Source organism: Papilio machaon, chromosome 11, assembly GCF_912999745.1.
Source record: "Papilio machaon chromosome 11, ilPapMach1.1, whole genome shotgun sequence".
Lineage (NCBI taxonomy): Eukaryota > Metazoa > Arthropoda > Insecta > Lepidoptera > Papilionidae > Papilio > Papilio machaon.
In genome coordinates, this window is record NC_059996.1 from 4,080,094 (window position 1) to 4,206,612 (window position 126,519).

Sequence of the window (126,519 nt, forward strand, 5' to 3'; positions counted from 1 at the left end):
AACTTGACGCCTGACTTCTATGTGGTAGTGGTATTGCACCGGTCGACCCGGCCCATTCGTGCACCCAACAGATATTACGAGTATTGTCGCGGGCTCTAAACACTGAGCTCAGATGCCACCAAAAAGGCACCGATAAGTAACCACCGCAATCTCAAGGAATACAGAACACAGCTATAGCATAACGAGACTACTTCAGATGCCTTTTATTTTATATTGAAAGTGTTTAAAAAGTAAAGCAATGTATTGTTTATAATTTAGATCTCTTTGCATTAAGTGGATATAGACGCGATTACGGTCAGTCATTGGTAGCGTGTTCAAAAATACTATGTAACTTAATTATATCAGGAGCGCCTACTGATATATTTACAGCAAACTTCTTAAGTCTAAATTGTGGTGACCACATTTTAAGTGTTTTATCTACATGTTCAAAATCTATTTTAATTCAATCAAATTACACTCCAATCGCCATTTTAAATAAAAGTATTTCATAAAGTTAATCTACGTAAAACTGTTTATTTAACATTAGAAACAGTTGATCTCTTTAACATCAGTAAGTAGTTTACGATTATTTTGTGACGTAAAATAAACATTCTAATTCTGAGAAATCGATTAACAATATGTAAGTAACTAGCTGTCGCCCGCGACTCCGTCCACGCGGGATTTAAAAAAAACTTAATAAGTAGCCTATGTGTTCTTCCAGACTATGTTCTACATCTGTGCCAAATTTCATCAAGATCCGTTCAGCCGTTCCGGAGATAACTTCAAACAAACATCCATCCATCCATCCATCTAAACATTCGCATTTATAATATTAGTAAGATTACTTCTCAATTGCATAGTGTTTGAAGTTGTTAGTGTGGGAGGTATATTTAATAAAACTGTGTTACGTTTGAACTCAAAATATATTTTATAGCTGATTTTAATCTATCAAAAATAGTATCAATTTAAATGTATCAAACTTTTTATTTTATATACTTATACAGTTTTTATAAATATATGACATGGAAATTCTTTTTTTAAGTTAGATAATGCAGTTATGACTATCTTTCACATCAGTTTAATATTTTTTAAATATGTTTTTGCTAATTACATTTGATTTGCCAAAATATTCAAGTCAAATATATCACATGTTGTAATTAAATGCTACATGTCTTAATTCCTATGGAACTGGGCATTTGATTTCGGGAGAAAGAGAAGTCTTATAACATATACGTAAAAGTCCGTTCTCAGAGACCGGGATGGAGAGCAAAACAGATTTTTATCACAAAAAAGTTTAACTTTACTTTTCACGATTTTTTATGCTTGCTTTTGATAAGAAAAGACGTGAAAAGTACAAGATGTTTTCTACGAAGCTTTAGATTTATACGAAGGTCCGTTATATTGTGATCTCCAGCACCCTAAAAGGTTCGATCAATCTTAAAGAGTGTCATTTGTACTGGCTTATTGATTTTTAAATTATTTCGTTAAGTTGTTCGTCATCCTTAAAGTCAGCTGAATCATGCAACAATTTACATTCATGATTGTTAATCATTAATTAGTAGCCTATATGCTAAATTTCAGTGAGATCTATGCAGCCGTTATGGAGATACATTCAAACAAACATCTATCCATCCAAACTTTCGCAAGAAGTAAGATGTATAGTTATTTTCTTTATTAATGTAATATATTGTGGAGTAATGTAATTACATCGCGAACAAAATTTCCAGAAGCAGAAAACATAACATTCCATGTTGGAATTAAATCTGTAGTAAACAATTATTTTTTATTAATATTTAACAAGCTGTTTATTGTCCACATAAAACGATAATTGGCCCTTGTTAGATCATAAAACAATAAATTAGCCTTTGAAACTAGTTTTTTATCCAATTACTGAAGTCAATTATTTATAGCATACTAGCTGTCGCCGATCACTCCGTCTGCGCGGAATTAAAAAAAAACTTGTTAAGTAATTTATGCAGAGAGCAATTCATCCCTGTGCCAAATTTCATCGAGTTTTGTTTGTCTGTTTGAAATGCGAAATATTAAGATGGATGTGTGGGTATACGTATGGATAAGCATCAGTGGTAGAGAAATTAAGAAGCAAAAGGTTAGTATGATATGGGCATGTTATGAGGTGGAAAGAATTGCATTTGACAAGTAGAACTTTATGAATGTGGAGGGATACACTGGTAGAGGCAGGCTTAGGAAGAAATGAACGGATTGCGTGAAAGGTGACATGGTCAAGAAGGAAGTGACGACTGATGACAGAAGATAGAAAATTATCCGTTTGACCGATTTGAAATTACTTTTTTTTTTTTTTTTTTTTTTTTTTTTTTTTTTTTTTTTAACGTCAGGAAATGCATTTACGCACCCCTACGCCGGGCTGTGCAATGGCGTAGGGAGTGTGGGACTCGCCGGCCGCAGAAGGCGACCGGAATACCCACTAAAACCTGACTGCCCTCCGACGCATTATGGCGGGGCCACGGGAACGCGTGAGCTTACTTCCGTGACCCCGCCTGCGTTGTCGCCCACGGGGGGGGGGGCTCCTCTCACATATTTGTGGGGTGAATTCACAACGAAGTTATTGACCGTGCCTAGGCGGGTGCTCGTCGCGCTCCCAGATAACTTTCATTTACCCGCAGTCAGAACTTTAATAATATCATGGTATCTTTGTTAATCTTTTCCTTTTACAACTTCTGAACTATGAACAACTTCAGAAATGTATTTCATGCACCCTTTTACATCAAATTAATTAAGAATTTAAAGAAGTAAACATAAGAATGTTCATGTACTTTGTGTTTAAATTTTACTTCGGAAATGTAAAAACATTTTATTCTTGACTTACTGTTGCCCGCGACTTTGTCCGCGTGGAAAAAAACTGTGTATTTGCTTTCTTGCTGATTTTATATGTAAAACAAAAATAAATCTATAGCAAATCTAACCACATTTTGGGATAAAATGCAGCCTACATTTATTTCAGATTATACATAACATCTTTAAATCCATCCATCATTTATTTTGTATAGCTACATACAAATATATATACATACTTATCAGCATACATTTTCAAGAAAAACATTACCCTCTCAGTTGGATAATACGTGCTGATGTTATAACATAACATTTTAGTAAGTTTTTGTTTTCGCTTAATTTGCATTTTTTTTTTATAAATTTTACCAACTCATTTCGTATTTTTTTATTTCTGTACTTAATATTTTAAACAGGAAAGATTTGTTTGTTTGCATTGAATAGGGTTCGAAACTACTGAACCGATTCAAAAAATTATTTCACTGTTGGAAAGCTACAGTATCGCCGGGTGCTATAGCTATATATATTTTTTAATTTCGTTAAGTTTTTCTTAATCCGGTCGGACAAAGTCGCGTGCAACTGTTAGTCATATTTAAATAGCAAAATGTTTTACTTAGCCACAGATGTAATTTAACGCGACATAGTTACAAATGTCGAATAACTGATTACTTAAGAATAATATTAGCAGAGCAATTAGATTATGTATTCATAAACGAAGTGGGATAAAGTATAGTTACCGTTATTTACAACGAGTACATTTCTCATGTGCAGTGATAATTATTGACCTATGTATCCCAATTCTTACTTTTTTAGGTATATTTTTGTTTGCACTGATACTGCGCTTCCGTCATAAGCTCGTCAGATAAATAGTACACGGAAATATCTTAGTTGTCATCAGACTACGAGACAATTCCGACGAGTGCAAGATGAAGAGGTGTGAAATGTTTTTGTTACTTGTATTTTCCGCAAGTGCACTTTCAGATGGAGGTAAAAACTTTATTATTGATCATTATTATACTGTTAGATATTTTATCATTAATAGCAGTTATCTTTGGTTTCTGAGATAAAAACCCCTGTATAAAACATATTATTATCTCTGTTTTGTCAAAGATAATAAGAGGGATGACGATATTTTTATACTGGTTTTTGGTCTCAGAAACCAAAGATTAATAATGTAAATTAATTTTTAATATTTGAGATGAATAATTGTTTCGTTTATATTAAATTACATTTAGATAATAATTCGTACAATTTTAATTGTAGCAACTACGTACTAGTTGAATTAATATAATTTTTTCATGTTTAATTTAAACAAATTTGATTTTGTGTTGTGCTTATACGAAGATATAATCCTATCTTATCATGAACTTTCGAGTTTTTTTTTTAGTTATTTAAATAATTGTACTTAGTGTTGAAATATTAAAAAGATTTTTTTTGTATCCTTAGAGATTTTTTGTCATATTAAGTTAAGAATGAAAAAAGAGCAAGCAACGTTACAATAATAATTATTTCATTGTTATGTATTTCATAGACAATACAATCCAAAAGTTCTAAGCATCAACCAAAACAAAAGAACTAATAGATATGTAAACTTACCTTACCTTGGTAGTATACTCTCACAAAATTATTCATTCTTTTTAGACTTAGATCTCATAGTTGGCAGTATAACGTCATTTTAGCAAAGCTTGTTGAGTTTGTGCACATGAATAAAAGTAGTGACGATGGTCAACTTAGATGTGATCATAGTGATTTTGGAAATTATGGTGTACCAAATTTTTCTATTTAATAGCGGTAGACGCCAGCAACAACAAAATCTATTGCACTAGTGGGCTGGCTCTACCGGTGAAATATCACGACCACATAGAAGACGTGAAGTTTAAGAAATTCCGCGTTTCGTCTGATGAGTGTGCGTGCCGTAAGCCCAATTTTAGTCCCTTTTCCCATCCCCTCCTTTTCTTTTAAAGAAAGGATGGCAAGGGAAAGTGTTGTATGTTGCAAGAGCGAGAGTGATTTTTTTTTTTTTGTAATAAGTACAAGTACTATGGATTTGCAATTTTTCGATACCGGCTCTCCTTAAATAAATGCTACTTACTACTAGACTGATATTTAGTTGTTCATCAGCTAAATTGATAGAAATAAAACTACAATGAGTGAGGAACGAGAAAACAATACGTCGCCTCGTTGTTCCCGATCGAAGCTACATTGACATTTGACCTTTATATTAACACTTGATACCGTTAAATAATGTTTGATTAAAATGAAATTGATATGACACGGGCAAAGATTTAAATATGATGACGTTATGTAATACATACAAAATATAAATTTAATTTAATATTACTATATACATGGATTTAATTTAAATATAATACATAAAAACTAAAATATGTCATTAAAAGGTGTCCCTTTAGGCAAGGTTCCGAATATACTGGCAGTGTTCCCCCTTTGAATGGCTAGACTAATTCTTTATCCGAGGTAGCTGCCAGCTCTCGAACCTGGATAAGGGAGTAACCTCTATAAGTGAGAGTCATTGTCCGAAACTCGGGTTAGAGAAAAATTAATATTTATGTTATACATACAATACATACGTAATATTAAAACACGAAAATGTACATGAAGACGTCGAAAATGTATAATTCAAAAATCTACCCGTCAGTACTGGTTGAGACCGTCATTTACATCATCACTTCATCTCGTAGGATCGTGGTCAAGCGCTAGATTTTTGAATATAAAAAAAGAAAAGACCGATGTGAAATCGATTTTCGAATATAACATAGAACATTTTTTTTGTATTGAATAAATTTGATAATAAATTTCTAACTTACAGGCGGACTATTGCGATCGTGCAAAATAAAGGATATAGAGTGCCTGAGCAAATCAACGGAACAGTTCTTAGAAAAAACCTGTAAAGGTATTCCGGAGGCTGACATAAGAGCCATCGATCCTTTAGTAATACCGGCTTTGGAGTACACGGCACCAGACATTGGCGGTGTTTCGTTACATTTTAAAAACATTAACATATCCGGATTAAAGAATCAGATGATATCCGACTTCCAGTAAGACTAACGACTGTGTATTTTTAGATATAAGATACGCTTTTTTTTTCATTTCATTTTTACGCTTTTCTGAGGTCGCGTCCTAAAAATATTAGGAAATGTTTAATTGAATATTGGTTGAACATCTTATATATATAAAAGAAAGTCGTGTTAGTTACACCATTTATAACTCAAGAACGGCTGAATCGATTTGACTGAAAATTGGTGGGAAGGTAGCTTAGAACCAGGAAAAGGACATAGGATAATTTTTACCCCGTTTTCTTTTTTTTTTTATTCCGCGCGGACGGAGTCGCGGGTAAAAGCTAGTTTAATATGAAGCTACTGAAATTTATTATAACCGATAAATGTGGATGAGCACTCAAGGCCGCTTGTTTGCTTTTTGAAATGACAACTGAGCGCGGCCGGATTCGCGCAGCTAAACGCTAAGTGGAAATATGCACTAATAATACAATCATGAGCTGAATTTATTTTGTTTTAGGATGGACAAAGACAAAAAATCAGTAGTACTGAAATTAAACGTCGCCTTAAACATAGTTAGTGATTTAGATGTAAAGTTATCAGGAATTTCGAAAACTTTGTCTGGAACATACAAAGCTAAAGCAAGTAAGCATAAGTAAAAATTTAAATGTTCAATTCCTCATTAATATTTTATGTTTCATTAATAGCTTACACTCTATCTACTGTTTTCATCAGTTTCTAATTTAAAGAGACGTTTCATATCTCATATTGAAAATTATAACAAATTAGCTGTAATAACCAATGTTCTTGGCTGTTTTATGTTGCTTACCTCAAACAAAATAAACCTAGATGTTTCACTAGCAGACAGCTCTCGCAAGCAATGTTGAAAGCAAATAAGGGGATGGTCAATAATTATTTTTACCTTATTACTGGTCAAAACTGAGATTTATTTTGTAAAAGCATATTATGTTGTACTTCGATCATCAAGAATACTCTGTAATATTTAACAATAATCTACTTTCAGCTACCTTGGCAACTGCTAATTACAATTACGATTTAAAAAATAACGATAAAGGAGTTCGTTATTTTGAAGTTCTTCCGGAAACAATAACTTGTAGTATTGTTGGAGAACCTGAAGCATCTTTGAATGATGAACTAGTTCAAGCACTACGTAAAGGTAACCTCGCCGTATTTTGCATCTATCATCTATTTTATATTTTGTATTTAACAAACTCTACAACAATAATTTCATATTCATGAGAATCTGATTATTTATTTTTATGCATACTTTTATCTATCGTCTTTCCAAAGTATATTCGCGGACTACTTAGTTTTCTTAACATTCTTGAACAAAGGACGAGAACTATCGTTAAATTATCAAGTGTACTCCGTCCCACCGCTTATTAAACTTTCCATAGGTTAGTAGCCAAAAGACAAGTTTAAAACCTTTCGTTATACTTCTTATTCTTTTTGAAAAGAAAGCGAAAGCAAATATTTTTTTAAGTAGATCTACAATGAAAACTCACGGTCAAGCGGAGATACACGCTGAACATGTCGCTGTTCGGAAATTAGAACGTTTGCTTCATACCGACTTCAAAGCGCTAGTTGAAGCTTCGTCGGCTAATTCTATTTCTATTATTCCTTCGAGTTCCCAACACTGCTACCGTCAGCGCCAAAACGGCGTAAATGAAATAGGCACAATATACCTCTTTTCCAGTGAAATATAAGATGTCAGTGCGTACAGAACATTATAAGAGTCGAGATTAAAGTACAAGGTCGATAAGTTGTTAACTAAAGCATCTAATTACAAATTATCATCTATGTCATTCTTGTTACAGATGAACATATTCAAGAAGGTATTGTAAAATATGAAAAGAAACGTGACGAATGCAAAGAAAAAACTATTTGTAAAATAGTTCAAAAAGCATATGAGACGGTAATACACAATATTCGAGCTGCTGCAAAATTCTTACCAGCAGAAGACTTTTTCCAAGACATATAACATACTGGATCTTAGCTTCAAAAAAAAAAACAATGTACACAGCAGCTTTGGTAAATAAAGTTATTTACTCAAGACTACTCAACATTTTATGATTGAAATGTATTTGTTAATGTAAACAGTGTGAGTTGTATGTATGTTTAATGTAAACAGTTGACATTATTTTGTTCAAGTTGGATTAATCGACTAATAAAAATAAACTCATAAATATTAATTACATACACGAGGTAACTGTTCACAATAAATAATAATAATGTCTTTATCTTAAATTTCTACAATAGTTATAAATCTTGTTCAAATCGGAATTAGGAGCAATTTCTTATTATAACATAATCTTTTTTAGGGTTTTATCTATTTTATCATTTTACCTCGAAAGGAAAAAACCGAATCCTTATAGGATCTCTTTGTTGTCCGTAAGTCTTTCTGTCTGTCAAGACCCTTTTTTCTTTAATAATTTTGTATCAATCATCAAGTTGTTAAATGGTAATAAGATTCCATCGGTCCATAAACTTGTTTATAGAGCGGTCCTTTATATAGGTATATACCTCAAATGTGAAGCCTCTTATTTTATGATGATACACAGTGAACGAAGAAGACTAGTCGTTAATCAAACAGACGAGAAAACAAAACCCACGTTGCAGAACATACAATAGACAAATTAATTAAGAACGGCTTAACTCACGTATGATCGTCCTGTGACGGAACCGACTAGTTTCGGACACGCCGGGGGTCCATTTTCAGGGCAAGTGTTTATTTTGAGATCTTCGCGGTCGCGTCTCGTCAGTACGACCGTCATCGGACGATCATACGTGAGTTAAGCCGTTCTTAATTAATTTATTATTATGTCTCGCGAAAGTTTAAGCAATTTAATAGAATAGACGAACAAAATTTACAGTTTTTCTTCTTTCTAACGTTACTTTTAAATTTACACAGAAATTATTATTTAAAAATATATAAATAGGGTATAAATCGGGATATTGAAGCTATAAATTTAAGTCATTATTTGCGTTTCCATTTCTCAGTGAAGTTGATTTTAGTTCAGGTTTAACCATGACTTAACAATATAGGAACGAGAATTGTTTCCGAAATACAACACAGGTTTATGCTCGTAAGTGCATTTGCATAAAGCCAACACAGTCTACACATTAATCTCCAAGTATGATAAGCATTTTTGGAAAAGTCAACGAACCGAAAACTGCCTTCTTAAAAATGGAACCATTTATTTAAGCGTTTGAAATAAACGTTGTTGAATGAGATTATATTTTATTCAAATGTATTTCGCCTCTCTTATTATAAAGAATGCATTACATTACGTATAATGATATAATTAATGAATTCCAGGATCACATAACGTAATAAATAATCGCCAGGTTTATTATTCAAAGCAGATGAAACGATTTGTTTCATAAATCGCTACATTTTAAATAAGATAAATATTGCCAACTTGTATTCAAATGGATAATTTTACGTAACTGCATTTTCATTTTACTTTGAGTCGAACAGATCAATAGCTTAAAAAATAAAATAGTTTTGATGTTAGATAAAATTCAAAATAATATTTACCTAAATATGCTATTACAATAATCAATTTCATTTCTGTGTCCGATTTGACTTATTATCAACAAAAAATTGATTATCGCTTAATCTTGACGGTTTAGTACGTAAACAGTAATGTCCTGTGCCACCAAATATTGTTTTTTCTTTTTAAAAACAAATTAATATTGTGAATTACGCAACGAAATTAGCGCTTAGTTGGTTACCAACACTTTTTTATAATGTAAAAAAAGTCCCCACTCAAAAGCTTGTTGGTTTGACACAAGGTGGGCGGATCAAAAAGCAGGCTGGCAATACTCAAGTGTCTTTTAAAAAGGTGTGCTCGAACTTTTGCTTGAACAAGTCGGAATTTTTTTATCGTACCAAAATTATATAAAGCTTATAAAAAATTGTACAAAATTAATCGTAAGGATTTATATTTTTTTTCATTTTACACCGCTTTTCGTGGTCGATGACCACAATGGTATCAGAGAATCTTTATTCAAACAATTTATCACATTAATTTTTTTACACTTAGCACCCACCTATACAATAACAAAAACTTTGAAGTTTAAGGTTCCTATCTAAACTGTGAAAAACATCGGCCCTCTCGGGCACTCGGAATGCTAAACGCGTAATGAGTGACAGCCCAAGCCGAGGTCCCCTCTCGTGGGCCCTTGAGCCCAGTCACTCCATGGAGCGCCCACCGAAGCGATCTTAGGACTCGGTGGCCTTCCAATCCGGTAATAATAACGAAGTAACAGCCCGAGCCTAGGCTCCTGAGGGAGCCCTCGAGCTGAGTTACTTTAAACGAGGTTTAGGCTAAGCGCAGTCTGCGCCCGGCCACCTCAAGTCCGTTGAAGCTGTAAAAGCCTCTTCAAGGCAAACAGTGACAACTCAGTCACAAAAAAAAACATTGTGACAGTTCTTTTCCTGGAAGGTAGCTGATGTGTATTTTTATATTTTTATATGCTGATGAATTGTAGGCGACCGTTTTTAAAAATAAACTGGCCTGCAACTTTTTTCTTTTTTAAAACTTTTGTCTGTCCGCATTAGTTCCGGCTAATCTCAGAAATGGCTGCATCGATTTTAACAGGATTTTGACGGGAAGGTAGCTAAACGCGTTTTTTTATTCTGCGCTGACGAAGTCAACGCGTTCGACTGCAGTAAGAAAATAAAATAATACTTATAGCATAAATACGTCGTAAGTATTTAAACTTAGTTTACTTATCGCTGGATTATGAGATAAAAATCCCTTCATAAAACTTACCGTCATCCCTTTCATTAAGTTTAACAAAACAGAGATAGCAATATATTTTTACAAGGATTTTGGTCTAGTTGTAGACCGTTAATGCTCATTATTTGTAGCAATGTCATATTTGTTTATAATATGTCAGGCTAAATAGTGTACAAACCTTATACTGATCAAAAAATATGTTATACCTAACTACTTAAATAAGTAAGCTTGAATAGATACTTAAAAATATAAATAGTGCAGTATCTTTTCAGTACGGTTAATCGTTAGAAAGATCTTATCTCTTTGATTAATAGCATCCTCCAAAGAAGCGGATTTTAAAAAGACTTTTAAATATCGTATGTTATAAGCCTTATACGTTATACAATCCGAAATGACCCTTATTAATCAATTAACGCTAATATTGTTTTCTGATGTTTAATAATAAAATGCATAATTAAAAAAAAATAAAGTTTATTTCGCGTGTTTAAAAATCGTCCCAATGGGATTTTTTTTTATTGGTAGGCCGATCGCCCCAACAGAAAACAGGCTTTATTTCCCGTCTTTTACTTATAGTGTAACATTTCCTGGTACAAAATATTCCAAAACCCATTCCGTTCTTAACGTTAATCTTCAAACATAACTTCTTGAAAATTTTCTATTATGTAAATATCATTTTTTTAAACTGATCTGCCCTGATCAAATATTTACAAAAAAATGAGTAACATCACTTTTTCTAATTATCCATACTTATATCCATGCAGAAATCCAAATTATATACTGAGTAATAGATACATGTCACCTTGGTGTTCTCGCTGCTCGTTGTCCTGTTATAAAAAAAGATAGAGAATACACGAGCTATATTTATTAAAATATTCGTCTCATATGTCAACATACAATTGTACTGATTGATCTGTATCTGAACTGTATTGATCCTACTTCTTACATTAAATATTCATTGCTTGTTGATATCCAATGAAACTTTATAGGTCAACTAGTGTGACCGGCCGAAAGTTATCCTAACACAAACTATCTTCAGTATACCTATCGTAATAAATGCATAGCATTGCTTAATTTCATAACTAAATTTCAACTTCAATTTAGATATAACCGCGAAAAAAATTTACCAAAAATTGCCCTATCAGTGGGGTAAAAAGATAGTAAAAATACACTTTGTAAACGTCAGCTCCGAGATAACTCCGTAGAACCTTTCTGATCGTAAAGCAATCTATTTTCACGTAATTCAAGTTTGAACGTTGCGAGACGCGTGTAGCCACTTTGTCCGACGAGTTACAAAATGTTATTTGTCAAGTAACGATTTGTGCAATTATGGAATATGCTTACTTTATGCTTATTTTTTCAATTTCAGTTTTTACATACAGCAAATATAATCGACACAACAAGCTAGCTATATCTGTGTTATTAAAAAAGTGAACGGAAAAAATTACGACAGATATTTACAAATATTTTTAACTAATTCCCGTGATACCTATCCATTTTTTTCTTATTGGAACGAAATTCCTTATCGCGCGTTGTGAAAGGGGGCTAGATTCTTTAAAAAACTTTAGTTAGGGGCTAGATTCTTAAAAAAGTGTCGTGACAACTTTTCGTAAGAATTTTACGACACTTTTTGCTATTGTAAGTATGTTAACGACGAATGAGCGCTACTTCACCATGGCAACGACGTGACAATATATAACGAAAATTCATAGAAATAAAATGTACTTCTTGTGAAGACTTAAGTTTTTTATTCATAGAATAAACATTGGTTTCTTCACTAATTAATTGAAAGGAACTTCGTTCCATCCGGGTGTCCCTTGACACCTCTCAAGTTTTTTTTCTAATATATTATATTGTTTGAATCTTTTCATACTGATTGAATTAAATTATTTCCATATTTATGTTACCTTTGATACCTTTGAAAACAAATAAATTCAAAGATACCGCCGCCGTTAAAGATTTATTTAAAGTTATTTATTTTATTAAGGAGTGTAAACTTTATATTGATCTTTGTTAAGAGACAAATGATGTACCGAATTTGTTTGACCTCGCTCGACCTTTAGTGGTATTTATTTAATAAAAACGACGCGCGACTTTATATTGTCTCGTAATTTTAATTTTGATTTACACTAAAAAATCAGTTAGACACTGTTTAGTTAAGCACGTGTATTAACACTTTGCCCACCGTTGATTTATTGGACGTTGGACGTCAATACAGTATGTTTTACTCTTAAATATGTATCACCTAAGTTGCTTCCGGTATAAGTACTTTAATATTTATTTATCAAGATAGTCAATCATATTTCAATAATATTTATTACATATCAGGAACGTGAGATAAAAGGGTCGACATATATATGTTTAAGCTCAAATGTAATTCAAACGATGTCAAAGTTTTTTCTGGTTACACCCAATGTGTTCAACCAGCAACCTTACAATCTGTTTTATTTAGAAAGAATGTAGAAGGTTCCATTACCTTAGGTTCCGATCAGATCAACAGGATGGAGAGCAAATCAGATTTTTTATCTAAAATAAACCTTGTGTCAAACGCTCAATTTTATTTGCAATGAAAATCTGCTCTGCTCTTCGCCTCGGTATATGTGAACGGAACCTTTTTGTATGTTAGTGGTACGTCTTTTTTGTTATTTACCATTGTTTGTTTATAACCACAATGATATCAAATGGTTTTAAAAATGCGGAAATCAAAGATTAACTGCAACTAATTTCGATACAAGACTTTGTGATCGTGATGATTTCAGTGTCTCATTATTTTTTGGGATTGACGATTAATCGTAAAAACCATATTAATGACAACGGTTAGATGAGATTTCTCTCTAGAAGTATTTATTAATGTGAGTATAAGGCTGGTTATAATGCCACACTGACCGTCAGCGCTTAGTGTTGACTCGTTATTTTAAAATGCTTTCTAGAAATAATATATTTTGTGCTGTCATCGCTAACGGTCACCTTGCGGTCAGAGTGGCATTGAAATTGGCATAAATAACTGTTTGGAAAGGAGATTTTATATAGTTTTGATTGAATTTCAAGCTCCATAAAATGCTCCATTAAAATAAATCAATTGAATTCGAATATGTTATATTATGTTTGTTAATGTATGCAATATTCCTATTAAGACATCTTAGGATCACCATACTCGGACAGCTTCGAGCAGTAGGCACCAGTTGACGGCCGTACACAGCACGCAGCTTGTTGTTGCCTTAAAAAATATAGCCGGTAGCACGCCGACGGCTCGAAGCTGCCGTTGTCAACTACTACATTCCGTGTACTGCGGTAACGCAAGCCCCAACAACTTCCGTTGTACAAATTGGCCGCCTAGTCCGGTAAAATATTACGACCACACAGAAAAGAGGCGTAAAGTGGTTGTAATTTCGCGTTTCGTCTGATGAGTGTTCGTTCCAGAGCCCTAATTATAATCGACTTTCTCTTCCCGTCCCTTTTCTTACAAGGAAAGGATGGGAAGGGGAAGTGGATTTGACGGAAGAGGGGATGTATAAGAAGGGGAAATATTATCTTTATTAAAGGTAGGTAATGTATAATTGCGAAAAATCGTTTCGGCGAATTCAGGTGGCCGCTTACGCTTACGTTTGCAACTATATAAAAAACCTTTTAAATTGACGAACATACAGTATTGTTTTACTATATTTCTTATAAATATCTGATCGTCACACTCGGATAAAAAGAAACGATTTAGTTGAAAAGCTTAATAAATACAATCCTTTATCATAGAGCCATATTTGCAGTAGTGGTTAAAGATCGCATCGTCCTTCAAACTAAGATACAATAATGCTGATTGATTTGCTTAAATCTTCAGAAGCAAAAAATAAAATCACAAACATATATACAGATATATCTCGTAGATATTTTCTATTTTTTTACAATAAAACCGATTACCATATCAAAATTTTACGAAATTGGAGAATTTTGCTGAATAAAAATCTTGTAAACAGTAAACCACGTAAAAATCTCGCAGCGGTTGATTTCAATAAAACATTTGTATTTTTCATGAAGAAACAATGCAATTAATACTTGAAGATCTTATTTTCATGACTTCGAATAGACCCCGACTGGAGATAATATTTATGCATTCCACAAACGTTTTCTTATCGGTTCGCATAAATTGTCTACGTCACTGAATTGAATCTCCCTTCGATTTTATCACAAATTAGCTTTTACCCGCGACTCCGTCCGCGCGGAATAAAAAATAGAAAACGGGGTAAAAATAATCCTATGACCGTTTCCTGGTTCTAAGCTACCTGCCCACCAATTTTCAGTTAAATCTATTCAGCCGTTCTTGAGTTATAAATAGTGTAACTAACACGACTTTGTTTTATATATATAGATTATTCCGTTGTCACTATCGTCAACTCCGTTAAGTTTTTTCAATAGTATTGATCCTGTGCCCCTACTGTACAATTTCATCCAGCACAATAAAAATTGGAATACACGTCCTAAAATCGTCTGTATTACTTACCTGGCGTATTCGCCTTTCTGCTTTGTGTTAAACTAATTAATCGTCCCAAAAGGCTAGATGTAATTTTGCTACCAAATTTTTTATATCGTTGACCTTGTTAAATAAGTTTTGCACAAGTGATTAATTAAATAAAAAACCGTTTGCTTTTAAGATTTATGTACCGGTAACCTGTTGCTTTATTGGTTGTTAGTACGGTATTTGGTGGGAAATTTATTTTATCTCATTATAAGTTGACTGACTCTGACCTCTAGTAAAGTTTGGTGACCGCGATCATTTCTATTTATACCACGTTGATTGCTGATACGAATATTAAATATAATAATTAATGTCACCATAAGAACACTAACATGCAAGCAAACTAAACATAAAAAGTATATAGAATCTAATATATAAAATTCTCGTGTCACAGTTTTCGTCACCATACTCCTCCGAAACGGCTTGACCGATTCTCATGAAATTTTGTGAGCATATTCAGTAGGTCTGAGAATCGGCCAACATCTATTTTTCATTTTTTTTTTAACTGCGCGCGGACGGAGTCGCGGGCGACAGCTAGTATATATATAAACGTCTTTTTATTCTTACTGCATTGCAAAATATTAAGCTTCCTTCACTTCAAACAATACCACTTTTAGTGTAAAGTTGTTACTACAGGTAATATTTGAGATTAAAGTATGGATATATCAGTAACTGTAATAACCACAAGCATCACTGTGTGAAACAAAAGAGCATCGGCGAGCTCACTCTATCACAGAAAAGCAGCTGCTAATATTTGCTGAGTCTGCTATGATTCAGATTGTGAATGATGAGGGACTATGACCCAATTAATGGCCGTGCGGCGAAGCGTCGCGATATACATCGAATTTTTTATCAGACTCGACAACGGACCTAAATAATGATATATACAACGAGCAATTATGACGATATTGATATAACTGAAGTCTACTTTTTCTAATAAATCGAGGAAGAAAATCACTTTATTGTAAGCGAAATTTCAATTCGTACATTCGAATTATTTTGAAGTAGTCGTATACACAACGTCGACATACACAACGTTTTTGGTATAACGTGATAATACAAATTAAATCACCTATTATTATTATTGCAGATGCATATTGGTACCGGTCACTTTACTATTTTAGCGAAATGATTTTGCCGATTGCTCGTTTACCACCAAAAAAATGGATGATCCAGCAGATACATATATAATTACTAACTGTCACCCGCGACTCCGTCCGGAATAAAAAAAAAACTTAAGAGCGTTACGTGTTCTTCCAGACGATGTTCTACATCTGTGCCACATTTCATCAAAATCCGTTGAGCCGTTCCGGAGATACCTACAAACAAACATCCATCCATCCATCTAAACATTCGCATTTATGATATTAGTAAAAGTAAGATTGTGTATTCGTAACTGACATTTCTAATGCCGGCTATACACGTTGACCGAGACTTGGCGAGTGAAGGCGAATACCAACGCATAGAGTATAGACCGTACATTTGCATTTCTTGCTACCGCTCGGCGTCGTTCGCACCAATATTGCAAGCACGTGCTTGAGCACGCAATACACGCCAGCCCTATACACGTTGGCGCTTGTGCACGTGCACTAGCGCCAACGTGTATAGGGATTCCCCACTTGCATAGACTTGCCCAACAAATAGACTTTACTTGTATTAATTTGCCTACAATCGCGTAGGCCTCCACTCGGCAAGCCTTGGCCAACGTGTACAGCCGACAAAAACTTGCTTTCCCTCCACTTTTGAACGCCAGATTAAAATTAAACTTTATTTATCAAGCAGCGATAATAATACATTTATGTAACTTAATTCTGACCAGGATAAGAATAATCTTCACTTATTACATATAGGACAAGACACGTAATTACAAAATAATACGGAACAAAAGTTTAAAAATCATTACAAAATAATTACAACAAAGCGAGTAACAAATGCGAAAATTTTATCTGCATTTAAAAAATAACGTGCAATAAATCACTAATTAAAACTTAACCCAATCAATACTTTGAAGCTTTTGGAATACAGGGCAGATTTATGTAAATGTCTTCTCAAATATTCTTTTTTGGAAAAAAAATATCTAAGCTTGGCTTGTGTATATAAAAGTTGTCGGGTATGCCGGTTCTTTTTCGTACATTTTAGTTTCGTCGAGATGTCTCTAACACACGTACGTTATTTGATCCTTGTGATTTTTGCGATGTACGAAATTCAATTAAGTCGTGGACAGTTTTTTAATCAATTACCTTATCCATCGATTGTAGGTGAGTTGTGTGTTACGTTATATTTCTTAATTAATACAAATTTTAAATTCAAAATAACTTTGTAATTAATTGCAAACATGTTTAGATTTATTATAAGAAATGAAAATAGAAATTATATCGTTAAACGCTAGTAACAAAACTAATCATATAACCTTATATATTTCCATAAAAACTTTACAAACTTTGAATGACATATTTATTTATATCAAACTAGCTTTTACCCGCGACTCCGTCCGCGCGGAATAAAAAATAGAAAACTGGGTAAAAATTATCCTATGTCCGTTTCCTGGTTCTAAGCTACCTGCCCACCAATTTTCAGTTAAATCGATTCAGCCGTTCTTGAGTTATAAATAGTGTAACTAACACCACTTTCTTTTATATATATAGATAGATAGATTAACAGACTAAAAATGTAAATTTCAAGCTTTTAACTGTAAAAGCGACCATACATCCATACAAATTTCCACCCCTACTTTCAACCGCTTACAAACCTTGTTCGAGTTAAAAAGCAGCCTTTCTCAGGCCCTAGAGTATCTGTGTACCAAATTTCGTTTAAATCAGTTGAGTAGTTTTGGTGTGAAAGCGAAACAGACAGACTAACTTTAATATTTATAATAGAAAATAAATATATTAATGTATAGTAAGGATTTAATTGTTATATGTTTACATTATAAAATACGTTATAAAATTGAAAAATATCTAACACTATTTTCATTTTTTAATTATCATGTATTTTTTTCTAATCATTTACTACACGTAGCATAACAGTGCTCAACTGCTTCATTTATTACATATATATGTATAAATTGGAGTTCATATCGGGTTATCACGGGTTGTTGTAACTTGATTAATTGCTGGGAGCGAGCAAACGACAGACCAATACAAAGCGAGAAATATGTACAATACGCACAAAATGAGAATGCAAAACAATTGCTAAAATTATAACGACGAAATTGGAGAACTTAAATGGTACTTTATATTTATCTTACTAATATTATAAATGAAAAAATCCTATGTAATCCATTTTCTAATTAAAAAAAACTCCAATACGGCCAAACGGATCTGAATGAAATTTTGTGCAGAGATAGATTAATGTCTGGATTATCATATACGCTAATAAGCTTATAAATTCAGTGAGGGCAAAGTCGCGGACGACAGCTAGTCTATATATATCAATATAATAAAGTGTAAAAACTTCTTTATAAAGCAGCATCGTAGCAATCACGGCATATTTTTGAATAATTATTTTTGTAATAAAAAGTCCTATAGGTTATATATAGGTATATATTGTAAACACATTAACAATAATTATACAATATAAACAAGTTACAAGAAATAAGAAGAAAACTTTCTTACTTACGAGGGTTTTCATGACATTGTTTTCTTACTTTTTAGTGTATTTTGTTTGAGATTGTTTTTTTCCTTCAAAACTACATTAAAAGAAAACACTAAACCGAAAATATAAGATATTGACAAACAAAAAAATGCATTTCATGTTTTTTTTAGTTAATTGAGCGATAAATAGCCATAGTCATAAATAACTGTAAGCGACACTACGATATTATCCCTTTTAAAATATCATAGCAATTTATTTTATTTTCGACCGTGAGTTAAGATTGAAAAATACGTTGAACAGGTGAATTTGAACATGAAATTCGGAGATCTTAATATTTTTTCATATTAACTCTATCGCGATATCATCGCGCTCGCTCGCAGCTTTGTAAATCTATATATATAAAAGAAAGTCGTGTTAGTTACACTATTTATAACTCAAGAACGGCTGAACCGATTTGGCTGAAAATTCATGGGTATGTAGTTGAGAACCAGGATACGGACATAGGATACTTTTTATCTCGTTTCCTTTTTTTTTTAATTCCGCGCGAACGGATTCGCGGGCAAAAGCTAGTCTATATATATAAAAGAAAGTTGTGTTAGTTACACTATTTATAACTCAAGACCGGCTGAATCGATTTGACTGAAAATTGGTGGGCTGGTAGCTTAGAACCAGGAAACGGACATAGGATAATTTTTACCCCGTTTTCTATTTTTCATTCCGCGCGGACGGAGTCGCGGGTAAAAGCTAGTTGTTAATAATACTGAGGTTTACTTATGTATCTACTTTGACATTGCTGTAATATAATTTCTGGCGTTTTGAAACAGCTGACATTCTTTTAACACGTTTCTTGAGTTTGATATGGTTCGTTAATTTTTTATTAGTAAATTCTTGCAAAGGAAATGTTGAATTTCATGAATTTTAAAAAAAGTGTATCAAAAAGAACTATTGCATAATTTTATACTTTTCCACATATAATCCACGTTTGTACAGCCAAAGAATCTAATTTGAATCACAATACTGACTTTTTAACTTTTATACAGTATATTATAAAAGTATAAATAGACTGCTATGTTATAGTGTGTCTATTTAAGGATGATTAGTTTGACAATTCACTAGACATGGGTGGTTCAAATCGGTTATGAATCTTTTCGATTTTCAATGGTTGTTCTTACAAGACCTTGCAATCGAAAATTTCGTGATTATTATTTTTGAATTTCAATATAAATAAAATAGTTACATTTAATTCCTACTTTATTAGCCGACTTCAAAAAGAAGGAGGTTATCAATTCTACTGTATATTTTTTTTTAATGTGTGTTACCGCGGAGCTCCGCCACTGGTGCTCCGATTATGATAAAAATAAAAAAAAACTTCAGAGGTGTCAAGGGACACCCGGATGGAACGAAGTTCCTTTCAATTAATTAGTGAAGGAACCAATGTTTATTCTATGCATAAAAAACTTAAGTCTTCACAAGAAGTACATTTTATTTCTATGAATTTTCGTTATATATTGTCACGTCGTTGCCATGGTGATATAGCAAAAAGTGTCGTGACAACTTTTCGTAAGAATTTTTTCCGTCTAGCCCCCTTTCACAACGCGCGATAAGGAACTTCGTTCCAATTATTTTAATAGAAAGGAAGTGCTTGCAGATAGGTCCCATTTTTTTTTAAATAACTAGAAGACTAGTAGATTTTTATTTAGCTTCAAAATGCGTTGCGAAAATTAGGGACATTTTTGCTTTCAGCGCTTACGTAGGCTAAACTATAAGACCTACATCAAAATGATGTATGGCGAATTGTAGCTCTTTAAATGTGCTAAATAAAAGTCCGCGATAGCATATATCTATCTTTTATAGTTTTCTCACAATAACCATTTTTTTCTATAAAAATATCAATTAAATTCATGCCCTATTTCCGACGTTATTATTCGAGTTCAGTATTAACCCTTATGTAAATAAATGTGTTCATTATCAAGACAACTTAATGTAGATTACATTTGCGCTTGAAACTATATAATTCTGTCTAATAGTTTAGGAGATATCGAAAGAATAAAATTACACGCATACGAAAAATACTACAACGCGTTACAATGAAAAGCACAATTTTGCTTTCTTGGCTTACGTAGGTCAAACTCTATGACCTACATATACAAATGATGTATGGATGATCAATATGTTGTCCGTCCGTCTGTCAAGACCCTTTTTTTCATAATAAATCTATACAGTATTTTAATTCATTGTTTACAGTGTGCAAGGTCTAAGAACTTGAAATTGAAAAAAAAAATTGAAAACAAAATGAATTAAAATTTAAAATCTATAATTAAATATGTTGCAATTTATGATTAACGAAATGCCGTTTGCGATTGCTACGGCTACCTAAATATTGTATGATCAATAATAAATGTTTATTTATACACGATCGTATTGAAACTATTTATAAAACAACAAGCATAAATTAAATGATCAGCATGGAAAGACAATACGGGTATTACCCTTAATAATATGAACTTCCTGATTTTGAACAAGGACATTTTTCATGGTAGGTTTTTCCAATGTTTGATCATTTAAATAGTCCGTTATATTAGATATAGACCGACAAACTTTTATAACGCAGTGGGGATAAGTCAAATTAAATTTCAAATGGCGTCATAACAATCTCATATGCCTGTTTGTCAAGCTATGTATGTCTTGTTTTTTAAGTGTCATTTTTATGCCTAAATCACTTTTATTCATTTTCAGACAGAACTAATCTTTATAGAAGTATTTCTCTCACCGGGCCATATAAGTTCATCGTACTATAATAGAGATGCACTCGGCCGCTTGTAAATGACAAAGGTAACCGAATCAAGGTTATCATAATTTACCAAATAACGGTTTATAAAAGTTGTGCGAATGTCCGGTTGTTTTTCTCACCATCCACTATAGTTCTGTTAAGATGTTAGTGCAAAGCATACGTTTGTTGCTCCTTTCGCTCGTTGTATTTTACGATGTAAAGTGTTGCTGTGCTCAATTCCAATTTAATTTTACGAAACTTTACGTAACCAGTAAGTGCAGCATTTATAACAAGTGTTTTTATTTTTATTTTTGAGCTCATTTGAATAAGAAATGTTTGTATTTGAGTTTTATTTTTTAAATAACTTTTAATCTAGTAATGGAAAAAGAAAATAGAGGAAAATATTATATAAAATACATTTATTTACTATACATACATTTTTATCAAATATTCTTAATACTTCTATTAAAGTTATATTATATTCTTTTGCTAACAAAAGCTTCCTCTCACCAGCCTCTAGAATAAAATTCACGGAAAGGCTAAATATGTACGATATAAACGCCTCCGCAAGTGGCTTTACATCTTATTATATACTACTCAAAACAAAATAAGGGCCACTAAGATTTTATGCTGTACTATGAAAACAGGAAAGACATTATTGTTTAACTTATGTAACTACAAAATAATGTTAATGGTTATAATATAGGCTAACAATTGTTTAAAATAATAATCATGAATTGTTTTTTTTTTTAATTCATAATGAAATTGGCCATTTTGAATGAAAAACACGAACAAAAGAAATCACCGGAAAAAGACAAAATACTATTCTTGTCACTTTTGTTTCTTCTTTTTAGTAACGAGTATGACCTCCTCTCTTAGCATTACACTTCTGAAGCGTGGTATGCATACTCTGGATCAAATTCCTCACGTTTTCATCTGGAATCTCCTCCCAGGCACGTTTTAAAGCGTCAATCAGCTGCTGTTGGTTGTAGACCCCTCGCTCATTCTCTCTAACTATTCGTTTTAATTGGTCCCACAATTGCTCGATTGGATTAAAATCCGGACTGTTAGCTGGCCATGGTAATACCTCAATATGAGACCCTTCTAGGACAGTTTAGGACGATCGAGCTGTGTGTGCACAGGCATTGTCTTGCATCAGGATGAATCCAGGCCCCACTCGCTGTGCAAATGGGATCACTTGAGACCTGATGACGTCCTCGATGTAACGTTCTGCAATTACGGTAAAGGCATTTAAAATGGTAAGCTCGGTTTTACCGTGTAAACTAATCCCACCCCAAACCATTACGTTGGGACCACCAAAACGGTCAACTTCGTGGATGCAGGACTCCGAAAACCGCTAGCCGCGTCATCTCCACATCTTAACACGCCGATCATCATTAAAAAAATTACTTTACACTCGTCTGTAAAACGTACCTTGCCCCACTGATTTATCCCCCAGTTCAAATACTGATGGGAGAATCTTAAACTGTTTGCACGTTGAACCCTGGTCAGAACAAGAAGAGAAACAAGTTAAGAAGACAATCGAAGAAAAACATGAGAATAACGTCCAATTTTTTTTTTATTAAAGTGATGGCCAATACTTTTCAAATTAGGAACACGAACACCAGCATAAAAGAGATCAAACACCAAAAAGTTCGTAATATCAATATTACGCTACTAATCAGTTACTTTCAGTTTACTAAAGTGCACTATTTAAGTAAATAAACTTGTGGCCCTTGTTTTGTTTTGAAATATTAAAAAATATTTTAATCGAAAGGAAGTGCTTGCAGATGGGTCCCATTTTTTTTAATAACTATAAGACTAGTAGATTTTGAATTTAGCTTCAAAATTCGCTGCGAAAAATAGGGACATTTTTGCTTTTAGCGCTTACGTAGGCTAAATTATAGGACCTACATAAGAATGATGTATCGAAGAATTGTAGCTCTTTAAATGTGCTAAATAAAAGTCCGGGATAGCATATATCTATCTTTTATAGTTTTCTCACAATAACCATTTTCTTACTCTCAATATAAGTGTAAAAAAAGCATAGCAAGCCGCGATAAAAATTGTTTTTGTGTTTGCGATGTTTATGGACTTAGTACAGTGTCTGTGAGAGTAGCACAAATTTGAATTAAGTGTTTTCAATCCGGACATTTTGATGTCAAAGATGCACGTCGCTCTGGTTGCCCTGTTACGGATAAAGGGATGTCACTTTCAAAAAAGTAAAACAAGAAGTACATCGGTAGTTACGATGTAGTTGTAGAATTGGAAATTGACCATAAAACAGTTATGGCGCATTTGAAAAAAAACTGTGTACACAAAAATGCTCGATATTTGCTGTGTGTGTGCTGGGATTGGAAAGGCATTATTCATTATGAGCTGTTACCATCTGATAGGATCATCGATTCTGAATTATACTGCTAACAACAAATGAGATTACAGCAAGAAGTTGAGAGAAAGCGGTCGGAATTAATCATCATGATAACTTTAGCTACTCGGCAAAATTACGAGAGTTTAGCTGGGAGATGTTAATCTGTCGTATAATCCTGACCTTGCACCTTCAGATTTCCACTTGTTTCAGTCTCCTCAGAATTATTTAGGCAGTGTTAGGTTAACATCACGAGAGGACTACCAAAACCACTTATCGCGGATTTTTGGTCAGAAGTCCCATGTTTATGCAACGTATTTAATAAGCACTTCGAGTATATTCTAGTCGATATTTTCCATTTAGTTCCCTATGCGCTTCGAGTTGTAAATGCCAACAATACACGATATTTCCGATGAAGATTTTGATTTATAACATGAAATACTTGTGGGTCAGAGTAAACGTTATGGAAGGAAGGCAACATTTCAAAATGAGAGAGCGTCGTTGACAGCGAAATGCTGGTAAACATAATATGCATTCTCGAGGTAATTTATTCAATTAAAATACAAAGCAAATACATCAATACTTCAAAATGTTGGAACATATACAGAGAAGAGAATGGGGTACTTTACCGTTGATATAAGCGAGCATAATCCGAAGCTCGCGGGAATGCCGGGAAACGCCCAAAATCTTATTAATTTTATACCCTAAAGAACGCTTACACTCGAGTTCTCCCTTATCTAGCACAAATAAAACCTTCATTCAGAACGTGATTTTGACGTTTGTTGTTAGATTTATTTGTACACGGACAAAATTTCACGGAATTTGGCAATTCTGAGATCCATCTCGTATTTACCAAGTTTAAATTGTGTGAAATTTAATTTGAGTTTGCAAATGCTTTTTATCTTTATCAAAGACATAGACTGTTGTCTATTCGCTTCGCTATTGTTTAACGTTTCATGGGATTACCTTGCTATTTACATCAGTATGTTTAATACGATCAACGATCAATCCCCAGAAATAATTAAGTCAAAACGAAAGTTGATTTTAAAGATTAAGGGTCAATTTCCTTTGTTGCTTAAAGAGGAGTTGAATAAGGCCAAATAAAATATTTTTACGATCACGCTAATTAGCATATGGCATATTTCATTATGCGGGGCAACGGTTCATAGCGTATGAGCGAGCAAAAGAAAGAACATGTCCAACGCGCGCCGCTGGCCCTAGAGGTAACGACACAGCGTGGCGGTTTAGGTGATGGCAGGACGTTCTACTTGTAAAAACCCTTTTCCTTGGGACTAAAAGGATGAATACAGGACTCTTCGAGAATTTGTTTTTTTTATCAAAAGACAGTGAGGAAAAATGATGCTGACAGAATCTATTCTAACCAATGGCACCGTAACCTTTGAAAACATACATTCGTTTTTTGTGGCCACTTCCAAGGATCTATTATATCGTTTTATACTAAACGTATAAGTCCGCAAATATTGCACAAATATGTTCCTTTGAAATATCAAAGGTTAAAGAACGTTGAGTACTTCCCGGTAATAGTAGAGAACGAGCTTTTGCAACGAATAGCTTTTGCAACGAAGTTACAGAACTATTGTTCATTTTGTAAAGAGATATTTGCATCGATTTTTGTAGTAAATATCAAGTTATACATTGTAGTATCGAGTATAAGACACTATAGTTTTTTTCGATTCAAGGTCACACACTAAAGTTAATTTGAGATAGTGTTTCATTAGAGATTGCTAAAAAATTATTTTAACAAGCTTTTTTAAAATATATTCTCTAATAATTCTCTTCGTCCTTATCGTCTCATCTTAAAAATATTATTATACTAGCGGCCCGCCCCTGCTTCGCCCGGGTGGAAGAGGATATGTGTCTGATCTCTTTTCTGTTATATCAATACTCTTCCCGTTTATATCCCGTTTATTAAGTCCTCGTGCTGATATCTTCTGAACTATTTTTCAAAATTATATAATGTAAAAGGCAATTTAAATCTACATTAAGTTCTCCTTATTACGAACACATTTATTTTCATAAGGATTAAAATCAAATCTGAAAAAAATTCGACGCAAATAACATGCGATTTTTAAATGCTTTTTCTGAAGAAAAAAGTGTATATTGTGAGAAAACCGTAAACCATAGAGATATGCCATCGCTGACTTTTTAAAGCACTTTTTTGAGGTTTACAATTCTCTGATACATTATTATTATAGCTGTAACGGTTTAGCCTACGTAAGCCAAAAAATGAAAATTTTAAGGGGTTCAGAAATACTCTATTTTTTCATACTAAACTTTAACTATAATAAAATAAATACATACAAACCATCGGGAATAATTGACTTACATGACGGTGAAAAAAGGTTTTGAATCTGTTAAGAACATTCAAATCAAAGATTTATTGCCAAAATAATTTACATAGTTAATAAACAAATAAGTTACGTTCCATAGAAATGTTACCTTTTAATATGGATTGTTACTTTTTTATCTTTCATATATATTTAGAAATCAGTTTTTCTCCATTTCTAAAAAAAAACTGGTTTATTGAGTTACCGGAGTTATCTAGGGTTGCGATAAGTGCAAATATGGTTGAAAACTAGTTCATTTTCATAATTGAATGAGAAGAATTGAGTTTAAAGTAAAAGCACGTTCGAAAAAAATAATTTAACACGAAGAGACTATTTACAATATAAAGTTAATAATAACAATGTTAAGTTGATAATTAAAATTTCAAACTAACTAGAAATTTGATACATTTCCGCTTATCACCACAGTACTGTAATCTTTGACTAACTCCAGTATAATTTTCTGAAACTGTCTACCGTAAATTTCAAATTAAAACCAGCTTTTGAGTTGATGTGAGTTTGTCTATGTGTTAAACTAATCCAACAACGTTGAATGTTGTACGTTGTATAATTGACTTGTGCTCTCTAATATTGGTTGATCTTCACAGAAATAAGACTTCCTTTGTCCTTTAGGCAAGTCGATGACACTGAAATTTTAAACGAGATTTGAGATTTATTTATTCAGAAAACAAACAGTGAATAAATGTACATATAATAAAAACATCTATAAACATGTTACTGTTAAATTATTCAAACTTACGTGAGACATTATCGTTAACTAATATATAAAACGGCTAAAACACAGGTTCCGACACGGTCCGGACAAATGTACGTGAGTGTTACATTTGACATGTTACTGTATAAGCCTGAAATCTGGTAAATCACAAAAAAAAAAATCACAAATCTTTTTGGATTATATCAATAATAATTATTTGATGATTTACCATAGGTCGGGCTTTTGTAGAAAAATATCTTGATATAATGTTATAAAGCAGAAATGATTCATTGTTTGTCCTAAAACCTCGTCGGTTATTGTTAACATTAACCTTCAATAAAATCCTTGTTAGGATTAACAACATAATATTATTTGTGATGTATTTTCATAAATAACATGAGGGATTTAGTTCACATTTCGTAATTTATTGCTAAATTTAATTCAAGCGGACATCGTTAACATCGTGAAATATGTTTGAGGATGTCTGCTAAATTAAGTCAGCGTTATAGTTCTTCATTCATTACATCTAAAATATAACCTTTTGATTTACTACTTTGAAATGAAAAATTATAAGTTCACATATATAAACTATCTGTCGAGTCTCATCATGGAATATTTACGTTTAAACGAATAAAATTTATTAAAAAGCTATAGGTACCTATCGTTATTTACCTCTAGATGGAGTGTTTAATACAAGTTTGACATTTAATCGTAAAACTATTTTCGAAATATTATTAGTATCCGTGACGCAAACATTTAACAGTATAATGAAAATTTTTCCCAAATTCAGGAAAATGTAGTGTATAAAAATTTAAAGTGAAATAAACTAAAACATTTGAATTAAATTGTTAACTATTGTTATATGATTGGTATATTTGTCTAAAACAAATTAAAAACCAAAGTAATAACAAATTACAACATTATGATTTATGGCTATATCCAAACATATATGTAGTGTAATATGTATACTATCGTTCTAGTAGGTAATTATAATTTTATAATCAATTATATAATAAACAATCAATTGCGATAATCATATCCTTAAGCCCCTCTAACCAGACTGTCGCAAGATCGGCTCTGGCCATATATTGTTTACACTTCAGAACATCATCATCACATCAACAGCCAAGAGATATTTCTTATTAAAGTAAGTTTCTGAGAACGCTCACATAAATCTTCTCCACCTATTAGTATATACATTAATAGTATATTTCGCAAATCTAATGACCCGTCTTAGTCTGGCCACTTCCAAAACCAGTTACAAGAAGTTTCGTTGGTGTACGGTATTTATTTTTTTCTATTGAAGAACAACTTCTTATCTAACGCTTGTAATTCAGCTATCTTCTACATTTAATACTAGTTTTCCCCGTGACTTCGTCCGCGAAATTAAAAAATCTGGATGAATAGTAGTACTGTATGTTATTGAGACTGTGTCTGTCATAAGTGTGCCAAATTTCAATGAGATATGTCGAACCGTTGCAGAATTAACGAGTAAATATTGTTACGAGCTTGAGGTACGGGATAGAGTTAAACACACTTTTACAGTCTACTTTGATTTCATGCGACTTACAATAATAAGGGTTCACTGCGCAACGTGTCAGAACACTGTCATGATTGTCTTTCAGCACTACACACTGAACCACTGTTACTGAACACTGTAGACTACACCACCGTCCACCACTTCACCACTAGCACTTTTTCTTATGCACGTCCACTTGAATTTCTCTCGTTACTTCTTCACACTGTAAAACTGTCGCGGGTCGTGTCTGACTCCCCTTATATAGGTCAAATTTCGATTTTCTTTTCGAATGGTCCTATTTTCGACGTTCTTTTTTCTTTGTTTCAGTAGAGTCCCATGCATTTTTCGACAAAGTTTCTTTTCAATGATGGAACATTCTAGAAGCCCTTATTGTCTTAGCGATGACGACGAGACAATATGTTAATCAAACGGATCCCACAGGAATCGTATACATTTCAGGTATCATAAGTGTTTTTCCAGACTGTGTTCTATATCTATAGCTAATTACATTGAGTTCCGTTGAGCCGTTTTAAAGATATCTAGTAACAAACAGCCATCCAAACATTGGCGTTTATAATATTAGTAAGATTGCACATTAAGTTCTTTCCTCCGCTCAGTATGATAAATCATATTCTAAGACATGTTCACGTTCTAACAAATTTCAGATTATGCTACAGCCACTTACTTTAACAAATTAATAACACATCTTAAGTCGTCTAACGAAGTTAACGTACCTCGGGATATTATTATTATAGAAACTCTTAGACAAGGTGACGCTTTAATGAACAAACTGTTCTTAAATATAAAAATTACGCTTACATTTTGTAGATAATTTAATAATTATTTTCAGAATATTTACTACAGTTCAAAATATGTATGTATATGCCTGTAGCACACTAAGCGCTCATTCGCACGGGTCCTTTTTTACGCCGCTTTAAAACTGTGCGTTGGTGGCTTTCGAGCGACGAACGCTTTAAAATCACTCTTGTTCCGTTCGCCCATTGCTAAAATTGCAGCATTTTGCGATAAATAAAAGCAATAAAAGCGATACTTTTAAAAGCGCCGCCGTAGGAACAGATTCATAGAAATGTATTTGATTTATTTGAACGCTTTTTTTAACGCGCGTCGGAAAAGCGGCCGTATGAATAGGGGCTTAATCGGCTTACGAAGATAACATTCCTCAGGGTATTATTATAGAAATCGTTAGACAAGGGATGCTTTAATGAACAAACTCATTTTAACAAGAAACATTACGCTGTTTTCGAAGACAAATTGAGTATTTTCATTTCATTTAATATATTTCAGTATATTTTTTACAGTTTAAATATTTTCCGTTATACCTTTATGCCAGTATAGCACACTAACACATGACAACAAAACGAAAATGGAATGCAGCGTTTGGTCCATATTAGATTAGTATCGCATAATGATTCTGCTGACTTGGTCAGTGTTCAAAATACATGCCAGTTTCCTATCAAATATGGCTTCAACTCGGTTCCGCTTCGCTTTTGCGGCTGTGTGCAAGAGGCGTTAACGGTTTAATCTTACGATGAGTGGAAAAGACTTTCAAAATTTCTAGTAAAATTATTCTTATTTTTTAATTGGCACTTCTAGATGTTTTTAATTAAAAAACAAAATGAGCGGATTTTAGCTGTTATAGTGTGTCTATTTAAGCATGATTAGTTTGACAACTGACGCCTATGCAGTATCGAATTAATTTTGTATGAAGATTAATGTTGTTCTCAATGGACGGTTGTCATAGTGTCGGACCATACGTAGGTACATAACGAAGAACTATGAACTATCAAGCATCGGTCTTGTGATATATAATTAAACGAACAAATAAGTACTATAATTTAGGTATTTTACTACTTTTTGAATTTATCACAGTTTCTTGGCTATGTATCGCACAACTAATTTTTTTTTATAAGAGAAGGGGGCAAACGAGCAGCGGGAACACCAAGGTGTTCTTCGACGCCCATGGACATCTACAATACCAGAGGAATCGCAGATGCGTTGCCGGCCTTTGAGATGGTGATACGCTTGCTTCAAGGACCCTGAGTCGTAGCGGTTTGGAAATATCGCCGAGGACAGACAATTCCACAACGCGGCGGTACGCGGTAGAAAGCTACGCGAAAACCGCACGGTTGTGGATTGCCAGCCATCGAGATGGTGTGGATGGAACTCGGCGGTCTGTCGTGTCATCCGATGACGGAACTCGGCGGCAGGAATTAAAAAAAAATACATTTCTTTTTTGATTGTCAACATCTCAGTTTTTGATTTAATGTTTTATTTATTTATGTACTCTTGAATAATAAATTCAAAAACAATAATCACGTAAAAGATTCATAACCGATTTTACTCAAATCATCTCTAGTGAATTTTCAAAATATCATAATCATCCTTAAATAGGCACACTATAATGTCGATAGAGCCATTTCTTGGAATTAGCCACTTAATACAACGTCAAAGTTTACCAATTAAGTGCTACTAAAGGAAGATCAACGGATATTTCCTAGTTTCATATACCCACATATGTCATCATCATTGTATTAATACGTGAAGCGAAAACATTGTCTTGTCTTGATCTTTGTTTTGTCAAAAATAAAGACGGAAATGACGATAGGTTTTATTCAGAGATTTTGGTCTCAGAAACCAAGGGTATGTAGTATAAACAAGTGTTTGAAAACACAATTTCATTCGTCTTCGTATTTGACTTCAATAAATTTAACGGCATACACGTTTGTCAACTAACAATAAAAATGTAATGTAACATGAGAAGTCGATTAAATATGTGATTTAGTGTTAAGAATACGTATAAACATTAGCATTATAACTAACACTATTTTTAGCAGTGATTCATCAAAGTCAATTTAGTAGCAACGGTACTTTAATATATGCAAAACCGATACTCGTTATTAAATACCTGTTGACAGACTATTGCAGTCAATAACGTCAAACGAAGATCTAAAATGAAATTGTTTAAAAATAAGTTTTTGATAGTCAACGTTTTAAAAACTTTTATTTACAATGATTAATAATAAACGCTTGACGCTAACATCTGATGGGATCCTTCTGTTTTCATAAGTGTCTTTTTATACAAACCATTGAAGGCATATCTGCAAAGATGACGCCACAAATCGAGATGATTTGTGTACGCACAATGAATGATCAAATCTCTTGAATCAAAATGTTGTTTTTCAGCTCCTGCGCCATTGCCATTCCCGAAATGCGTCGCGGTTGACATACCGTGCCTCCGGCGGGGACTACGGACCTTCTTCTTTCTGATGGAGGCTGGCCACATGGGCATGAAGCCAGTTGACCCCGCGCTAATCAATAGTGTGGTAGTAGCCATGCCCGAGAAGGGGGTCTCAATGTTACTCAGAAATATAAACGTCACCGGAGCAAAATGGACTAAGTTGGCTGATAGAATGTAAGAATGCATGTTAACGTTTCATTTCGTTTACCCTTGGCCGTGAATACGAAATAATCGAATAATGCAAAGGGGCGACAAAAATACACTTCGCCTAAAAGGCATTTTATTTTAATCACTTTCTACTATTTACAAATTACGCTTCAAAGGAGACATTGACGCCGACGGCCGGAATATTTCGGGCCCACGAAAATGTTGTATAAAAAATGTACTTCTGTGTCTCAGATGCTTTGAAAATTTAATTCAATTATCTATCCCCGGAGAAAAAACTCTATCTTTGCTGCACAAACTCTTTCGTCTTGTTATTTTTTGTCATTTATCGCTACTAATTTCATTAATTGTTATAAATAGATTCAGTTTAAGAAAGACATTTCATTAATTTTTCTTTCTACTACTTACTATCAATATATATTAATACTATGTAACATACTATACGAAAGCATAGGAAGAAGTCTGAGAAGATGGATGGATTGCGTGGAAGACAATAATCTGTTGTGTCGGTTCTAAATAAATAACAAAACGGTGTGAAGATAATGATGGTTTACATGCAATTAGCTAAATTTTTTATTCCAATTAGACAAACTATTCGCTCGACGAATATATTTTCAAGTAACTGCAGTATTTTATAATAGTAATTTTGTTTCAGATTGAACCCGTTCGGCACCAAGAGTAGTGTCAAATTCCTAAGCGATCTACACGTTACAGGAGAACTGACGATGAGCATGGCGCAGCTTACGACTCCCTTAATCGCCTCCATCACTATGGATATGCGTAAGTGTATATCACTTGTCAAAATATAATTTTATACAATGTTCCACCGCCGAAACACCGAACAAAAACATACACCAAGTCATGATATGACACTGATGTGTTCTTTGTTTTACTTTAAACAAAACATGAAACAGCAAAACATACAGTAGCTATAGTATGAATAATATTTTGTTTCAGTTAAAAAACATACAATGATCAGAATGTTTTCCATTACTGTAATATTTTTGATATTCATAAAAAATGGAGAAAAGACGTCTGTAATTTTGTTCATTTGTTGATTTTATAAACTAACTAAGCGACCTGTGAGTACACTTGAACCCTGTGGGTTTTTGTACTGCTGAATAATCGAAATTGTATGTGTTTTCTAAATATTTTTTGTACAATAAATTAAGAAAAAATGTAGTATGTCATTAAAATATTTCGAGAGACATTCATTCAACTACTTACAATCTACTTTGACATTGAAAAACAAAGATAACAGTCTGTTTTTGTGCAAATGTTACCAGATGTTATGATGGCGACTTCTATCTATAAATTTCACAAGAGTTAAGTTATGTTATGGTTTTTTTCTACATTTTTTTGTTTTTGCAGGGTTTAAACAAAATAACAAAAATTGTTATTTTTTCAGACAGGCGATAAAAAAAAATATATTAAAATGTAATGTAATATAAAAAAAATATAATAAATGTAATGTAATGTCCGCTCACATCTCACCCGATGAGCTTCACAGACTATCGATAAAAAGATAAGAATGATGAATATTTTTAAAAACAGTTAATATAATTTTAGAGTAGGTTACCTTATGTTTATAGTTCTCACATTAACGTTTGTCGTGATTTCTCAAAATCACCTAAAATCAAACATAAATAAATAGACTACAAACATAAAGAAATCTGTGGAAGAAATGTATACGTATACTAGCTGTCTCCCGCGACTCCGTCCGCGCGCAGTTAAAAAAAAAACTAAATGGGGTTGGGGGGGGGGGTAATGAAAAATAGATGTTGGCCGATTCTCAGACCTACTGAATATGCTCACAAAATTTCATGAGAATCGGTCAAGACGTTTCGGAGGAGTACGGGAACGAAAACTGTGACACGAGAGTTTTATATATTAGACTAGCTGTCGCCCGCGACTCCGTCCGCGCGCAGTTTAAAAATGGGGGGGGGGTAATGAAAAATAGATGTTGGCCGATTCTCAGACCTACTGAATATGCTCACAAAATTTCATGAGAATCGGTCAAGACGTTTCGGAGGAGTATGGCAACGAAAACTGTGCCACGAGAATTTTATATATTAGACTAGCTCTCGCCCGCGACTCCGTCCGCGCGCAGTTAAAAAATGGGGGGGGGTAATGAAAAATAGATGTTGGCCGATTCTCAGACCTACTGAATATGCTCACAAAATTTCATGAGAATCGGTCAAGACGTTTCGGAGGAGTATGGCAACGAAAACTGTGACACGAGAATTTTATATGTTAGATATTATCTATCTTAATCTATGTTATGAAGAGGAAATATTTGATTGTTTGTATTCAATAGGCTTAGAAACTACTGAACGGATTTGAAAAATTCTTTAACTGAAGCTACACTATCTCGGAATGACGTAGGCTATATTTATTACTAGATATTTTATAATTTCGCGCGGACTACGTCTCGGGCAACTGCTAGTATTTAATAAGGGATTTTGGTCTAAAAAATCCACGGTCAATGATACCTACTCTTTACTTAACAAAATAACTTAGCGAAGTTGCTTCTTATCTCTTTGTTTTAGATATATTATGTCTCAAATTTAGGTTACTCAAACAATTCCCGAGAGGAAATCTGAGATGTTTACATCCCGTGTGTTTTATTGACTGGTAGATTGTTAATTACCTTAAATATACAATATAAACAGATTAAGTGTAAATATGTTCAATATGATCCAAATATTTTAAGGTAAAACATTGTAGCAAATAACTCTTTATTAATTGACGCTTACTTTTCAAGGCAACGACGTAAAAATTTATCATTGGCCGAATCTTTGGCGTCCATTTGCGAGTATTGACGAAACATAGTAGGTACAAGTAGCGAAAGCGAACTAAAATTGTTATAAAAAAATGTAATAATTATTTCTACTAGGTACTGTATTATGTATTGTATAAATTATTATGGTTGTTTCAAAACCAAAATACTTTAATTTAATGAAACATCACTTTATATAATTACGAATTATATTACAGAAGACGTTCAAAGCAACATAACGTATGTATTGACTGGACAAAGCACCTTTAACAATGACGATTACTTCATAATTGGACCGGAGAGGATTGCTGTGAGGAACTCTCGGATGCCGACTTTCTTCTTACAACCGGGTGAGTACATGAATTTATGAAAGTCGCGAATATCGAATGGCGAGCATTCCACCAAGCATAGTTAACATTAACTAAAATCAAGGGTTCCCTGAGTTCGGTTTTGGATGTCGCTTTATTATTGCTATAACCGTGGGATTCTGAGACCAAAATCTCCGTTTAAAACATATTGTTATCTCTGTTTTATCAAAGATAATGACAGGGATAACTATATGTTTTATACAGAGATTTTGGTCTCAGTAACCCATGGTATGAGGTCATTGAGTACTTTGATAACTTTTCAAGTTTTATAAGGGTTTTGTGTCCTCTGAGTTAAAATGCCAACACTTAGACGTCAAAATCAAGCAAATTATAAATGGTCAACGGTCAAGTGAAAGATAGGTTCCTTATTTACCGATGTTCCCATTAAAAAAATATTTAACATCGGACACGCTACAGTAGCGTTTGTTACAAAAAAATCAGCTGGCGGTTACAAAAAATAAACTTAGTTTGGCATAACAATAGACGTTTCTTTTCTTTTCAACACGTCCACTTGGATTAATTACATTTGGATTTAAAGAGTAACTTTGATATTATTCGTAGAATATTTCTATAACATAAAATTAAAGGACAACTCTCAAGGGATCCTGCTTCGAAATCCACCCAACCCTAATTGAGTCCATTCGAACGTATTTTCTAAGCCATAATTGAATTAACATTTTTTTTTTATTTTTATTTGGGGACTGTGAAGAAAAGTTAAACACATTCTATTTGGATTGCATCGACATAACAGAACTGATAATTGGCAATGTACAATATTTTTAAAACGTGTACATGTTATACATTACTGCTAGCTTATAATTGCTAAAGAAATACGAATGTTTTCTAAAATGAACAGTGTAAATATTGTGTAAATAAAATCCAAAATCGATAAATTTGTAAAATTTAAACAACACACACGAAAAACGTTAAAAATTAAAAAAGGCATGTCCAAATTAACCGCTGTACAATCTCCAGTTCCATGATATAATATAAACATTTGAAAATTAGTGCGGATAAATTTCTTTAACAATATAAGAGCCAGGCAACGAAACCGTACTTGGGTTAATGCCTGTCCGACAGCCAATTGGCCATCATTTTTACTTTAAAATTACCATTCCTAAATTAAACGTTTAGCGTTCCAAAGCCCAGTCCAGCTTCGCAGAAAATCTGTTAAAATAATATGCGTCGTTACGATTTTATCTACCTATACCTAATTAAATAAGCATTTTAAATTTGCGAATTGATGTTATTATAATTCAATTAACTAATACGACGACGACGACAAACGACAAATACTCTTGTATTTATTCATTTTTTTTGTTTCCTTCGTGTAATCTTTTATGATGTGTAAAGTGTAATGTATTTCTTATACCAAATGAACTTATCTTTCTTTCTTTTTATCTTTCTATTTACAAAACGCTACAAAAATGTAATCTTGCTCCTGCTGCACGTTAGGAAACTTTCGGTATGAAATAATTTGAATTTGAAACTGTCACTTGAAATAAAGTTATTTGTAATACTTTAAGGAAATCTGTTACAAATACATTCAGGGAAGTTAATATAAAATCACAAAGAAAATATTTTCAATAAAATGTCATAGTGAGTAAAATGAGTCAAAATAGAATAAAATATGTGTAAATCCCCGCAGTCATCTGCCCTGTGAATAAAGTTCTACCGAGCAGTTCAACTAACTGGAAATTAAGTGACACCCGCGGATCCAGTTTTATTATTATTCGCAAATTACGAGCCTTCTCAGCATTCTTAGTTTTTAATTACAACAATAATCGTAACTTCTAACATGTTTTTTCAACTACGACGTATTGGTAGAGGCCGCTAATACTTTCATATATATGTAAGATCAGAACAGTGAACAGTGCTGTACAAAATGCAGAACCTAGCACGAATGTTAGCGACACGCACCATCGTAACATATGTCAAAATTTGTATGAGATTTGTCGGTTAACTCTTTGCCCGGTATGGGCGCTGCACAAATTTTAATACAAATTTCAATAAAAAAAAATTGATGACGATACGAAAACGGTCTCACGAATATTCGAGCTAGGCCCTCAGTGCTGCTATTGTTTGGACGCTCAGTTACTGTCAAAACAGTAGTGATTTATTTTGGTAATGTGCTTCCAAGCGAAGCCGTGCTGCACATTATCGACTGTGCTGCCTTACTGTTCTATCCTTGTATGAAATTAGACTGTGCGACTGGTTAAATATCACGGTCTCATAAATGATTGATGAAAAGGAAAGTATTCTGCGTTTAGTCTAATGGGCGAAATGTATAAAGCATATACAGGATGTGGTACTGTTTTATTCACGCATATTTTTGGGAGCGCGATCCGCTTATGTATTCCGCGCGGATGGGCTCCAAAAAATGTGAATATTCAAATATACATTGTAAAAATCATGTTATATGTACTTAGTTAAAAAAAATGTTTCCAACCTTTTAAATACTACAAAATGCATCAAGGTAGAAATTTTTATTGATTTACAAAATACACGTTGATAAAAATTACACCCACGAAAATTTTTAGTCTAAAATTCTTTATAAATTTTAGATTATTAATTAGTTAATCGATATCAACAAATCCGACCCGGGTATCGTCGTTAAACTGCGTCCAGACCACCGGAGGACGGGCAGCAGCGTCCCTAGGATACGGTGGAACTACTGCGATCGCCAACCCGCATGCCAAGCGTGGCGATTATGGCACAAACCCCCCCCCCCCCCCAATGATGGCTACACAACCATGGCCCCTAGTACCCGGCGGCCCCACTGTTCCTGGTTACGGTAGCGGCCAGGGTAACGGTGGGGCAAGGGGTGCTAAGAATCCCCGGTTCGGATCCGGCTACCACAAACGACGACCCTTGGCCCTGGCAACACTAAACACGCGTACACTGCGTACGGATGAGAGGATCGCGGAGCTGGAAGAAGAATTAAGCAAGTTACGGTGGGACGTTATAGGGTTATCAGAAGTCCGAAGAGAGGGGGAGGACACGATAATCCTCAAGTCCGGTAACTTGTTCTTCTTCCGGGAGGGCGACCAACAGTCGCAGGGTGGTGTCGGGTTTATCGTCCACAAGTCCCTCGTGAACAATGTAGTGAAGATCGAGAGTGTGTCGACTAGGGTGGCGTACCTGATACTCAGAATAACCAAACGGTATTCGCTGAAGGTCATACAGGTCTACGCACCGACTTCGACACACTCCGATGAAGAGGTTGAAATTATGTATGAGGATATTTCACGAGCCATGCATAGTTCCAAAACCTTTTACACCGTTGTCATGGGGGACTTCAACGCGAAACTGGGCAAACGGGACGGAGAAGAGCTGCGAGTGGGAAATTTTGGATATGGACAGCGCAACCACCGGGGCCACTTGCTGGCCGGCTTCATGGAGAAGGAGGGACTCTACATGATGAACTCCTTCTTCAGGAAGCAAGAGCAAAGAAAGTGGACCTGGATGAGCCCAGACGGTGCTACAAAAAATGAGATAGACTTTATCATGTCGACGAGAAAGCAAATATTCAATGATGTCTCAGTGATCAATGCGGTTAAAACCGGGAGCGATCACCGAATTGTCCGAGGCACATTGAATATCGACGTAAAGCTTGAGCGCCGTCGGCTGTTAGGGTCTACGCTCCGGACAGCACCAATCCTAATCCAAAACTACGAAAACTTTCAGCTGGAACTCCAGAACCGATTCGATTGCCTAGGGAGTAGCGTGGATGATATAAATGACGGGTTCGTGCAAGCAGTTCAGGCGGTGGGTACTAAGTTCTTTAAGACCCACCGTAGAAGCTCGTCCAGCAAACTCTCGAACCACACTCTTGAGCTCATGAGGGAAAGGCGAGACATGACTCTGCACTCTACAGATGATGCGAAACGGTATCGGTTGCTCAATAGACAGATCTCGACGAGCATTAAGCGCGACATACGCCGATTTAACACAAATCGTGTTAAAAAGGCTATTGAGCAGAATAAAGGCTCCAAAGTGTTCTCCCGAGATCTGTCTATTGGACAAAGCCAACTGTCTAAGCTGAAAACTGAGGAGGGCAGGGTTGTGTCCTCTAGACCTGATATCTTGAGTGAGGTCGAAAAGTTCTATGGACGACTCTACGCAACGCAGAAACCCGTCACCGATCTGACTGAAGACCCCAGAGCCAGATTAACCCGACACTATACCGAAGACATCCCGGACGTCAGTCTCGACGAGATTAGTGTGGCCCTCCAACACCTTAAGAACAATAAGGCGCCCGGGGATGACGGAATTACAACAGAGCTTTTGAGAGCTGCTGGAGAGCCAGCACTCAGAGTTCTACAGAGGCTCTTTAATTCCGTCATTCTCGAGGGACGTACGCCGAAGGCATGGAGCAGAAGTGTGGTGGTACTGTTCTTCAAGAAGGGTGATAAAGCCCTTCTGAAGAACTATAGGCCCATCTCACTTCTGAGCCATGTCTACAAGTTGTTCTCGAGGGTCATCACGAACCGTCTCGCTCGCAGATTCGACGACTTCCAGCCTCCCGAACAAGCCGGTTTCCGTAAAGGCTTTAGCACCGTAGACCACATTCATACGCTGCGGCAGGTAATACAGAAGACCGAGGAGTATAACCTGCCACTATGCTTAGCGTTTGTGGACTACGAGAAAGCCTTCGATTCGGTCGAGACCTGGGCGGTACTGCAGTCTCTCCAGAGGTGCCAAATCGACTACCGGTACATCGAAGCGCTAAGGTGCTTGTACGAAAACGCCACGATGTCAGTCCGAGTACAGAGTCAGGATACGAAACCGATTAAACTGCAGCGCGGTGTAAGACAGGGTGATGTAATTTCTCCGAAACTCTTCACCGCCGCGTTAGAAGACGTTTTCAAAGTCCTCGATTGGAAAGGACTTGGCATCAACATTAACGGCGAGTACATAACGCACTTACGCTTTGCCGATGACATTGTAGTCATGGCTGAGACCATGGAGGGACTCGGTACAATGCTCGATGACCTCAATAGAGCCTCCGAACGAGTGGGTCTAAAAATGAACATGGATAAGACGAAGGTTATGTCGAATATCCATGTTCCACCCACTCCGATAACCATCGGAGGCCATACTCTCGAAGTTGTCGACGAATATGTCTACCTGGGGCAGACTGTCCAGCTAGGTAGGTCCAACTTCGAGAAGGAGGTCAATCGCCGAATCCGACTCGGATGGGCGGCGTTCGGGAAGTTGCGAGATATCCTCTCGTCCCAAGATCTACCGCAGTGTCTCAAGACGAAAGTCTTTGACCAGTGTGTGTTGCCAGCGATGACTTACGGTACTGAGACGTGGCCCCTCACTGCGGGCATCATTAGGCGGCTCAAAGTCGCTCAAAGGGCAATGGAGAGGGCAATGCTCGGAGTCTCTCTGCGAGATCGCGTCAGAAATGATGTGATCCGCAGCAGAACCAAAGTAACCGACATTGCCCGAAGAATTGCAAACCTTAAGTGGCGATGGGCTGGCCACATTGCCCGCAGAACGGACGGCCGATGGGGCAGAAAAGTCCTAGAGTGGCGGCCACGGACAGGTCGACGCAGCGTGGGTAGGCCTCCTGCAAGGTGGACCGATGACCTGGTCAAGGTTGCGGGAGTGCACTGGATGCGGGCGGCACAGGACCGGGCATTGTGGCAATCGATGGGGGAGGCCTACGTCCAGCAGTGGACAAATCCAGGCTGATAATGAATGATGAAAAATCAACAAATGATTAAAATTATAGAAACGCGAATGATTCCGAGTGTATTTTACATTAATCTATCTATACATTTATCTTCTAAGTTACGCCTTTTCCAAGCTCTGAGTAAATTCGAAATTTTTCAGTTTCTTTCTTCAATATATTTTCGAGTTCAGGTGTGTTTATTGAAAATGTCGATATCTACCGTAAATATATCTACTTAAAATAAAGTAAATGCTATAAATATTCATATTTATGGATACAATAAAGAATTGTAGAAAAGAAGATTTTCCCAACGTAGCCGGACTGAATTTTTTTTTAACTAACCTACGTTTAAGTACTTACACTAATCACAACTAAAAATGGCTAATGATATGGTAATAAATCGTGTCCGGATACTAATGCAGACGCTATTGATATAGTCCCTAAGGATGACAATACTTTTGACAAACAACAAACACAGATGTTACACAATTTTTACAAGTTTGTAATATAAAATTTCGCAGTACATCTTTATCATTTATTCAAATTATAAATTACTGGTAGTGGATTGATATTAAGCGATCCCCTATCGCACGTAACACCATTCATAATATGTGTATTCGTTATATTAGAACGCTTGTTTCTTTCATGCCTTTTCGGTACTTTTAGCTCTATTGTTGGCAACGCAAAACCAATTCACTATTTTAAGAATTAAGGCGGCAAGTTGCAAGTTAGAACATTAATGGGCTCATTTAGAAGAGTTCCCAAAAAGAAATTTTTAGTTAGTTACTCCTAAACGAGGTTTAGGCTAAGCGCCATCTGCGCCCGGCCACCTCAAGTTCGGTTTAACTGTAAATGCCTCTTCAAGGCAAACAGTGACTACTCAGTCACAAAAAAAATGGATATCTCCCAGTCGCAACTCAGTCTCTGTCGAGACCACACGCGTTAGGCTAACCCCTAGGAATTTCGCTTTTACTAAAGTGTTTTTTCTTTAGCGACGTTTCCCGTCTGTTGGTCCGTAGTAGCCGCTTTTGCTACTTCTCTGTGGATCTTGGACCGGTGTTACCGACGCCAGGTGAGGATCGAGTTGCGTGCCGCGAGGCGCAATACGAGATTCTCGCTTTGTTTAATAGCACCGGTCACCCAATTGGGAGCTTGTCCCAGGCAGCGGCGGGTAGTGCGTTTTAGGTGCTTATACCTGACTTCACGCAGCCGAATCAACTACGTATCGCTGTGCCCTCACTTTGGTTGTTATAAGTTAGACTAGTGAACAGTGAATAAATGTATGTGAAGCTTCAATCAATCGTCAACCCACTTTCGTCTATAGCTCATTCTGCTGGCGCTATCGTTCACTATTAAAGTTATAATTTCTCTTTATCTCTATTCATTCTTTGTTCCCGGCATTTTAATATAACAATTGGTGGATTGCGTAAAACTAAATTAATATGCCGTCAATTGTCGTTAAGTTATCACTAAGGTAATGTAGTTTTGTGAAATAGATGTAAAATGTAAATTAATCGTCTATTTATTTGTAGTTTTTAATGTTCTTAACTGTTATTTAAAAGAAATTGATTGCTGGATTTGTTCGGAATAAAGTTCAAAATAACAAATTCAATTTAAAAATTACTTCACTAATAGAAAGAGAGGAAGAACTTTTACTAGCCTAACCTTGTAATTTTTTTTGTTTAACTAGTTAATCGGAGTAAACTAGGCCAGGTATATTCAGACGCAACCTAATGATTTTCAACTAAATTAAACTATTCTACAGATTTTCTCTACACCCGTGCTTAATTGGCGGCACTTATCTATTGTTACTGAGAAAAGCCATTATTTTCCGCACAATCACAATCACGCTTAGTCACTAATGGCTTTCAGTCTGTTCGAGGTAATAACTAATCCCCAAAAAAACTTTCTATTTTTCCCGACTCCGTCGTCGACAGAGTACGCCACAGTAGTCCGCCATTTATCATTTCAGATCTGTCACCGATAGTGAGAAACGGCTTATTACACTTTTGCCTAATCACCCTTAGCAGATTTCAGGTGCTGTCGTTTTCGCACATTAATTTTACACGAAGATAAAGACGATGCGATTTTTTGTTTCAAAACTTTCAATTTCAAACGTCAAAATTCAAAAGCTGAAAGGATAACGAAGACCTTCGCTGTGGATTGCCGTTACTCCACGGTAACCATCCATCTTTGCTGCTATTGGCTTTCAATTTGAACTTTCTCACATAACAATTTTTCTCAATCTACTCATCTTAGGTATAAATGGTGTAAAAATATATAGCCTAAAGCGTGTTTTAAGTATAAATCATACTTAAAACGATTCTCGTACTTAGGTAGCAGTAGTCAAAGAGTAACTACTTCGTAGTAAGAGTCGGGACTTAGAACAATTTTCATTTCCTCAATTTGTGCGGCAAATACTTGCCAGAATATAAATGTTTTATTTCAATTTTCTGACGCACGAAAAAAAACATGGATACCAACATAAAGAGCTCTATAGTGTAGTGCACTGATCATCGATATCTGGATATCGATATCGATAAAATACGCGGTGGTTAGGGTGATCCTTCTTACAATATTAAATAATATATTTAAAAAAAAATTACATTTAGGCTCAAAGTTAAAACATTTTTAATTATAAAATTATTGTTTAATGACATTGAACCTAAATGACAAAAGGGAAAGAAAAAAAATTAAACTACATAAACATTTTTATTCATATAAAATACAATATTTTAAAAATGTTTATAGTCAATTAGTATTATGTGTAGGAGCCGATCTCCGTGGTCTTCACATGTCCAAGATCACCGAGTTTTGCCAATGTGATTGTGATAGCCTGATTAGAAATGTGTCTTTGATGAATAATATGTTTAACATCTACATCAAAGCATGCCGTAGCTGTACCAACTAGGTGGCATTAATTAATTGTCGGATATGTAAGACTTTTTTTGTCATGCCACCACTCCCTGAGCTTTATGTAACAGTGTGTTTTTGGCTGTATTAGTCCAGGATTTTCATTAAGTAAAATAAATTATCGATAGTTCGATCAATTAACAATATCAATTGTAAACTAGGTACATCACTATCACAAAATAAAATTTACAAATTTAACTTTATAAAACTAATTACAAGTACTATGATGACTACGCCTACAATATTTTTAGTTATTAAATCCTGAATAAACTGTTACCGGTCTTCATTTTAAGGGAATTTCGCCATAAAATCCCTCTTTCGCCTATTTTCCATACTGAACAAAAACCGCATATCTCGCATTTCAGAAATCGTTTTCTAGTTGGCATTTCATATAAAATTATTAAGACCTAAAGTTAAAAATACAATCTTCAATTAAAACTAAAAATTATAAATTTTTAAATAATTTAGTTAAGTTAGGCCGTCAAGTCAAATATGTCAGTTGTGATAGAAAAAGAACGCGTAATGATGGAGTGAGAAGGGTTGGCAGCCATGAAAACGCCGACAAACTCATACAAAATAATTTTGTTCGAAGTTTCGCTAGCCTGATTGCGTAAACTCGAAATGACAGTTATATTTCATATTACAAAATTAATATTTACTAAGGCAACAAAAGAAAAATAAATAGCTGTTTCTCGAAACAATCTCCGCATATATGTCTATATCATTTGATTCAAGGATTCTTTATACTAATACTTTAAAAGGTTTATTATTGTGATAGTAGTATAACTATATTGAATAAAATACATTCTTTTCAAAAAAACATTTTTAAATAAAAGTAATTTCTACTTCATTATTTACAAATGACAAACATGACAAATTTGCGAACCCAATTTTGTCATCAATCACTAATTTCGTTTATTATGAGCCATTTATGTCTGTTCCAATAATTAGCAACACGAGACAATGAATTATTGCAAACACGGACACAACTGCGTCGATACTTTGTTATTAAATATTACAATAGTCACTTTATCTTTCAATTAATTTCACCTACATTTTAAACAATTAAATATCTACGTAAAACTGATAACCTTAACGTAAAGGGGTAGTTAAATCAAACACCGGATTTCAATCTAGTACATTAACCCTAGAACCGTACCCTGGGGTACAAATCGAATTTTATTTTTTAAATCGTTTATAACTTTTTTTCTATTCGACTCTTTGCTTCGCGCGCCGGGGTATTTACGTGGGGCGGGGGGAAGCGTGGATGCTTCAGTTGGACAGCGGTTCTGCTAGGGACAAGACTTCGGAAGCTGCTTGTGGGGTACACCAGTACCCCAGAGTACTATCAACGTAAGTATTTTATTATATATATATTTTTATAATTTTGTTTATTATCATGTTTTTTCTATTGTTTTGGATATGAATTAGTGTAAAAAAATCACAACGTAATGTAGATACTTTATATATGCTAAAAGTTGGTGTTTTTTTGTTTTACTTAGATATTTTCTTTCTTAGTTACAATTTTTTTTCGCATAGCTGTTTTTATTATTTTTTCAGATGGCGTCACGGCGTATTCTAAATGGAAACGAAATTGAAAATATCTTGTTGGCGACGGAAGATGGGGAAGGTGTTGTTCTAGGCGAGGAGCTAGAAGATGAACCAGATGAAATTATTGAAGATTTTCGTTTGCTTTTCATGATGAACTCACTCTGCTTTCATATATTCCTCCAAAGCTTAGCAAAGGTAAAAAGAAAAACGTCCTCATGCTTTCCACCATGCACTTCGAGGCAGATAAAGACAAGGCTGTGAATTTGCCAGAAATCATAAGTTTTTATAATCAAACAAAGGGTGGCGTTGATCCATTAACCAGCTTTGTCATACATACAGCGTATCCCGCAAAACTCGCCGTTGGAGCCTTTGTGTATTCTATGGAATTCTTAATATTGTGGGGATTAATTCCATGATATTGCTGCATTCTTCAATGTCCACTAATAAGCAAGATTTCAGAAATAGGCGCACTTACCTGAAGACTCTCGTTTTTAATCTCATCAAACCTCACCTGGAAGAAAGATTTCAGTACCAAAGTTTGCCAACGTCCCTGCAAATAAGTATTGGAGGTATTTTAGAAAAAAACGACCAGTAGCTGTGGCAACTCCTTCAAATTCAAAATTTGGAAGGTGTTCCATTTGTCCAAGGTCCAAGGACCGGAAATCGCGCACACAATGTGCTACGTGCAAAACTTTCATTTGTAATGAGCACCAAAGCAAAATATGCCAAAATTGTTCAACGGTTCCTAATTAGTTTACCTCAATTATGATAAAAAAGACTCAATTAATGTAAAAAAGCATATGTATGTTGATTTTTGTAATAAAAGTTTATTATCCTTTAGTAAATGCGTTTTTTTTTTGGGGTGCATCTGTACCCCAGGGTACTGTTAATGAAATTCTGATATGGGTACGGTTCTAGGGTTAACCATGGACAAACTACAAACATTTCTGGCAAATACTTTTTTTTACAAAACTGTATAACATTAGCTAAACTTATTTTACAACTACCGATCGACAGCTACTTCGTCAGCGCAGAATTAAATAAAACTAAAAAATGAAAATTAAACCGTAATGGCCGTCATGTATGGAATTTGCCGTGCCTCTATTTACTTTATTTAGTCTTTCAATCAAAACCGAGGATATAATAAAGAATAATATTGGTCAATACTCTAAAGAGACAAAAATATGTTTTATGCTAGTGTTTCGGTAGTGAAAACTCATTATTACAAACAAATGTTGATGAATATATTCGGTACATCTCTACATGGCAGAAATTCCCTTTAATTAGTGTCACATGCTACGACTAGCTATTCCACATAACGAAGTGTCATGACATGATATTTCACTGTTGTGACTGCACAGTGCATAATTCGAATAACCACGAATAGTTTACTAAGAAAATACACCTACTAAAATACTATTTTAACAAATTCATACTATAACCATACGTAACCGTACATAAACATGTACTGAACATGTTTATGTTTATTTTTTTTTAGACAAATGAGGGGAATGCTAACATATGTATAAGAGGGTGCTAGGATACGATGAAGTAGTGACAAGAAGTATTTTTTTTTTTGTCTTTAATGATATTTATTTATTTATTTATTTATTTTTTCCAAGAAACACAATAAACCTTGCAATTTCTTTTTGCGATACCTATTTTAAATAACATGACAATACTTCATTTAAAAATGGGTTAGTTATACAGCTCGACATTTCCGAAACGACAGAACGGAAATGTTTTTTTTTATTTCATCCATTGACAATTGCCACTTTTGTAAATTAATGTGGCTTGAAATCTCTACGAAGATTGTACGAAATATTTAGAGTGTAATGAAAAAGAACATAATGAAAATAACGCATTCTAAGTGAAAATTTTATCTTAAAGTTTTTCACTTCTTGAAAAGGAAAATTCAAAGATCAATTAATTTAATAGGTTTGGTTGGGTTAGTTAAAAGTCTTTTCTTATAGTATGAATGAACTTGTAATAAAATCATTTTGGCTATACTATTTTGGTCCGACTGGTTTTGGTATTAATTAAAAGTTTAAGTTTAGTCGGTCGTCGGTGGCTCAGGGGTTAAGCACTTAACTTGTAATCTGCAGGTCCTAGGTTGGAATCCCGCCATGTACCAATGTGTTTTTCGATTTTCGATTTACAAATGTACATTTATCAGACGTTCTTACGGTGAAGGAGAACATCGTGATGCAAGCTGCACATATCTAAGAAGAAATTAAATGATATGTGTGAAGTCAACCAACCCGCACTGGGCCAGCGTGGTTGACTATGGCCTAATCAGCCCCTAACTTGGGGTAGGCTCCGAACCCCTCGGTGGGTACGTATAGTGAGCTGATGATGATGATGATGAAAAGTTTAAATTTTAAAGAAGATTAGCAGTCGCCTACGTCTTCGTCCGCGCTGAATTAAAAAAAATCTAGAAATAAAAAATTCTTTCTTAGTGGATGCCTACTTAGTAACAGAATCCTCTATGCAACATTTCAATTCTTTAGACCCAGATTTGTTGATAGCTTAGACAGTCATTTAAATATATGCTTTTTTTAAGCTATTTAGCTTTTATTTATGCATAAGTACCCTATGTGTTCTTCCAGACTATGTTCTACATCTGTGCCAAATTTCATCGATATCCGTTGAGCCGTTCCGGAGATACCTTCAAACAAACATCCATCCATCTAAACATTCGCATTTATAATATTAGTAAGATTGGTTGAATTATTAAATAAAATATTGGTCTTTCAAAAACCATGATATTTGAAATGTTTATGAGCGATGGATGATTTTTTTTAAATAATTACCTTTCGCGACCAAATTACCAGAGACACATTTTAAGTGTACATGATAGATACATTTTGCTTAAAGTCGATATTTGATTTCAGATACTGAAGAAACCAGAATCATTGAGCTAGTGCTACAAACGAATCAATCTATACTGGACCACCTGGCTAACGAAGTTGTGGTAGCGTTAATGCGCAACGTTGTTGATAATTTTAGATTATTTGCCAGTCGAGTACCGATAAAACATTACTATCAGTATGTACAAACCAACCCTTAAACAATAAAACATGTTACTTATATTCTGCCATAATAAATATTTGTTTTAATAAAACTTTACTTATTTCTTTAAAAAAATGTAAATAGAATTGATAATGGTATGCTTACATAGTTTGGACACGTTGAAAGGATGAATGAAAGGATAATTAAAGGAAATTTATGGCGCAAATGTGAGCGGCAGTCGAGGACGAACTTTTACCGTTCAGATTGATGGAATAACGGTAACTCAAGAAGAACGGTGTTAAGAGCACCTGAAACCGACGTGCATGTATGCGTAGATGTATAGAAGGGAGGTGTGTCAGGACCGCGCCAAATGGAGGTCCTTGGTCTCGGCCTACCCCTCCGATGAGTTATGTTGTTGATATTTTGTAAATTTAATTTATTTTTAATATTCCTCCTTAATGGTAATTTTGCTTCCCGGTTTTCACTGAGAAAATGACTGAAAACCACGAAACGAAGGAGGTTTTGGAACGAAGTTCCTTATCGCGCGTTGTGAAAGGGGGCTAGACGGAAAAAATTCTTAGGAAAAGTTGTCACGACACTTTTTGCTATAGACGAATGAGCGCTACTTCACCATGGCAACGTCGTGACAATATATAACGAAAATTCATAGAAATAAAATGTACTTCTTGTGAAGACTTAAGTTTTTTATTCATAGAATAAACATTGGTTCCTTCACTAATTAATTGAAAGGAACTTCGTTCCATCCGGGTGTCCCTTGACACCTCTCAAGTTGTATTTTTTATTAATAAATTGTAAATTATAAAAATACATCAATTGCAAATTACTTTATAATCTGCCGAAAAAAGGAAAGTAAGTCTCGCTCTCTTCCAGTTCGGAATGTTCAGATGTTTAAACCAATAACCTAAAGATTCTCGTGACAGTATAGAGACCAACAAAAAATGGGGATAAGATGGGATGTAAGAGAAAAAAAGTTATAGTTAAAGTTAAGTTGACATGGGTAAGACGATACAGCATAAAAAATTAATCGATAATCAAGATTACGGGAGACTGGGGGAACCTTCAGCAATGAACCTATTTATTTTCCTAGAACTCAAAATTCATAGCTAATGTCCAAGCCTAGCAAGTCAGAAGTCCACACGGTGTGTATCCCTTTTGTAGTATATAAAAATAGTCGCACATAAAATACAACTTATTTTCGGAGAATATTTTGGAAAGAAAACACTGCTATATAGCAAAATAATGAATTTGTCATCTGCAATAAAAACTATTATTAATAAAGTAAATAAGTATTATTTCCATGCTTGATTGTGGATAAGGCACAGAATCGAATTGAGTGATGTGGGCCTCTTCTCTTATTTATACAGGAGTACAAGGACAGCAGTCTGTAAATGCTGACAAGATGATGATGATGGGTGCTATGTAGTAAAGTGTAGAGTGTAGATGGAGTTGGAATACAGTGCAACAAAAAAAAGGTAGAGAAACTTAATGTCTGGGGTATTTCCGTAATCTAAATAATGCAGCCTCCCAGTATTAATGTTACTACATAGTTTCAAAACTTTTATATCAAATTTCTGTGCTATGTAGTAAAGTGTAGAATGTAGAGATGGAGTTGGAATACAGTGCAACAAAAAAAAGGTAGAGAAACTAAATCTTTGGGCTATTTCCCTAATCTAAATAATGCAGCCTCCCAGTATTAAGGTTACTACATAGATTCAAAACTTTTATATCAAATTTCTTATACACTTAACTTCTTATATAAACTTCCTTTTTGAGTTTGTGTATTATAAAAATAAAAAAAAAAATAGCCGACTTCAAAAAAAAACAATCGCAAACAAAATGCACTCAAAAGTTACCTAAAAAAACCAATTTCAAACAAAATGCACTCAAAAGTAACCTAAAAAAACCAATTTCAAACAAAATGCACTCAAAAGTAACATAAAAAAAATTCAAACAAAATGCACTAAAAAGAAACAAAATAATGTCATGAAAACTCTCTAAACTCTAGTAGTTAGTAGTAGGGGCTCAGTTTTCCGCAACTCCACGACAAGCGCGTATTTTGGGTGTCTCTAAACTCTAAAGAAAGTTCTCTTCTTTCTTGTAACATGTCTATATTGTATAATTATTGTTATTTCGCAGTCGGTGTCGGCCGAAGTAAATATATGAAATTTTATATTTGAGATGTATTAGACATACTTACGTTTATGTCCCTACTTAGGCCGAAACCGACTCCAAAATAACAATAATTATACAATATAGACATGTTACAAGAAAGAAGAGAACTTTCTTTAGAGTTTAGAGACACCCAAAATACGCGCTTGTCGTGGAGTTGCGGAAAACTGAGCCCCTACTACTAACTACTAGAGTTTAGAGAGTTTTCATGACATTATTTTGTTTCTTTTTAGTGCATTTTGTTTGAATTTTTTTTATGTTACTTTTGAGTGCATTTTGTTTGAAATTGGTTTTTTTAGGTTACTTTTGAGTGCATTTTGTTTGAAATTGGTTTTTTTAGGTAACTTTTGAGTGCATTTTGTTTGCGATTGTTTTTTTTTGAAGTCGGCTATTTTTTTTTCTTAAAATTTTTGTTTTATTTCACAATTTTTAGTGAATTTGAAGTTCAATTACAAATTTCCTTAATACATATAAAGACATAAATAAGACAAATAAAGAAAAGGACTTTCCTATTTGATATGTGTGTACTTCAATTCAAAAACTAATTTAGAATGCAGCAGATAACCACTTATCCTTTAAACAATGAAATAATTATCAAAATCGGTATACAAATTGAAAATTACCGAACTAATACATCGTAGCCTGCCTTTAATTTTGTCCAGCCGCGCGCCGCACTAGCATTTTTCGAATGCGCGTAGTTTTTAATTATTTAATATCTCCCAAACTATTGATCAGAATTACATAGTTTAAAGGCTAACGTAATCTGCATTTAATACTCTAGCCATCAAACATATTTATTTGGATAAGGATTCATATCGAATATAATATAATAGCGCCGTAAGCTTACGACGCTGTTTTTCGTGTGCATTTTAATCGAAGTTTGTTCACAATAACATGGTTTTTGTGAGACATCCATAGATGATAGATATATGCCACCGAAGACGTTTATTTAGCAAATTTAAGGATGTATAATTACTCCATACATCATTTTTATGTAAGTCATATAGTTTGACCTACGTAAGCCCAGAAAGCATAATTGTGCTTTTCGTGTAGCATTTTTCGTTTCCGCGTAATTTTATTCTTACGATATCTCCTAAACTATTAGACAGAATGATATAGTTTCAATTGCAAATATAATCTACATTAAATTCTCTTGATAATGAACATGTTTATTTACATAAGGGTTAATACTGAACTCGAATAATAGCGTCGGAAATAGGGCATGAATTTAATTGATGTTTCTGAAGATAAAAATGGTTATTGTGAGAAAACTATAAAAGATAGATATATGCTATCGCGGACTTTTATTTAGCACATTTAAAGAGCTTCAATTCGCCATACATCATTTTTATGTAGGTCCTATAGTTTAGCCTACGTAAGCGCTGAAAGCAAAAATGTCCCTAATGTTCGCAACAAATTTTGAAGCTATATTCAAAATCTACTAGTCTTCTAGTTATTTAAAAAAAAAAACAAAAAAATGGGACCCACCTGCAAGCACTTCCTTTCGATTAAAATATTTTTCATCAAAATCGGACCACCAGGGGCGGAGTTTCGCGGTAACACACATAAAAAAAAAAAAAAAAAAAAAAAATACAGTCGAATTGATAACCTCCTTCTTTTTGAAGTCGGCTAAAAATACAGAACAGGCATTTTTATTTAACTGAAAAATTACAATATCTCAATCTTATTTGTTTTGTTATAAAAATTCAAAATGCATCACCCAAGGATTCTTCCACATACTTCTTATATATTGCCATACTTTTAGCTACAAAGGCTTCAAGGTGGAATATTGGCTTATTGCCCAATCTCATTCGGTGTTCATACTCTGCTGCATACCTTGCAATCTGACATTTCATTGATATATCACAATTACGAACCAGTTCACATAAGAGCCCTGAAAATATCATATCCGGAGGAATACCATGTATTATTAATTCATATAACTTTTGTCTTACTTCACCGAGTTTCTTTGGTGATTGTTCAGTTAATATCATAGAAGCAGTCTCTCTGATATACTGTTGCCAATCAGGTTCTGGAACTTTTTGATCAGGTGTAAATGGATATTTTTGTACTTTGCATGCTTCACACATTAGTAATGCTCTACGTAAATTTCTATCAGCTGCTTTGGCGATGCGCATTGCTAGTTCTGTTGGAAGACTTAAACCTTCTTTTTTGCACACCGAATGCAATACTGTGACTATTTCGTTTTCTGTGGGCGCTGGTACTCTTATAGTAAGACAACGTGATCTTATAGCAGGTATGACTCTTGATATAGAATTGGCGATCAAAATAAGTCGGCATGTAGCAACATATTTCTCCATTGTCCGACGTAAAGCGTGCTGCGCATCTTTAGTTAAGTCATCGACTTCATTTAGAATAACTACCTTAAATTCACGTTGCCCAGACGAGTCTATTTGGTGCGTTTGTGCAACGTTTTTTACTAAATCCATTATAACAACTCGGTCGTGAATTCCCACGTCCGTTGGGTTAACCTCTATGTGATAGTTGCTACTTACTGTCATAATTTCTATTTTTTTATTGGATGGTGTTGTAAAATGCATGGTTTCTTGTCTCAATCGTTCAGCACCAGAGCCATAAAGTTCCCGTAGCAAACACATAATTCTAGTTTTTTTACCGGCACCGGAAGGCCCATATACAAGAAGATGCGGGAAATCGCTTTGTTGAACTAAATTTTTTAATCTTGTTGCTTGATCCTTATGATAATCAAGTTTCATTAAATCTTTGGGTCTGTATTTATCAACCCACAAACTCATTGTTAGGTGTAGTTTTAATAAAAATTGTACGCGTAAACAAAAACACAATTTGGCGCTTGGCGCAAAGTCAGAATTCAAAACTTTTTGAGTGTCAAAATGTCAAACTTTGACATTTGAAAACTTTATGTGATGGAAAAGGCAAAAACACACTATAACAACGACCATAAAAAAAGTGGAATAGTTTTAAGAAGTCTTTGCATGAAAACTAAATCAATTTATATTTTAATTAACCAAGGATGATTATTTCTGTTATAGGAATTGGAAACGGAGATAAATTCTTGAGTTTGTCAATACAATTGACAGTGACAGGTGATAGCATGACAGTGACAGTCGACGCCAACAAAATTGGCAAGACAAACAATATCCAAGAATCAAGATTAAGAATTAATAAGTTATTAATTAATGCTATATGGTGCAAAAGACAACAAAACAGATATTATATTTATCTTAAAAAAATTGAATACTAAGTAATTTGGTTTAGAATTTAATACCAAAAACAGTGGTATGAAGTAAAATGTTTTGTATGTCGATTATATTTTTATTCCAATTGATTTTGTTTGAAGAATTCAAACATAGTTTTGCTGAAGACTTTAATCTTTTTGGAGAAGCTGGTCAAGCGTATTCTATAGAAATAAGTATTGGACGCCCTGGTCAAAAGGTAAATCCGTTTATATTGCCAAACTATTTTTACAGTGAAGTAACTTGTAGTAGCCCCAACAAATTGGGCTTATGATTTGGTAAATATATAAGTGCAGGTTTCAAAAGTGAGGTTACAGAGCAACAATATTAAGTAATAAATAACTTTTCACAGGTGAAAAGCGAAAGGAAAATTATAGTTAGTTTTCCAATTGGCTTAATTATATCCATGTTTAGTGTTGTCTAAGTTGTCTAAATATTGTCCTCTCCCACATTTCTGTAACTCCTAACTCAATGCATTTCTAATGCTTACATTTTGTTTGGGTCTCTAACAGTGCATAACCAATTTCTTTGTTCTAATTATGTTTGTTATGTTTTTATTTCAGCTAAATGTAATAGTGGATACAGGTAGTGCAACATTAGCTATTGCATCATATCTGCGGCCTGATAGTGATAAATATTTTCATTTGAAGAATTCAACAAGCATTTACGATAGTGGACAAGAGGTTAGTTTAATTACTCTCTATTGTCAGTCGGTGACTCAGGGGTAAAGCTCGTGACCTGAAAACTTTATAGGTTCTGTGTTTGAACACATCCCATAATGTACTAACGTTTTTTTTAATTTACATTTCTACATTCATCCTATGTTCTTATGGTAAAGGGAAACATCGTGATGCAACCTGCACATATCTGAACATAAATTCAAAGATATGAGTGAAGTCAATCAACAAGCACTAGGCCAGTGTGGTTGACTATGGCCTAGTCACCCCTTACTTAGGGTAGGCTCCAAGCCCCTTACTGAATGTATGAGTATTGATTACCTTTATGAGTATTGTTAAGGGTTTTGATTGAAGCAAGGTATATTTACTAGTGTTAATTTGTGCATTGTATTGATTTCAGATACAAGCTCAATATTCACAAGGCACATGGGTTGGCAAACTGGTGTCAGATTATGTTCACTTTCCATCAATGCTGAATGTCCCTGAAGTTAGATGTGACATCGCTCTTATCACAAAGAGTCATAAATTCTTTATGAATGGTTCAGGATGGCAGGTAAGTTATATAGTAGTTATTAATTTGAGTGGTGTAGTAATTATTTTAAGATGTGTTTTATTAAAATAATGTAGTTTAAATTTTAAATGTAATTTTTATAAGCTTTTATTTAGTTTCATTTGCCCGATGTTTGTTATCAAATATTGCTAATTAAATTTGATCCACTCCTGGTTACTGATTGACTTGAAATTTTGAATACATGTGTAAATCACATGACAATGCAATATTATGATGACATAGTGCCGATCTTATGATGGAGCTGGAAGGTGACTGTATGAAATTTGCAATGAAATAAAACAACCTCATAAAGTCGGGGCTTATTTGAATCGTTTTGACGAATTTCTATTTCTTCTTGAGGTGCCTCTCCGACTAGCGAAGGTTGGCAGTCAGTTCTCCATATTTCTGTTTATTCCTTGCGAGGCGAAACAGTTGGGCGGCACTCGCAATTCCAGTCCACTCTCTGATGTTGCGCAACCACGATTTCTTCCGACGGCCAACACTCCTTTTGCCGGCAACTATTCCCATCAAGATGAGTTGGAGGAGATCATATCTGTCGTGCCTGAGCAAGTGTCCGAGATAGGATACTTTTCTCATCTTGACGGTCTGCAAAAGTTCCCTTTTTTGGTGGACTCGTCGCAGAACCTCCTCGTTTGTCACTCTTTGAATCCAGCTTATGGCCAACATGCGTCTATATGCCCACATCTCGAACGCTTCTATACGTTTCCTGAGATCTTCTTTTATTGTCCAAGCCTCGCATCCGTATAGAAGGATGGGCCAGATGTAACATTTTAGAAGGCGGACACGCAAATGTATTCCAAGGTTACGGGAGCAAAAAATTTTGCGCATTTTTTGGAATGCATTGCGTGCTACTTCGATACGTGTCTTGATTTCCTGGTCGCTTTCCCAGTTTTCATTTAGCCACGTACCCAAGTATTTATATTGACGCACCCTCTCTAACTTTTGGCCCGCCACTGTTATGCAAACGTCATTAACTTCTTTCCTTGATATAACCATGAGCTTCGTTTTTCTAACGTTCATTTTTAGACCCGCTTTCTCGCTGCACAGGTTAACCCGGTCAACAATCTTTTGGAGATCTTGTAATGATGATGCTATCAGCACTGTGTCATCAGCGTATCGAAGGTTGTTAATATTCCGTCCATTTATTTTGACTCCGCAGTCTAGGTCATGTAACGCTTCTGACATTATTGCTTCCGAGTATAAATTAAATAACATTGGTGACAAGACACAGCCCTGACGCACTCCTCTCTTAATCTCAACAGTTATTATAGTTATATATTAGTTATATTAATTTCTATTTAAAAAGTTTAAATAGAGTTAAGTCGAGTTTCTATTTAAAAATTAGGACAGATAAAAAAGGACATAATAAAAGCTTGTTTATAAAAAGTTTTTTTTCTTTAAATTTTTACTTTATTTTGATTATTATTTTGATTTATATTGATGAAAATAAAAATAATGACATTAGTGTTTTTTACTTTAAAATAAATAGTTTTGACACAAAAAATTAGATCTGCCTAGCGGGATAATTTTTATTTTTTGTTCATACATAAATGTTTTTTTATTTCAGGGCCTCCTTGGTCTGGCGTACTTGCCAGTTGGTGCATGGGGTGACAATGTAATAGTGGGCTCTTGGCTCGACTCTATGGATCATATGTTAAATAAGCCAATGTCTTTTGAATTAAAACTATGTAGTGTACAGGGTGTTACTAATGCCACACATTATGGTAATTTGAAAATATTGGGTAAGTTATTCAAAAGACATGTTTAATGTAGGTTGGCACTGTCACCCGCAACTCTGTCCGCGCGGAATTAGAAAATCATTATAAATAGCCTATGTGTTCTTCTATACTATAATCTACATTTATGCCAAATTACATCGAGATCCATTGAGCTATTCTGAAGATACCTTCAAACAAACATCCATCCATCCAAACATTCACACTTACAATATTAGTAAGAATAAATTCTTTAATTTCAGATGACCAAATGGTTGATAAACAAAGTTTTATGTTTCGTACCCCCGTTTTGAGAAAACGATGGTTTGTGGTTGGAGTTTTATCAGTTCAAGTGATGTCAGATACTGTGTCCTCGGAAGCTCACAAACTAAATATTAAAAACAATGCTACATATAATGTAACTCAGAGTCAATCAATTTATGAGATAAATGATGAGATATGCCAAAGACTGAATGAACAGAAAAGTATTGTGGACAGCGGAACAACTAATATAAGGTTACCCGATGAAATGTTTAGACAGGTAATATATGTGCATCGGAACTTCATTTAATCTAAATCTAGTTTTATATATAAAAATTACTATTCTATTTTATTTTTTTTCAGGTAGTGAATGATCTTAGGAATGCTGCTCAGACCAGCAATGTATTGATACTTGATGAGTTTTGGTATCACGGCGAGGTAAATCAAATAATTATTTCTTTATTTTTTTTTATAAACTAAAAGTTAATATCTGCTGGCATAATAAGGCAAGGAAAGGAAAGACGAGAAGAAATGATTGACCGAAAATGTACCTGGCTCCTGGACTATAAGGCAAGGAAATATGAATGTGAATTTTTGATTGCTGAAAAACCTTATTATTGAATGTCTTGTGAAGTGAAAATATTGACTCATGTGACGAAATTAGTTTCATTTATAAATGTTATCTATGCTATCGCTGTACGCTGGAGGCCAATTTTACTTATCTTCTTCCCACCCATCATACTGATATTATAAATGCGAATGTTTAGTTTAGATGGATGGATGGATGTAAGTTTGTTTGAAGTTATCTCTGGAATGGTTCAACGGATCTTGATGAAATTTGGCACAGATGTAGAACATAGTCTGGGAGAACGCATAGGCTATTTATTATGTTTTTTTTTTTAATTTCACACAGCTAGTTTCTTATAAGTAAGGAATGGGAAAGGGATGTACTAACAGCGGGGGAGGGGACATTCAAATGAGGAATATCCTCTAGATGTCTATGGTCATCTGTTACTATAAATATCTTATGCAAAAGAGTTTCTTTGCATATGTGGATTCCAAAAAGTATCAGGGTAGGGTGACAATGTGTGTTGTGCAGGCGGCGTGTTGGCCGGAGCCGCAGCGCTGGTCACTGCCGCGGCTGGCAATACACTTGCTCGACTTTGACGCGGAAAATCAATATTTTACACTCGAATTACCTCCACAGGTAAAATTGCGACAATTACTCACAATACGTTATCAATACCGAAACACTAATATTAAAAAATAAACTACAATTAGTAGATTACAATAATATTTAATTTTAAGATATTCCTCCCAAGTAGGGTTGGTGACAGGCAGGCGGCTGTAAAAACTTAAGCCAAAACTTTAATAAATAAATGTGAAATATATAAATGTGAAATTTGACACAAAGTTAATGTGGTGATAAAGAGCATAAAGCTATTTTATAATAATGTAATATAATAAATTTTATAATAATAATTAAAAAAAAATTATATGAATTATAGACAAATTAACCAATGGGCTAGCATTGATAGTTGTGAAACTGAAACTTCCAGATTCGATCTAACTTTAATGCAGTAAAAGGTTCTATCTATTAAATACCATATTCACAGACATTCTAGATCAATGTATGGAGGAAACTGAATTGTTTTAATGTCTGTTCTGAAACATTTGTAGAACTACATGCGCGTAGTGTCCGCTAGGAACAACAGCGGGTCAGGCGGGTCTGTGTCTGAGTTCTGCTACAAGCTGGGCCTGGAGGCAGGAGGCAAGGAGACTGTCCTAGGATATACTGCTATGGAGGGGCTTCAGGTATTTACTGCTTATATTTTTACGTGCGAATATCTGTCCATTCTTATTTTTTATAGCAAAAGATTGCAAACAAGCAAGCGGCCATTTGAATTCGCAAAATAGCGAAGTGGCCGTTGCCCAAAGACTGCATTTGCAGAGGCGTTGTTTACCTTTAACCGATAGGGGAGGGTATACACAGAAAGAGGATGTTACTTTGTCTATGCGTCTAGTTCTATAGCATCCGCGCCCTTGCCATCCCTTCCTTTCCTCATAAAAAAAGGTTGGGAAGGGGAAGAGGACTAAAAATATTTCTCCGGCACGCAGTCATCACACGAAACGCGCAATTGCTCCCACTTGACGTATGTCTTTTGTGTGGTATTTCACCGGAGGAGCCGACCCATTCGTGCAACAGATGTTGTTTTGCTGGCGTCTACCACTTATTAATTTCTGTGTTCCTTTTCTTTTTAGGTGGTATTTAATAGATCTGCCGGTTGGATAGGTTGGAAAACATCAAATTGTGGTCCAAACGCAACTATCAGCGGACCTTACAATACATCTTCGTCACTTCTCGTGCGATGTAAACTGATTGAACCTTTGTCCGATGCATCGATATCTATAAAGGCGGCTCAGTGGACTCTTTTTGTCATCTCTATGGTGGCTTTGGGCGTTTTGGTGTATTTGCTAACACCCTGTATAAAGATGTTGATTATGAAACCGCTGCCAAGATCTCAACAGATTTCTTTATCTCAGGCGGCTTTGGTGGAACAAGAAGGAACGTAAGTCGAAAATATATAAATTGGGAGACCGGGTGCGGCAGTGCCCCCACCGATGCGAGAAACGCCCATCCTTATCTCTAAGCAAATAGGGACTATTTCGACGACTTTATTATTTCTTAAACTAGAATTTTTTAGATATCTAATTTTCCGATAGGTTTTTTATATTTTACTCGGTTATTTTTTAAATGAGTATTTTTCTTACATTAGACACCAAAATGAACATATTTCTAAATTTTAATTAATTTTTTTTACTAGTTTAATATTATGTTCATATTATAATAAATCTCTTAAATTACATATGTTCCGTTACTCGCAGATTGGTTTCTGTAATAATAAAAAAAAGATGGGACAATATTTTGTTCTTGGTTGTTGTAATCAGTATTATTTATCTATAATTTTTTTCTTGCCAGTAATATATTACTTTGCGTATTAGAGAAATGAAAACACTTGAATTTTTTTTCTTTTTACGCTCATTATTATTATTTAAAAAAAGATAAGGCAGCATAAATATAAATTGTTTTCTTTTTAATATTCTAATCTGAGTTTGTGTGTATATTTTTCATGTGGTACTTAATTATATATAACTTAATTATAACGATTTCAATCCCTTTTTGTGCACAATATGTTTAATTGTTTAGTATAATTCAATGTAAATGAGAATTGTAACAAATCTTTCTGAACAAACTTATAAAAGGCATTTTCATCATCAATTTAAACACTTTGAAAATACTTTAGTTTAGCTAAACACGTGTTTTAACCCTATGACCGCTGATGATTTACATTTTTGACGTCAAAGTGGTTATATGTTTCACCATAAATATGTATCACCACAATACTTTCGGTATGAGTATTTCATTATTTATTTCGCAAGATTTCAAGATCGCATTTTGCAAGTTTACGCATAATAATGTTTCAATAAGCATAATTAGTCAAAAATCCACGCTAGGCACTAGAGTCACGGTATAAAAGGGTTAACGTATGTTTAAGTTAAAATGTATATTTGAAACACTGTTAATTTTTTTTATAGTAACGCCCTGAATCTTTCCGAAATAAATCCAAAGACAACAAATGGCATTATCAGCAAGTGACATGTCTAAATATAATTTCTCATTTCCATTGAATTCAACTCAACTTTTAATTTTATGTAGACCTAAGTCATTTGATATTAGATTAGGTCTCTTAAAGAGGATTTAGTTGAAACTGATAGTTAAAAAAATAGTCATATTTAGTTCCTTTTGGGCATCTAATCGTTTGTTATCAAACATAGAAATCTAACTATAAGCATTTGATTTGGCCTTTTATTTATTATTAATTTCAATATATTAATACACTTGTAAGTTAAAGTAATTACGACTCACTCTCACTCAGAGACGTTAAGTGGTTAACTATGCAGCCACTTAGGGTAATTTATTATTCTACATTTACGCTAAGCGACTCTATTACTGACCAATAAAAAATTATGACAGTAACTTATTCTACAAATTGTACAATGTGTACAATCAATAAACTATTTTTTTTTTAATTTATATTATGTAATAAAAAAAACCAAGTTATTATGTGGTTTATTATATTATATGTATATTTATAATTAATTTATTATGATTTAATTTTTGTACTTAATCAGGGATGTAGTACGAATTTAGAGAAATATAACTGTATATAGACATTTCACATATTTTTGTGTCTTCATATCGTTAGTCTTAAATATTTTCGAGGTTTTTCTGAATCATAGAAAATATATTTCAGTACTTAACACTATGAATATTGTATTTCTATTTTACACGTTTTTCCATAAACATTATTATTAGCACATTACATAGATTTAGACCAATTTTACAATTTATACATAGTATTTTTATCGAATTATAATTTTTGATTAAGAAACCTATAACTTAAAAGTGACATTACGAAGCAAACTAAACTCAAAAAGATGTACCACAGGTACAGTTTTTTTGACACGCATTTAGTGACAGATTACAATTGTGAATAAAATTTTTGAAGGAAAGTGCTCGTAATGTCCGCTCTATAACTTAGAACATTTGTACATCTTTGTTTATAAATAAGCATGATTTAAATTTAAAATCACATCTATAACTGTGCAATATAATACTTCAATAAGGTTAAAGAAGTCAATGAGAAATCTCAGAATTGTAAGAACTTTGTCAATATTTGTATAGACAATAAATTCTGCAATGAGTATGTTTAAAATATTGACGCTGGAATTTTTATCAGTGCGTTTTCACTACAGACACACTGCCAGTTAAACGCGTTCAGTTTTAACTGCGCATTCCGAATGTTCGGTTTAAACTGTAGGTATAAACGTTTTCAGATATCTTGTCGGCTCTAAACTTAGCCAGAGAAGGTGAGGTGTATATGCAAGGGGAGGACATGACCTTGGGCCGTCAAGATATTTGACAAAAGACTTATATGGAATTTAAAAAACATACTTATTGTCACCCTTTCTTTTTCTTCCAAGAATAACAGATATCTCTTATATTTTGTATAGGTGTCGCAACAGTGGAAACCCACGGTATTTCCAATTTAAAAGTTGTGGTTTTTTTCTTGGTAAAGTAGATATGAAATATTTTCTTCCGTACCTTTGATCTGCTCAGTTAAGTTATTGTAAGATATTAAGTGTGAGAAATTGTGACCAATTAGAAAGTCGAATTTTATTAAAAATAAAATTTATCTTTGAAAGAATTTGTTTTTATTTTAAACATTTTAAGGTCTGTAATTCTATTTGATATATTGATAAATAATTTTTAGAAGACATCAAATGTTTACAGCAAAATTATCTTTGTGTTCGCTTACAATGAAAAAGTAAAATATGTGTAAACTCCAAGATATACTTGAAGTTATATTAACCAAAGTTAAAGTACTAAACAAAAATTATTACAGCGACAGCAGCGCTACTAGCAGCGCTAAAACGTTTACTAAATGACGTCCTATCTGTGCTGGCCTTAAAATTAAGTTGAAACGCCGCCTGTTTTCGGCAGGAACACTACGAATCTTATTTTTAATCTTAACGCTAAATGGCGAATTATAAAAGTCTTATGAGAGAAAATTGGTAAATATAATTTTGATGTAAATTATTAAATCATACCAATTTTAAATTAATTTTAACCCTCTAACTTCTTTCAATTCTATAAATTATATCGTAATTATATTTTTATTATTGTAGACATCATTTCTGGCGCTCAGTAACAGATGGCGCTGTGGCGAGACTGTTTTATTAAAACGCGATATTTAGAATCATGTCTCGCCACATATATACTCCCGCAGGCTTCCAAAATCTTTTCCTATCAATAGTAGAAGCGTTGCTGGAGTTTCTTCCTCCGCTTCTTCTCCCACTCCCAGCGCTAACGCTTTCCGAAGTGGTAGTAATGTTAGCTGGCTGTATTAGTAAAAGCAATCAGATAATAGCAACCAATCAAGTCGAGGTTCGGCCCTCTCGGGCACCCTTGAATTGGAATGCAAAACGCGTAATGAGTGACAGCCCAAGCCGAGGTCCCCTCTTGGGGGCCCTTGAGCCCAGTCACTCCATGGAGCGTCCACCGAAGCGACCTAAGAGCTCGGTGACCTCCCAATCCGGTAATAATAATGAAGTATCAGCCCGAGCCGAGACTCCTGAGGGAGCCCTCGAGTCTAGTTACTCTTAAACGAGGTTTAGTCTAAGCGCCACCTCCGCGCGCCCGGCCACCTCAAGCCCGGTGAAACTGTAAATGCCTCCTCAAGGCAAACAGTGACTGCTCAGTCACAAAAAAATGGGTCAATAGATTTGTAGGGCAATTGGCCCAACGAGAAACACCCTATACCGAGGTAAATTTTGTCGCCTCCGCAGAGTTCTTAAGAGGAAATGGAATGTTAGTTAGATTTGCCGTGACGTTCAGAATCCAATACTTACATTTAATTTGAAATCCGTTAGAAATTGTATTTTCCTTAGATCTGAAGACTTGGCGCAATTTCCTTTGCTAAACGACTTTGGTACATTCGTTACTGAAATCAATCATTAATATAAGTAGGTACCGGATTTAAAAAAAAATGAATACATCAGAAATACGATTAAATCGCCATAATAAAAGATAATGGATCGGACCATTCAGATTACTAATCTGTTACCATTAAACTAAGTCTTCCTGTCTCTATTTTATTATCGTTACTATTCCGCCAAACGTATTTAAAAGTTGTGAATATATTTAAAAGTATATCTATTTATGTTTTTTTAAAAGAAAAACGCGAAAATAGAATATCTGAATATATAAATATCGACTCGTGTATTGTATTGTCGAGGACGTTTATTTACTTACTAGCTGTCGCCCGCGACTTCGTCCACGCAGGATTAAAAAAAAACACTTAATAAGTAGCCTATCTGTTCTTCCAAACTATGTTCTACATATGTGTTAAATTTCATCAAGATCCGTTGAGATACCTTGCCGTCCGGAGATACCTTCTAACAAACATCCATCCATCCATCTTAACTTTCTCATTTGTAGTATGAATAAGATTTAGTTTTAAATAAAAAAATAAAATCCAGTTTATCAACCAAAAACAAAACAAATTACACTTATAAAGATATCAATTAAAGAGAAAAAAAAATAGTTCTTGGCTAATGGGAAGAGGCTCAGCTGATGCTGCCTCCAGCTTGTCACTGAAGGCCGCGCTGGTTTTCAGCCTCCCCGTAATTACTCTAACAAGGTGCAGATAATTTAGTACAGGGGCAGTTGAGAGTTCAGCCATTCATTCATTCATGTGTGTGCGCGTGTGTATGTGTGTGCGTTTGTTTGTGCGATAGAGATAAATTTAAAGAAATACATACATATATACACATGTCCATGTCCATATATATATATACTAGCTGTCACCCGCGACTCTGTCCGCGCGCAGTTAATAAGCTTATATGACATGTTCGTAGATTTACCATAGCAGCGCCATCTATTGATTACTTACTCAACACAGTCGAAAGGTATCGACATCTGTTAGAATCATTTGGAGTTAACAGATAATTGTGACTGTCAAATAATAACAGACAAATAATTAGCAATAAATTAAAATTGCGACTATAATTTGAGATTTAAACTATCCTATCTTTCAAGTTGGATCGAACTGCACATGGTGTGCGAATTTTATTATAATCGGTTAAGTGGTTTAGGAGTCCATTGAGGACAAACATTGTGCCACGAGATTTATATATATTGAGAGATATATATATATATATACACATAATACACATATAAACATATCCATAAAATATATAAAGATATATATAATACATACATAAAATACATACACATATGTGCAGTGTGTTTAAAAATCGATAAAGTATTTATTCAATTAAATATTTATTCAGGACTGAAGGTTTAATAACGGCACAATACAGACCGGTTATAAGGGTAATTTAGTTTTTTTAATGTTAAAGTAACGTAGGTTTTGACTCAAACATTGTCTCCTCAGTAAAACAGTTTTATATTTATTTTTTTGCATTGGAGGTGGCAGGTCATTCCAAATCTTAGATGCATTAAATTTAAAACAACCATTAAATCTAGCCGATCTTGAATACGCTACAGCCAGTAAGTTCTCACTAGCCGATCTTAGATTTCTATTAACAGCGTTTCTTCTAAAGGTTAATAACTCAAATAAGTATGTCGGGTTCTGTTTCCAAATCACTTTCTGAGTTAGACAAGCGTATTGGAGTTCTCTTCAAGCCCTCATGTTAAGGATGTTTTTGTTCATAAAAGGCGTTACGTGCTCTCGTTTTGGTACTGCAAAGCAGTATCTAATACACGCATTTTGCACTCGTTGTATTGCTTTCTCGGCACGTTTTCGGTTTATTTAGTGGAAATTTAAGAAACTTTCCATAGTAACATCTAAGGCCCTTCACACACAAGATAACGTCTTCGAAAACAGTTGACATGAAGACGCTATGCCTCTACTGACCGAATAGAGGATTCGCGTCGGATTTTCAACGTTGTGTGTACGGAGTGTTCAACGCTATTCTCGCGACGCAACCATACAATATTAGTTTCGACGGTTTACGTTGCTTTGTACACGAAGCGATTAAATGAGTAACGTGTCTTTTTCTGTACATACTACACAACTACATTTAGAGCAATTGACACATGTAATTGCTTCACGTTTGTCTGTGTCGATCAAATAATTCATTTGTTAGAGTCAAAGCTATTTGTTACAATTTGCATAGAAACGAGATCCGACCACAAGTCTCAAGTCGAAACTGAAATGAAATTCAAATTATGTCGAGATTGAAAAGAACCGTGCCCTATACATTGCTCTATCCACTCTAAAGGAAGGAATTTAATTTTCTACGCGATAGAACTTATTCAATGTTAGAACAAATTCGATTGTAGCATAAATATTAATGCAGTAAGCCATCGCTGCAATGATAAATATCTTTTTCAATTGGACATTTAAATGTACTATTCCTTGAAAGTAATATTAAATCCATTCACATTTTATGAAAATGAACGTAAGCCGTCCAAGAGCACGAGCTGCACGAGCAAAATGGCAGAGGATTTTGCTTTAAACTTGATAGAATTCTAGCAATATGGTTATGTTCAACGTAGAAATGATTTTGTTATTTATAAGATAGCTGGTATTATAATTTACAAAGTGGATTCGTGCATAGTTTATACTGAAAAGAAAAATGATGTAAGTACCTATTATATGCGACCAAAATTTAAAAAAAAAAATATTTCATAAAAAAAAAATCTGACTTTGGTCTCAGATTTTTTTTTGACTTTGGTCCCCGTTTAAAACAAATTGTTATCTCTGTTTTATTAAAGATAAGCATACGCATGACAATATGTTTTATCCCGAGATTTTGGTCTCAGAAACCGACGTTGCCAGGTCTCTCTATTTGAGGCAAGATTTTTGATTGAATTTGCGTTTAGAAAGGCCTACGTTACGAGAGATTACTGAATTGCGAGCACCTAAACATACGTACTTTTTGGTTATCGGGTAAGCTAATGGAATTAACCATAGGTGGGCACAGTTAATCAAAAAGTTAGCTTCGTTAATCGTTAATTAAAAAATTAACTTCGTTAATCGTTAAAGCGTTAAATTCTTGAAAATTTAACGCAAGTTAAAGTTAATCGTTAACAGTTAACCATACTAAAATTATACATACTAATTTCGCTCTTATTGTGACGACACTTGTTTTAAATAGTTATTTGACTATACATTCTATAACACATTAGTGTTAGAGACAAGTATGAATGCATTATAGTATATTTCATTACGAGTGCGGAAAGCCTGTCATTGCAAAGAGATCCGACAAATGTCTACCCGAGCCGAGGCGCAGCTGAAAGTGAGGGTTGACAGTTGGAACAAGTTCTAATGACAGTTCCGCAAGTGCATTGAACAACTATTTTTTAATACAGTTGCGAAAAAATGAAGCAATTTAATAGAATAATAAAAACACAACAAACTCAACCAACTAAAATGTTTGAAAAATGGTGCCAACCGTAAAATAATACAAACAGAGATTTTTTTTTGTTTTCTTCACCCATTCTGGGTAGGCAAAGGGAACTATGCCCAAACAATAAAGTCTTCATTCTTCAATTTAACGATTAACGGACTTTTATTAACGGAAGTTGAGTTTAACGGAAGTTAACAAAAGCGTTAACACTTTTTGAAGTTAACTTAAAAGTTAATCCGCTAAGCAAAATGTTAACTTCGTTAATTAACGATTAACGGATTAACGAGTTAATGCCCAGCTCTGGAATTAACCTTTTATTTTCATCTGCTTAACCTGCCTGTCGGTGAATGGCTCAAACCATTGACAAATAGGCAATCATGCTTATTGTTGTTTTGGGTCGTTTGTTTGAATAATTACCCTAGCTCAGATAGTTAAAAGGAGTACCCAATTAGTATGAACCCTGTTAATGGCGGAGCTCATTTGGACCACAGTAATGTTGCCAACTCCCTTAGTGATCATGGCAATATCTCTTCAATACATTACTCACAGAGCAGATCAATGGTATACGCACAATACGAAATATTTAGGGTTCTTTAGATTTCGAATTTATGTAACTGCATTCCTATTAACGTTTTGAGAACTATTTTTTTCATGCAATATAATTTTATTTTCATATGTTATTCACATTTACTCATAAATTTAATTTAAATATTAAGTAAAGACAATGACCAATTTTTTTTTTAAGGTAAGTATTTCATCTACAATATAAGAATTACTTTGTATATTTTCCTACGCAGCATAGGAATAAGTGCATAAAACGACATTTCAAACCTCACCTTGACGTTGTTACGTGCAAAACGGGAAGTTTTCGTGAGGAAAACGTCGCTTTCAAGACCACAAATAATTTCACATTATTCGAACGAAAACATTTCATGCGGGAAAAACATGTGAAAATATTTAAATGTAAGGATAAGTAAAATAAAAACAGCGTCTTGAAATAGAATTAGTTTACTTAACTGCGAAAAATTCGATAGCAGAACGAAAAAGTTTTATTTACTTTATATATAAACACGCGGCGCAACGTTTAGTTGATTAGCTAAAGAAGGAAGCTGCTTAACGAGATTTTCTAGTTACCGACCGGAAACTTTGCTAACGTAGACGATAGTCACTGCAATAAAGTCAACGTCGCTAAGTTTGATAAAAATAAATAGAGCTGTATAAATGAATCTACAACGTGCAACTTTAAAAAATATTAGCCACTCGAATTTTATGCTCGCCTATACTACGGTCAAACTAAGGTCATCATCATCTTCCTGGCCTTTTCTAAATCACGTGGGACGTCGGCACACAAGGTTTTATAAACCTTAAAGTTTTGGCTTAAGTTTTTACGGCCGGCCGCCTGCCTGTCGCCAATCCTACTTGGGAGGAATTTCTTAAAATTAAATATAATATCAAATAAATAATTCAAAATACAGCAAAAATAAAAATGAGTAAGACAACAATATAAACAGAAAAACTTTAAGCTCTTGTCGCTAGTAGTTATTGATCACCACATACTTCAGTGGTACTGTTAATCTTTACCACCTCTATATTCTTGATAATCAGTCTTGCATTGGTTTTTCACAACTTTATTCACTGAGAGATATCAAATTTCTGACGCCACGCTTATCCTGCTGAATATAAGTTTAAGTCTCTTCAATGGTAAATGACCAATCGTTGGCTGGGTTGTGTACGCAGTAGTATTTGTAGCATCAAAAGGCAAGTAAATACAAAGCGACGTTAATCCATATTATTTGTGCCTGTTTCCAATAATTTACATTTTAAAATACATTTTAAAACTGATTTTTTGTAATTTTTAAAGATTTTAAAATTTGAATTGGCTTTATTTGAAATGACATTGACATTTTGACATATCTAAAAGGTCAAACTAAGGTATCCTCAATAAGTCCCGTCAATTTGAAAAATAATATTCAAGATTAAAAATATCAAAAATTGCTTAGTCCCGATTATAGCCGAAATGGCGAGTTTTATTAAAAAAATTACCTTAGACCGAGCTGTAGATCCTAAAATTACCTATAAAAACCTCTGCGTACATCTTTCCAAGAAAGGTTAACCCCTAGTTAAAATCATTAGGAAATGAGTTAAGTTAAATCTTTCTTAGTAGGGATTATTTCACAGGGTCTAGCTGATAACCAAGCCACACTTGAACTTGGTAATATACTCGAAAAAGATGTTGGTGAGCAGCAACTGAGGTTGAAGGAAGACAAGCTAATTGAACTTGTTTTTTTTTAATATTTTTAACGAAACATGCATATCGATGCTTATCTAAACAGGTAGTAGGTACTCATGCATATTATGACGATAACAACTTTTATAACTTTTTGAATCGTTATATCTCAGAAACGGTTGCTCGCAAGAAAAAAAGTATTGATTCATTTTTTATAGATAATTTTATGATCTACAATTTTTGTCCGAGGTACTTTTATGATAAAACTTACCGTTTTGTTGAAAATCGCGAAAAACTCATTTTTTTGACCTTTGACCTTGAATAAATTTTTTTCCATTCACGGGAATGATGGGGAACTTCTAGACATTGTTTATAATTATGTTTTGAACAATTTTCAAAATTCAGCTTGTTGGGACTTTATGTAACTTCGAATGTCTAAATTGACAGGACTAATAGGTATAAGCGAGTTTTAAATTTGTTGATTTTAATTATATTATACTTCTCTGTTCTCAACGATATTATTTTTGTCATGCACTAAAATTATGTATTACCTTCGAAGTTCTACGGTAAACAGACTTGCGTTCATTTCATTCGTATTATTTTACGCAAAATGAAATGGCAGAAACTAGTCATAATTGTTATTTATCTGTAAGTCTATTTTTGTTAAAAGAGACTGAGCGATGGGTAGCGACCCATTGTATAAACTTATTGCATTGCGGTGCTATTGCAGCGTATACAAAGACTAAAAATAATAGAATTATAGACCAAATAAAAATATATTGACTATGGCTGCGTTTCGTTAAATGAGAACAGGTACCGTGGCATAAGGAAGAACGGTAGTTGCATTTGTAGTGAGCTTTAAAAATTCCGGAACAATTTACTGCTCGTATACGAGCTCGTACTTCAGGTTTCTTCAAATGGAAAATTATTCCGCCATTTTCCAATTCTTAATTTAAAATTCTGGGAAATATATATCCCTTTTTTCAGGAGACATAAATTTCTTAATTAATTAAAGTTTCGGGTTTTAGTATCATGATGTAATAATAATAAAAAAAGGCCAAAAAATTAAGTTTTATAATATCCACACCCCGCCGACGCCGAAGTATTACAATACTGTTTTTTTTATGGAACATCCATCTTTAGGTAATTTGTATTTAAAGTCACAAGGAATTTTAAATCCAACTTACCTTTATATAGATTTTTAGCACACATATATTAATTTATAAACCGCATGGCTATTACTACCTGGAAAAGTAGGGCGTAAGTTACAAGATTTTAGAAAAAAAAATTGTATCTAAATTGTTATTAACTAAGTTCAACAGATTCACTTATATTGTCCTTCTGTTTATAATTTTCTAACTGAACTCTACTTACGTTGTTATTTGCTAAGTGAAGTCAGGAAGGTTATAATTTTTTTTGGGGTGTGGGGAGGAAACTTTCGAAGGAATTTACATTGTGCAATGTCCACACGATAAAAACATTAAGAATAATTAAACGAAATTTATATTAACGCAATAACTTAACACTAACTTAGTTTTTATTTTGACCGGCTAAGTTTATTCCGGAAGTGTTGCATGGAAATAATGAAAATAATAAAAGACTTTTGTCTATGTATGTGGAGTGGGTCGTTATAAAGTCGAGTCACGTCGAGAACGCGGTCGAACGAACAAAGAAATAAACATGGTTAAAGTGAAAAATTTTCCGACTTTCTGCGGCATAAAGTTAGTAACTTGTTACGAACAAGGGACAGTTATAGTCGCATTAAGACGTAATAACGTTCGCAATTAACATAAAATAACACTGTCGCTGCAGTAAATTTATTTTAATGAGTATATTAACAATCATTTTAATAATTTAAGTGGTTATCTGTGTTAGTAAAGTTGTAACGTTTAAAATACAACATATTATTATTAGTCCTAATGATGATTATTAAGTCTTTAAAATATCCATATAATATTTAAGATGTTATTTAACACGAGATAAACGTGTAATTAGTACTAATGACTTGTTCTCTTGACTTGAATTGATTTGTTCTCGTAATATAAATACGTACTTTACTTACTTGTAATGAAAATAATATGTAATTATTTCCTTGCTTAATAATAACTCTTATCTACCCTGTTTAATAATTTAACAGTGGTAGACGCCAGCAACAACAACATAGGTTGCACGAATAGGCCGGCTAATACCACGACAACACAGAAGACAGCAGTGTATTGGAATCAACTCCACGTTTCCTCCGACGAGTGTCGGGCTGGGGGCCTAATTTTAGTTCTGTTTCCCTACCCACCCTTTTCATATAAGGAAAGTAATTTGGATTTGACGGAGGACGGGACGCATAGGAAGCTGAAATGTTTTCTTTCTGTGTCCCGCGTCGATTATAGGTAGGCAACGGACCTGCAATTGGACAAAAAGAAAACCAACAGATACTGTTTTATTCCCACAAAATATATATTTAAAATGAGTGCAAATTCATATATAATATAATGAGTGCATTTAAAATATTTTTTTTTTAATTGAATTCACATATAAACGTATACCAATCGAGTTTGTTATTGTTTAAAGTTCAAGGTTAGAGATATGTATGCATATCTCGTAATAAAACAAGTTGTAGTGAATATGATGTACGAAGTAACTTCCGCGTTTTGATTTTTTATAAGGACTGTTCCACATGCATTGGTGCATACAGTCTCATTGATTTTAACAGATATACAGTTGAAATCGAGGTCGAAGATGTTTTGTTCTTATCCTTTTCGGTGAAATAACATTTAGACAATACCCATTACATTGCCCACAGAAAAACGTGAAGCTTGAAGTAGGTAGCGCTAGTGGCCACCGGTCTATAGTTTATTGTCATCACTGATCTCTATTATATGGCTAGGTTATTTCTTGGAAATGACAGCTTTTGTTTCGTTACGATTTAAACGTGCCTTTTGACGTTACTAACAGTTCAGAGGTATAGAAGTCGTTTGTTATTCTGTATTATATATTCTTAATCTGTAAAAGTTTTTTATACATAAGTTAAAATTATTTAAAATTATGACTTCACACATGCACCCATATATCAACGTCAAAAAAGTGTCACAAGATCCTTTTTGTACTGTAAATGTCACGTCATATTTTTCTGACAAAACTAACCGCGACAGCAGCACTTCTCTCATCAGCTCAGATATCCTTGTTCGAGCTTAGGTATTTTGAGTCAAATTTGACAAATGTCATTGCTATTTAGAAGTTGACTTGCAACATCTTTAGTGAGCAAAAGGCTGTTTTTTTTTCTTCATTAGGTCGATAGCTTATAATAGCCAGGTAAACAAGATAAATCACAGCTCTTACTATGGATTTCGAATGCTGTGACTCACGTATTACATATTTTTTTTTGTCTGTTTCGTCCAAAACAATGAAAGGGATGAAATAATACAAATGATAGTGCAATGTAGTTTACCTATACGGTGGCAATTTGCTGCACGATATTCGATCCGATCCTTAGTGGGAAGTGAATTGCGGAACTCTATTGGACTTCCGTTAATATTGGTATGTGTATTACCCGTTTCATCAGGGTTAAATGTGTAGAATATCTGTATTTCTCCTTCTGATGCCTTTTAAAAACTGTAACACCTTGCAGTATGTACGCACGAACAAAAAACAAAATAATAGACTATTAGCTGGACCCGTGGTGTATGCCAAAGTAAAAGTGATTAAATACCTCGAAAATTCATTAAACCATCATCATCATCGTCATCACCATAACTTAAAGAAGATATCGCCTTTGTCGTTGAACCAACTTCCAATATTAAGCTGATAAATTATATTTCATTTTTTAGATTTATTATTATTATTATTATTATATTAAAAAGAAACACTGATTTTTTTTTGGTTTTAAGATTAAATAAAACCGTAAATTAGGTACTTAAACAGTTTCAGATCTATTGCGTATATTTACAAAGTATTTTTAATAACCTATATTAGTGTAATAACGATGTAATGACTCAGTAATGGTGTTTTTTTTTACTATCCTCGTGTACATTGTTACCTCGATGTCAGTATAAATTCTTACTCTCGGTCGCTTTTGCAACAGTGCAGTTTTTAATAGTATTTATCACGGAACTTTTGAGACTAGTTATAAAATGTTTTATTCAATATTATTGTTCGATGTGCTTCTGATCGGGATAGCCAGTTGTGGAGGTTAGAGCATATTTTTTATTTAATTTTAAAGTGATGGATTGGGTTCATGGTTAATAAGTTGGTTTTGAATCAAATTGACCTATTATAATTTCCAATTTCATAATTATCTATTGTTTTTTCCGGTTTGGTCGGGACTGATGTGTGTAATGTCCTGATGTAAAAATTGTTGCTTTCTTGTCCACTTTATCAATTAAAAGGTCGGTCACAAAAATAATAAATTAACGAGTTAAAATATTTAAAATTTGTATCATTTTAGTGTTGAGGAAATTATACGTTATCCGACTTTGTTTAATTTTTTCTGATGACATTTCCATGGGTTTAGTTAGACTATGGTTTAAATTTTTAAATCAGCATATAAAGTTCCAACATGTTCGTTCAACATACCGGTGCTACTGTTTTATTGATTGCCGGCTAACTCTACGCGACTAAGCAAGAGTTATTCTTAGTTCTCTAATGCAAAACTGACAGCAACTGTCATCTCTCTTTACCTTGACTGTCGTCCTACGTAATAGGAAAGTTATCCATCTGTCCTATATCTCTACTACTATAAAAGGCTGTACTGTCCATCTATATATACAATTTTCATATAGATATTCTTAATATATGTATGTCTCTTCTATAACTATTTGTAAAAATGTCTCTGTTATTTACCCAAACTTTTATTTCATTCGTATGACATTCAAATAAGTTCAGTCGTTTTTGTTTACCGCGTTGATAGAGTTTTATTTTCAGTTTTGCCTGCGGACAAATGTAAATTAGAAGACTCGTCATGCATGATTCCGGCTTTTCAAAAGGTGGTCCCTATTTTCATGGCTGGTATACCAGAGTACGGAGTTGAAGTATTGGATGTAATGAAACTTGATGATGTAAAATTTGAGCTAGCTGGCCTAAAGTTCGGTCTAAACGACGGCACCGTTAAAGGATTAAAGAACTCCATTATAGACGATGTTAAGTATGTAATTTGACATATAAATAAGTGTTACCTATTTTAATTATCCTTGGAGTTAAGTTGGTGTTTGATTTTTAATGGAAAGAAAGGGTTAACTTGCAATCAGACCTCCGAACGTTTACAGCTACCAATAGGAAAATGAGTTGCAGCTACCTAATTTTGTTGGACGGACGGGACAAAAATGAAAAAAATATGTTCCTTTCGCTATCTATCCTCGATCCCGACAAATCCATCCTTCATTGGAGGGCAGCGGAAGAAAAACTTAAATTGGGCTAGTGTCATTCACCTCATTCATCAGCCGAAAAGTTGATGAATGAGGTGACACTAGAATTCATTCATAAAATTCGACAACAAAAGATGTTTTTGCTGTGGGTAATTCCATTGTTGTTTTGAAAACTTAATGTCAAGTGACGAATATGTTTTTATTAAAACCGTTGCAGTTTTTACCGGTGTTTCATATGGATACAATTGTTTTAAAATTTCCATGTGCTTGCAGTGTTTTTTATTTCATACAATATAGATATACATACAATATAGATTGATCTTTCAAATAAGTATTTTACGTTTATTTTTTCTGCAGAAGGTCTAATTTTAAATTCCTCAATATTAATTTTCAGATGGGATGTTAAAAATAAGAAAATAAATGTTGCTTATCATGTCGACTGTAGCATTAAAGGCCATTATACCGCTGCGGGCCGCGTGCTTATCTTGCCAATAACAGGTGATGGCCAAATGAAACTTAAATTGAGTAAGTGAATTTAACACTAATTTTATTAAATTATATAAATATTCAATTTCACTCGATTTATAAAAGAATAACGTAATATTTGTTTTTATTGTAAAGGAGTATGTATATTAAACCGATTTTCTTGCGGCGAAACGAAACATCGTAAGACCTGCATATCATCATCATCATCACCATCAGCCTTTATCTGCCCACTGCTGGGCATAGGCCTTTCCCATATATCAGCGAGTAAATTAAAAGATGGTGTAAAGTCTACCAATCTGCATTGGGAGAGGGTGGTTGATTAATACCTAATTATACATAATTTAAGCTAGACTTGAGATCCTCGGCGGGGGATGTCACTCATAATAAATACATAAATAATATTGTATCCTTGATTTCCAGAAAATTTGAAAATCAAATTGATACTTAACTATGACATTGAGAAAAAAGATGGCAAGGAACTTGTCAAACCAACTTCGTTCAATTACGAATATGAAGTCAAAGATGGCGCCCACTTCGATTTCACAAATTTGTTTAACGGAAATAAAGAACTGAGTAAGTATTTTAAAATACCAGCCCGGACATAGGATTGGGTAGAGGAAAGCAAATCTGAAGAAAGAGTTAAAGTTTAAACTCTTTTTCCCCTAAGTGAATCGTCCCGCGAGTTAGACGCACTCGACTGCACCAGTGAAAACACAAATACATTGCTCGAAGATAAAAAGTCGGTTAGCTGCGCTAGTGAAATAGTGGTCCTATAAAACATACTAAACAGAGTCGAGCCATAGCGCCCATGAATCATCAGCCTTTCCTCCTCTAACATTTATTTTTATTTTTTCTTACGGTATGTTTGTTCGTTTCCTTTTATTTTAGGTGACGCAATGATGATGTTCTTGAATGAAAACTGGAAGGAAATAACAAAGGAATTCGGAGGTCCAATGTTAGAAGAATCCGCTAAAAAGGTTTTCAAGAGCATTGCTGGATTCTTTTCTAAAAATCCTATTGCAGATATCGCTCACGTTTAACAAGTTTCACGCGGTGGCGATTTATATCTTTGAATACATCAAGCGACTCGGCGGTACTGAAGATTTTTACATTGTTAGTTCTTTAAATTATTGTTTGTTGAAAATGTTTCGTTGAAGTTATTTATAATCTTAGGGAATATATTTTGCTTTCAAATCAAGCGTTTTTTTTTTGTATAATTCCTAACATATTTTGGGACCTAATCTTAATATTACTAATATTATAAATGCGAAAGTTTAGATAGATGGGTGGATGTTTGTTTAAAGGTATCTCCGGAACGGCTCAACAGATCTTGATGAAATTTGGCATACATGTAGAACATGGTCTGGAAGAACAAATACTTATTTTTTATTCCGGTGTAACGGAGTCGCGGACGAGAGTATATTTTAAAAATCTTAACCTACTTTATTATTTTAAAGACGAATTTATTTTATTAAACATTTCTTTCATTGTTCGCACACATTTCACAAATATTGAATAAACTTGAAAAATGTAATCGTAAAAGTAATCATCTATGTAATATGAAAGAAAGTTGATATTTTGATAGGAGTTAGAACTGTGATTTATTGGATGTTCTGTCGTATTAAATTTTTATGAGCAATACGTACCGGGCACATATGTTATTCACAGTTTATTCGCGTATGTAAAATATTCACAACAGTGCTTCTTTTTTGCGAAGATAGTTAATTTGTTTACTGTGGGTTTCCACTTTAAAAACACTTGTATTAAAACATATTTTTCCTTCGACATCTATACATATTAATAAAACTAAAGTGTATGTAATATCAAGAAATAAAAATCATATTTCGTACCCATGAAGTATTTGCGTTGTTGATAACGAAAAATCAATTTACATAATTTTTGTTTGTATGTCTGTCCACAAGGCCACGTTTGCTCCGGGTAATTCCAGAACGGATAGACCGATTTTGACGGTAAGGTAGATGATGCATGCGGGCATATATTATATTACTACTAAAATATTTTTTTCATTCTGCCCTAACGAAGTCACGTATGACCATTCACAACGCGTACGCAACGCATGTTGCACACAGCTTTTAAAAGTTTTTCGGCATGTGCTAAATTAAATTATTCCATTAATTCAAATTGCAATATAAAGAATAATGTCAAATTTGAATTATGGTGGCTTTTCATTGAGATATTTATCATCGAGTACATTCACGAAATGTTTTAATTAACGGCGTTATCACTCACAAGGCAATTAATATAACGAAAACTTTCGAATGACAATTTAAAATGAAACCAATTATGCCGCTGTAATACCGGGAAATTTTCAATAACAATTTCATATTATAATTGTTTTTTTTTGACTTCAATAATTGTGATAGTGTCCCTCTTTCACATTACATATACTATGTTATACTTTTAGATACTATATTTACTACACTATCGCTATATTTACATTGTAGAAACAACAAATATATGTTTCTAATTCCTCTTATTCACTTTGATAAAATGGAGACAATTAATTTTATTCAAATTTTACAGCAGGGGAATTTTATAGTTAGAGCATAATAAGTTACTTAAATCTTTATACTGAAGGTAGTTTGGTACTTCCTGAACATCTAATCATATATAGTGACTCTCTTCCGGTTACTTTTAAATTACATTTTATAAAACAAATGAAGTACAAAGTTTAAGGGAGTAAAACTTATTAATTACTAGCAACTACTAGACAACTAGCTTTACTCTAGTGGGTCATAATTAGACAAAGAAAATATAAAAAAATGCTACCGGTCATACACCGACCGCACTAAGCTGTCGACACCGACTACTTAAAGCAGTCCGTGTATGCCCTTAGCTTACATAATTTATTCAACATTTAATTTACACATGCCTTAGAGGGTTACATACATTAAGGGATGCGAGATTTGCATAAAACGATTAATATTTACAATTCTCAAAACAAGTATTGTTTATGTCGCATCAACATAAAGTAAAATCCACTTGATTTAAATAATAAGAGGCCAAGATAAGATAATCATATCACGCAATGAAAGCTCGTCTTAAGGTCTTGTATGTGTGAGAAATTACGTAGTTCTCGTAGAAATTTCGTGTGGAAGGAGGTAATTAATAGAGTACTAAATTATATCCTAAATAAATTCTGTAACGAAAACTATACGACGTCAGTAAAATTACTCATAATTCGAAAATTTAACTTTAAATATAAAATTTGTAAAAATGAAAGGGAAATCGATATAACTTGTGGTCATAAAACATTCGTATGTTTTCAGAGGGCAGTCCTTGTATCTAAAATTTTAAAAGACCTTAATATCATTATATAAATTAATTTAAAAGAAAACTAGAAGATAGAATAATACAAATTGATATGAAATTTAAAAACAATATAATTTTAAAACCAACAAACGAAGTCGTGATTTTATTTCGACTTATAAATACCTTTTCGTAACAGAATAAAATTAAGTAGTTTATCGGATTTCATTTGATTATAATAAATCAAGATACGCAAAGACGTTCTCATTTATCAATCGGATGCGGACTTGTGAAATTCATAATAAATTCATGAAACATTAACGAGTTAATCTGCTGTGTTGATCTTTAGATTTGAGATTTCTTTGAACTGTAAGTAATGACAATCAGTTTTGTATGACATAAATTAGTTTTCGAGTCTTCACTACCGTAACGCCTGTATACGACCATATTACAAGATTAGTTTCTAACAACTTTGGCTAAATTATATTGATATAATAATCTACTTTAAAAGCTTGACTAACCTGAATTAACTAGAATCATTTATCAAGTTTTAACTTCAAAGTCTTGATTAGCAAAATACCTCTTAATTCTTCTTGCAAAATGCTACACTTTGAATGACAACTAAGAGCCAGGATTAATATTCAAGCTGAATACAGGAACAGTACAGTTTAATACTCTTTTAACTTGGCCCATTATTCACGGCGGTTCATGTTCCCAACTTGGTTCACAAACGGTACGCATAAAAACTTTTGGACGACAGTGAAAATTCATTTTTGTAATCAATTTCAATCGTGTGTAGAATAATAAATCAACGCAAATATTTTTATATGTATGTAATATATGATTTTTTACGTCACTGAACTGTTTTGATCGTTGTATAAAACGGCAACCGCTAACTGTTAGTTTCTGAGACCAAAATCTCTGTAAAAAAAACATATTGTCATCACTGTAATTGCGAGTATCTTTGACAAAATCGTTATCAAAAATCAATGTTTTTTTTTTGCATGTTAATTGCAAGTTTTTACTTACCTTAAAACAACCTTTTGGTGTATGATAAATAAAGAGTTATATAAATCACTGTGAGGAAATTACTAACTTAATTTTAACAATATCACTTACACAGAGGCTTTATCAGACAATCAAGATGTCATTGTTCTTTTTGTATTAAGCAAAGTGCTCATTCTCGCACCTCAATATATCGCCCTTGATCTTTGCATTACAAAGAACCCAATCTCAATGGAACTATTGTCTTAAGAAGTACCTTACAACGTCGGCCTTGCTTTGAAACGACTCGAGAGCTTTGTGGGGTGTTTAAAATTTACAAAGAAGCATTTGTTACTATGTCCAAAGCTATTTTTCGTATCGATATGTATAACGCATACGCACTAAGTATATTATATGATTACATAACAAAAAAACGTTATCAAGAGACTTATTTTTTATCAAAATGAATATAGTTACCTCAATATTTTATTGATAAAAAGCAAAATTGATACAGTAAACTAAGTTAACTATATGTTAAAGTTTCATATCATAAATGTACTCAAATATATACCATTTATATCTGGCAATTTATGCGTTTGGCACGGTTTCAAATATCGTATTTGTTTGTGTAACACGAGCGATATAAAGTTAGCAGCCAGTGATAATCTCGTTCGAATTATTGTATTATATTGTTACGATATAAAAAGATAAACGGCCATGAAATAAGGCTTGTAAGAGGCTTATCGGGAGTACTGGCGGATTTTATCATCCCGCGGTGGCTTGCTGTCCGCAGAGGGAGCCGACAAATGTTTCAGTAATTTCAGTTCTGTTTCAGACGCGGAGCCCGGAGGCTGCGTTCTCATGTCCCCTTTCCTAACATTGCTCTCGATACGAAAGTAAATTTTCGATGTTTTAACTTTGATCGAAGTGTGTGTCCTTTTTTTGGGTAAATATTATTTCATCCATAATTAATAATTTAAGGAGTATTTTGTGATCTAACATTACTTGATATTTTGTTAACGAATGTTGACAGAATTGACTGATGTACGTGGTAAGTGATATGATACCTCTACTAATTCTCTTTCGTCCTCAGCCACTTAATCATCGATGCCTGTCGTTTTATTTTTGGACATTATGTTATATTTCATGACCGAAACTAATGGCCAAAACTTAAATGAATGGGACATTAGCACTACTTATTAGATCAATCTTACTTGTCACTAATAACATATATGCGAATGTTTGGATGGATGTATGTATGGATGTTTGTTTGGAGGTACCTCCGGAACGGCTCAACGAATCGTTTTTTTTTAATTCCACGCGGACGTACCCGCGCGCGACAGCTAGTGTAGTAATAATTTAAAGTGCATTTAATTCGGGTGGCGGAGCTCTTGAAAGTGTTCATAGACAAACAAAATTGTAGTGAAAGTTTAAACGCACCAATTTTATACCTTTTCTTAAGTTAATAAAAAAGTTAAAATAACATATCTCAAAGATGATGAACAAGATGGTAAATGCGTGACCCTTATTATTATTTTTTTTTGCAGTTTTTATTTTTCTGTGCATTAGTTGTGTGTGATTACCCAAGTGCAAAAAGTGTGTTATTTTTAACATAAATGATACTTATATGAAACACTATCAGAAAATACAAGCACAAGTTTATATTAAATGAAATTTAGAAAAAGGGTCAAAAATATTTTGCAAAAATTATTTAAACATTTTCGCATTGAATGAATTTTTCACATATTTTTTTAACCATACGTTAAACAAGTGGCTTTATTTAATTTAACCTTTGCAATTGAATTACTTCCAGAAACGTACCCTTTTATGGTTTGTTTGCTTTACATTATTTTAACAAATCTTTGAAGAAGGTTAAAAGCCTAACGTACGTTAAATAAATCTTTGTTTTATCTTTCCTTAATATATCGACATATAATAACAAAAATCAGTTATAATACTAAAGTAAAAGAATGATTTTTTGTTTACTTTACTTGGAAATAAATATTTTAATATTCTTAATTTAGGTATAGGCTTGTAGGAAAGATACTAGAAGATTTTATAATCCATATTTTACAATTTGTATTTAAACTAGCTGTTCCCGCGACTTAGTCTGCGTGGAGTTTAAAAATCTTAAACTTTCATTTACTACATTTGACTAAAGCTCTCTTTTCATTTCTTACTTCAGGCTAAAGGTTTTTAAACTATAGACTAAAGTTTACACTGAAAGTTTACGCAGCGGAGAAAAATGTTCAAGTAATTATAAAATTATTTTAACTCGGCTCTTAATTACTCGACTTACTTCGGCTCAATAAAACATCTCAGTAACTACATTTAAAAAATAGTTTTCATTTGTGTCACGAACTAATAGAGATTCGTGTGTAACGTCAATTTTCGGACATTAAGTTTTCTTCTACACAAGACTGGTAACACACAATACGTATGATTTATGTCCTCATATTTTATGGTCCGCAAAAAGAATATGCCTTACTTATATAATAAGCTTTATAGAAATGTTAAAATGGTTTGTAACTTATTTTTATATTAAGATTTATATGATTGTAGACAAGATCAATTTGTCTCAATCCTTTAATATGTAAAACTAGTAAAATCCGAATTCATAGATATACAAAGTGCTAAAAATTCAAGTCAATAACAATGATAATCACTTCTATAAAAATATAAAAATATGTTTGTTTGCTTTTTTTGTAACTTACTCAATGAATATTGGCAGCGATTGTTATTAATATTTTATTTTATTTATAATGCGTTGTAAGCTTTGGGATGAGAACAAAGTCTCACAAAATTATTTAAAAAAACAATTTTATTGCAAGGTAAAAAAATAATTTTAAATTTAAATTAAAGTAAAAGAAGTTAAATTAAATTAAGTTAAATGAAATAAAGATAAGTTAAATTAAATTAAATTTAAGGAAAGTAAAAATTAAATAAGAATAGAGAGTAGAAGTTTTATGGTAAAGAATGTAAAAACATTTCTAAAGTTTTTTTTTTAAATTCATATTTGATAGTTACATCCCTAATGTCTGCAGGTCAACTATTAAATATATAAGGTAAATTTTTCTGAAAATTCTCAGAAGTTACAACCTTCCCCTTTTGTAAATTTATGACCGCGCAAACGTCACATCAATGGCTCTGCTAAAATTGAATACTTTGACACTTGCTTTAGTAAATTCTGTAATCCTAAGTAATCTCTTAAAAGTTTCGGATTTGAAGTTACAAAATGAAGATTTATGACTGATTTAGTCTAGCAAAAACCCATCCATCCATCTATCCATCGAATTTTTATCGCGATGTAAGAAAATTCAGTAAATAGACATTATAAAAAATAATACTTAAATTAGTACCAAAAGTAGTTCTATTCTATATCATGCAATTTCTCAAGTTATCTGCTTGAACAATTCAAAATTATATATTCCTTCCAAAGCCGTGTAATTGGTTTAACTTTTCTCTAGCTCGTAGCACTTCGCTTGAAAGGTTCGTCTTAAAATCATTTCGGAACATAATAATAAAAGGAAATAAAGCCTTTGAAGAGAATAAGGCTACTTGTCAAAGGTTAAATTTATTGTCTCTACATAGCTTTTATGTCTAGAGTTTCGAGATAGCTTTTGTGTCGTTTTTATTTTCCTTTGAATAATGAAGTTTGACAAAAATGATTGCGGTTCACATTGTATTATTGCTGAAATACCAGAAAAAATGATTTACCAATTTTATTATTATTATTTTATTTTCACTTCAAATAAATATACTTGTCACCCCTAACTTGGGGTAGGCTCCAAGCCCCTCAGTGTGGACGTATAGTGAGCTGATGATGAAATATACTTTATTAAAATTGCGTTGTAATTGTAAATCACATGTCTCCCATCTAATATAGAAAATGGTGCATTCTAGAACCCTAAAATCAACGGGCTAAATGTTCTGTTGTCGATTGAATTTAAAAGCCATCTCAATATTTTTGCGATTTAACCTTACTGATTTTGTACCATTTCATTTTGTTTAATTTCTTTATATTAGTCCCCTTTGTTATATTCTACATTCATTCAATATTATATTTGTTCTATACTATTTTTTATCTGTAACCTACTAAGTTTTACCAAGGTATATGTAAAATAGTTAGTAGTTTTTAAATAGAAAAAATTAAAGTGATTTTGGAAGGCACTACGCAGCCGAATGTCGTCTGTCGAACGTACTGTGCGCACCCATATTGAAAACCCAAGTGTTTTATTTTGCTGCATCGCCGCCATCCTGTACATGTTCTTTAAATAATCTTACTAACATAAATGCCAATGTTTGGATGGATGGATGTTTGTTTGAAGCTATTTTCATAACGGCTCAACATATCTTGATGAAATTTGGCATACATGATTATAGTCGGGAAGAAAACATAGGCTACTTATTATTATTTTTTTACACCGCGCGAACGGAGTCACGGGAGACAGCTAGATATTTATATAAATATCGTAAAAATTATATTTGATTACATATTATGATATTACTTACAAAATTAAGAATTAAAAAAATCACTCAACTTATTGCCTCGACATTATGATGAACGAAAGTACTTTATAGTAACACTTATTTTTCTTTACTACTGGAAATAAAAAGGAAGGAAAGCACCTTTTATGTGTTCAATGGCACATCCCACTACGAAAATTTTCTCGTTTGAAAAACATTTGCAAAGTTGGATCGTTTGAAAAACATTCCTCTGTTGGTAAACAAAATAATAATTTTTATTGTCTTCTTCACAGTTTTATGTAATAACGACAAATGAAAACAGTTACTTAATAGTATTAGTGTATATAAAATATTAGTTTATTTCCTGTGATTTCTCCTGCGAGGAATTCATAAGTTTGACACAAATTTACATTTTCTAGACCTTTACAGATTCTAGACTTTACAAAAAGTACGAGACACGTAAAGAATTATTTTTACGGAAAAATGTTTTTCAAGTTATTCTGTTGAAAAAAAAAAAAGTTATTCCATATAAACTTGGAGCCCCTACTTTAGGAGACCTTTAGTGGATGAATTTGTAAAATCCCTTCTTAGTGGACGCTTACGTGGTAACAGGCTACTCTATGAAAAATTTCAAGTCCCTTGACCCAGTAGCTGTTGAGTCAGTTTAATTTTTTATATACATAGTATGTATGTAAGTGTTTATAAAAATAGATGATGTAGGACAAAAATATTGAGGCTAATAAAAGGATTTTTTCCTTCTTATGTGAGTCAAAATTAATAAAAATAAGAAACTAACCTTCTTTCATGAATTTTATTAGAAGCAATGAAATTAATCTTAGTACTTTCATTTTTTTACATTCTTGTAATGAATTGAAATAACCAAACATTGTTATACAAATATTGTTTGCTACTTTGTAGTAAATACGCAATTCTGTTGGAAGATTTTCCATCATCCCTAAGTCAACAATAAAAGGTCTTGTAATTTCATTTTCGTATTGTATTTATGCTTTCATGAGTAAGATTTGTTCTGTTACACAAATTATATTTACATAATTTTTTATTTCATTTCATTTTCAACCGACGTATATGTTATTATTTATTTCATTTTACTTGTTAAAATCGCTAAACACCTTCGGACGTTTATTAGGTTTCAATAGAAGCTGAATTTCAATATTTCTTGTAATATTAAACATTTGAATTATGACGTCACCTCTTGCTAGAAGCCTTATGACAATTATGAAACGCACGTAAAACCAAGGGGTCGTGTGAATAATTAATTTCCTCAAAATCCAAATTAAATCCTTGATTGTTGTATGTAATAAAAATTTGAATAAATAGAACATGAAGGTAAAATTATACTAAAAATAGTCGTTGCCTGTTTTCTTGGAAAAGCTAGCAAAAGAAAGCCATTTTGTCGCCTCTAGCTGTTTCTAATGTATGCAATTATAACGCCATTTTATTATTTCTTTACAATTTTAAATGAAATTTGACGAAGAAAATTTATCAAAAATCGATCTTAAATCATAAGCTTTTATTGACTTGAAGAGTTAACTAAAGATTAGAGCTGTCTAAAAACGTTCAAATGAAAGTGGAGTGAAAAGGATACGAATTTGAGCTTGCGATACCTATTTATTTGATCAGCAGAATAGCAGTATAAATATAAAACATCAGTATTAATAAATAATTTTCAAGAATCTACACATTCTTAGGAATTACTTCGTGAAGAGTTGTCTAGATATGTATTTAGATATGATATATCTAATACCAGACTCTAGGTGAGTTCACAGAGAGGCGCCTGTAATTTGTTAATAGCAATCTATCAATTAAGGCGACCATTGTCGACTCTGATCACTTGTCTGTTCTGTAATTGTACAGATTCGACTAGTGCGATTCTCAAGTTAGGCGTGAAGCTGGTGCTAATTTCACGAATATAGATTTAGTCAACATTGAAAGTGGAACAGCGGAACTAAATGTTTTGCCGCCGTAAGCAATTCTTTGACTAAAAATTATCTATATCCAATAGTTACTTCCTTGGAATAGTCGGAAATGTAAAAAATATACTTGCAACTCTAATTTAAATTAATGAGGTCGAACTGATGTCAAGTGCGTCTCGTGTGTCACCTCCGAGAATACTCGTTGAAAATTGATATTTCATTTGAATTCAAATGATGTTTTATCAAAGTCGTCTTATAGTCTCTAGTTACAATATTTCATAAACAAAAATGTAGTAACTTTGATCTATGAGTAATATTAAATTATTGATTTAATGAAAGTAATGTGTATGAGGGTTACATTTTTAGTTCCGTCGATACTAAATATTTTATCAGTTATTTCAAAATCATCGTTGATAAATATGTGTAGGAACACGACAATGTTTTCTCTATTCATTATGCTATTGAAGCGATTCTTCGACAGAGAGGCCGATTACTGGAGATACAATTTCGGTACATAAATAAATTAAATTAAATATTCTAATATATTTGAACGGCAACACAATTTGTTATATTTTTATAGTCTTTTTTCTTTTCCTTTAAGAAGAGCTTAAGATGTTGAGTTATGACAAGCAGTAGTTATTAAACAAAATCTATAAGGCCTTTACACAAGGCAACGTAAATCGTCGAAACTAATGTCGCGAAATTCGCGTTGCGCTCGCTCCCTACACACTGAGTTGAATCATTATAATTAGCACACTATACGTCCCCACCGGAGTCTACTATAAGTTAGGGGTGACTAGGTAATAATCAACCACGCTGGCCCAGTGCGGGTTGATTATTACTATTGACTTCACACATATCTTTGAATTTCTTCTCAGATATGTGCAAATGTACATAAGTAAATCAAAAACACATTGGTACATGGCGGGATTCAAACCCATGACCTGAAGATTGCAAGTCAAGTGCTTAACTCCTAAGCTAATTTCCTTTTAACTTCCTCGTACAATGTTGAATCCTAGGCGTGAATTGTTTATTCCTACAGTACAGGCATAGCGGCTAAATGTCAATTGTATAGATTTGAAAACTGCAGTAACTTTTTTCACGACGATATTGACAAAGAGGTTGCGAGCGACTGTATTTATCGATGACAGAAATTTCGGCGACGCGCCCTGTGTATGAATCTCCACGAAATTGTTGTGTAAGTTGCTTAGGAACTAAACTCGTCGGGTTTCGAAGATTTATGTTGCCTTGTGTACGAAGGGCCTTACTTGTTTACCGTAATTTAACAAGAGAGTAGCTAAAAGGTGCCTCACTCTTTAATTAATATTATTAATAAACCGGGTAACACATTGAGTGAGCACTTCACTTAGCCTAACAATCCCGCCTCTTGCTTTGGTAAGCTACTGTAGTTTTCAACGGGTGTACTCTACTATGAAATGTGGTTTCTCTTCCTTTTAATTAAGTCAAGATTCTTGCGTGATGCCTTTGTACTGACATTATTACGTCATTTGTACAAGTAGTTTTTACAAGTAGAACTACAAGTTATTAGTTATTAGCAATTACAATATATGCAATAGCATTTTAAAAGTAGACGGAGGAAAATTATCGCATGATATTTGTTTCTAAACGTACATTAAAGGAATAAATATTATGAAAGCGATTTTAATAGAAACTGTAACCGAAATCGAAGTTTTGTTTTAGTTTAAGACTGAAGAAGGCTATAGAAAAACGAATCCGTCTAAAAATGTTTTATTCGTGGCGTCTATAAGTAGTATATAAGTGTTGATCAGTATTATGCCTAAATTTAAGAAATCTTCGTAAATGGGAAAAGTTAAATTGAAATGGTTTTCTTAATTTGAACAGGTCTGAAAAACAAAATTACTTGTTTGTGTCGAATTCTTGTGTAAATTACATTTAATAACTTTATTAAATTACTTGGAGAGACTTTAAATACTTTCATTTAATTAGATTTTTCTAATTTGGTTACAAATTAGCACTTGAATGAGGCCGATTTTTTGGTTCTTTTAATTTATAATTGGACTTTTTGTAACAAAATATTTCGGAACAATGTAAGAGGTTGTAAAATTAATAATGACTAGGTGTTTGGCGCGACTATGTCCGGGTGCAGTTCAAACGTCCAAACAAATTTTCAACCCCTTTTTTTAAATAAATATTCTTTAACTCGTAAAATTTCAAGTAATTTAAAATAACGTTGCTGCGTTCAAACTTTGAACCCCTATTTTGGACCTTTAAGGGATGAATTTTGTAAATTCTTTTCTTAGTGCCCGTCTGCGTCGTAACAGAAATCTATACGTGCAAAATTTTAAGGCTTTAGGCCCAGTGTTTTCGACTGTGCATTGATATGTCAGTCAATTAATTTACTCTTTTATACATGTTGTATACATATATTTTATTGCATTGTGTAATTTTATTATAGCATTTTAAAGTCTCAAACTGAAAAAGGCCTGCAAGAATATACATAAACATTAATAACAAATAAATAAATAAAATATTAAGATTAAACGTAGACCTCTTTTTAAATAAATTACTAGTTTGTATGCGTTTTCAACGTTACGCAGGTTCTATTAAAAGTAATCAGTATTTTCGATCCTATTTCTCTATGAGGGCTATAACCACGTCCCATCTCGCTTTCTAATTAAAATATACAAAAGTTTTGAAAATCGCTCCAAAAGTAGTGCAGGAAATTTTTAAGTTCAAAGACGTCAAGCAACTTTATAAAAGTAAAGAAAACGAACGTAGTTATTACTACTCTGTATAATTTGAATTATTATGTAAAATTACAAAACATTAATGGAAAGATAAGATTAAGAAATATTGTGGTACAATGCGACTATTATACTATAACCTCATCCGGTAAAAACCGTAACCATGGTCATGTTTGACGTGATATTTTAGTGCAAATAAACAACACAGTACAACAACTACAACGTTTAGTTTGGTTTACTTTATGAATAAAACACACAGAACGAGAACATACATTTTGAAGACGAGAAGTCGTTAGTTTGCACAGACTACTCTTCACGTCTTAGGCGTCTTAAAAGTAAGCATCTCGGATATATATGAAAAAAAAAAAATATTTTCACAAAAATCCACAACGGCTTTCACTTGTTTCTTTCCTTATAGGATTTTTCGGGTATATAAGTATGTTTCCATACCTGGTTTGCATGTCCTTTCTATTGTGATCGTTTTTAGCCTACGCTCGATTGATTTTAAATGTGAAGTGTGATTCGATTCATATTCGTCCTCGGATTGTTTAAACGATTCAGTGACTCACACATCCTGTATCAGTCGTAGCGCTAAACCAAATGATTTCCATATTTTACGTTTATTCTAGACTAGCTTTTCTCGTGTGGCTTCGTCCGCATGATATTCCATTCATTTGTGTTACACAGAAAAACGTTGTTTTGTTGTTAATATTGCGTAAAACTTTCAATTGCAAATGTAAAAAAAACAATCGCAAACAAAATGCACTCAAAAGTTACCTAAAAAAACCAATTTCAAACAAAATGCACTCAAAAGTAACCTAAAAAAACCAATTTCAAACAAAATGCACTCAAAAGTAACATAAAAAAAATTCAAACAAAATGCACTAAAAAGAAACAAAATAATGTCATGAAAACTCTCTAAACTCTAGTAGTTAGTAGTAGGGGCTCAGTTTTCCGCAACTCCACGACAAGCGCGTATTTTGGGTGTCTCTAAACTCTAAAGAAAGTTCTCTTCTTTCTTGTAACATGTCTATATTGTATAATTATTGTTATTTCGCAGTCGGTGTCGGCCGAAGTAAATATATGAAATTTTATATTTGAGATGTATTAGACATACTTACGTTTATGTCCCTACTTAGGCCGAAACCGACTCCAAAATAACAATAATTATACAATATAGACATGTTACAAGAAAGAAGAGAACTTTCTTTAGAGTTTAGAGACACCCAAAATACGCGCTTGTCGTGGAGTTGCGGAAAACTGAGCCCCTACTACTAACTACTAGAGTTTAGAGAGTTTTCATGACATTATTTTGTTTCTTTTTAGTGCATTTTGTTTGAATTTTTTTTATGTTACTTTTGAGTGCATTTTGTTTGAAATTGGTTTTTTTAGGTTACTTTTGAGTGCATTTTGTTTGAAATTGGTTTTTTTAGGTAACTTTTGAGTGCATTTTGTTTGCGATTGTTTTTTTTTGAAGTCGGCTATTTTTTTTTCTTAAAATTTTTGTTTTATTTCACAATTTTTAGTGAATTTGAAGTTCAATTACAAATTTCCTTAATACATATAAAGACATAAATAAGACAAATAAAGAAAAGGACTTTCCTATTTGATATGTGTGTACTTCAATTCAAAAACTAATTTAGAATGCAGCAGATAACCACTTATCCTTTAAACAATGAAATAATTATCAAAATCGGTATACAAATTGAAAATTACCGAACTAATACATCGTAGCCTGCCTTTAATTTTGTCCAGCCGCGCGCCGCACTAGCATTTTTCGAATGCGCGTAGTTTTTAATTATTTAATATCTCCCAAACTATTGATCAGAATTACATAGTTTAAAGGCTAACGTAATCTGCATTTAATACTCTAGCCATCAAACATATTTATTTGGATAAGGATTCATATCGAATATAATATAATAGCGCCGTAAGCTTACGACGCTGTTTTTCGTGTGCATTTTAATCGAAGTTTGTTCACAATAACATGGTTTTTGTGAGACATCCATAGATGATAGATATATGCCACCGAAGACGTTTATTTAGCAAATTTAAGGATGTATAATTACTCCATACATCATTTTTATGTAAGTCATATAGTTTGACCTACGTAAGCCCAGAAAGCATAATTGTGCTTTTCGTGTAGCATTTTTCGTTTCCGCGTAATTTTATTCTTACGATATCTCCTAAACTATTAGACAGAATGATATAGTTTCAATTGCAAATATAATCTACATTAAATTCTCTTGATAATGAACATGTTTATTTACATAAGGGTTAATACTGAACTCGAATAATAGCGTCGGAAATAGGGCATGAATTTAATTGATGTTTCTGAAGATAAAAATGGTTATTGTGAGAAAACTATAAAAGATAGATATATGCTATCGCGGACTTTTATTTAGCACATTTAAAGAGCTTCAATTCGCCATACATCATTTTTATGTAGGTCCTATAGTTTAGCCTACGTAAGCGCTGAAAGCAAAAATGTCCCTAATGTTCGCAACAAATTTTGAAGCTATATTCAAAATCTACTAGTCTTCTAGTTATTTAAAAAAAAAAACAAAAAAATGGGACCCACCTGCAAGCACTTCCTTTCGATTAAAATATTTTTCATCAAAATCGGACCACCAGGGGCGGAGTTTCGCGGTAACACACATAAAAAAAAAAAAAAAAAAAAAAAATACAGTCGAATTGATAACCTCCTTCTTTTTGAAGTCGGCTAAAAATACAAATGTTCAAGTGAAAACGTAGGCCTTCGCCATTGGCTGAGAATTACCGTTACCATGACAACCATCTATCAATGCTGCTGTATAAGCTTACAATTTTTTCCCTTTCTCGCACAAAAATTTATTCAACTTACTCATCCCCTAGGTTTAATGGCGTGAAAATATATAACCTAAAACGTGTCGTAAGTATAGGGCTTTTATTAAAAAAATATATATATTCAAAAATATGCACTGATTACTACGATCCTGCGTTGTAACGAAGTATGTGTTTACACTTTATTATGTTAATATAGATGAGAGATATTTCAGTTGCTTTTTAATACCTACAAAAAGCATCTTTTGTTCATTATAATTATACATTTATATTCCTAAGGCAAGTCTCCAGTGATAGCGTGTTTTGTTGGCGTCGACCCAATTCTTCGTCCATTTATAAGCAACGGCCTCGTGACCTCGGATACTTTGTGAATTTTTTTCACACATTAGTGTCATATATAATGGTTAATATTATGTCTTTTCCCGTCATCGATTGTAGTTTTAAGCAAGCGTAAGTTTTTATAACAGCATGATATAAAGATCCTCTGTCGTTATTACATCAAATGTAATTAAACAATTAATAAGTATTTTTTAAATTATAAAAGTGAGTTTTCACTGAAGAAATAATTTAACAAATGCATATTGTTGTCTCTGTTGTTTAGAGAAAATGAATACAAAGCTTTATAGTCCTCCATCAACAACAAGTATTGTTATTGTGCGCCGAGTTGATCGTTGTTCTATGGATAATAATAAATCTATTTGTGTATGAATGCTTCGGCCGTAGTGGACTACGGTAAAACAAAATTAGTACTTACAGTATCTCGATTGTTTGCCCAACTGTATACTTGAACTTCCTCACACAATCGCTTTACGAAATCAATTATGGCCGGCGGTGTTTCCTAACAGATACGACTTTGGAAATTATAAGAGGGGAACAATATACTTCTTTCTGAAGAGGGCTCCTGTTTTTTTTAACTTTGTGCTCTACATTTGTCAACACAGATTTATTCGTCATTACCTCCCAAAGATCGCAGTACGATGTTAAATAACGTATAAACATCGCTGTTTAAAATCGTTCAGGTCATTTAAATTGAAGGCGGTAAAATTGAATTATACATAGATACATCGTGCAAAAACTGCGATTAGGCACTTCGTTTTGTTCTGCGTTTGCGATATGTTTCACGCATATAGTGTTCTGTAGATTTAAATATTTACTAGTAACATTATTATTTCAATAATGGTCTTTCCTAACGCTCATTGGCAAAGGTTGTTGGATCTTATTTATTTAAATTAGTATCGAGAGGCGCCAGAGAGGTTTCTTATTTGTTTTGTAGCGACATCTCCGCTGGAGTGGGTCTGGCTTCTGCCAAATCCATGTCGCAAACTAATATAACAATATACCCCTGACCTAAATCGCCCACGATACTTGGCGAGTTCATTTCGTTTTGATAGATGGGCATGTGGTGTGTTAACACTTTTATAATAATTCCAATGACGCAATAAGTATTATTTACGCATTGATGTAGGTTTAATAGATAATGCTTACATTATTGGGCTACCCAAATGCGAATTTTTATACCTGTGATATATTTACAATTAATTTGTTTATACTTGTTACAGATTAGATCCTGATTTCAAGATTCGCCTAATGCAAACTTAACCTTACTACAACATCTAATATGTGCTGGGTACTTTTTGAGAAGACAATGACATTCATTGTATGGCAGTGTTATAAAACGATTTTATACATCTGAAGCGTGAAGGGTGTTTGTTTTCAAATGATCTAAATGTCTTATTTAAAAGAACATTGCGCTGCAGTTTGCAGGCGCCGACTATGTTTGACTCGACCAAAGGCGCATTGCTAGTGGCGCCCTCTCTCTCTAACAGCTCGTGCTGGCTGAATGGTAAAGTTTGGCCTTCAACGTTGCCCGCGCCCGCGGACATACTAAAGGCTCTATTTATATTTACCCTGTCCATGGCAATAGTTTTCGCTAACCTTGTTCTTATCTGTGTTCTGAATAACCGACGTTACATTAAATACATTGATAATCAGGTTGGTATTTTTGATCTTTTATTTTATTTGACTTTCTAGAAAATTTGAGAGCCCAACGCTTCCCTTAACTACACTACTTGATTTATGTAATATTGTATTGCTTGAGTCCTAAATATCTAAGGTAATAAAAATATGTATATGTATATGTTTCTTTACTGTTCATTACTGAGTACCCGTAAGCGTAAATCCCAAACAAAAGAAAATATCTTCTATCTGACTAGTTAAGAGTAATTTTAGCTTCTTTTTCTTTTTTTTATTATTAAAAATCCTTAATTGTGTATTTCTATGTCATAGATACATACATACTGTAATATATATTTCACAGCCAAGGTATTTGCTGACGTCATTGGCACTAAACGACCTGTTCACGGGGATACTCATCGCTCCAGTGGCACTCCTGCCTGCGTTATACAAGTGCTGGCCATACGGAGAAATATTCTGCCAAACACAGGCAAGTATCTTTTTCTGTTATTATGAGATTGGCAAAAATAAAGTACTTATTAAAAAGGTACGGAACTTACCCAATTTACAATAACCAATATAAAGCCTTCCCATTTCCTAATTAACTATTAAAACAAAAGCTTTACCTATAATCTATTTTTAAAACGAACGATTTTAAACGTACACCTTTTAAGATAAGTAATTTTTTGTTAATTTAGTTATTAAAAATGTTATAACGCAAATATTACATCGTGATTGTTGTTTTTCAACTTTAAGTTATCTGAAGTTAGCAAGTATTATTATGGAGACGAGAAAATGAGTAAAGTTACTGAAATAAAGTTATACTTTAAGAGGCGAAGTATAAATACAAAGTTAAGCAAGAAAATAGTAGTAGAGACGTGTTTGTATTAATTTTATTTTGATCACAATTCGAAATGTAAGCACAAATTGGCTTCTATATAGAACTTATGGTACGATATTGCAGATTTGATAGCGAATTTTTTTTTTTACAAAACGGGCATATTCGAGGAATAAATGATAAGACGAACACAAATTATAAGTCAGTGTATGGACATAACTTTGAAATGTTTCTAAAATTGTAATCACTACTTCTGCCTTTGAGTATTGGCGTAAGTATTGTCAATATTTGCATGAGCATCGTCAAGGGGAGGGTCAGTGGGGGTTCAGCTCCCCTAGAGAATAGGCTAATTGTTTACATGATTCCTTGGTTCCCTAAAAGTTGTGCTGTTAATAACATTTCAATAGCAAATTAACGTAACAACTAAAACTAAATCGATTAAATATTTTATAGCTCGTTGGCTAATGGCTCATTTAGTGACCGTGCAGAAAATGTAAAAGGCCGACAAAGTTTCAAGTTCTTTGACTCCGTGCCTTATCTGCTAAAAGGGCAGCGCCGTTGTCGTTGCTTTATAATTAATTTCCTTTAACGGTAATTACCACGCTATTGGAAAGTCACTGTTCGGAAACAGAATTACAATTTATACGCAACGTTCTAAAATCTTTATTAAGATTTTTATGATAGATTATTTAGTAATCAAGTTAGTAGATATTAGAAGTTCAAACAGTAAATTGCTATCGTTACTTGTTCAGTAGTGGTCTAACTTTTCTTTAACTAATAAAAACAGTTTTTCAGGCATTATTACGTGGTGCCGTAAGTCAACAGAGTGCGGTTATTTTGGTTTGTATGGCCATTGACAGGTATTTGTATCTGCTCCATCCAAATACCTATCAAAAGCATTCGAGTAAAAAGGTATGCTGCACTGCAATTAGTATAACATAGTATTTATTTCTAATCTAATCTTGACAGAGCTTTATTTGTATATTAGCTGTAGCCCGCGACTCCGTCTGCGTGGAGTTGAAAAAGTAATAACTATGATCTACATCTATGTCAAATTTCATCAAGATCCGTTCAGTCGTTCCGGAGATACCTTCAAACAAACACCCATCCATCCATTTAAACTTTCGCATTTATTATATTAGTAAGATTGATTCTGGTGAAAATTCTTTTCTTCTGAAGCTACTTCAGACAAATATTGTAGTAAAAAGCGGCTAAGTAAGGTTTAAATAATACAATACTTAAAAATATTAAATAGTTTTAGGGAATTTAATGTTTTACTTTTATTCCAGGGCTGCGTATTAGTTATAAGCGTGACTTGGATTTTGTCAGTATCGTTATTCGCGATCATGGTTCTTCCCAGATCTGGATATTACTTCAATTCCACTGGCCTAATGGCTTGTGATGTGTTTCACAGCAGAGTGGCTTTTAGGTAACAAACAAAATTAATTCTCGTATTACATATAACCAATTGTTTCTAATTGTAACTAATCTTTGACGTTTGTATTAGAATATTATCCTGCTGTGCTTATTACTTTCCAACAACAATGGCTCTGATGTACTGCTATGGGTCGGGATTCCACGTCAGTAAATCGAGGACAAAATGTGATCAAGAACCAACAAGACCGAATGGTGTACCTGTAACATGTTCCAAAACTAGTCACGGAGAACTAGAGACAGTTGTAAGTCTTAAGAAATTTCGAATGAATAGATCATTCACTTTAAACTTTTTTGATACTAAACCTTTTTAATTGACTCTTATATTCGTATTAACATTATCTGTCGTATTTTTAGCAAATTCAGGCACCAGTACGACCACACAGTTTAAGTACGTCTCGTACGATGGCAGCTATGTCCTTAGGTTTCATTGTTATGGTAACACCAGCTACAATAAAAGAAGTTGTGGCAGCATGTACGGGATGTAAAGTAAGCAATACTTTCTTATTTATTACAAAATCAAATTGTCTATTTCAAATATCTATATTTTCTCAGGTTCCACCATCTCTGGACTTCATCGTGACGTGGTTGGCATTAAGCAATAGTTTCTGGAATCCATTCCTCTATTGGCTTTTAAATGGCCACTTTCGAAGAATCAGCAATGATTTGGTTCAATATTACGTAAGTTCATCTTTTGCATTAATGGTGAAATATAGAGATAAAATGAAACTGACAATGAATTATTTTCACAGGTTTGTTGCCGCAGAAAGAAGACTTATGCATTCTACCAGAAAAGAACAGGATGTTGCGGTTCGCCAATTACTTCTGAAGGCATACATTCTAAAGGTGAATTTGAAGGCCTCGGTGAAAAATACTGGGGAGAAATTTTAGAACGCACCGTTTCATCTACTTCTTTGCATGCTATCCAGAAAGCTTGTCATAGAGACGTTCTTCGGTGTACTGGCTCATTTAAAGGCTGTCCGAGTAATAGCTGTAAACATGATCCTAGATATTACGATGGATATGGACCTACCGAGTACAGACAATTTGACCACTCAGCATTTCAAGTAGAGTCATGTTCTCGTCAGTGTAGACTGAAGAATTCAGACTTTTGTCTATTTCGACCAAATCCAGAATTTGAATGCGGCCGTTCACGATCAAATCTAAGCTTAGATGAGGGAAATTTGGGAAAAACGTGTAATGGCAGGCATTCTGAATTGTGAGAAATACCGAACTGTCCGGTTTTCGGGCATAGAAGCAATAGTATAGGTATATACCCAGGTGTGGAGCATTTTAATACGAGTGTAAAATGGAAGTTTAATGATTCACCATGCATAGAAAATGATAATGTACAAAATTTGGAACATAACCTTGATAGAATACGTAGCCTCAGCCATGAGCGAAATTTTATTCAATATGGAGGTAAAGATCAATTATTGGAGGTGGAAGTGAATAATGTGGTTGAGGATGATTCAGATGAATCCAAAGACTGTATGAGTGTAGGTTGTCGTGAAGGTTTTGATGAAAAAGGTGAACATTGTAGTGTACCAAAATTTTCACGTCAGTCTTCTCTCTCAAACAGAGAACTAGACGTTATTAAAGAAAGCTCAAGAAGCTCTAGTGATACGGAAGTAACGTTGACGCGATGACTTCCGAAGGTGACTTTTCACAAGAAAGTGGATGTCGTTCACTTGGAACATTTTTAGTAAAAGGGAGAAGTAGTGATTATGATTATGTAGCGAAGTGATGTGTGTTCGGTGTTAAGAATTGTAATTATTAAAAAAAGTACGTGGATCATAAATTTTCGTTATCTTTGTGAGTTGTTGCTTGTAAGTAACGAATATAAATTCTAATACATGCATATTATTTATAAGAATACATTCCAAATTAACTGTTAGTTTGGTTCGTTTGTTACCTACAATAAAAGATTTTTTACCAAATACAAATGATTATAATAAAATATTTTGATGAAATGATATCGTAACGCATTGAAAATGTAGATTTTTTCTATATTTTATAATAGTTTATTGATATTTGTAATTTAGACGTGCAATAAATGAATTATCGATTTTGATTTCCTAAAAAATACTATTCATTATATCAAAACAAAATATCCTATAAATTTTAATAAATTTTCTGTACGATGTAAAATCTTGATTGTTTGTGAATAAAATTGAAAAGGATTACTGTAATGTAAATCAAATTGTTTTAAGGTTATCCACTGTGCATTATTTTCGTTCCATATAGAAATTCCGTCTTAAAAAATATTTGTTTTTTTTTTTTTGTTATATATCTACTTCTTGATATATTATGTATATAAATCTAACGCCGGAAAGACTGTGTTCCAAAATATTCAAAGTCGCACAATTCTTGAATGTGTAGGAAGTTAGTTTTTATGTATGTCTTAATTGGAGATTAATTATTTCTTTATCAAAAAGAAATAAATTGGTCTGTTAATAATTACGCTGTATTTTATTTAAACCTTACTATCTACCTTACCTCTATAGAGAGTAATTTGCTATTCATTGTCCCTTATGCATACAAATAGAAATATTTGTGCTATTTTAAAGTGACGCTTTCAGCAACGTTTTTATGCACTACTCGTATAAATTAGGGTTTAATACAAAGGTCTTACACATAGTTTTTTTTTTTTTTTTTTATAAGAGAAGGGGGCAAACGAGCAGCGGGAACACCAAGGTGTTCATCGACGCCCATGGACATCTGCAATACCAGAGGAATCGCAAATGCGTTGCCGACCTTTAAGATGGTGATACGCTCGCTTCTTGAAGGACCCTAAGTCGTAGTGGTTTGGAAATACCGCCGAGGACAGACCATTCCACAACGCGGCCGTGCGCGGCAAGAAATTTCGCGAGAACCGCACTGTTGTGGAATGCCAGCCGTCCAGATGGTATGGATGGTACGTGGCGGTCTGTCGGGTCGTCCGATGACGAAACTCGGCGGCAGGAATCGTTCCAAACAGTTCTTCGGAACACTCCCCGTGGTACAAACGATAAAAGATGCAGAGGGAACTGACGTCCCTCCGCAAGGCCAGAGTATCAAGCCGATCGGTAAGAGCTCGGTCGTTGACGATTCGAGTCGCTCTCCGTTGTATGCGGTCAAATGGAAGAAGCTGGTATTGAGGTGCTCCTGCCCAGAGGTGCGAGCAGTATTCCATGTGGGGCCGAACTTGCGCCTTGTACAGTTGTAGGCGGTGGCCCGGCTGGAAATACTGCTTCGCCCTACTGAGCACACCCAGCTTTTTGGAGGCCAGCTTGGCCTTGTCTTCCAAGTGACCGCGAAACTGAACGTCACTCGATATGTCAACGCCGAGAATACCGATACTGGCTGAGGCAACCAGGGGAGTGCCCTCAAAACGAAGATCTACGACAAAGGGTTGTTTTTTAGCGGTAATGGCGCACACTTGTGTCTTTTTGGGATTGAATTCAACGAGATTTCGTCGACCCCAATCCGAAACTTCACCCAGTAGGGTCTCCAGTTCAGACACAAGTTCGGTCCGGTTCTCATCGGCAATAGCCCGAGAAACATTGGCACGGGCCGTATACAGTGCGTCACACGTGCTATCGTCTGCATAACAATGAATGTTGCTAAATTGCAGCATGTCATTGATATGCAGAAGAAACAAGGTGGGCGACAGTACACAGCCCTGTGGGACACCAGCGTTGATTGGTTTCGGGTCAGAGCACGCACCGTCAACAACGACCTTGATGCTCCGACCCTCCAAGAAGCTAGAAATCCAGGCGCATAGTTTCTCGGGCAGCCCGTAGGAAGGCAACTTCGCAAGAAGTGCTTTGTGCCACACCCGATCAAAGGCTTTGGCCACGTCCAAACTAACCGCCAGGGCCTCCCCCTTGCCCTCGATAGCCTCCGACCATCGATGCGTGAGGTACGCAAGAAGATCACCAGCTGAGCGACGTTGTCGGAAACCGTACTATAGTGCATTTAAAATCCGAATACACTTTCCTTATATATTCTTTCTGCGTGTTTTTAAAATAAAAGAAGCGATTTCAGTCTAATATATTTATTAAGATGAAAAATATTTTTGCAAAGCTTCTAAAATGAAGAGGTTTATAATTTAGACAAGCTCATGAAGAAGCTACTGTTGTTTCCCTTAGAAAACTTTATCTAGCGCTATACATTGCATCCTTTCTAGATAATGAGGTATAAAAGAATATTGAATTTATTTTTGTAGTAATTGGTTGCTGTTGGGTTGTTTTTCGCAACATACATATATATATAACCTAGGCTCATTATATAGCTTACAAAGGTCTAGAAATGGATAACGTACAAATATGTCTCATTATTTTCTATGCAGTCGGTCAAAAATAAACTCTGTTACATACCTTTATATTCCTGGGATTAAAACCATTTGATTTGAACATATCCTTAGACTTAGTACTTTATTAGCGGTAGTCGGGCTCTTAATGCTCTTAGGGTGACCTTCACAAAGAGTAAGTTACCACAGAAAACCTTGACGAGGGTAGGAAAAGGCCTCATTGGAATGTGTTAGTAATTCGTTACTTATAATATTTACAAGCAAAATGTTCCTGTACTTTGATAATTTTGAATATTTTAATCCAAAAAGGGTATTAGGTAATTTTAAGGTATTTTTAAAAACTGCAAGTTTTTAAAAATACTATTTATAAACTAATAATAATATTTTTAAACTCTTTAACAGTCAGATTAACGCTAAGATTAAAAAAAAATAGGTATACACCATCTATTCAAACAATATCAAGTCTGTTTCAATAGAAGTGCATCATAATCTCTTACGTCATATATTTATGAAAATGGTTCTCCGAGTTGAACTTCTAAAGTGGGAAATTACAAGTTAATATATTATACATTTAGCTTTTCACAGCTCGTCAGAATTGTAACATTGCAAATCTAAAATTATCACTAGTGAAAACTTTTACACAACGCAAATTATCTTGTTCAATGAAATCAAAAGAGATAATTTGCGTTGAAGTATTTTTTAACTTGAAACGTTTTTTTAGGTTAAGGTGGAAAATGAGCAACGGATCGCCTAGTATTAATGGATCCGACGCTTATGGACATCCGCAACACCAGAGGAAACGCATTGTGCGGTTAAATTGTAATTAAACAATTTTTTTACGAACATTTTAACGAATGTTTTTATAACTCTTCTCTCCATTTAAGGTAGGCTATTTTGCCGTAATCATGTGGCCGCATGCTCGTTTGCCAGCTTTTAAGATAAAAAAATAAGTTTCTGAGAGATATTCAGTTTATTTAATTGCCGATTCTAATTTGGTCCAATTAGGATGGAGAATTTCTTAAGATTATAATTTTAGTGAAGAAAACTTGAGAGGTGTCAAGGGACACCCGGATGGAACGAAGTTCCTTTCGATTAATTAGTGAAGGAACCAAAGTTTATTCTATGAATAAAAAACTTAAGTCTTCACAAGAAGTACATTTTATTTCTATGAATTTTCGTTATATATTGTCACGTCGTTGCCATGGTGAAGTAGCGCTCATTCGTCTATAGCAAAAAGTGTCGTGACAACTATTCGTAAGAATTTTTTCCGTCTAGCCCCCTTTCACAATGCGCGATAAGGCACTACGTTCCAATAATCTGCCTAATCAACACCAAGGAAGTTATATAATTATCAAATCCACTAATTAATCAATTCATGCGGCCGTAAATTTACTCGTTCATTTCGAAGCGTGAATACAAATACACTGAATAGATTTATCTCTGTCCCAAACATTGCAAAAACGGAATCTATCTAATAATATCAAATAGATATCAAGGTATTTTGTTTCGAAAATAACTTTAAGTTATTGGTCTAATTAAAAACCATTAAGTTTAAAAAAAAATCGAAATCAGCTCTAGTCACTGTGTAAATAATCTATCTATTTACTAGGATTATCTAGGATTATAGAGAAGAATTATACAAATAAGTATTGATTTTATACATGTTAGCCCAAATATTTCTTATAATGCGGGAACACATTTTTCACTTAAGAAAATAAAATCTTGTCATACCTAATAAAGAACAATCTTATAACGTGTAATAATTTTAGTGTAAAGTTTGGCGAAAATTAAGATTATAAAATCTCTGACGATACTTAAATATGAACAGATACATATTTTATGACAACAAAGTGATCGTAAAAATAAATCATAGCGCCTGCATGTTTATGAGATGCAAAGCATTTTGCTTACTGTTAGTCTAATAATGGTCTGGAAAATGGCATTAAAACTTTTATATCGCCATGCATTTAGCGCTCATCAGCTAAATAAGCCATTAGCTGTTAGCGCATCAAGCGTGGCGACTGTAAAACTTTCAGTAATTCTATTGTTCTCTGCTAAGCTTTTCAGCGATCATTAAAAACTTTAAACGTTATTAAAGCGGCATTTAATTTTTTTTGTAGTGTAATAAACAGTTTTTCATTTTTTTTTATGCTCTCGAGTTTTTATATGCGAATGTAATAAATTATTTTATAAATATAACATGATAACATTATAAACCGAACATTTTAGTTAGTGGAAGTTACGTAATTTAGATAAAAACTAGATTAAAAAATAGATAGAAAACATTTTTTTTTAAAAAATGTGCAAAAGACATTGTATCAACTACGTGGGAGGAATATTGAACACGTGTCGAATATAAATAGCTTATATCGGAAACCTTTTCAGTAATCTTCATAACAATATCAACTTATTCTTTTACGCTCAAAACAAAAAGTTTTCTTTCAAAATGTACAAAGTAATAAGGTGACGTATAGTTAGTTTTACTTTATAGGTCCCAAATGAGAAAGACGTAATGGACTAAAATTACGTTCAAATTAAGTGATATGTATAAATACGAATATTTTAATGTATCTCCAGAACATAGCATAGAAGTAAAACATAGGAAATGTTAAGAAATTTAGTTCCTTTTAATTCCGCGAGGACGGAGTCTCGGGCGTCAGCTATAGTATAATATGCCAAAATATATTTTACTATTTTGTAGCCGACCAGGTTTTTTTTTCCTTTTATTTATTAGAACATAGTCTTTTATTTCATATCGTTTGAAATGAAAACACTAAAATATTTATAGACCGTTTCAGTATAAAAGTGACGTTGGTAAGAAATTTCCATTATTTGGTATCAACAATGAGTAAACAGATGTAAAGAAACTAGATATACATTTTTAGGTCTTATTTAATTGCTCGGGAACCAAATTATTATATCTTTCTATTATTCTCCATAATTATATTATTCCGCATATCCGACATATTTATTTTTATATAATAAAATTACACCTACAGACGCTTGGTCCGTACTCTTTTTCGCACAGTTTTAGTTATCTTTTTTGTTTTATTAATATCATCCCTGTGCTACATAGTTTTATATCTGACATTTACAATATTTCTTGTCATTCATATGCCTAAAATAACTATTATGATAATATACATCGGGATTGTATAATTGGCATATCAGAATTCGTATTGGAACCGTAAGCAGAAGACATGTAAACAACTTATAACAAGCTTCGGTTGACTTGTATGTTTTTATTACAACTTTTTATGTATAAAAAAACTTTTTGAAAGAGATAAAATACTGACGTGAATTAGTTAGAAGTAAGAAAAGAGAAATTTATGACCCTTCTTATGACTTGTAAATACACCAGTGATATATGTATTTATTCAGGAAGAAGTTAATATTATTTTGTTTGCTTGTTAAAATTACGATATTTTGAAGATCGCACACGCGGAGGGGTAGGTAGAGATCTCAGACCATTAGCAAATTTTATAATCTATATTATAACTTTGTCATTTTGTTTGTTATTTTAAAATGACATTTAAATCTAAATTTTTAAATGAAATATAAGATAGATATTTCTAAAGCTCGTATCCAACTTTATCTAACTTTAGATTTTAAGATGATTCCGTAAGCATTTCCTTGTCAAACAAACTTGTTTGTGCTGTTACTGCCAAGATGGTACCACTATCTGCGTCCACTATCTATTTTAAATTTAAAGTTTTCTCCAAATTTATAGCAAGGTAAAGTAACAACTAACTTACCTTAAATAGGACGCATCAGTAACTAACAGTGGGTTACGACAGTCGAGAAACATTAATTCTAATTCCCTCCCTATCATTCTTTCCTATAAAGCAAAGACAATATGTGACAACTTATGTCTTACGCCAGTGGAGCATCTCAATATAGTAGAACGCATTAAATCTTACTAGTATAATGAATGCGAATGTTTGGATGGATGGATGGATGGATGGATGTTTTTTTGAAGGTATCTCTAGAACAGCTCAACGGATCTTCATAAAATTTGGCATAGAGGTAGATCATAGTCTGGAAGAACACATAGACTACTTATTATGTTTTTTTTTAAATAAACAGAGTCGCGGGCGACAGCTAGTGAAAGAATATACACAGCATCGTGGGTGTTAATTAAGACAAAAGACAGTAGACGTCGCGGGCGGTTAGATTTATGTTTAAGCTTGACTTATTGCCGTCTACTTGCGTGTAATGAACATTTTTAAGGTAATTCAGTATAATAATGTTTAATCCAACATTATTTATTACTAGCTGTCGTTCGCAATACGTCCGCGCGGAATTAACAAAAACATAAAACAAAAAACAAAAAAAACAAAACAAAACGTAATAAGTAGTAGTAGTAGCCTATGTGTTCTTCCAGAATATGTTCTACATGTGTGCCAAATATCATTAAGATTTGTTGAGCCGTTCCGGAGATATCTTCAAACAAACATCCATCCATCCATCTAAACATTCGCATTTATAATATTAGTAAAATTATTTAAAAATAGATAATGCTAGAGCAATGTTCGAAGTATTCAATATTCAAGCGAAGCAATAAATAAAAAAATCAGAATTCATCTTTTAATCTGGCATAAAAAGTTTAGCATTGCACTACTACACATTGCATACTTTTTGTGAAAAAGTTTTAATAAATCTAAAAACATACTTTCTTTTATTATTTAAGGCACAATCCTCAGAATATCTGACTCTAATTGAATTACAATCTGTACAGTGGTTTAGAAAAGCATAAGAGGCACGAAAAATAAATACAAGTAGGAAGGGCCTTTTCATTTTGAACCGATAAACGTCCACACCTAGACAGATCTTTCCTATGGATAACCTCAAAGATTGCTTCGTGGCTTCCGCTGAACGACGCATCATTGACAGGAAAAAAAATATGCCATGTCCCATATTAATTACTTACTTGTATACATGTATCTGACGAGAAAAGAGATTTATTATTTAACGTGAATACACCAATAAAACTTATTTACCCGGCAGAGAAAATACGCTACATTTAACATGTATTTTCGTTCTATTACAAGGGATTATTATGTAATAGGAAATGGCTTTAGTAGATTTACTGACATACTGTCTTAGTTTGTTATTTGTAGGCTATTAAGAGGTCTGTTCAAGGGGGATAAACAGAAGTGGAACAAGGCATGGCCGAGGCGGACGATCGCAATGCCTCGCGTTTCGGGGGCCTTGCGCCTTGCAGTTATACACTTGATGGTGATGGGCATATATTAGGTCCTTACATATGAAATTGGTGTTTTGTATGGGAGGAACAAAAAGTCGAATATTTTTTTATATAATATATTTAATTAATCAAAGTATGAACCATTATTTTCTATGCACTTTTGCCATCTCATAGGTAGTTCATTGATCCCTTTACTAAAAAAACCAGTCGGACGGGAATTAATAAAATCTTTGAAGGCGATTTGGACTGCCCCATCGGAGTTGAATTTTTTCCCTTGCAAGAAGTTATCCAAATTTCGAAAAAAATGGTAGTCTGTTGGAGCAAGGTCCGGGGAGTACGGAGGATGTCTTAGACTTTCCAATTGAAGCTCTTCTAATTTAGTAGCCGTCTGTTGCGCAGTGTGTGGTCTAGCGTTGTCGTGAAGCAGCAGAGGCGTGGAGCGATTGACCAGCCTAGGTTGTTTAGCCGCTAGCTTTTCCATCATGGTTTGCAATTGCTGACAATAGACATCAGCCGTAATAGTCTGGCCAGATTTGAGAAAACTGTAATGAACAATACCGGCACTAGTCCACCAAACGCTTACAAGTAACTTTTTTGGGGTTAATTTTCGCTTGGGGCAGGATTTGGCTGGCTGGCCAGGATCCAATCATTGCGCTGAGCGCTTCCGATTATCGTAAAGAACCCATTTTTCATCACAGGTAATGATTCGGTTTAAAATACCTTCATTATTGTGCCGGTTTAGTAATGTAACGCAACAGTCGACGCGCGTTTGCCGGTTTGCTTCAGTCAATTCGTGAGGTACCCACCTTTCAAGCTTTTTAATCTTCCCAATTTGCTTCAAGTGAATTAAAACAGTTTTATCACTAACATCGCAGCCTGCAGCTAACTCGGACGTGGTTTGCGATGGATCCGCTTCCACAATAGCCTTCAACTCTTCATTATCAACTTGAGTCTCAGGCCGTCCACGGGGCTTGTTCTGCAGATCGAAATTTCCAGAACGAAAACGTTGGAACCAAAAACGAACTGTGTTTTCTTTTGCAACACGACCGCCATACACATCATTCACCCTTCGAGTCGTTTCCGCAGCACTAGTGCCACGGCGGAACTCGTACTCGTAAATAATGCGATATTTTAAGTTTTCCATTTTGTAAAATGAGTGACGCAAACAGAAAAAAACAGAAGAAAAAAAACAAATGAATGACGGTCATCGAACCACAAATACATGAGTCTATAGCTGTACAAATTTGAATTTGGAATTCCTTACCAAAGAGGAGAAATTCGTGATTAAAGTGGCCAGTACGAAAAACGCCAATTTCATATGTAAGGACCTAATATTTAAGCCAAAAAATGGAAAATTAAACAACTCTACAAATAGCTATTTAATATGATTATTTAAATAGATCTACTTTGGGGTAGTCGCTCAAGGTGGTGGGCTTGGTGGCCGCCGAGGTAATTGCATGGTATAAATAACGGATAAAATAAAAGGAAATATGCAATGTCCAACGGCAAACTATGATAAAATTAAATTAATCTTAAAAATCTAATTATAAGACAGTTTTGAGAACGAATTAATCCAGTACATGTATACATGTCATTATAACAATTCAAGTTACAATAATATAAAAAAGGCTTTTTTGGATTCTGTTGAGTTTTAGATTTAATTATATAATGACTCTTAAATGGCTCTTATATACTGTTTAATTAATTATATTTATACATAACAACTCTATAAAACTATTAAAAACATCTTTTAAATAGCTTCTAGAGTAGGAAATAATTTAAAATTTTAGCACGAAAACAAATTAAAAAGCTTTCCACTCTCTAGTGGTTATTTATTGGGGCGTCCAAGCTGAGAGTTCTCATAGCAATTTAACTTCAGCACCAACCATCGCGGATTATGGTAAAATTATTAATCAAAATAACAAAGTTCCATGTCATCGACCACTACTTTACAATAGCGGTAATTGCATTTTTGGAAACAAAAGATCTATTATCGGTCGTCCAAATAAAATTAAGATCTCGTTAAAACTTTGTTTTAGACGAATAATTTACTTTAATATAAAATCTGGTATAGACAGAAATGTAACTACTTAATTAACTTGACATTAAGAGTAAACGCCGATTCAACAACTCCTCGCCCACCTGGCACGGCCCCGCCTCGCGATCGCCGCGGCATCCACTCGTCGCTGCCTCGACGTCACCGGTGGAGTGTTTCAAAGATATTTACGTGGAGTGGTGCAATCCGCGTTAAAATTAAATAAACTTAAATTTAAAAACCACCTATACTAAATAAATGATTTTATTTCAAGAAATGACCACCATTGCTGGATTTACGACTTCCTTAAAGTATCCTTCTAAGGTATTCTAGCAATCGCAATGGTATCTTGCGATCATCTAAGCTTCCGTGTTTGTTAGGCTACCATGGACCATGTTCATGTCACTTTAGCTAATACCACTTTGTTTAACATTGCATAAAACTATTTTTTGTTTCAATAACCTTGTTAAATATTAAAAAAATTCAATTTATTAAACTTGTATTAAAAGCAAATTAGATTTGTGATGTCTATAGAGCAATAAAATGTGACTTCAGTGCAACAAAGTCTCTACCCTCATGTGATATCTGGTTTATTGTAAATTTTATAGCACTGTTGAGAGATTTTATTACTTCCATCACAGTATACTTTCAACTGTGAGAACACAATTTGATTTTCTCGTTTTGATTCTTACCAATGTATTTATTTTGATATAGCGAATGATCTTTGTATTACTTTATATTAAAATTATACAAAATGTAGGTAGAAGTTTAACCTTTAATTTCCACTGCGGTAACGCCGTCATTGTTATTTCCAAAGAAAATTTTTTTTATATTTTCAAAGAGCATATTAGAGCTTATGTTTTGACATTTTTGCGATGATTTTTAGGTGAATTTTTGACTATGAAATACAAGAGTTGCTTACAATATTTCATATCCACAGTTGTGAAAATCAAAGAAACTTAGAAATAATTTATTTTCTAAAAAGATTTCCACACTAACCATTCTATCACTTCTTATATAAATTTGTGTGGCTTTGAAACTCGACTAATAAAAATTCCAAATAAGGAATACCTGCACATTTTCCTTACGTATTTCACAATCAAACGAAACTTTGTTACACAAAAGAGATTTGTACAAATAAATACTCTACAGGAAGAAGTTGTGAGGTTTGGGTCAACCTAATAAAACAACGGTGAATTTTTGCTTAACTCTGTTGTTTTAGAACAAATTACAACGACCTTTATTATTTGTTTGAGATGATTAAAGCTGGATTGTTTAAATTTTATTTTATTTAATTCTTTACATTATAAACATTTAATTCGTAGTCATTTAATAATTCTACTTCTTGTCTCATATTTTTGAGCTTTGATAACTAATAAAAAAGTTGAATAAAAGTATGAAACATTGTATTGACATAACAATAAAAACTTTTTTTTAATTGTTGTCAACAACAACAACATAACTCACGTCCGCACCCAGAGGGGTAGGCAGGTAAGGTAGACAAAGATCACGGACTTCCATTCGCAAATTCGATGATATAAATATACATTATACAATGATTCAGATATATTAGATATATTACTATACTTTAGTATTATGTTAATAACGTTTTTAATAACTTCCACTAGAAACACACACAAAGTTATCAAATCAAAATATTACCCAACTCTATTTGATTGATCAAGATTTTTAACAAGCTTTTTTTATTAAACAAATAAGAGAATATAGAAAAAAAAAACGGTCGACCGAATTTTAAAGAATGAGGTGTCGTATTTTCGCCCGGTTTGTTCATTTTGGCAACGTAATTTATATTTAGAATCACATGTTACCTGGATGTATTTTAGCGGTAACACAATTGAATATTAAACTAGGTAACTCTATTTAACAAATAGACGTGCATTGTTTATGTAGTTAAAATTAAGCCGAATAACAAAATGTGTTTATGAAAATTTAATTATGAATTTAAAATTTTGTTAATTATGCGTTAATAATCAGTTTATCAAATGATCCGTGTTATTGTAAATGCATTTTCGTTAAATTCTTGTTTGTTGTTTCCTCACTGTTTAAGTTAATAATTCTGAAGTGTCCTGACTGACTAGTTAAGTCAACGCAAGGTACAATTGAATCATCTTTATAGCTAATAAAATTGGTTTGTCTGTATGTTTAAAAAAAAACATATTTCGTGTACGTGATTAATTGCCATTAACGTAAATGCAATTTTTTTTTTTAATTTTACTCGGAGGAACGTCGCGGGCAAAAGTTTATAAATCTAAAGACAGCTTATTCTTTTTAGGTGAATATATAGAAAGTTTAGAAGGTAAATGTAAAATTTTACTCTTACAGTGACAACGGTCGTAATAACGATATAGCAATATTTCAATATTTTTTTTTTTTGTAAAATTCCCGGAATCCAATTAAGCGAATGTATTCGGGACAGAAAATGTTGAGTTCTTTGGCATAAAAACACATTGATGTCTTAATTATACTTTCTTGGTGCGAGGTGTACTTCCCACGGTGTGATCTAATGGAGAATCTTCTGACTCGAGGCTATCTTCCTAACTAATCGCTTTGAAATAATTTTATGATTGCTTTGACCTACTTCTTTCGTAGATTAGCTGTTGTTATTGTTAATTAATTGCTTTTCTTTTCTCTTTCAGTATTTCCTTTCTGGTAATGTTATTCGGGAAAAATAAGAAATTATCATTCTTTGAATAATAAATCTTTATTTCCTTTCGCATGTTTATAGCAAGATTACGGAATAGGTATAAAAATATAAGAGAGCGGTAATATCGATCTTTAGAGTAATCTTGAGGTAAGCATGATCTAAGTCACTAATCGTGGATTTCTGAGACCAAAATCCCCGTTTAAAACATATTGTTAACTGAGTTTTGTCAAAGAGCGACATAGTTGAGGATATTATGATTTATACAGAGATTTCAGTCTCGGAACCCAACGGTAACTTTGTTTAATCAATGCTGTCTATGATGGCTAGAAGATGTTTTTGAAACTTATCAGTCTTTAATTTAAAAAAAAAAATCATAACTAATAAGAGTGGAACCGTAAAATATTTGGCCGGATGCGAGAGGTGACGGAAAAAAGGTTATTTGAAATAGATGGCATAGCTTTATTACAAGTCACCTGGACTTTCGTAGTCCGAGATAACATAAATTAATATCTAATAAAGCTCTATGATGAAAACTACGTAATAGAAAAAATTACTTGGTATATAGATCTTTCGAGTGTTTAATGAGAAGGTTATTGAGAGCTTATATATTTCTTATCTTGAACGCTAAAACGTTCTCGTGAAGAGCTCAGAAGACAATTTCAGTGTAACAGCTCACGTACAATATTTCTATTATCTGTGGAACCGAGTTGAATTGGAACTAAATGTATTTATCATAAAAATGTAAGCTATAATAAAAAAGTTGTGTACAAACTTAGCATTACAGCATTACATAGCAAAATTGTGTGTATAAGAGAAGTAATCCAGTTTGATAGGAATGCGTTGTAAAAGGTTAGCTCGGATCTGTAAGAATCAATAGAGATAAAAAAAAATCAGTCGAATTGATAACCTCCTTCTTTTTGAAGTCGGCTAAAAAATCTCTTTTGTGCCAGATCTTGTAATGTAGGGCGTAAATATTTCTAAAGATGAATGTTATGAAACTTTATCAAAATTAATTTCTTGTAATCATCAGTCGAAACTTATGTTTTGGAGTAGGTAAAAATGGTTATATCAAAGATTTATTTTGTCGAAACTTATAAACAAAATCGATTTTTATAAGGTAAAATAATACCTCGAAAAACAAAGATAAAATATGAAATCTTAAACTCTGGGAAGCTATCAAATTTTCGTTATTTACTTCCTACAAAATTCAAAGCAAGCGTTCAAATATATTGTTACGAAGTTTCACAACTTTAATAATGTCTTAAATTGCCGAAAATAAAGAAAAAAACAGCATCGTAAAATTGTTATAGGACTCCAAAGCCGGCTCTGGGAGGAAGTTGTAAAGTTACCGTGTACAGTAATAAAACTTCAAATGAAATAAATAAAAAATCAGTGATCAGTTAACCCGGTATGAGGAAGCATGGTGTCATAATTTAAGACTACGGATTGATATTTTAATGACAATTGAGTGAAAAAAATATTTCTGTACTTAGGAGTTTAATTCGTGAAATAAAATCAAAGACTATTTAAAGCTCATACAATAAAGAAACCGTAAGAAAAGGCTTATGCCAAAAGAAACTATTACAAAAATTTGACTGTACTTCTATCTTTACAATCGTATTCTATAAAGTCGTAATGTTACAATATTACCTTGATTATTATACTACCGATCATTCATTGACCAGCTAATTTTGTCGACTTTGTCGCATTTCATGCATCTGACTGTAAAATACTGCTAAACCTTTTATACATGAACATTTTTCGACGAAACATTAAGCTATTGTAACGCTCAAAATGTGTCAGGGTAAATAATACGCTTCGTAAGATAAACGTCGGGTATTGTTAACAGTTAATAGCGGGAGCGAATCATTCACTTGAAAAAAAAAATTGGTATCGAACAGAACTTTTCTATAACATAAAAATTAATTGTTCTCTACATTCTCTGTTACAGATATTTGCATTTCAAAAATCATCAATTACAATCTCTGAACATCCTTTACTAAAGGACTCTTGTTTTTTAAACGGTCTATTTCTTTGATCCTATTTCTGTGCGTCCCTCCTCCGTCGATTAAAGGTACGCAACGCGTCTATTATTCCGGATGACTATGAGCCTGTTCGTTATTTCGGCGTATTCGGGTGGCCGCTTGCTCGTTTGCCACCATATAATATAAAAAATCAAAGTTGTATTCTTATTTCTGTTTCTTTTTAGTAACGTGACGCCAACTTCTGGGCAGAGGCTTTCCCAAATATCTCCACTATGATCGGTCTTGTATTATCCGTCGTGTTACTTAATGGTTTTTGCTACCGTAAATTTATACTTGACTCTGGTAGAGATTAAAGAGGCGTTTCTTCACCGCAATTCAATTACGCGCCTGTCAAAACTGTATCAATCAATCACCGACACGCAGTTTTAACCGAAATGAATTTCGATGCAATTGAGCGTATATCACCTATATTGATTTACCAATTTCTAACTCTTGAGTTTTATTGATACGCTCTTCGTAAATTTGTCGACAAAAAGTATAATAATGACGATTATGTATGTATATCAGCAAGGGGTTTATTTAACTTGCACAGTTTATTTGTATCAAATGTAGAAATAAAATTTAGACCCACTTCTCGTTAGATTGATCTGGAATACATCTTTATTTTCTACAACAAGAAGAAAAACACATTATCACAAATAATAATATGAATATTTCTATTGCAAAGAAAAGGTATAAAATATGAGAGTTCGAATGGTCATAAGGAAAAATCGTAAATCAAGGACCTGTTTCATAGATTGCTCTATACATCTCTTTTATTACTTTCAAAGGACGAAGAGATCATTAAAACATTTATCAGAAGAGAATGGAGATAGTTGTCTTTCAAAATCTGTGTTTCATTTTAGATTTCATTAAAGTTGAATAATTGTGGATTCATTTATTAAGCAATGATAAACTTAGCATACTTAACATTGAATGGGTTTTAAACAGGGTGTTTTCAAATAAATTTAAACAATGATTAAAGAAGGTTTAACGTTAAATATATTTTAATAATAGATTTTATTTCACTGATTGCAACATCATTAAACATCAGAGAATACATTTGTTCGTTTGAATCTTCTATAAAAACACTAAATCATTTCAGACACACAAAGCATTTCAGACTCAAAGACTTTAAGAAGCATTAACGCGCTTATAAAATTTAAAAAACTTCCCTGTAACGCCATTTAATAAACTCAATTTATTATCATTAACCTAATTTACTGTTATATCAGTTTATGGAAAATGACAAAGCGTACATTGGTTCAGACGCGGTAAAGTAACTTTGCAAAAATTTTTACCTTCCTTGCAAGTTACTTTCCCGTGACACTTTTATAAACGGTAACAAAAATTTTGTCACATATTAATTTTATGAATTTTATTATTTTCTATTTTCTTTTCTCTGACAATTAATATTACTTTACAGTTCCAAATAACTTTAAAAATAAACAGAATCTTAAATACTTCACGAGATTTTTCTGTAAAATTTTAATCTTTTAATATCTTATTTTATAGTACCGTAGGTGACAATTTCTATTGTACACAATTTCTTGCCATTTTCCTTTTTACAAATGTAAAATACAAAGTTTCGGTATAATGATTGAAATTTAAAATGATCAATCCTGTTAATCCTATTAATTTTCATTTATTCATAAAAAAAAATTATTGCATTCTAAAGAGTAGGCGAGTTGATCCACAGATTAATAAATTGATTGCAGGGAAGCAATTAAATCATCTGTATTGCTTTTAATACATTGGATTAACTTTTTTCGTTTATTTATTATTGCTTTTATGTTTCTGTTTGATTTTAAGTTTATTCTCTCAAATTCTCTCAATTCTCTCTAAATAATATTATAGAAGCCCGACTAACAGAATAGAAGACCTCGATTTAAAATGTTGTATGTTTTAAAATTTTAAAGGATTGACCGATTTTGAAACAAGTGTTATACGAAATGTACTTCAGTCGGGTATTGTTTTCAAATTAAATATTGCTTGTTTATTTCTTAATTAAAATCTCAATCTATTGATATAATGTCTTATTTCTGAAATGTCAAATAAATACAAATATACTGTATTACATAAATAAATGTAAAGTAACAAAAACTTCACAAGTTCTACAAAGCTATTGACAGGTTTAACTAGCTCTTTTCGCTTTAAAATAATAACAACTAATACAGCATATAAACATAACAAAAATTATTATCCCAACAGGTAAAACTCCAAGAATTTCTTATTAACGAAAGTAGAGCATACTCAGAACGCAAATAGGATTCCAACAGTCCTTCAAATTGATAAAAGCAGGTACGCAAAACGTCCTCGGCCAAAGAATTCAAGAATGCGAACAGTATGATATCCACTTAAGTATAAACCTACAAATGATTGAAAAAAGAAACATTTTTAAACTTAATAAGATAAAGTTAAAGTTAAAGATTGCCAATGATAAAATCTTTCTTCAGTAGGTCACAGTTATCGTATATAAAGGGCTTTTTATGCCAGCCAATTCAGACATTTATAATAAAGAGTTCGAAAAACATTCATATTTATTAAGAACTAGCTTTTACCCGTCACACGTCCGCACGGAATAAAAAAAATGTAATAAATATAGTACCTATATGTTACTCCGTGATAATGTAGCTTGCTAATTGCAAAAGAATTACTGAAATCAGTCCAGTAGTTTTTAAGTTAATTGGTTACATACTAATCTTTCCCCTTTATGATATTAGTATAATAATAATGGTATAGATGTAGAGATGGAAATAAGAGGAACTCTTTCTACATCGGAAACAGTCTATACACAGTAAACAAATTTTAATTTCTTCTCTCGTAATAATCTCACTGTATCTGGAAAACCGATTACTAAATGCTAAAATCTCAATAAAGGCTAAGCATTCGTGAAATATTCGTCCCTTAAACTACTTTTGTTCGAGGCCCGAGATGGCAATCGTGATGTTTACTACGAATTGCTGTTTTATTTCGTCACGCCGCAAGAGTACGCTTTTGAGATTTCATTCCTTTTCTCTTTATACTGTTTATCATTACACAAGCTTAAAACTATTCCTTATCCCGAAACTCCAGTATTTATATATTACTAGTTGTCGCCCGCGACTCCGTCCTCGCGGAATTAAAAAAACATAATAAGTAGCCTATGTGTTCTTCCAGACTGTATTCTACATCTGTGCCAAATTTCGTCAAGATCCGTTGAGTCGTTTCGGAGGTATCTTCAAACAAACAAACAAACATCCATCCATCCATCCATCCATCTAAACATTCGCATTTATAATATTAGTATGATTACAATATAACAGTTTTAGTAAAAAATAAAGCGTTCATTGTTTTGTAAAAATTATCATTGTTAAAAATTGTTAACATAATAATATAAATGGATAAATTCAATAAAGTTTGAAACGGAAACAAGTGTAAAATTTATGCTAAGTATATTGAGGCTGACGCACCCACTCATTCCCGATATGGCTTCAAGCCAATAGAGTGATATTTCTCGTCTCGCTAAATCTCTTGGCAACAGCTGAATTTCAACATTTTCAAATAGGATTTATTTTCTTCCCACGCCATCAAAAAGTAGGTATATATATGCCATGTTTAATTTAATTATGTTTTCTAGTAGCTACAGTTACAAAATTACAAAATTTTATCTGTATATTAGTTTTGTTTTAATTATGACAAACTCAAAATTGAAATGTTTCTTTTATGTTAATTTTCTTACATTTGAACAACCGACAGGAGGGTTCTGTTAGTCACGGTTTTATCGTTCCTCTTTTACCCTATATTGCAAAATTGTTTATGACTTTGAAGTGATTTTATTGTGGTTTTATGGTGTCACTAGATTTGAAATCTGAAAGCTTACACTTTGAGTAATGAACATTTAAATAACAAAAATTTACTTAATTGTCATAAAAACAAAGAAAGTCCCCCTGGTAAATATTTAGTATGAGAAATATACGCTCTGCTTAATTTATCATTACATGTATCTTAGTACGGCAGGTCGCTTATTTTCAATAAACCAGTTCGTTTACTTTTACTGCAGAATACTACCTTACTACTTGACTGCAGACATCCCGCGAGCTTATTTTACTATATGTCCCTTAGGTATATGAAAGTTAAATAGGAACTTATTTAAAGGTACTAAAAACTTATTGTAGTAACACACCAGCGCACGTCTCTTAGTGAGCTTCACCCTTACGTTGACGTGCCCAGTGAGCCTAAGGGTATAAAAACAATTTACCAGTCAAAGCCCTGTTAGATAGGCGTTTCAATGTTAGAAAGGATATCTCCACACAAGACTATATCTTTCATCAAAAGTTTGCAAAGTTTTATAAAGAATCACAGTAGTTTTATATCCACAAGTATATCATGTGAAATAAAATTTATAAAACTACGTACTTAAAGAAAAGAAGTTCTTTTCTACCAGTCGAATTAATATATACCTATAGGTAGGGAGTTTCGTACAAGTTTGACGTCGATTTTCGAAATGTGATTTTGTATTATAAATTACAACACTGAGGAATTATAACCCAATAAAAAATAAAATTGTAAATTGTAAAATTTTAAATTACCTTTAGTTTGCTTTGTTCTATTCCTGTTATGGTCGGTAAGAAGGGAGCTTGCTTTGCAGAAACTTACTAGATATTGTTAAAATGAATCTGAGAAAAATCTTAAACTTCCGATATATTCTTGATTTTTTTTAAAGATGTACCTTAAATTTTACCGTAAGTGTTGGAATATATCTAGTTGCAAAATCCCTAATTTTGCGTGAATAAAGAAAGGATTTCTACACAAGAAAACAAAGTCAGTTTTCTCGGCCGAGTCCAAAATCCCTGTTTAACACATAATGTTACCTCTGTTTTGTCAAAGATAATGACTGGAATGACGATAATTTTTTTTACAGAGATTTTGGTCTCAGAAACCAACTTTGAGTTCTACAATTTTGTGATGGGTCTAAATACAAAAAAAAAAGAATTGTCTCCATTAGAATGAATAAATTTAAAATTTAAGAACATTGTTTCAAGTTGAAAAACATCATTGTGATTTCTTTTTTTAGACGTATAAAAGGCTCAATAACTTAAGAAATGCAGAAGAATTTAAAATGCGTAAAAAAGAGCACATTCTTAACCTATTTTCCTATGGTAAAATATTTCTGCAAGTTACGAGTACAATGTCACTTGAAAAATCTTTAGAATTCAGATTAGATATTTGCATATCATTAGCTACAGAATAAACTAAAACAAAACAACAACAACTTAAGAATAATTCGAAAGAATTACGTTAGTACCAAGAAGACGTGAGTATCAGTTATTATTTATGTAATAATTATGTCTTACGAAAGATTAAATAATTTAACAATTAACAAATCTGTTTTTATTTTCTTTGAACACTTTTTAGAACTCAGTCCGTAGTGACACCTGGTGAGGTGGAATGAAACTGAGCAAAAAGTACTTCGTGCGAACTGAATTGCGAAAGGATTTCTTGTTTATTGAATTATGTCCGATTCACCAGCGAAATAGAACCACTAGATTCAGTTATCTTTCTTAAAAGCTTTAAAATAAATTATTATAAACTTAAATTTATATGAAAACAATGCAAAAATATAATATGTAATATCTAGAACAATGCAAACATAAAGTTCATTTTTTGTAAGTCAAATATTACAATAGTGACATTGACTAAGTTTATAAAAAAATTACTAAACAAAGTTACGATTTTGCAAATCAAAGGGTCCAAAAAATTATTATTTTAAACTACATACATGTGAGTATATAGCTGTTTTTTATAGAGCCACGAACTCTTGCAGACAGATAGCACTCGAATAGTGTTTTATTACACCGCATTCTCGATCGATTGGGTCGACATCGGGTCAACATTGTCTAGAATCATTGATCTTGCAACGCTTTTAGCGTTAGCTATGAATTTGCTGACCATTTTCCAAAGCTTAGTCTATACTAAAGCGGAATCTTTATACTTGTGCAAGGATTGAAATATAAGTACAATGCATTAGTCAGATCTATTGATTAATGTCTTCTATAATGGTGTTTGTGGTGATTCGAAAAAAATATATCATTAAGTCGTTGTACAATAACTGTTTAGATTGATGGTGACTTAGTGTCATTTGAATAGAACCTAATGTTGGCGCTTTATATTACACAATTTATCAATTGTCTTGGTTCCAAAACATATATGTTGTACATTTGGCTATATTTGTGTTGGACATAAATGGAGCTTTGCGTCCAACAAGCAGTGTAGGTTTTTCGTACACGGTATTTTTCGTTTCGTAGGCGGGCGCGCAATAGAATACAGCGAATGTTCAAAACACATATACCTTGGTTACAATAATTAACTATTCGATTTATAGCCAAGTTTTAACTCTAAACCTTGTCAGAGCACAAATATAAGAATGGTCAAAGACGTATTAGAACTCTGCTTTCAACTGTTGTATTTTTAACCACTTTCTACATGATTTCTAGATGATATATAGCTATCCTTTTTGAACTATTTTAATGTTATTATAGAAGTGAAGGTTCTACCTATTTACATTTTTTGAGTTCTATTTTTGTCTCTGTTGACGTAAAAGCACAAAAAACTTAATAATACACATTGTAATTCTTTTTTTTTCAGTACAAAAGTGTGTAGTGGTTCTAACAATCTCAAAGTAAGTGTGGTAAGAGCACGCTAGACATGTGCAACTGCAACGGAACTTTCATGGATGATGTATGAGCGCTGTGAAACATTAAGTCTAAGGTAAAGTTTTTTTTTAAAGTACAAAAGCTTTGAGTATACTTTCGAAATAAATTTTGTTTCAAACGGTTAAGTTTGAACGTTTACTGCTATAAAATTGTAACCGAGATATCTCGTACATCGGCAATACTTTTGGAAACTCTATTCGGAACGCTATTTGCTTGTTATTTATTACTTGCAAATTCGAAAAGTAACAAATAGATGTGAGTACAGTCAAAAACTTTTCAACTAATTTTACTCTTGATTTAAATTTTAAAAATATCGCAATATTCAATATTTTCATTAACCAATGAATATTTGACTATTGTAATTAAAAGAATCTATAATATTTTGCCAGGGTACGTTACTAAAGTTTAAATTAAAACCCGGCTAGATTTTACGAATTTTAATGTCTCATGTTACAAAGTTCGATGAGTCAATTAAAATTGTTCGGAGTCTTAGCTAGAAGCTAGCTTTAAAACAATTTTAATTAAAGTTTTACAATTATTTTTAAATCCAAAAAATAGTCAAAAATATGCATACACATCCGTCAGTGACAGCTTCTTATTTATTTCTAACTAGCTTTTACCCGCGACTCCGTCCGCGCGGAATAAAAAATAGAAAACAGGGTAAAAATTATCCTATGTCCGTTTCCTGGTTCTAAGCTACCTGCCCACCAATTTTCAGTCAAATCGATTCAGCCGTTCTTGAGTTATAAATGGTGTAACTAACACAACTTTCTTTTATATATATAAGATCTATGTCCCAATTGCTATATAACATTAATCGACTATAATTAAGATAAATAAACATAACATGTTTGTTTATCGTTGATAAACAAATTAATCTGAAAATTAATACAAAATAAGACGACGATAAAGTTTATAATGCTAATTGATAAATAATAACAACAAAGAAAGGTCAGACCTATTTATTAGACCGTAGTTAATGTTGTTTTCGATTCGTTAAAACCGATCCAATGAAGGAATCAATAACACTTTTTTATGGTTTGTTGTTCACTTTACTAATAAACATTATTTACACATTTGTAATCTATCTACAAATACAAATGTTTGTTTGTTGGTCTCCTTTATACATTTCTCAACCATAGATTTTGATGAAATTTCGGTAAGATATTTTAAGGAAGCGAGGAATTGTTTCTGCTTTAAGATATCTAAAAAAAGATATTTATCAAGTTTAATGAAATATTATGCTTACTTTTATACTTTTAACATTCTGACCTCAGTATTGTAACGCATATCGGGTTCTATAGTTAAAGATGGATGAGATATCGCCGTACATAAATATTAAAATGTGATATCATCCTACAGCTACTACGAGTATGATAGTGGTAATAAAATTCCCAACGGCTGGAATAAAACTTACAATAAAAAAGATATTATGGTTTGATTACACTTCATTGCACTGTTGAGACATTTTGCAGCAACTTTTGCAGCATTGATGCTAGAGTTTGAACATAAAAATAATATTACTTATCAATGTGACGGCAGAAAGTTAATAGTTTTTGTTTCGATTGCTTTGAAGTTTGAAAATAATGTCGCTTTTAACGTGGAACGTGAAATTTTTTATTTTGAAATATGATATGTATACAACTTACTAATATTATAAATGCGAAAGTTGAGATGGATGCGTGTTTGAAGGTATCCAGAAAGACTCATCGGATCTCGCTGAAATTTGGCATAAATGTAGAACATAGGCTATTAATTATGTTTTAAAAGTAATTGAAGAAAAGTTCTTTGCTTTCAAAAGAGAATTGTTTCGCGTTTAGGCAGATCTAAGAACTGTATAGATTAACTGACAGTTAAAATTTTTGCACGTTAATTTGAATTGTACATTCTCTCTGCTCAGTTAAAACTGTGCAAATAAAAATTGAGGTGTGTAGATGGCTTTATTATAACTTTTCGGTCAGTCCGATACGTTCCAATAAATGAATCTTAAACATAAATCTAAGCGATAACATGTCATCGATTTCTAAATTAGTAACTTTATACCTTATTTATGATCGTTACGATATATTTTATTGTGAAATAACGTGGACAAAAAAGATAATCATATCCCATTACAAAAGTATTAGCATGTTATAATCCAAGAAGCACGTAATGGTATAATTTTTTTTTATTTCGGATTAATTTTGAATTATTTTTTCTCCGCATAATTGCTTTACCTTTATAAAGCTTAATAAAGCTTAGACATTTATATCTTTAATGATGGAAATTTTATTCTGGGCTTACTAATTGATAGGAAAGTCGTTCCATTGTTTAACAACAAGAAAATATACATATATATAATATATATATATATGGCCGGATCCGGAAATTGGACCATACTAATGGTATCAGACAGAAACGAAAGTATATTTTCGCAATTAGGATAATAAATCTTTGTATTACATTACAGTGCGGACCTCTACCAAATTACCCTTAATTTATGTTGCTAAATTTAACTGGAAATGCTACAAATTGTTTTGAGTGCCCCTCAAACTGACTGGCCATTGCGCTTGAAGATGGTAATAAAAAAGATTTATATTGTTTAAAACGACGAAATTCAAATTAATGTAGGTAACAAGTGTTACTTTATTGGATAAATTATGGTTAGTCGTTTTCTCTAAAAGTGCTGTTTCTGAAACTATTGCGGCTTGAAAGTCGTACTTATCAAATGTATAAATAAATACTATGTTATACTTGGATCTTGTATTTTATGATTTACTTTTATATAACTCTATTATAGAAAAGAACAGTGCACAGTGGCCAGTTTCAAAGCGGCCAAAAGAGCAGTTATTTCACTATTGGATAGGTTTAAATGCTCCGCTTACTCAATTAAAAAGCCATTTCATTACTTCGAAATTTACATAAAACTGTAACAAAATGTACATATTTAAGAATTTCACTTTTACATCATAAAATAAATACAAAAAGAATAACAAAAGGCTAAAATTCGACTTGAAATAAATCTATTCTTTCAAGTCAAATTCAACCTTCAAATGAAAGACCGCCACGGTCCTTTGTGCAGCATTCTAAGAAAAGTCCAATATGTTTTATTGCACTGTACATAATGTCTAAATTGTGAATTCAGAAATATATATGGTCTTCTAAAATAATATTATATTTAAATGTTTTACAATATTATACACTTTTACATTTATCTTTCTGCTATTACGGAAATTAAACTAAATTGTTTGATTGAACCAGTTTCTTCTACCTCTACTAGTAATTTAGTTCATAAGTACGTTATTCTAATATTTTATATTTTTTATAAAATGTTACCATGTTCGAAGAGACACTAAAAACAGAGTCTTTTATATAAGGTGCTATTGATTCTTTAAAAACCGTTACATTGCAGAAGGCAATTTTGTCAAACAAGAATATCCTAACCGGTGAGAGGCACTCCTCTCGCGGTTGGTTCTGTCAGAATATATATATAAAAAACCTACTTAGACTTAGAAAATTATGTAAAAGAAAAAATGACATAACATCCTCAGTACAAAGAGGATCTGACACATATTTGACGTTGATAGGAAGAGCTAGTGAGATGCCATAATTTTAAAAACCAGATACTTTTTTGTCGTCCGACATTTTGATCGGGCCGAGCTGTAACTGCGAACAGGCTACTAATTAAGGTTTTTCTTAAATCAGCGCGGACGGACGGACGGAGTCGCGGGTGACAGCTAGTTTTAAGATATTTGAGTTATTGATAAAACCGTCTTAATACCGACAATTATGTAATTTATATTTTAAAAATTATATTAACAACATTGATGTAATCTCTATGTTAGCGTATTACTTTACCAATTAAACCAATATATATGTTTTACAAAGTAGTTTTTAGTTTCTATTCATAATTTCAACGTTTTCCGCACATGAAGTCTGTTAGCTGTTAACCTATACATTGGTAGGTTGTACGTATCTGTTGGGGATACATACAACGCTGCTGGGGATGGCCTAATATCGTAAAATTATGAAGTGACACTTACCATTTCGATGCCTCGTCTACCGCCTGCAGGTGCCCGGTCACTCTGTCGGTGTCAGTCGAGTCAAACAAGTCACAAATAGTCTATAGGCGCTAGCGATGCTGCCTACCCGATGCACTCGAAGCACTGCTTCCGTTAAGCTATAGACGCGTCGTTATCTTGCCGAACGCGGAACCGAAAATTCAAGCGAATCTGTATGGTATGTACCCAGCATTTCCGATAGGTAACACTTTCCGTCCAATTTCCTTCGACTCCCGACGGCGACTCTCAACTCTCCCGACTCACTGTCTTCCCCGCACAAAGCCTCGCAGGCCCCGCGCCCGACCGTAACGGTGAGGGATTCCTAACTACCCGCTTGTGCGGGCGAATAAAAATGAGTCGAGCTACCTACATTACATATATAGCCGCCAAAAGGTTATTTAATATGACGTTAGTACATCGCAACTATACTGAACAAGATATATGTTTCTGTACAGGTATTTCAGCAGTGGGAACCCTAGAAATATCGATAAAAATCACAAGGGAATGTCGATATTAATTCTCTTGATCAATTCGCTTGTGATTTTAGTGGAAGAATTAAATTTGACTATGCAAGATGAAAGTTAAATGTAGTGAATAACGAGGCGCCCGGAGACTGCAAAATCTGCTAGTTTAATGACCAATGGCCTATAGAGAGTCAGCGAAAAGGAAAAGAGAATATATTTTAAATGTGCAAAAGAAATTTCTACGGCAAAGATTTACTGAAATGTCGCCAATGCAAATAAAAGACGATAAAACGAAATTACCAAAGAAAGGCAACCACAAATTTAAAAGAAATATATATATACGTACAGGTCGACGCAGCGTGGGCAGGCCACCCGCAAGATGGACCAATGATCTGGTCAAGGTTGCGGGAGTATCCTGGATGCGGGTTGCACAGGACCGTTCATCGTGGCGATCTTTGGGGGAGGCCTATGCCCAGCAGTGGGCGTAACGAGGCTCAATGGATGGACATATTATGTCGAATGAGACAGCTCATATTTTATCTAAATTTTAAATAAAAATTGCAGATTTACTATAAATATTATACAGAAGCCACTTACTTTTAAATTTCATATTAAAATTTTGAAAGCAGGCTTTCTAGATATATTAAAATTCAAGTGTTTAAATATGTCACCTACAATTACTACTCCGACGATTATCCTTCGTCCTTAAATGATTTCTAAGCTAACAACGAATTTATCGAAACTTATAGGATCTAACAAAAAATTCGTATTGCGATGCCATAAAGTAACACAATATAGAACAATAATATAACAATGTTTGGAATATAAAATTCGCAAAAATATTTTCACGTAGAGTAACAGTACAAAGCCCTTCGTAATAATAGTGATGTCCCAACACGTACGCCACTGTAGGCTGTACGATTGCCACGGCGGCGTCACGTGAAGCGTAAGAATGGGTAATAATATAACCAAACTCGGTTACACTCCAGTACGAATAGTTTTACGACATTGGCATTTTTTAGGCAAAATATAGAAAAATGATTTTTAAGGATAACGCGAATGAAAAATTGTATTACGTATTTTTGCAACAACAATTTTGGTATTTATGAATGACTGAAATGTTTTCCTATTTTATTTAACGAAATATAAAGCATAAAGTTTTTTATTGCCGTAAACTGACAAAACATCTGGAATATTTACGATTTATGGATATACTTACTGTCGTACGGGCTTTTATCTGCGGAATTAAATTTTTTTCTAATAAATATAGCTTATGTTACTTAGTGATAATGTTGCTTTCTGATGGGATTATAAGTTTTGAAATTGGTCTAGTAGTTTTTGAGTTTATTAGTTGCTAGCAGTCGCACGCGACTCCGTCCGCACGGGTTTAAAAGTAGCTTATGTGTTCTTCCAGACTTAGATCTACATCTATGCAAAATTTCATCGAAATGCGTTGAGCCGTTCAGAAGATACCTTCAAACAAACATCCATCCATCCACCTTAACATTGGCATTATTAATATTGAGTAAGATTATATACTATGTTACACATTATAGGTACATACAGAGTAGACTATACAAAGAAACTCGTATGAGCTTATTGTTTGCAATATTTTCATAAACGTATTCTTTCTTCCTCATTTTGTACTCAATTTCTACTACCCTAGCCACACAAGAGCAAAACTTTCATGAAAACTCAAATAAAATACTATTTGTTGTGACTTGGCAAGTTCTCGTCTAAGCTTTGTGGGCTTGATTGTTTTCGTGCCCTTTGGCTATTCCTTCTTACATAGAGGAGTATAAAGACGACATGAATCCTTATCGCATGTATAAGACCTTTCGTTTATGACTATGAATAGGATATTCACTAAATGCCACACTTAGTCAATTTAAAGTATCGCTTAGTGTAGTGTTCTTATACTAAATCTACAGTTAGGGCCTCCCTTAGTCCATTCCATTCCAAGCACAGATTATTTTTGTAACATTTTAATTTTTTCATTATGAAGATGGACATTAAATTCTTCTTAACTTTTTACTTTTTTCTTAACGTTTTTAAATTATATCTTTGCGGGTTTCCATTGCAGTTAACATAACTATTCTCATATGTGCATTATTTTATTATTAGCATTCGCCCTATGTGTTCTTTCAAACTATGTTCTACGTCTGTGCCGAATTTCATCAACATCCGTTGAGCCGTTCCAGCGATACCTTCTAACAAAAATCCATCCATCCGCCATATAATATTAGTAAGGTGTAGAATGTTATAGTTTAAAATGTTTCTAACAAACTAAGCAAAGTTTTGCACCTCGACACTGAATTCAATTCCTCGGAAATGGGAATATGCATACAGTAATTTCAAACCGCACACTTTTCACTTCGTTGAGCAGTTCGCAACAAGCCATCCTAGCGTGCATTAAGTTTTATTTGTCATTTTAAATGCAACATATATTTCTCAAAGTGGAAAGTGCTCTTTATTTTATAGTTCATATTAAATTCCCATTTGTTCTAAATTGCAACTAAAGTGGGCTAGTAAGTGCTATAAATATTAAGTCAGGTTCTTTGGGGGTAAAATAAAATAAACATTGGACAGCTTACGTATAGAAAATAAACAACCACAACGGATGTTATCGAACGTCTCGTGTGTATAACAAATTCCCGCCGAGAAGAAGACGTTGATAAAATTCTAACATAATGCATTACCACGACCATACTAAAGACAGGCGTAAAGTAGAAGTAACTCCGCGTTTCGTCAGATGAGTGTGCGTTCTGAAGACCTAATTTAAGTTCCTTTTCCCTTCACACGCTTTTCTTATTAATAAAAAAGAGGTTTGATGGAGGAGAGAACGCATAGGAACGGGACATATAATCTTTTTGTGCGTCTCACCCGTTAGGCAACGAATCTGCAATTGCAAATGTCTATTGGCAGCTTTAGGTATTAGTTTTGCTATATCGTCGAGCTGCTTGCTCGTTATCCACCTTATAATACAAAAAAAACTTCAACAATAACTTAATTCAATTATATAGTAAAACCTCGCAGCACTAAATATGTCAACTGGCTGACATCGCAGCGCTGTCGTCTAGTTTTTCCGGTGCCATAAATCTTCACGAACAAATGAACTGTGAGCTTATATCTTAGTTGAAAAGATTATTTTTCTAAGGGTAAACTGTAAAGAATTTGATTTTAAACGACAATATTTATTTATTTATTGTTACATAATAAAGAACAAACTTAGCCTAGGATTACATGTTTCTACTTCTATAATAACTTAAGGTAGGTATGTAATTTATATTAACTAATCATACATAAAATGAAACAATGGTGTAGGCAAATTTTTTAAATACTTAATGAATAAAAAAATAAAAAAAAACTTGAGAGGTGTCAAGGGACACCCGGATGGAACGAAGTTGCTTTCGATTAATTAGTGAAGGAACCAATGTTTATTCTATGAATAAAAAACTTAAGTCTTCACAAGAAGTACATTTTATTTCTATGAATTTTCGTTATATATTGTCACGTCGTTGCCATGGTGAAGTAGCGCTCATTCGTCGTTAACATACTTACTATAGCAAAAAGTGTCGTGACAACTTTTCGTAAGAATTTTTTCCGTCTAGCCCCCTTTCACGACGCGCGATAAGGAACTTGGTTCCAACAAGAAACATTGTAATATAGAATACTATCAGTAATAAGTATAAAGTACATTATGTTACCTTCTCTCGTTTTTTTTTAGTACAAGTAGCATTCGCTACCTCTGTCTTTATCCCACATTTTATATTAATATTTTATCCGCCTTTTACTAATACTCGTCTAAAGAGATAATTAATCTGGTTGGCCCACTT

At 33.3% G+C, this 126,519-nt stretch overlaps 6 protein-coding genes across 6 annotated transcripts; 5 read left to right on the plus strand and 1 right to left on the minus strand.

Moving 5' to 3' along the window:
* The first annotated feature begins 3,617 nt into the window (after positions 1–3,617).
* Positions 3,618–7,932, plus strand: LOC106711167 (juvenile hormone-binding protein). The gene is made up of 5 exons (XM_014503408.2): positions 3,618–3,774; positions 5,615–5,843; positions 6,322–6,446; positions 6,826–6,978; positions 7,640–7,932. The coding sequence occupies exons 1-5, from the start codon at positions 3,714–3,716 to the stop codon at positions 7,801–7,803; spliced, it is 732 nt and encodes a 243-aa protein (XP_014358894.2). The 5' UTR covers positions 3,618–3,713; the 3' UTR covers positions 7,804–7,932.
* Positions 7,933–21,590: 13,658 nt separating this feature from the next.
* LOC106719576 lies at positions 21,591–48,197 on the plus strand. Its single transcript, XM_045679941.1, has 5 exons — positions 21,591–21,709; positions 31,590–31,818; positions 32,465–32,589; positions 34,807–34,938; positions 47,998–48,197. Exons 1-5 carry the CDS (start codon positions 21,601–21,603, stop codon positions 48,171–48,173), a joined length of 771 nt encoding a protein of 256 aa, XP_045535897.1. The 5' UTR covers positions 21,591–21,600; the 3' UTR covers positions 48,174–48,197.
* A 3,792-nt stretch (positions 48,198–51,989) lies between these two features.
* On the minus strand, positions 51,990–53,171 carry LOC106719669 (replication factor C subunit 3). The gene has a single exon (XM_014514062.2). It carries the CDS (start codon positions 53,077–53,079, stop codon positions 52,012–52,014), a length of 1,068 nt encoding a protein of 355 aa, XP_014369548.2. The 5' UTR covers positions 53,080–53,171; the 3' UTR covers positions 51,990–52,011.
* A 363-nt stretch (positions 53,172–53,534) lies between these two features.
* On the plus strand, positions 53,535–59,441 carry LOC106719666 (beta-secretase 1). The gene is made up of 9 exons (XM_014514058.2): positions 53,535–53,737; positions 54,102–54,221; positions 54,616–54,768; positions 56,354–56,528; positions 56,765–57,042; positions 57,126–57,200; positions 57,862–57,969; positions 58,443–58,577; positions 59,025–59,441. Exons 1-9 carry the CDS (start codon positions 53,594–53,596, stop codon positions 59,334–59,336), a joined length of 1,500 nt encoding a protein of 499 aa, XP_014369544.2. The 5' UTR covers positions 53,535–53,593; the 3' UTR covers positions 59,337–59,441.
* A 13,609-nt stretch (positions 59,442–73,050) lies between these two features.
* Positions 73,051–75,907, plus strand: LOC106719687 (circadian clock-controlled protein daywake). The gene is made up of 5 exons (XM_014514084.2): positions 73,051–73,173; positions 73,906–74,125; positions 74,740–74,870; positions 75,252–75,404; positions 75,720–75,907. The coding sequence occupies exons 1-5, from the start codon at positions 73,116–73,118 to the stop codon at positions 75,869–75,871; spliced, it is 714 nt and encodes a 237-aa protein (XP_014369570.2). The 5' UTR covers positions 73,051–73,115; the 3' UTR covers positions 75,872–75,907.
* Positions 75,908–92,733: 16,826 nt separating this feature from the next.
* On the plus strand, positions 92,734–96,536 carry LOC106719676 (trace amine-associated receptor 8b). Its single transcript, XM_014514068.2, has 8 exons — positions 92,734–93,027; positions 93,353–93,478; positions 94,622–94,738; positions 95,116–95,255; positions 95,334–95,505; positions 95,618–95,749; positions 95,816–95,941; positions 96,013–96,536. Exons 1-8 carry the CDS (start codon positions 92,809–92,811, stop codon positions 96,481–96,483), a joined length of 1,503 nt encoding a protein of 500 aa, XP_014369554.2. The 5' UTR covers positions 92,734–92,808; the 3' UTR covers positions 96,484–96,536.
* The last annotated feature ends 29,983 nt before the right edge of the window (positions 96,537–126,519 follow it).

Coding starts and splice junctions, on each gene's coding strand:
- LOC106711167 (XM_014503408.2), top strand. CDS start 3,714: ATGAAGAGGTGTGAAATGTTTTTGTTACTTGTATTTTCCGCAAGTGCA. Junction 3,775..5,614: donor AAGTGCACTTTCAGATGGAG/GTAAAAACTTTA, acceptor TCTAACTTACAG/GCGGACTATTGCGATCGTGC. Junction 6,447..6,825: donor AACATACAAAGCTAAAGCAA/GTAAGCATAAGT, acceptor ATCTACTTTCAG/CTACCTTGGCAACTGCTAAT.
- LOC106719576 (XM_045679941.1), top strand. CDS start 21,601: ATGTTAGTGCAAAGCATACGTTTGTTGCTCCTTTCGCTCGTTGTATTT. Junction 32,590..34,806: donor CTCCATCACTATGGATATGC/GTAAGTGTATAT, acceptor ATTATATTACAG/AAGACGTTCAAAGCAACATA. Junction 34,939..47,997: donor GACTTTCTTCTTACAACCGG/GTGAGTACATGA, acceptor ATTTGATTTCAG/ATACTGAAGAAACCAGAATC.
- LOC106719669 (XM_014514062.2), bottom strand. CDS start 53,079: ATGAGTTTGTGGGTTGATAAATACAGACCCAAAGATTTAATGAAACTT.
- LOC106719666 (XM_014514058.2), top strand. CDS start 53,594: ATGTTTTGTATGTCGATTATATTTTTATTCCAATTGATTTTGTTTGAA. Junction 54,769..56,353: donor TGAATGGTTCAGGATGGCAG/GTAAGTTATATA, acceptor TTTTTATTTCAG/GGCCTCCTTGGTCTGGCGTA. Junction 57,970..58,442: donor CACTCGAATTACCTCCACAG/GTAAAATTGCGA, acceptor AAACATTTGTAG/AACTACATGCGCGTAGTGTC.
- LOC106719687 (XM_014514084.2), top strand. CDS start 73,116: ATGTTTTATTCAATATTATTGTTCGATGTGCTTCTGATCGGGATAGCC. Junction 74,871..75,251: donor CCAAATGAAACTTAAATTGA/GTAAGTGAATTT, acceptor CTTGATTTCCAG/AAAATTTGAAAATCAAATTG. Junction 75,405..75,719: donor TAACGGAAATAAAGAACTGA/GTAAGTATTTTA, acceptor CTTTTATTTTAG/GTGACGCAATGATGATGTTC.
- LOC106719676 (XM_014514068.2), top strand. CDS start 92,809: ATGTTTGACTCGACCAAAGGCGCATTGCTAGTGGCGCCCTCTCTCTCT. Junction 95,256..95,333: donor CACAGCAGAGTGGCTTTTAG/GTAACAAACAAA, acceptor CGTTTGTATTAG/AATATTATCCTGCTGTGCTT. Junction 95,942..96,012: donor ATGATTTGGTTCAATATTAC/GTAAGTTCATCT, acceptor TTATTTTCACAG/GTTTGTTGCCGCAGAAAGAA.